At 39.0% G+C, this 103751-nt stretch overlaps 6 protein-coding genes across 6 annotated transcripts; 4 read left to right on the forward strand and 2 right to left on the reverse strand.

Moving 5' to 3' along the window:
- Positions 1-18997: 18997 nt before the first annotated feature.
- On the forward strand, positions 18998-29161 carry aqp4 (aquaporin 4). The gene is made up of 5 exons (XM_026944583.3): positions 18998-19163; positions 21602-22028; positions 23501-23665; positions 25013-25093; positions 25802-29161. The coding sequence occupies exons 1-5, from the start codon at positions 19117-19119 to the stop codon at positions 26072-26074; spliced, it is 993 nt and encodes a 330-aa protein (XP_026800384.2). The 5' UTR covers positions 18998-19116; the 3' UTR covers positions 26075-29161.
- A 16387-nt stretch (positions 29162-45548) lies between these two features.
- On the forward strand, positions 45549-56706 carry kctd1 (potassium channel tetramerization domain containing 1). Its single transcript, XM_026944351.3, has 5 exons — positions 45549-47084; positions 49278-49465; positions 54135-54279; positions 54973-55278; positions 56206-56706. Exons 1-5 carry the CDS (start codon positions 45573-45575, stop codon positions 56368-56370), a joined length of 2316 nt encoding a protein of 771 aa, XP_026800152.3. The 5' UTR covers positions 45549-45572; the 3' UTR covers positions 56371-56706.
- Positions 56707-57977: 1271 nt separating this feature from the next.
- Positions 57978-72522, forward strand: taf4b (TAF4B RNA polymerase II, TATA box binding protein (TBP)-associated factor). Its single transcript, XM_026944412.3, has 15 exons — positions 57978-58914; positions 59017-59150; positions 59439-59765; positions 59854-59994; positions 61179-61301; positions 61391-61480; positions 61553-61735; positions 63897-64023; positions 64793-64898; positions 65616-65785; positions 67067-67197; positions 68536-68661; positions 68752-68808; positions 71249-71365; positions 72102-72522. The coding sequence occupies exons 1-15, from the start codon at positions 58299-58301 to the stop codon at positions 72234-72236; spliced, it is 2583 nt and encodes an 860-aa protein (XP_026800213.3). The 5' UTR covers positions 57978-58298; the 3' UTR covers positions 72237-72522.
- Positions 72523-74518: 1996 nt separating this feature from the next.
- Positions 74519-82030, reverse strand: psma8 (proteasome 20S subunit alpha 8). Its single transcript, XM_026944697.3, has 7 exons — positions 81829-82030; positions 78840-78966; positions 78498-78622; positions 77964-78086; positions 76415-76534; positions 76260-76322; positions 74519-75101 (listed from the first exon to the last, which is right to left on the reverse strand). Exons 1-7 carry the CDS (start codon positions 81928-81930, stop codon positions 75006-75008), a joined length of 756 nt encoding a protein of 251 aa, XP_026800498.1. The 5' UTR covers positions 81931-82030; the 3' UTR covers positions 74519-75005.
- Positions 82031-87692: 5662 nt separating this feature from the next.
- On the forward strand, positions 87693-96318 carry LOC113545329 (BEN domain-containing protein 5). Its single transcript, XM_026944644.3, has 7 exons — positions 87693-88028; positions 91633-91742; positions 91989-92304; positions 92458-92594; positions 94190-94403; positions 94629-94759; positions 95136-96318. The coding sequence occupies exons 1-7, from the start codon at positions 87989-87991 to the stop codon at positions 95175-95177; spliced, it is 990 nt and encodes a 329-aa protein (XP_026800445.3). The 5' UTR covers positions 87693-87988; the 3' UTR covers positions 95178-96318.
- Positions 96319-100763: 4445 nt separating this feature from the next.
- gpr132b (G protein-coupled receptor 132b) lies at positions 100764-102189 on the reverse strand. The gene has a single exon (XM_053242327.1). It carries the CDS (start codon positions 102143-102145, stop codon positions 101084-101086), a length of 1062 nt encoding a protein of 353 aa, XP_053098302.1. The 5' UTR covers positions 102146-102189; the 3' UTR covers positions 100764-101083.
- Positions 102190-103751: the final 1562 nt, after the last annotated feature.

Raw genomic sequence — 103751 nt, forward strand, 5'->3', positions numbered from 1 at the left:
ATAATTGAAGCACACATCGCTCTGTGTACAGGGACTTGTCACGCTGGTTTGGGCCAACAGTTTGGGGCTCACATATGGGTGTGATGGTCAGCTGTCCGCACACTTTTGGCCATATAGTGTATGTTCGGTATTCAGGGGAAACATATGAGCACAGTAGAGCATTTTTGGATTTGAAACACTTGAATCAGGAATTCAGCTGCCTATTTGCCTTTACATATACAGTACCGTGCAAAAGTCTTAGGCACATGCAAAGAAATGCTGTAGAGCAAAGATGCCTTCAAAAATAATGAAATTAAATGTTTCTTCCTTTAAAAAAAATACTATAAAGAGCAGTAAACAGTAATAAATGAAACAAAGTCAATATTTGGTGTGACGGTCCTTTGCTTTAAAAAAAAAATAGTCTCATGTACAATTTGTGCAGTTTTTAAGGAAATGAGCTGTAAGTTTAAAAATGCCATCAGTGAGACTGCATGATATAATACATTTCTAATAATCTCTAATAGGTTCACAGTCAAGCTATTGACAGAAATTAGATTTTAACCCTAATATCACTACCAGCCCTCACTGACTGTAGCATACTTCCCATTCTTTTGTATCATAAAAACATTTCTGACTTGTGCTGTTGATTAGTGTTATGATAAAGTTATGCTTAAGCAGATTAAATGTGTTTTTGATTTTTGTGTTTGGTTTTTAAGGTTAAACAGCATTTGTGGTTCACTCCTCAACAGAAAGGTGCTCACAGAAGTCAGTGGGAATTTCAGCTTCGTTAAGTTACTGTAACTTTAATGACTTAAGTTTAATGACAAAGTTAAGAACTTGAAACAAGATAAATAAATAATTGAAAAAGAAGACCATCTGGAGCAGTGTAGGTGTGATGCTCTTGTTCTGACAAGTGTATGCAAAAAATGTGCATGCCCCCCTCCTCCCCACCAACACACACAGAGACATGACGGCCCCTCAGGTGCAAGGAAGTCAGGGGAATTACTTTGTTTAACCAGTGAGGTGAAAAAAAAGTTATGGATTTTTCATTTTTTATTAATTGAGCTTTAAAAAAAAAAAAAAAAAAGCTCTTACAGCAGCAGCTTTCAGTGCAGTTCTAACATTTCTGTGATCCGCTGCCAAACATTACCATGCATGGCTGAATGTGGAACAGCGATTCCAGCAGTTCCTGCACACACATTCTGCCTTATGGTAGCTGACTCTAATCTTTGGAAAAGTTAGTGATGGTAAATAAATCAGTCATCATGGTAAGAAACACAATATGTTTGTATGTAGCATGTTCATTTTGATGTAGCAAGTAAAAACAACTGTACTTGTGTTATAGAAGCACTTTGTGCAAGATGGATACTATACACACACTACTGCACAGTAATAATACTGACAATATCATAGTCATCACATGTTCGTAGGGGGGATTAAACCTTCATGAGCCTTGTGTACTGTAACTACACATGACCAGTGTATGCTAATATTAGTCATTTATTCATTTATTCATATACTACAAACATTGATGTATTAACATGAGCGTTGAAAGTGGAAATGTCAATGGTTTTTAAAAAGTTTGCAAACATTTGTGTATCAAACAAGTCAAACTGCATGGATTTCCTTCAGATTTTAAAGAAATGTTCATGAATTAAAATGTGAATGATCAAATAAGAACATATGCCTATGCCAGTCTTAACAAAGTCTACTAGAACTTGCATTGTGTCATACTGATAGTTACAAGTAGTTGCTACCATGATGTACAAACCATACAAGAACTTCATTAAGTCATTAGAGCCCAATGCCTTCCCTGTATCATGTTCTTGAGTGAGGGTTTAATGCTAAACTTTATAAAACTAGTCATATCCAGCAGCACTCATCAAATTCTGGAATATACATATATATATAAAATCAGTGTTTTAACAGATATTCTAAAATGTTAGTGTGTTGTTGTCCAGAGGGGAAAATCCTGTCTTCCTAGACTCAGCTAGTCTTGATTGAATGTAAGTATGAACAGATTTGTATTTTATTTACGAAGAAATGAGCAAACAAACAAAATGATGACAAATCCACTCACAGCAAATTATCAGACATAATCAAATAATCAGATTTTGTCAGCAGAGTTTACATTTTGTCTTCCATGATTAATGGTGCCATTGTTTGATAGAGACACTAGAGGAAATTGCCAGAGATCTAATTTCACTTTTTTTCAGTTGACAATGGCCTTCTTTGTTCATGAGACTGGTATGTGTATGTGTTTGTAAGTGGGAGAGTACTACTGAATATTCACATTAGCCATTTGGGCTTTAAAGCTGATTTCCAGGGTATTTATCAGTGAAGTGATAATATGACATTAAAACCCATCATTATGCCAAAGTGCCCTCAGACACTTCCCTCTCTTTCCTATCTCCACTCTCATCTCCCCAACACTGCGCAAAGAGTGTGGCATTTAAAATGTGTGTATGCAGACATCCGCCCATGCAAGCTAGCCAGCATGAATGTGTATGTGAGTATTTGTGTGTGTGTGTTTGTGTGTCGTTGCTGCAGTGGGTGGAATATTTACCTGTGCCTTGCTTGGTGGGTTAGCAGTTCACCATAAATCATGCTGTTTTGCGATTGGCCTGAGTGCCTTTTGCAAGCCTGATGTGACCTCAATAATGGCATAAGCCAGTACACATAAACAAAACTAATGGAGTATTGAACTTTGATACAGCACTGGCCAGGTCTAATCTAACACCCAGCCAGGCAGTGTAAGCACAGCCCAATCAGCATCACAACCATAAATATATTCATGCCTCCGTCTGCTCACAACCTCGCTGTCTCATCAACAGCTATCAGCCCAAAATCGACGTCCTCTGCCAGGCCCACAGAGCACACTGTAAATCGGTGCTGAATAAAACATCACACATACACAAAAACAAAACATATTCGCTCACAAACAACTTCATTGATCAATAATTATGAAGGAAACTAGTTTATGTTGTTTGTGAGAGTGTGTGTGGTTTAGTTTAATGGGGCTGGCAGGATAGAGTGATGACTGACCTGTTTGTATGTTTGCATTAGTTTGTGCATGTGCGTGTGTGTGTGTGTGTGTGTGTGTGCAGATAATGAGTCACAGAGGTAAGTGCATGTGAGGATTGGTGTGGTTTGGGCATTTACAGATAATAATTTAACAGCTAATGTTCTCGCTCACATTCAAACACTCAGGAGATAAACAGAACCTGAGCTAAAACACACACACACACTTGTGAAAGAGCCTGCAGAAAGAGATGAAAGGATGATTGGATAATATCAGAAGGAAGGTGTGATTGAATAAAAGAGTGATAATGGTTTGGAGAGCTCCAGCAGAGCACGAGCACACAGACAGCTGGGAGACAGGATACAGGAGACACCCAGTGTGGAGAGTGCTGTGCATTTTGTAGCTGTTAGTCGACCCCCCAAAGAGCAACAAAACTTCAAAACCAAATGATTTCTTTGGTATGTGTGTGTGTGTGTGTGTGTGTGGCAGGCTTTCAACTTGATGTTCATAGCATAGCTAGTTAATTGGCTAGTGGCTTTTAAACAGAAATGGAAAAAATGCATGATCCCAATTGGTCAATCCTGTTTCTCACCATAGTAGCTGGTAGCCAATAAAATTTGCTAAAACAAACTGTGTGAAGCAATGAACCTTTTCTGAACATCATTCACTCACTTTCAGTAACTGTTTTATCTGGGGTTGCAGTAACTGCTTTATCTGGGAATACTAGGCGTGAGAAGGGGATACACCCGGGATGAGACGCCATTCCATGGCAGTGAACCATGCACACACATATTCACACACTCATTTATACCTATAGGCAATTTATCTCAGCCAATTCATGTGCTGGCATGTTTTTGGAAGGTGGGTTGAAACCAGAGAATCCAGAAAAAAAGAGCACTTACTGTGCAAACAGATGTTATTTGACACATACAGTATATAATCATCTGTGCTGTGTGTGTTTTATGTTAACCACCCACGAATAAGGATTTGACCTATCATAAACGTGTACAGTATATAGTCTGACATTGAGTGCTTATTAATTAATTTCTTTCAGAATTCTTTATTATATAAAACGTGGATATGTTGGCCCAACTATATTTATAAATAAAGCTTTAATTGAATCTGTCTTCAGTTATTCAAATTATTCGAGTTCTAAAATCAATAAAAAATCTAGTTATAAGTAAATTTGACATTACTTGCAGGTGAGGTTGGAAACCGGTTCAATTTGCTTCCTAATTATGGCTTTAAACAGCTTTTAAAAAAAAAAATCAGAGCACACTTGCATAATAGTCTTTTTATTTGCAGAAACCTCAGATAAATGCACTTCTAACACAGCTTCATTGTAATTTCTTCGTTCTTTCCACAAACATTGAATGACTTTCTTTCCTTGAACTTTCCCCAAATCTTGGATGACTGCGTGCTGAATGCTTTCCTTTTACTGGCTTATTATCTGGCTTACTATCTCATTTAAATTAGATGTACACGAGGGTAAATTGGGTCATTGAGTGTCATATGAATATGACATATACACCATAAGGGGCCCCTTGTGGGCAGGACCTTGTTTCCATGCAACTGAAGCTGAATCACCATTTGAGCTCAAATCACCACTTGTTTCGATGTTGTATGACAGTTTCATGAATCAGACACAGATTTGTCCAAACATCATTCCATGCACTCAAATCTTCACTTGTTTGTACACAATGAATAAATGCCAATGTGTGTATGAGTAGTCTGGGCAATTCAACTCAGTCTTTTTGAGCTGGAAGTTAAATAATAAGAGGGGAGGCGGGAGGCTGCTACAAATAAGTTTTTTTTTCTCTTTTGTCTTTTTTTTTTTTTTAAATCATTTCCATAATGCTTACAAACTAGTTTGTTGGTTGGGTCAAAGCCCACAACTAGTCATGATTTTAGGTCCTGTATGTTGGGTCTTTGGCCTGAGCTTTTCATACCAATAAGGTGTTGCCACATTTTGCCTACCTAAGCTCCTGTGAGGTGAGAATAAATAAGCATAGCCTATATAAATCATAATTTACATAATGAGCTGTAAGATAACTATCACTGTGGGAAAACTATCAAGCTTAGGAAAGAAGGTGTGCATGTGCAGGGAGAGATACTAGTGGTACATTGGGAGAGCATGCTTATGTTTTTATCTCTTTATGTATATGGTATATATGACATTTTGTGACATTGTGGAGACGTTTGGGTGGTCACCATCAACTTCTTCAACTCTCAGAGCCTGTTGGTGGATCCAGACTATAAACCTTTACTGTTAATTTTAGTAAAAAGAAGTTTTACCAAAAATAAGTCGTAGTAGTATCAGAGTAATATGCTGCAAGGTGAGAAATAAGCAGATATTTTATTTGAAGAACTAAAAGAGCCAAAAAATACTTCTTTTCTGTATTTATGTTTATTATCAGATATAGATAGATAGTCCTACTGAACAAATATGTTTGGCCCGGTTAAGCTGGTAAAGATAGTTAAACAATACAGTATATGGTATGTCTGTATATAAATACAGTATATGGTATGTCTGTGTTTGATGGTAGAGCTAGTTAATGAGCTAGTTAATCACCAGTTAATGACGGTCACTCCAGCTGATTTCACTGATTATTATTTTAATGGTTTAGCTTTTCTACCCTTTTTGTCAACATAGCTGGTCTTTCCTAGTTATTAAATATCATGCTGGTTTTTGATGAACAAATGGCTGTTTTTTTGCCTCCCAGCAGAGATGAGTGAAGAGGAGGGTTCTCCTCCCAGCTGCCAAAAAAATGCCAGTAGGTGGATTGACTATGCTAATTTGCCCCTAGGTGTGAATGGGTGTGCACAGGGCCGTGGCATCCCATCCATGCCTACCTCATGCTCAGTCCCAGTTTACAGCAATAACTCTAGTCAAATACTGTATATTCTTTCATTATTAGCACACTATGTGTGCACACTATGAAGTATTGCTCTATATCTGGTAATTAAAATGAATAAATACTGTAATTACTTAATACTGGTGATTAGAGATTTTATTTCCAAATTGGATTATCTGGCATAATTGTCTCCATAACATTTTCAATGATTTAATCCCTTAACTGTATGCCAGTGAAGCTCTGATTTCATGCACTTTAAATATCAGGATTGCAAAAAGAGCTGTATTGAGTCCCTGTCATACATACAGCTTTTTCCCCTGATTCTTCACCGATTTTCTCCTAAATATGGTCTTGCCAGTTCCCAAGCACTAACTCGCCCCTATCACATGCCAACTACCAACCGGAGAGGGGTAAAGGTAACATGTACTTCCTGTGAGACACGCAAAGCCAACTTTTGTCTTCATCTTTTTAAACTGCTGCTCATGCTGCATCTCAGGGCAACGTAACACACTCAGAGGAAAACGCTATCTGTCCTGTTCTGCATATACTGTATGAGCTCACAGACACCCACAATTAGCAAAATCACTATGACTGAGAGAAGAGAGATAGTAATGCTATACCTCACACCCTGGGAGCATGACCAATTTTGCTGTCTTGGCTCCTGGCCATGGAAGGCTGTGGCATTGTCGAGATCGAAGCTCACAATCTCCCGAAAATAGGGTGAATGCGTTGCTGTTTACGCCACTTGGGAGTTAATCACACATACAGTTAAAGAGCAATTGATGCTGGGTGGATATTGAATAACATTTTATTCAACTTTTGCTTGTGGAAAATCCAAAGTGTCAAAGTTTTCATTGTGCAAAGGTCATTCCTGATAAAGTGCGTGTCAGGGGCTCACTCTGACAGATTGTTGTTAGATTTAAATAGAATGCTGCCAGCTCTGCAGCTCTGTTTATAGACATGGTAAATCTGTCTGTCTATCAAGCAAAGACGGAGTGAGAGTGAGAGAGAATAAGGGAGATTGAACTGCGGCTGGTGATAGAAGGAGTGAGAAGAAAGTCAAGGTGAGAACATGGCAGAGAGAAAGGGAGAAGGAGGAAGAGATAAAACAAAGAGAGGGAGAAAACAAGAGAGAGAAATAGAATGTGAGGTGAGAGTGCAATGAAGTCAGTGACGGGTGTGCCTGTTACCTGTCAACAGCTTGTCTTCGCTGTCAGAGCAAGCAAGAAATGCAAGTGGAGTGACTGTGTGTCTCGCCTTTGTGTGTGTGTCTGTGTGTGTGTATGTGTTTGTTTATGCGCATGATGGAAGAAAGTCTAGCTATGTGAGTTTTTCTGCTTTTTCCCCATATGCTTTTGTAAAAAAGTTCAAATACAGAAATGGATAGACATTGAGATTAATAACAATTTCATAAGAGAATATAGTAAAAGTGAGTTGCTTTTTCTGAGATAGCTGTCCACATTTGTGAAAGCATAGACGGGTTGATACAAAAAGTTGATACTGGTGGTATCTTTTTTTTTTACACATCACAGTTACACAATAATTTTTTACATATGACACTGATGTGTTCATATGTAAAAATAAATAAATAAATAAAAATTCCACATCATCTAATGTATAATATGTTCAACTGCTGAATTTTTCCAACATCAATTTTAAGAAAAAAGTGTAAAAATGATGTTTCTGGAATGAAAAAGGCCTGTGTTCTTGCATCTACAATGGCATTGGGGCTCATTTATGAATCTTTTAAAAAGTTGTGTGTGAATGTTTGTGAAAGCAAAACTACACTACAATTTCCATCGGATTTACAGAAGTTTTGGAAGCGCTGATTGTGTTCGTCTTCGTGTGCGTATGTTAATGAAAGCCACCTATAAATTAGCAAGCATGCGTATGGCACAGTGATGAAAAAAAAAGTCCATAAAAGTCAAATCTCATAGTGCTGAAATGATGAACAAAAGGTAAAAATAGATTTTCTCAGAAGTAGAAGTGAAAGCTATTTTCACTCACGTCTGCCAATAAAAATGCATTTAAAATGTATTTAACAGCAATTCAGCGCCTGGAAAGGTTCAGATCTGGAGCCTAATTACAGAGAAGGTGAGTTAGATGTGAATTAAGTGAGGTGAAAAGAAAAAGGGTTGACATGAAAATGGAGGGAAAAAAATGTACTGTACCCAGATGATTGTGGACACCAAGCATATCACACAGGGAAACTGCTATGTTTCATTGTTTTTTTAATCAAAGCAAAGTGTCTTGGCAACTCTTGGCCAGAAATCTCTTGCGTCCTCCCCGATGCTATCAGGCATGTGTCTGCAGGAAGAGAATGGTCTGCAGCACATTAGGGAGTATATGGCACAGCTTGAGAAATACCAGATCGGTCACTTAGTACAGGCTCTAATAAAGTGCTGCACAGCATTAGAAGAAGATGCCATGGCAAATGGAATCGGTTTATATACACCGCTAGAGCCCGTCCTCCTTTTATCCAGCAGTATAAAATGCTGTATTCTTAATTGAATGATTGGTCTTATTTGTCTTAATTTATGGATTTATGTTGGCTTGCTTTCTTTATTTTTTCTTATTTAATATTTCTTTAGTTAATGCCATTAATATGAAATGACTTGGTTTAACAGTATATATATAAGATTTGTGTGTGTGTAACTTAAAATACACAAGTTATTAAAACTTGACAGCATAATCTGTATCTAAAAGTGCAAAAACTCACAATTTATATGATTTGAAGAAGATCAATTGAGGTTTATATAAGTTATTCTTCTTATTTGTAAATTTACACACAATAAGGAGAACGTTTTTTATGAAAATATGGGATTTTGATTGAATACCAAATTTCTTGTGTAAATGCTCCTATGAATTATTTACAAATAAATCCATAAATGTTGAATGAGGCCCAGTGTCTTTGGTATGAACACATGTGCCTTTTACATACAGTACACCTCTGTCCATCAGTAGCACTTATATTACTCTTCTGGCTTTTTCTGTGTCTGACTGATGGTCCAAAAGTTGTGGGGACAGTTTTTTTGTTTTGTTTTGTTTTGTTTTTACATATATTCACACCAGACCTCTCAGTGTACAAACACACTCCTTAGTACATCAGATCATACAATGACCAAAATGTATTACTACCAAACCACCACAAATACAGTACTGTGCAAAAGTCTTATGCACCCTCATTTTTTTAATTCTAATTTTGTCTTAGATGTTTATTTTATAACTTCTGCATTCTGTTTTGTGAACAAATATCAGAGGTTACAGTAAATAAGGTAGCATATTTCATTATAGGCCACTTTTATAGATGACAAAATGAACAACTGTGGTAGATTATCCCAAATGCTTAGAAAATCCTACAAGCCAATATTCTCATAACCCTTTGTCAATCAGAACATGTATCATATATTGACTCCTGTTTCTGGCTGCTCTTTTGCTTGTTGGTATTTTTAGACTCAAGCCAATATGCGCTAACATAAATATGCAGTATGTTTTCCAAGTAGACTAAGTCTCTCTGGATAAGTGTGTCTGCCAAAGATCTTAAATGCAATGAAAAATATACACCCAGTGAGGGATAATGGTATTTCCAAGGAATTCTCAACAGGGATGAGGTATGCACAGTGTCATTAGTGGGAGTGAAGCAATCATTTAAACATATTCCTCCTTAAATGTTTTCATAAACTTAGTTTAAAATGCACTTAGAAATTAAGTATTAATATATAACGTTGAATAAGAACATGAAACAGCAAATGAGGTGTCCAATCGTTTATTTTTCAAAAGACATGTCCAAGATGGTTCAATATCATTTACTTGCTTTCCATCACATTGGCTGTAATGATAGAAATTCCCACCAGCAGCAACTGTGGCATGCAGCAACAACATTTTGCAAATTGATGGGTACCATTATTTAAGGGTGGAACTGGAAATTGCTGAATCATATGTTTGCATGAAGGGCAACTTGTTTCAGTCCTGGAAACTTCTTGCGCCTAATTTAATAATATTTAATGATGCCATTACACAGGGAGCATGCTGTGTAATGGTCCCTTTTGGTAAAGCTTATATAAGACCCCTTACTGTTCCCACTGAGATTAGTGTGACTCCCTACTTCTCATTACATCTCGTAATGTCTCACTAAATCCCAGTCTGTCGCATTATATGTGGCATGTGTTTCATTTACATCTCCGGAGCGGGCTGGACGTTCACACCCTGGCTTCAGTCTGCCACACAATCACTCCCTGCTTCTCTTTTATCTCTGTTCCTCTCACATTTCTCCACTTCCTATTTAGTTGGCCATGTCTTTAAGTTAAGCTTACTATAGTTCAACCAAATCTCTTTCTTTCTCTCTCTTCTTCTCTCTCTCTCGTTATCTCGGAGCCTCCTACAGACTTCCTCTTCCTCTCTCATTAGTGTCCTTCTGTAGCATAGCAACAGACAGGCTAACAACAGACAGACTGAGTGATGATGGTGCTGGGAAACAGGACATCAGCCTCAGCAGCAGTCACCTGCTTAGCCTTCTGGGAAAAAGCAGCTTGTTCTGTCCCTAGGAAATCTTTTTGATTATGACTCGTGTCAAGCTGCAGAAGTCCAAGCAGAGGAGCGTGCAGGCAGTACAAAGTTAGAAAGGAAACAGAAGCTGATAAGCAAATCTGTGATTTTTTTTTTTTTAAATGATTTTCCACTTTGTGGGGAAGAGGTTTGATGAATGTGTTCAGTAGTGTGACTGTTGAACACATTGATCAAACTGTTTTCCTGTAAAGCTGAAAATCAATTACACACAGACGGTAGTGAACAATACAAGCTCAGATGCTTGCTGTGTTGTTTCTCCTCAGTGTAAGCAGTTAAATTCATGATCTTCTGCAAAATATTCTTTAATTATCCCTTTTTCTTCAGTCATTTTCTCTCAATATATTGCTTTTTGAGACCTCTTAAGAGTAGAGGACATAAGCAGTTATCATTTATCATTTAATTGATTTGGTAATTTTTTTCCTTTCCCTCTTCCCTCACCACCTCTATGTGAGCTCTCTGTGCTTCACTGCACAAATCTAGAGTCCGTATTTGTCAGCGTTGTGTTCTCTTGGTTTTACTTTCTGTCACACACAGCACACACAAAAAGATTAAGTTTGTTTAAGTTTCTCTTGTTTTTAATCCGTAAGTGATACTAAGAGAATTGTGACACAACTGTTGTGAAGTACAAGTGTTCCTCAGTAAGTATTCACTACACACTGTATATTCCTCTATTAAATATTAAGCAAGATCGTTATTTGGTAGTCAGGTTGCACCCAGTGTCATATTATTATTGTTATGATTAATTATGGGTAAAAATCTGAAAAATGCCTCCAAGCTCAGTGAGATACGAGAGGTTAAATGCCCAGGCTTGTGTGTATAGACGGAGTGGACACCAGATGCTGGAAGGAAAGGTCAGAGTGAGTAAATACTTGTGTAGTAGGCTATAACAAAGTAAACATTTAAATATGCTTCTCCTGAAATTTTGTTAACAGTGCTAAGCAAAGTTGGTTCAAAGGTATTATTCAGCTTGCCCATACAACACAGCTCTTATTTGTACGCTGTAACCCACTCTCTCAATCCTCAGCCCAGACTTGGTTTATAATTTATTATGGCATTTTTTAATTATTCAATGTTTGGGCCTCCATCCATGATTATTCAGAAAGTGATTTAGCCTCTCCCAGTAAAAAGGTCTCCCTAGTTCTAAAGGTCTACTGAAGAGCATTAGCTGTGTGTGAAGAATTCCCTCTCTCTCTCTCTCTCTCTCTCTCTCCCTCTCTCTCTCTCTCTCTCTCTCTCACACACACACACACACACACACACATCTTACTATCTACATGAGGACCTTCCATTGACATTATTATTAATGCAGCTAATTAATGCTACGCATGCATCTATATCTAACCCTAAACGAAAGGGAAGCTTTAGCTCGTTTAGTTTTCTTAAAGAAAAGCTGCAGCTTTTTTGTAAAAAAGAAAAAAAATTACTTGCGAGGACATTTGGTCCCCACCAAGATATAAAACATGCCCCCACGACACACACACATACACTCCCACTTGCACCCACTCTCTCTTTCAAAGTGTAATACTGTCCCCTGCAGGTCACTTCATATAACTAAACTAAGCATAAGATATTTGTGTTAAGGGGAGCACAAGTGAACTAGTTTACTAATAACAGGCAATTAGTGCATGAATCATACTGCACATAGAATTCAGAGATGACTGATTTAAAAGTAAATTAAAAGATATCAGACTAACTTAGTTGTACATTTCTGCTTGTCTACTTTCAACTTGTCTACTTTTCCACTTTCTCTGTGTTAAATAATGACAATGTATGCAAAACCAAGCCAATTTATTTAGTGTTCAGTTTTGTACTTTTTTTTTTTGCTTTGTTTTTACCCAATTTTCTCCCAATTTGGTCTTTTGCCAATTCCCTGAACACACTAACTGACTTCTTCCCCGTACATGGGCTCACAGATGCCAACAGTTAGTTAAGGGAAAGAGAAATGCCAAATAACTGACTCAGAGGACCAATTTTGCTCTTTCAGACTCCCAGTGATGGATGGCTATGGCATCATCAGGATTTGAACTTGCTGTCTCCTGATGAACGCTTTTTTTGTGCTTCTCGGGAGCCATTGTACATTGTTTAATCCCCTATAAACCCACACACACGTTTGTCTTACTATCCTTCCATTGCACTGATGACCTTCCATTGATAATTATTTATGTAGCTAATGAATGCTATGGTACACCTAAATCTAACTCTAATAATCTGATCGAACCCTCTAATGAAAGCTGTAGATTTGGAGAAGATAAAAGTCATTTTCCTAGAGGGGACCAGCCAAATATCCCCACAAGGACAAAAGTGTAAGATATTCCTATACTCGTGGGGACATTTGATGTCCATCAAGATATAAACACACAGTCTATTTCAGTAATGTCAAAACTTCTGGGTGTCAACGTTTTAAATTTGTTTGTAGATGACACACAGACATGGTGACTAAAGATGAATAATCCCTCTCTAACCTTCTACTGATCCCTTCGAGCTACTTTTGTACATTCTCCTTAATATCCTGTGATAATCCAGATGTGAGACAGAGACAGAGAGAGAGAGAGAGAGCGAGAGAGAGAGCGAGAGAGCGAGAGAGAGAGAGTATCTACAATTAACCTCAAACAGGAAATCATGGCTGGAAAATATTCATTTGACTTTCATGCTCATATTACTCTTAACATCATCCATTAAGATCCTGTATATCATTATGCGAAAGCTCACAGGAAGTGTCTTTTACACTTCAAGAGTAAAATCATTTGCAAAATCACATTCATTCTGGTACCTGAAACAAAATGAATCTTATTCTCAAATCTCAGAAGCAGCAGAGAAATGCCAATGAGAGGTAAACCTTATAATTATTTTATAAAGCCAAACAAATTCATTCATTAGTTATGCTGCCCCCCTACGGCGCTTCCTCAATCATTATAAATAGGGAGACTGTGTCTTCATCTTGTCTCGACTATAATGCTATAATTATCTTATAAGATTAGGTTGTATGTCTTGATGAAAATGATTACAGACTGATTGTTGGGGACTCGTTCAAAAACTAGTTCATTTCAGGATATATTCCACTAACTGACAAGAAATAAAATGTATACCCAGTTATGTTTGTCTTAATTCCTTATGAATGTATTATAAATGTGTTTCACCTTCCTGTGGCTTATATTCTGCTATTATTACATTCTGTATCAAATGAAGCTGCATCTCCGCAGGCTTCAAGCTTCAGTTGATGCATTCAGGTGCAGCGATTCGAAGCTCTTAGTGCATCTGCAAGGGATCATAACCTGAACGACAGGAGACTAATGATGGTTTGTACAAGTGCGTGAGTGGTCTAGGTGATAAGTAAGCACATAAACCTAAGCGCATAAACAAAAGACAGTAAGTAATGAAGGGACAAATTCAAAACTAAGTGCACAAATAATATAATAGCATAAATGATATAAAAAATATTAACAATGTTTTAATATAATAAATGAACATATAAAAACAATCACTAATAAAAATTAATGTAAGGTAAGTAGAGAGAAAGATACTAGATACTACCTGAAGAGGTGGGTCTTTAGACTTTTGTGGAAGGAACAGTGATACGGGGCTAGCCTGAGTGGAGATGGGAGTGTGTTGGACCTCTGAGGAGCCATGGTGCTGAAGCAGAGAGATCTTGCATTACGAGCATGTTTAAACCTCAGAAAAGGACACACCAAGTGCCCTGAGGTTGAAGACCTTAGTTGGCATGCAGGTCTGTAGTTCTGAACCAGAGTGCATAGATAATGTGGTGCAGCACCCTTTGATGCCTGGAATACAAAGACACATGTTTTGAAGTTGATTCTTGTGCAACATGAAGCCAGTGGAATGACCTCAGCAGAAAACTTTATGAGCGGAGGTTATGAGCCAGGTGAGCAGCAGCATTCTGAATGCTCTGTAGAGGAGATATGTCATATAAAGAGAAACTTGCAAGAGATCGCAATGGACAAATATCGAAAAAATATGTGTAGAATCTTTATTTTTTTATGCCATGAAGAGAAATCTGCAGCATATGGTGGTTGATATGATGTGAGGCCATCGTCCATAATCAAACCAGGATTTTTAGACATTCTTATCCAGATGGACTGTAAGGGTGACCGAAATGTCCAGCAGAAGGGAGTTCTTCACTGGTATATCAGTTCAGTTTTGTCTGAGTTGAGTTTCAGACGATGGCTCTTCATCTATGTCACTCTGCCGATGCAGTCTGTGAATGTAGGAGTATACAGTGATAGCAAGACATATCCACATTTTAGTATTTCAGTATTTTATTTAGGTGCAAGTTAACTGCAAATTTCAAATGTCCATTTTTAGCAGTGTGCTCAGCATGCGGTTGTAACATATAAGATTCAGATCAGGAGTGAGCTTCCATGTGCATAAGAGGTTTATTGCAGTTTACTGGAGATCAGGCCAAAAACAGTAAAATTGCAGTCTAATCTCAAAACACTGAATTAAGAAAAAGGTTAAACCACAACCGGGCAGAACCTGACAAGGTCAAATGGATAATCCAAAGAATTAACCAATAAATACTGCAAAGGTTCAGACATATTCAGGACAGGCAATGGAAACAAAGGCTCAGAATTTACTCAATCCAGTGATCGGCAAGACTTCACAAATACTTGTTAAACCAGTTAAGTTTCTTAACTAAAGTCAGGAAGTAACATGGAAGTTGAGTCAGAGGTCTATGCTTAAATTCTATGAGGAATTAAATTTTATGTCCTGGCCTGGCGTTACATTGGAACACCCACTCCATAGTGAGATCGGTAGTGTGTGTGGCCATATAACATGCACAAACACTGTTCTATCCAAGCACTGGAGCTATTCTTGTAGAAATCTGGTGCAGACCCGAGACTTGTATGTACATAGAAACATTCTCGACCAGCACAGTGTGTGTGCATCCATGAATACTTGTCAGATTCCTAACAGACTAGGCAGATATCATTTTGCCCCAGGTCATTGACGCAGTGTTTTTGCAATGCTGAGACATGAGGTCTGAGCTCAGTGTTGGATGCCAAGTTCAATTCCCAGAGGTGCCATACACTATCCATGGCCTGAGTCCATTATGTAGTGGCCAGAGTTTATGACTGTACTTTTACTAACTTGGAAAGACGGCATATGCCTCCCGAGCCAGGAGACTTCTGAGTCACACAGATTGGGAAGTTAGTATTTTACTCCAAGCTGTGCTGGCAAGCTTCATGTGCTCTGGGATGGTGGTGCTGTCACACAGCAAATGTCTTCTTCTGACTAACATTCATTCAGCATTTTAAAAAGTCAATTTGAGGCATAGACTTTTTATTATAACTGTAGGCAACGATTTTTGTTCTCTAGAGTGTCATTTTGTCTGCTACTGAACCTGTCAAGCTAAAGAAATATGATGCTTTCCAAATAACATCATCATTAGTGTAGTGAAAATTTTAATCCATTTAATGTGGGTCAAAAACCTGTTGTTCTTTCATCTAAAGGCTGCTCATTTTATAGAAATATATTATTCATTCATTCATCTTCAATAATTGATTTATCCGAGTCAGACTGGATCTAGAGCTGAACTTATCTCAGGAACATTGGCCACAAGGTAGGAATACATCCTGGATGGGAAGTCAGTGCATTTCAGGGCATCACACGCAGATACACATTCACACCAAGAATCAATTTAGAGAAAGAACATGTGAAACACCACAAAGACCAAAGACAGTAACCAGAGCTTGAAAATTGTCATTGAGAATAATAGTTCTCATAATTTAATCTCTGTGGCATATCATTGGGTTCATTACTTTGTTCTGTTTTGGAAACTCTTTTTCTCTTTGACCCACATATCAGCACACTGAAGACATTCAGCCATGTTACCCAAGAGGACAAGACTTTTTATATAATGGTTGCATAATGCTGTTTCCAGGACAATGGATAATGAGTTGAAAGGGTGTTCAAGTCTTTCATGTTGTGATAAAACAGAGATGTTAGAGGATAATTTCTGTCTCTTTTGCAAAGAGAAGGAGAACTGTGAGAACACTGTGGGGGAAGAAATTCATTAGAACAAATATTCAGATTGCCTAAGCCTGTGTGAAGATTCAGATTTGCCTGCAAACACAAAGCAAGACTTGTTTGCAAGCTTCCTGATAATGAGAACATAATAGCATCAGGCCACAAATGCATGCTGCTTAGTTAAAGTTTTGGAGTGTCTGTGATTAATGGAACAAGTACAAGATTTATCCAGCAAGCACTGGATGGATGGAGCTGGCATGTAAATACGTAGACAGCTGGAGTTATAGAAAAGATTTTAAATGCATCCTGGTTCACACATAAACGCATAAATGTCAGAAACCCTCGTCTTGCCAGACAGGAACTTTCACCTTATGCATGTGTGGGGGAAAATGAAGAATTTTATAGTTTTTCGAGTTTATATGCTTGTGTCTGTCTGTTATTTCCTTTTTCACTTGTCTGCCTGAGCATTTGTGTACATTTGAATGGCAAGTGTTGCCAATTCTACTACCACTTCAACTTCCAGTTCTACTATTGACTACCTGTATCTTTCATATAAAACCTTTAGGAATCTGCTAGTTACCTAGTAAAATCTGAGGTGAATGTCAGGATGGTTCACAGCTTGTTTCAAGAGAGAGTTCTAATTTCCTAAATGTGATGCTTCAGTTATTCATGGTCAGTGATCCTCTATCATTTCCTCACACTCATTAAATCCTCCTCTGTTGTCTGGACAGACAGAGCCTCCTTTCCTACCCTTACTACTTCATAAATATTCTCGATCGGGTTGTGCTATGTATTTGAGGAATTTGAGGAATATGAGGAATCTCTCTGTCTTATCTGGTGTCCATGTAGACCCCGACGGGCCAAACTGGGAAAAGAGTAATGCCAATATCACAGAGTTGGTATGACTATTACATAGAAATATTGGGCCTCATTTATCATTTATCTTTTAGTAAAGCTGTGTGTAAATGTTTGCATAAGCCAAACCAAACTAAAATGTTCCTCTGGATTTACAAAGGTTTCAGATTAGTTGCATATTTTGATGACCTGTAATGTGCAAAGCACATTCCCGACTCAGCTCATTTGCATGTAGTGACACCCACAAAATTCCATCACAGACAGGTGGGAGCATGAAACAAACAATCAGGGTAAAGGCTGAAATAATTAAAAAAAAAATTAATAATATATAATGTTAATAATAATAAGTGATCAGGCATCTGCTAGATAGATAGATAGATAGATAGATAGATAGTGTGATAATGTCATAAGCTGTCTCAAATCAGTTTTGTTTGTTATATTATTTGTATACATGTGTTTTTCATTTTGTTTCATTTCATCATTCATTAATGGTTCATTATATTTACTTTGAATATGGTTTATGAAAATGTGTTAGTTAATATAAATTTTGTGTTTGTTTTTGAGTAATATTGATGTTAAAATGATTTAAACACATGAATGGACATTTAACACTAAAATGCTTATGTATATAATTTTTGTTTCCCCTTTGTGTTTATATTGGTTTAAACCATTCGCTATAAAGGGATCCTCTTGCCTGATTGAGGTTGGTTTTTGTTTTTGGCTGAAACACCTCTGTGAGGAGGGTCATAGCTGGTGGTTTATTGAGTGTTTATGCTATGATTTTGAGACAATAAATCTCCTGTCGTAATGCAAGCAGTGTCTCCTGCCTTTTCTACGGTCACATTCCCACAGATAGATAGATAGATAGATAGATAGATAGATAGATAGATAGAAACTTTATAGTCATTGCACAGTACAGCTACTCAGCAACATAGTGCAGTTTAGCATCTAACAGAAGTGCAAATAGTAGCATTGTGCAAACTAACAAAGTGCAGGTTGAATATGTAAACATATATATACAGTAATAAATAAATAAATAACAAGGCTATGCGCAGTGTCTATTGAGTAGATAACAGTATGAATGGTAAATTACACTATGTTATAATGAAAAAACTAAATGTTATATTAGAGTATATAAGTGTTGTAATCCATGCAAATTATATAATTTGTAGTCAGTCAAGTCGAGGTTTACATTAGTTAGTCTTCTTATGCATAAATTTACACACACTCAGGAGCATGAGTAGGATACAAAAGTTTTTCCAAATTTACCTGATTTTCATGAATACCACATTACCCAATGGTAGTAGAAATTAGTCAGGGTCTTTACGATGACAAAATGCATAGAGACAACATAATTAACGTAACATCAGCCTCTCTCTCTCTCTCTCTCTCTCTCTCTCTCCCTCTCTCTCTCTGAGGGCTGCTAGTCCCCTGGAGGTGTATTTCACTGGAAAGTTACAGAGAGGCTTTGGCACAATCATTAAGAACGACAATAATCAAATATACCCTTTTATCTCCACTGTTGTGTTCATAATACCAGGTCTGTAAGTGCAGTAATAAACCTGAAGATTCTGGAAAGTGGGTTCAGTGGCAACCAAGCAGAGAGTCTTTGGTTTAGGGTAAAAGATTTTTTCGGTTCCCACATTCATGCTGAGCAACACACACACACACACACACACACACACACAAGCGTGTGCACAGGGGAAGCGCGCGCCACTGTGAGAGAGCGCATCGCTGGTCACATCAGTTGCACTCAGACAAATGATCACTAAACTGAATGATCACCAGACTGATTTGACTTGAGGAGTTGTATTTTTTTCATGTTCTCATGAAGACAATGCTGCTCACCAAGGGATGAAAGAGGAGTTTTCTGACCGAAACAAAATCTGCGGTCGTTTTCGGTAAGTCTGGTGTTTGCACTTGCCATCAACAAGTAGGTTGTTTTTGTGTTGTTGGTATCCAGTACAGGATGCAAATGTTCTTTATAACTCCTCAGAAAACGTATTGTTCCTCAGTAACATGTCAACTGTTACAGTGACTGGCAAATCTTTTGGGAAAAAAATACAATAATACAATCTCATATGATATGAATTGTCTTTTTAATGCAATAACTAAAAGGTTACAGTCATTACACTTATAAGACTAACTGACTGGTAACTTTAAACATTTAAAAAACATTTATAATGTATAAGAAGCAACAGTTTGAACTGTAATTTTAAGAAAACTAGGAAAAATGCTGATAAATAGCACATAAAAAACCCACAGTGTACCTGCTTTTGGATGTGATATATTTGCCTAATATAACTTTTATCTGAACACATTATATTAATAAAATAATTCTGTGCAGTGATCATTACAGGGTCAGGGTATTTTTCCATTTTTCCTTTTCACATTAGAAGGGGATCATGGTCACAAAGGTTTAAGGACTCTTAAACTGATAACTTTGGAATTTCTGTGGAAAGAGAGCAAGCATGAGCACTAGATTTTTATTTATTTATTTATTTTTTGTGGATCACAGATTACTGGAGAATCACTTTAAGGAGGCAGATGATGTATTAATACACATCTACTGCATATGTTTATGGGAGACCAATTAAGAATATAGAGTTACTTGTTATTTGCCACGTGATTTGTTGAGGTTTCTTGACCAGCAAAGAGAGAACATGTCACCTTGCCATGGGAATGTTGTTCTTAAATGAAGATGCAAGAACCAATAGTAGGCAGAAGGAATCAATAATAGTGACTTACAGGCTCTAACATAGGACTGGGTGATATAATATTTCTGCTGTGTAAGTTATGTGACGTGGATATTGGATACATGGATATTGTAATATATTTCTATCATTTTTGTTAATAATTACAAACTGACTGGAAGCACCTTAATCTTTAAAATTGTGAAATGTTAACAAAATGTTTACAGATTTACTTTTTTCTCCGATTCAGTGTTAAATATTTTTATTTATTTTTTATTAATAAATAAATGTTAGAAATCTAAGAAAAATACAAATATTATAAACTAATTTATTAATAATAAATGTTAACAGTAATAATTTTTTTATGCAGCACTACTGTATTGCTGGCAGGTTTTTTTTTTAGCAAACCTATATCTCATGATATCATAGAAATGCCTTTGAAAATAGTGATTTGATATTTTTGTCATATCACCCACCCCTATTCTAATGCTCTAATTACTGTGTATACTCTATCACTATCTTAAACTCTTAATTTAACAGCTTCAGACCCTCATATGTTGCTGAAGGACTAAGTAAATTAGTTTAAATTTCTCAGGCATCTAGGACCAAGAGTTGATCATTTTTGTTGGGATTATTTTTGTTGTGTATTTTGCAAACAATTAATGTAAAATCCACAAAAAATAAAGCAAGAGCCACAAATAAATAATAGCTGAGCAAAAATACCTCCATAAGTTAGTAAACCGAATGTAAAAATTGCGCACATCGGTATTCAGACCTCAGACCTAGCCATGGACTTAGAGTAAGCCTCTGTTACTATGTCTACGCAACTATGGCTACGCAAAGGGGCTGCCGCACATATCCTGCATTGCTTGGAGCATTGCTTGTTTGTGCACATCCTCAGAAATTAATGCTACATGTCCACTTGGGGCAATACCAACATATACAGTGGGGGTGCTGTAGCATGTGGTGGCATCAGGTGGTCAAGTAGTCAAATAAGATATTCCTGTGCCGCCCACGGATGTCTCGGCCCTCTTCTGCACCATAGTGATTATAGCCTTTAATCCTTCAGATACACATACAACTACATGAACAATGTTGCTCGTTTAGCAGCTGTATGTGCACATGTATGCATGGTGAAATTGAAGAATAGTTGCACCTTTTATGCACTACTCAGTCAGTTGAGTGGGGCAAAGTTTGTTCAGAAACAGAGGCATGTCTCAGTTATGCATAATTGGCATTATTTTATTAATTAATTCAGCAACTCAAGATAGCACTTTAAAAGCATGATAAGAATAGCCTACATCACATGGACACATTATGAGTTCATAGCCTTGACTTAAATCCACATTACATAGGCTATATTGTGTGCACAATTATCTGTGTGCACACAATATTAAAAAAAATATATATATATATTTCTAGTCAATAGTAGATATGTTTGTACACATGCATAAGCAAACTATACATGTATTCTTTAAACAAAATGTGTGTAAAAACCATTTATGTAATAAATTCAAACAGAGTTAAATGTTTTAAACAGACACAACACAAAACCATTGGTTAATTGTGCTTTATGTCCAATGTCTACTGCTCATTTATTTAAATAATCTTTTTTTATCCTTCTCTCCCTGTCTCTCTCCTCTCAGGAGGTGTCTGCCCTCGTGCCCCTGCACGTGTGAGCGAGTTATGGTTGCCTGTAAGGGTGTGTGGACAAAGCGGTTTTGGCGAGCAGTGTCTGGAGAGTTTTTGGCCATGTTGATCTTTGTGCTGCTCAGTCTGGGGTCCACTATCAACTGGGCAGCAACCACAAAGGACAGCACTCCTCCTCCTGACCTTGTTCTCATCTCTCTCTGTTTCGGCTTGTCCATAGCCACACTCGTCCAGTGCTTCAGCCAAATCAGCGGTGCTCACATCAACCCAGCAGTCACAGTGGCCCTGGTGGCCACCCGTAAGCTGAGCCTGGCAAAGTGCATTTTGTATTTGGGAGCACAGTGTCTCGGGGCAATAGTGGGAGCAGCTATCCTGTATGGTGTGACTCCTCCTGCTGTGAGAGGGAACCTGGGGGTCACCTCGGTCAGTTAGATAACATGATTGTATATAGGAGAAGCATGATGCTGAATTAGCAGCTTTTACATTCCCACCTCTCTCCATTTTATCCTTCGGTTTGTATGTCATCTTCTTATGAAGAATGTGTTGTATTTAATGATAAAAATTACTAAACATGGAATGAAGGTCTAAGGACATTTATTGTGGCAGTCTATAAATGTTTATGTGAAGCATGTTTTTTTTTGTAAAATATTTGGATTAATTTTTTAGCCAATGGTATTCAGTAAATTTGGGTTCCTTTGTGGCTTCAGAAAACTAATTTCTTCACAATGAAATCAACATATCTCATTATAAACATTGAAATGCCTCTATAAATAAGACCTTTATAGTTAGAGAGTAAAGGTAGTAGTTTTATGTTTCATGTTAGCCTCTTATTTCCAATGGTTACTGATAGACTTCTAAAATTGCCCTTAGACATCTATTATAAGTGAGTGAGTGAGTGAGTGATCTGCTTTTCTGTTCCATTCCTAGTCCAGGGAAATGGAACTCACACATACACTACAGATACAGTGAACTGGAATGCCAACTGCACCCCAGGCCTCCTCACCCAACATCAGTGCCTGTCCTCACTAATGCTCTTGTAGCTGAATGAGCACAAATCCCCACAGCCACGCTCCTAAATCTAGTGGAAATCCTTCCCAGAAGAGTGGTGACCATTATAGCAGCAAAGAGGGTCCAACTCCATATTAATGCCATGCCTTTGGAATAGGATGTTCAACAAGCATATATTTGTGTCATATTCAGGTGTCCAAATACAGTAGGCTACTTTTGGCTATATAGTGTATAAATAGGAAGATGGCAAGCATCTAATAAGAGTCTAGAATATTACCAGTATATTGATGCAAAAATAGTCCTCCTAGTTGTAATTATCTCATATCATTGGAAATTACTGAATTTAACAATATGGCTTCTATCCTCATTATTCAGTAGCTGATGAAATAGCACTTTCAGGACATCCTGTTTTCTTGCACAGTGAACTAAAGTACAGCTGTAATGTTATAAAATGTATCTGTCACTGGACAGGCCACGAAAACATTTTTTGTGCACTGACAATTTATTGAGTGCACAATTTAATGTGGCAACGAGATACTCATAATGTGTGCATCATATAGACTACTTTATCATACTCTTAATTTGCTAATTTGAATTGTCTAATTAACAATACAGTGAAAATCTCACACACAACTGATATACACTTTCGTATTCGGCAAATTCTACTTATGATCCCATTGTAACATTACCCACATTACACCTGAAGGCATGAATTCAACAAAACATTACAGACAGAAACAGTAATGTCCCATGCACAGCTGTGTCTAGTCTGTAAACACAAAGAGGAATATTTTATATACAGTAGAGCTCAAGATGGAATGTGTTCTTCATTAAATATCTTTCTCAGCTCCTTCTTACATCCTAATTGCTGTCCTACCCCCCTTTAGGTCACCGCTCATATCTCTGCTGGTCATGCCCTGGTGGTTGAACTCTTCATCACCTTTCAGCTTGTCTTCACCATCTTTGCCACCTGCGACCCAAAGCGCACTGACCTGAAGGGCTCAGCAGCACTGGCTATCGGCCTGTCAGTGTGCATCGGCCACCTGTTTGCTGTAAGTTTCTAACTCAGCTAATATAATTAACAGAGCAATAGATCCAGAAAGAATTACGGTGAATTGTGTAATGAATTATGCAATAAGCAACAGTACTTAGCACTGTATAGAATCACAGAAGAGAATTAGATGCATGTGGCTAATCACGTTGTTGCACACAGTGTCACAAACTTTTGTGCGAGTAAATGCTCAGAGTAAAGCATGCATAGTTGCTTTGCTCATCAGCCTATTGGGCATTTTCAGTGGATACGTGTGGCAGGTGTTTTTCAGGTCTCAAAGCAGCCTTCTTCCATGGAGAATTGTAACCTAGCTGTGCTGCAAAGTGTTGATATCAGGTTTATCCCAGGGGTATATGATGTGTGTTTGCCGCACCTAAGGGTGTTGCTAAGGATGAAGGATGTCCTCATTTTGCTCTTTACGTTCAGGCATTGCAGGATTAAACAGACTATATTGTAGAAATTGATTTTTCCCTGTATTTGCTGCTTATTAAACTCTAAGGAGTTGCACCCACATTGCTAAATCAACTATGTGGATTCTGTACCTGGAGGAGTTTCTTTAGTTCAGCTGTAATATGAATACTCCATATTGGCATCCACTTTTCAAAATCACAAACCTATTTACAACAGATACAGTTGCATACTCACTGTGATGGGCCCATGGCTGCAATCAACACTACAAGCAAGTGTGATTCAATGAATTTTAATGCAGCTTTAATGTGAATTAATGCTTGCAAGGGAACCCACAATTAAATTGCAATGATCAATAAAACATGCCACACATCACTGTAATCTGGCAAATCCCATCAAATACAAAACTCCTTAACCATCCTTCAACTGCTCTCCCATGTCCCTATATTTGGTTGTGCATAGATACAACATACAAAACACAGATTTCAAAAAAGTATTATTTGTATTATTATTTTGTATTATTTCCCCTACAGTTGAACTTGCTATTGTGTAAACTTCTTGCAACCATTACGGTTTAATATTTTGCACCTACTCATATTCTTCTTCCTCATTTTCTGTGGATGAGAAGCAACATAAATGCAACAACTAACAGATGGCAGTGAAGCTTATTGGTCTTCTTATAGAATCATATGCAAAATATTCCAATGAATATTAATGACTAGTGGGCAAAGTCAGACTAGAGCAAAAAAAACAGGCTGTAATTTAAAGTAGCAGAGAATTTTATTAAAAGCACATACACTGTCAGTGTACAGACAATCCACCTTTAAGTAAAGATTTTAAGTGTCTGAGTTAAGGAGCTTGTGTTATCTTCTGTTCTTTTCTCCTAACTCTGCCATGTGTATGTGTGTGTGTGTGTGTGTGTGTGTGCATGTTCCAACAGATCCCCTACACTGGTGCTAGTATGAATCCTGCTCGCTCATTTGGTCCTGCAGTCATCATGGGACAATGGGAAAACCACTGGGTGTGTCAAATATTTGCATATTAGGTGATATTAGGAGATGATAAAAGCATTAGAAGGTGATAAAAGCAATGCTTACCAGTGTTAAACATGCATGCAAACTTGAACAGTGCACGCCTGTGTGTGCCAGGAGGTTTTCCTATACGATTATAGTAAAGGTTGAACTGAGGTAGATTTATCATGCAGACATTTTGAGAACACCCACTGTTACATAAGGATCTGAGCCATATGTGTGTGTGTGGGGTGCTGTGCTTCTGTCTGAGAGTGTTACACTTAGGAGAGGAGTAAAGCTTCTATTTTGAGGCTATCTGGTTGACAGTGAAGGTCAGTGATAATGACTTCCTCAAAAAAGAATGTGAAGGCAAAGATATACAAAGCAACCAAGATCTCTGTCTGTACACACATATACCAACATAGGTTGTGGTCTTTCATGACAAAATGTGTGAAAATTATATTGCACTACAGGGATCAGAGGCCACTTGTTTATCAGGTTCACTGAGATTTATCATAGACAGATACCTGCAAGTTGACTCCAAAATTATTGCTTGTTAAGTTTTGAGATATTAGAGCATTGTATATCTCAATGTAAGCCAATGGCAAGGAGTGATGTTATGGACTCCTAGAGTCAAACAGCGCAAACATCATTGAGTTCTTGAAAATGAAGCTATAAGTAAGAAAGTATCTCTCTCTCTCGCACTGTCCCTCTCACAGGTGTACTGGTTGGGTCCATTAATGGGAGGTGTCCTGGCAGCAGCTCTATACGAGTACCTGTTCTGCCCTGACCCTGATCTAAAGAGACGCTATGGCAGCGTCATCTCTAGGACCTCCTTTCCCACTGCTCAGTTCCAAGGCATAGAGCCAGGCACTTTCTCCAGTGACCAAGCTCAGCTGATGATCAAGCAGCCAGCATTCACAGTGCTGGATGTGGAGCGTGCTGAGAGGAAGGAGAGAGAGACAGCTGGCGAGGTGCTGTCCTCTGTATGACAATTAAGATGCACTGAGGAAGAAGACCTGAGCTCTATACACTACACCACCAGCCAGCTCAAAGAGACCGAACTGTTATAGAGGTGTGTGTGTGTGTGTGTGTGTGTGTAAGGTCCCTGACACACCAATCTGATGATGATTGATTGTTCTATAAAACGTCACACTCAAACATACTATAGTGTACAGCTCATGTTCTGTTTCTGCACAAAAGCATATAATCATCCACACCAGGACGTAGTAGTACTGTGTATTTGTTATGAAAAAAAAAGCAAAAACTGAATGAGCCAGTAGCACAAGTCTATGTTCCAAATCACATAGAACTGTACTAAATAGTATGTTTAAAGAGAATTCTTCCCAATAGCATCAGTACATACAGTAGTGAACTATTATACAGTGCTGTGCTCTGCCTTTTTTTTTTTTTTTTGGGCAGAAAAAATACACTATATGGCCAAAGGTTTATGGACTCCTGACCATCACACCCATATGTGCTTGCTGAACATCCCATTCCAGATTTAATCCCCCTTTGCTGTTATAATAACCTCCATTCTTCTGGGAAGGCCTTCCCCTAGATTTTGGAGCGTGGCTGTGGGGATTTTTGCTCATTCAGCCACAAAAGCATTAGTGAAGTCAGGCACTGATGTTGGGTGAGGACATTTGGGGTGCAGTCAGTTTTCCAGTTCATCCCAAAGGTGTTCAGGGATCCGTACAGGCCATTCGAGTTCTTCCAGTCCAACCTTGACAAACCATGTCTTCATGGAGCTCACTTTGTGTACAGGGGCATTGTCATGCTGGAACAGGTTTTAGCTCCTTAGTTCCACTGAAGGGAAATTGTAATGCTACAGCTTACAAAGACAAATCCTCATGTGCTTCCAACTTTGTGGCAACAGTTTGGGGAAGAACTACATTTGGGTGTGATGGTTAGGTGTATACAAACTTTTGGCCATATAGTGTATCTAGCTACAGTAGCATTAAGTTTAATTTAGGTTAAAAATGTCAGTACACACTTGCTTGCAGAGCTTGCTTTCATTTCTCTTCTCCTGCATTGGTATACTACTACTACTACTACTAATAATAATAATAATAATAATAATAATACATTTTATTTGTATAGCACCTTTCATACATAAAATGCAGCTTTAAATGCTTCACATGTCAAAACAAAGAAAACATAAATAGAAGAAAAAAATTAACAAATCAAGAACAATAAAAATCAACAAGTGTAAAAAGTATAAAATTAGGAAACAATAATAATGATAATAATAATATATATAATAAAAAACAAAATTGGAAATAATAACTAAAAGACAAAATATATTAATCAAAAGCTAATTTAAAAAGATATGTCTTCAAATGCTTTTTAAAAATGTTAGTATTTGGCAATTTCAATAGTTAAAAGATTCTAGATTTTTGGGACATAATGGCTAACAGCTGCTTCTCCTGTTCTCTCAAGGTTTACATCAGAAACTCGCATTGGAAGACCTCAAACTACAAATTGAAACATATTTTGATAAACAGTCAGACAGATATGAAGGTGCTAAATCATACAGTAATTTAAAAATCAGTAAAACCTTAACCATAAAATCAATCCTGTACTTAACAGGTAACCAATGCAAATTAGCTAAAACAGGTATAATGTGATCTCTTCTCCTGGATCTTGTAAGCAATCGAGCTGCAGCATTGTGCACCAGTTGTAGTTTATCCAAACAATTCTTAGGCAAGCCTGTGTAAAGTGCGTTACAGTAATCAAGGAAAGAAAAAATAAAAGTATGAATCAGTTTCTTAGCATCATCCAGTGAAACAAAGGGTCGAATTCTTGCTATATTGATAAGATGATAAAAACAGGTCTTAGTAACGTAATTTGTGCGACTTAAAACTCAGTTCAGAATCTAAAATTACACCAAGGTTCTTAACCTCTGTCTTTTGAGGAGCCAGAGCACCTAGTCCTCTTACAGTTCTTTCCCCTGCATAATTTGGACCAACAATAAGAACCTGCGTTTTATCCTCATTAAATTTCAAAAAGCTTGTGTTCATCTGTGTCATTAGGCTCCACCGAGATATATAATTGATTGTTGTCAGCATAGAAATGGTAGCTTATCTCATGTTTTTGAATAATGTCACCCAGAGGCATCATATATAATATAATACTAGGCTAAGTTAGAACTTACAAATGCAAGATATAAAGTCCAAACAATGGCATCAGTGTTAAACACAGTGTAAAAACTACAGCCAATCTGTGTGAGAATAAATGTTGAACCACTCTAGGATAAAGACTGATATATATGATCAGGTAGGCCCAGAATAATAACCCTGAGAACATGCTGTATGAGAAGTGGCACAACACAGGCCTACATTCCACACTTCATCTGGTGGAATAATGGTGATTAACTCAGCCTTGATGAGACCACGTCTCTGGCATGATATGGAGTAGAGATTACAGATGAGCCACTTTTACAGCCCAAAACTTGAAACACCACATTACATATTTGAGCTATATTGGTTCAGATTCACATGCTGTGAAAATACTGCTGCTTACATTTGGGCCAGCATGCATGTGCCTAAATAAAATTTGGCCTATCTGGAAAGTGTGTACATTGCTGTAGTATGTCAATAGGCTTGCTCATGGTCTAGATATAAACTAAATTTATAACTGATATCCCAACAAGTGCTTCCATGAGATGGCTTGTTTTCTGGAAACAACTGAGGGTGAGATATGAAACCAGAGCACTGTTTTCTGTTTGCTGACTTTATAGATGTTCGATCCAAGGTCAAATGCCAGACCTATTGATTTTTATGTGTCTAGAAGGCCTCACTGTTGTCCTCCAACTGAGATATAGAGTCAGCATATAACTGACAACATTAATGGTTGAGACAGACCCTCCAACAAAAACACACAAACCTTACATGCACACACACATACATACACACACACTTTGCCAATATCAGAACTCAGACCATAGCCATTGAAATAATATTCTCTCTGTACAGTACTTTTACACACAGGCCCCTTTAATAGGAACACCTGTATACTGGCAGGTTCGCAATGCATAAAATCATGCAGATACAAGTCAAGAGAAAATGGTTACACACAATAGCATGAAAAACAAAAATAACATATTGGGTTCCTGTCAGCCAAGAACAGGAGTCTAGAGGCTACAGTGGGCAGAGGCTCACGAATCTGGACTCTTAAAGAGTTGAAAAAGACCAGTTTTGGTGAACACGTGCCCACTGAAGCGTCAGATTCCTGTTCTTGGCTGATAGGACTGAAATCCAGTGTGGTATTCTGCATTATTGTGTAGCCCATCTGCCTTAAGGTTCTTCATGTTGTGTTCTGAGATGCTTTTCTGTGCAACATGATTATAAAAAGTTGTTATTTGAGTTACTGTAGCCTTCCTGTCAGCTGAAACCAGTCTGACCATTCTCCTCTGTCCTCGCTCATCAATAAGGTGTTTCAACCTGTAGAACTGCTGCTCACTCGATGTGTTTTTTTTTTTTTTTTTTTTTGGTTGGTTGGTTTTCTGAAATACTCAAACTGGCTGGTCTGACACCAACAACCATTCCACAGTCGGAGTCACTAAGATCACATTTTTTTTTCCCTGTGCTGCTGTTTGATGTGAACATTAACAGAAGCTCTTGACCCGTATGTGCATGATTTTATGCATTACATGCTGCCTGATTGGCTGCTAACTGCATGAATATGAACATGAATATGTAACCATCCACTGATGTGCTCCCACTGAAGCGGCCTTGACTAAATGCTTTTGATGTTTAACTACATGTGAAAGTTTTATTTTTTTCTGAGTGTATTCAGTATGGTTTGGCTATGAGGTCATGGTTACAGTGATACTAATGGTGGTGAATTTACACCTACACCAAATTTTACTTCCTCAGTGCACAAAATAAGAAACACTCCCAGTGCCTTACTTTCTCTCTCTTGCACTTTCCTACTCTTCCTCAGTCTGTGATTTCTCTTTCTCTCTTTGGTACAGATTCTAATGTTTATATATGTGTGATGGACATGTTGTATATAGTTATATATAAACTATGGTCATTTGGTGTGCTAATGATTGATGACTAGTAACTGATTTATGATTTATCAGTTACTAAATTGGTATTCACAACTACATATATATACAGCTGGAGACAATACATTTTGGTATGACTCTAAGTCTCCAGACCCAGTTTTTATTTCTTTTTTATTAACTATTAATTTCTAAACATACACTATTTGACCATTTTTGTTACATGTGAAAAAAAAAAGCCACATCTGTGAAACTTAGAAGATTTTCTAAATTAAAGTTCTTGTAAATTTTTCTTCTTTTATTTCATCATTTTTTTCCCTAAAGGGACATATTACAATTCTTTTTTTATTGCTTTTTATTATTATTAGAATGGCCACTGTACCATTTATTAGTATAATGCCATGCTTATAATTATTAAGCTCTTTGTTTCATCTACTTTTTACAGACGATATCTTCTTTATTTTATCTCTTCATAGGCTGCTGATTATAATTACAGGGTACCTCACAAAATAATACATTTGTTGGTTAATTAAATGTTGACTAAGTAAACTTTTGCTCTCCAGTCAGTCGTAACTTGATCATATACGGCCTGAATTAGGAATATAGAAGTTCATGAACCACTATGTGACAGCAATATGGTGCTGTTTTTCACTGGTTCACTCCAGTAGAGGGCAGACATCACTAAGTTATGTGCCACTGTTGCATCAGCGTTTACATAAAGGATAGGGAAAGTGGAGTGCAAGTGAAATGTATTACTTACTCCTACTTGCACCTCTGTTTTTCCAGTATGCTGACCATCTGAGCAGACAAGCGTCACTATAACTAAGCTTCACCCCATCCATCAAGGTAAAGGGACCACAATATGACCACCATGGACCAGATATTTGTATAGCAGAATACAGTGACATCGACGTGTTGTAGGAATAATCTACTACTCAAATAATATTGGATCAGAGGTGGTTCTTGGGTGGGTCCTTTCCACTGATCGATGGAGTAGAAGGAGACTTCTAATGGATTACTAATTTTACACCTGCAATTACTGACTCTAGGCCAAGTGCTAGAAAACAAGATCGTATCATACCATTTTAAGCATCACTCCACTGGCTGCTTGTTTCCTTTAGAACTGATGATAAAATGTTACTACTAGTTTTTACATCTCTAAATGGTAAAGTGCCCTTTATACATCTCTGAATGCCTAATATACTGTGTTCTAAAGATCACACAGCACTAGTCTTCTCTACATTCCACCTATGAAATTTAAACAAAGTGGTGAAGCAGCTATTTGTTTTTATTCACCAAAATATGGAACACATTACTATATGAATAACATATTATTCATCAGGTTCCATCTACAGTGGATATAAAAAGTCTGCACGCCCCTGTTAAAATGGCAAGTTTTTGTGATGAAAAAAATTAAACCAAACATCAGAACGTTTCCCACCCTCAATGTGAAATTACAACATATAAACATTAAGTGAAATACAATCAGAAACGTTTTAGGAAAAAAATAGGAAAATAAAGAAGTTACAATCACCTTGTTGCATAATTGTGCACACCCTTTCATAATAGGGGATGTGTTTAGCATGAACTGATCACATTCAATCTCATGTTCAAAAGTAATTATCATACAGCTGTCATGAAAATAGATAGAAGAGAATAGAAGAGAATAATGAAATTATTCTGTTTAACCCCAAATAAAGATCACATCTTCTTGGTTTAATCTGACTGCTGAAGCCACGGTCCACAAAGAGCTTACAAAGCATGTACAGGGTCTCACTTATCGAAAGGAATCGATCAGGAGAGGGGTACAAAAATTTCCAAAACATTAGATGTACCATGGAACACTGTCAACACCATCATCAACAAATAGAGAAAATGGAGCACCCCTGTGACATCACCACGAACAGGATGTCCCTCTAAAATTTATAAAAGGGCAAGACAAAAACTTAACAGGGAGGCTGCCAAGAGATCTACAGCAACATTAAAGGTGCTGCAGGAATTTCTGACAAGTACTGATTACTCTCTGCATGCGGCAGCAATCTCTCATATTCTTCACATGTCTGGGCTATGGGGTAGGGAAGCCCTTTCTCACAAAAAACATCCAAGCTCAACTAAGTCACCCTGAACCTTGTGGTAAAATGTGCTATTGTCTGATGAGACCAATTCCAAAAGGTATAATAATTCCATAATAATTCCAAAAGGTATGTTTGGCACAAAAAAAACCACATCAACAAAAACATCGTACTCAAGATGAAGAATGGTGGACGCATCATGCTTTAGGGCTGCTTCTCTTCAGCCAAAACTGTGGGTTTTATCAAGGTGGAAGGAATAAAGAAAAGCTACAAATACCAGCCGATTTTAGTGCAAAACATTCAGGCATCTGCTAGTAAACAATTTCACCTTTCAGAAAGAATACATCCAAATCAACAAAGGAATGGTTTAACCAAAAGATCAGTGTTTCTGAATGACCTAGCCAGAGCCCAGACCTGAATCCAACTAAAAATCTGAGGGGTGACCTGAAGCAGGCTGTGCACAGGAGATGCCTGCACAATTTGATTTATCTAGAATGTTCTTTCAAGAAAGAGGAAAATATTGCCAAGTCAAGATGCGCCATGCTGATAGACTCTTAGCCAAAAAGACGGAGTGGTGTAATATAATCAAAAGGTGCTTCAACAAAGTGTTAGTTTAGGGGTGTGCACACTTATGCAACTAAGTTATTGTAAGTTTTTTATTTTTATTTTTTTCCCTAAAAAAGTTTCTGTTTGTATTGTCTGTTTTTGTAAGTTTCTTATCTGTATACTTTGCAATTGCACATTAAAGGTGGGAAAAGATCTAACATGATTTACCTTAGTGTCATTCTTTTACTGCACAAAAACCTGCCATTTTAACAAGGGTGTGTAGAATTTTTATATCCATTGTAATGCTCATTTAAAAAAAGAAGGTAGGATTTGTCAAAATTTGGCAAGATTAGGTCTTTAAACGTTAAATGGATGGAGCCTGCAACCGATTCCCACTCATGTACACAAAGCTCGGCCACAGAACCTATTCAACTAAAGTTAGCACCTCGAAACTAACTAGGAAGAAGCATCTAGCTGCGCTGGTTGCTTGCTGATTTGAGACTGAGATGGGGCAAAGTGAATGTGAAAGGGATGTTGGGGAGTGTCTATAATATGACTGACAAGAGACCCATGTAAACACGAACAAACCTTTTTTTTAATCATGTTCTGCAAGTGCACTGATATGGTAGGTTTACCTCATAAAATGGCCAGTGAATGTAGGTACATTTTAGGTATAAAAGTGGCCATTGAGTGAAGAGTAAAAGTTATAACTCATACACACATGCACACACCTGAAGGTAGACCTTTGTTATGGAAGCGTCCACTACTTCTCCCTTTCCCGTAGTTTATGGTAGACATTACCTATATTACTGTTATTTAAACAAGCCACATCTTTCTATTATTGCTGCACTCTGTTTCTTATTTCTTTTTCTCTTTCTATTTATCTCTCTGTCTGACAGAAGCAGGAATGATTGAGCACATTAATCTCAGGTCCAATGCTTCTTGCTGCTATTCTAAAAGTATCTTCAGCAACAATGCACATTGTTTCTATCACATCATTCCATGTGAAATATATTAAGCAGTGTTTGTACAAGAGACATATCATACCTTATGTGTACTTTGGCCTGTGTCACTTCAGACTCTTTGCACAGTAGGAGAGCAGAGTTGAATTGCATGTGTGTGGAGGGATACAAAGAGCTTGTGTTTGTGTGTGACACCTTCTCAACTCACTCAAGGCATGCAGAGAATCAAACCATTTTATGCAGATAGTCAGGTGACGAAATGAACTGAGCCGTGAGCTCTAATAAAATTATCCAAATGTTATTACAGAGCTGACTGCGTCTGTCCTACTTTAATACACATTTCAGAACCTTAGGCCTGCCTAACGGCTCTCGCCCTCCTAAATAAATCAACATTAGCTTACATCTAAATTATTTAGGATGTGACTTTGACTCATATTTATGGCATAAATTATTGGAGAGGTGAAAGCGTTAAACGTTTGAGTTGGTTAACGAAGGCATTCTTTGTGCCTTCATTGGTGTAGATACAAGCAAGTGGGCATTAGTGTAGCATCCAGTCACTGGTCTTTGGTTACACTCTATATAATCAACTGTATCTAAGTCTAAGATTAAAATAAATCTGCTTAATGTAAGGTTTTCAGGCATTGTCCTTGCTTTCATCTAATCCTGTCTCTTACTAGTCTCTCGTGGACTTTATTAGGACCTAGTGGTCTCTACCCCAAAACTAGTGATGATTATTTGAATCAGGTGCAGTGAGCATTGAAATATAATTGGAGGAGTCTGTAGTTAATAAACACAGTTACAGCCTTCTCCAAATTTTCCTCCCTCTGATTTGTCTCTACGAATATTTATTGGGTTGCTTGGCATTAAATAAAACCACAGTATGAGTTTGTATGAATATTCATATCTCCTGAGATTGTTCATTGTCATGAGAAGGTTTGGCTCCAGGCTCTGGCTCCAGCTGCTTTCACATCAAACTTTTTTTTGCGTTTGCTATTTATATTTTTATGTTTTTTAGAATTCTAATTCAAATGTAATACAGTAATATGTGTAGTGATATAAGCACTAGAAACACACACACACACACACACACACACACACACAGTCTTCTACAGGCTGTCAGTAGTCTAGACAGCTTCCTTTGTGCACTGATATGGAGAGCATCCTCAATAATTACATGTGAAAATTAATATTTCTAGCAGACTTACTGTAGATATTTTTTTGTCCAAAAATTTAAATGGAGCAATTAGGATTTAAATTTTAATAAATAGCTTAGGGACAGATTGAAAAGTGAAGTTTACCCCAGTGGCTTAGAGAGTAAGCACAAACACAGAAAGTCTGCAAAATCAGAAATAGTTCATGTCAAATTGTATAACAAAATACGGGCTACAGACAGTAATTGTACAGTGTGCACTTATGTGGTAGGTGTATTTGATAAAAGCATTATTAAAAAAGGTTCAAGTCTATAACCTTAAAGAGTTGCTTGGATTGTCCCTCCCTATCAGAGAGCATTCCACCACTTTAGGAAGTCAAGAACCTTTATCCAAAAAGCCCTTCAGGAACATTTGTATATAATTCTCTGAGTGTATATGTATGCAATTTGAACTTTTTTTTCGTGAAAGTAGATGACACCAAACTGCAATCACACAACACAAACTCAATATAGAAAGGAGCAGTGTGCATGTATAAAACAATATTTGTATATATGAGTGGACAGTGTAACAGGGATTCAAATGTGAATCCAATCTGTGTCTGAGGCCCTCTAGTGGCTGGCTGCAGTACCATTTTAACCCCGCCCATTCCCACATTAGCGAATGGGAAAGGATCCAAACTTACATTTTTAATTATATTACACTGTTACACGGAATATTTTCAGGAATAGTGTTCTGTCAATTTTACAAGTTCAGTTGACCCTGATATCTTTTGCAATATTTTTCCTTATGATAAATGCATGTTTGTAGGAGTTTTTGCTGATAAATAAGAGGGCATAATTTATAAGGTGATTGACAGTTATGGACATGACTTTTGGACATGAGGTGATTGACTGTTTCAGTCATGACAGTCGAGCCTCATGATGGTGCACACACTTTCCAACACACACCTGAAACTCTTGACAGTTCAGTAGCAAAGCCATGTCTTGTTCTGCTGTATACTGTTCTCAGCAGGGAGTTCTTTGCACTTTTTCCAGTATGTTGCTCATTTTGATGTCTAAGCTAATTCGTTCTGATATTATAACTAGCAATCCATCATGACTGAAGTGATGGTATAAAGGCAGCTAACGCTAGTTAAATTGACCTTAGCTAACACGCGAAGTAGCTTGGTAGGGTTCGCCTGTCACTCTTTTTTCAACAAACTCCACTGACAGAATGGGAGGAGAATAAAAGTGGTGCTCACCTTCTACATTCAGATGGGTAACTTATTGCAGGTATAGCTAAGATAAAATCATGGCGATTAACTATTTTTTTTACTCGAAAAATAGGTTGAGTGTACATGTTGACTGCTGCTTACCGATATATTTTCAGTTGGTACCTTACATTAGCTACTTATACTTATATTACTTTGATTACTTATGAGAATGCCAGCTAGCTAGAAATAGTAGCTCAGTCAGTCATGACTCAAAGGTCTAATATCTATTCCTGACAACGGCAAAATAAATATACTTGCAAAATTTATATGACAACATTTCAGCATTTTACATATAAATTAATAAAGCTGTACATGCCACAAGTATCGTGTCCATCACCCATATGGCAGGGTGAGAGGTGGATCCACTGCACATGCTCTGGCTCGAAGATCTCTACTGCGCTGACTCTGGCTCCAGTTTCCACAAGATGGCAACTCCCATTTTGACCAAAAAAAAAGGTTTCAAAAATGCACAGTGGGAGTAAATGGCACCATGTTGTCCATTCATAAATACAGTCAGTGGTGTAAAGCAAATAAAATGACAAGACTGCAGTGTGTGGTGTGTGTGTGTGTGTGTGTGTGTGTACTGTGTTTACAGTATGATTGGGGGTGGATTTAATGTTTTGGTGGCAGACAAATGTCCCCACAAGGTTAGGAGTATCTGACAGATTTGACCTTGTGGGGATGTTTGGTTGTAGATTTTATTTTTAAAAAAGAGTCAAAAGGTTTCCTTTTAGTTCCTGAGGTTAAGGTTAGGGTTAGATTTAGGTGCAGCATAGCATTAATTTGCTGCTCTAATGATTATGTCAATGGAAGGTCCTCACAAGGAGAGTAAGACGACCATGTATGTGTGTGTGTGTGTGTGTGTGTAATAGCTGATGCGATCTGCTCGGTTCCCTCTGCGCACAGGAACAGCCTCAGGCAGTGCTCCATCACAACTCATCACAGCAAGCCGAGATGGAGGAGGGCGGCTGTTTCATAAAGGAAAAACACAATCAGAGCAATTTCTTTAGGTCTCTCTTTTGGAAAAAGATAGTGCTCAGATAGTGTTTGGATCTCATGCACCGCCAGTAGCTTGTTGCTGCGATTCCGGTTTACTTAAGCCAGGTCTCCGGGGCAGAGATTTGCGAGGTCGTCAGTGGCTCCGGGCCCAAGAGCCGAATCTCCACTTCCGTTTAGCTGGGTGTAGAGACACGTGCGTGGTGAACAACAGGAAAACACAGAACGCTGGACACCTCATGTTTCAGGTGAGAGGTTCTGTGTGTGTGTGTGTCTGTGTGTGTGTGTTTCAGTCAGCTCCTTCAATGCATGTGCCAAAAAAGTAATGCAAACTAGTGTTTCAACTATTTATTCTGTCCCTCTTCGTGTGCTATAGTTTTACCTGTCTGTAATGACAGCGATGTAAACCCAGTGCAAAAGTGTATTAGTATAATCAGTACTATATGTATACAGGGCATGTTGGTGATACAGCAGGTACTGTTGCCGTCTCACAGCTCCAGGGTCTCCGGTTCGACTCTGAACTCGGGTTACTGTCCGTGTGGAGTCTCTCTGCACATTCTTCCCTTGTCCAGTGTTTCCTCTGCGTTCTCCAGTTTCCTCCCATCTCTGCGTTCTCCAGTTTCCTCCCGAAAACATGTCAGTAGTCTAGTATAGACTGGCTACACTAAATTGGGTGTGAATGTGTGTGTGCATGGTGCCCCGGCGTCCTATTCAGGGTGTATTGGGCTTTGGCCCAGTGTTCCCAGGATAGGCTTCAGATTTACCATGACCCTGATCAGGATAAAGATGTTACTGAAGATGACAGAATGCTTAAGTATAGTATAGTAAATATACTGTAGTATAGTTTAGTATGCCAACTGTGGTGTGTACTATTTTGTGGAAGCCAGTTTGAACTTTGACCTTCATATCATGTAGGAAAATTAAATTTTGGTCCATGTGCACAGCTGAAGTGCTAAGAGAGCATTCGAGGCAGATCAGAGTGCTCAGTGTTTCTTATATTTTTGGTAATCAGGGTACACAGGGACTTTCCTGTGATGAAATAACTGTCTTGCATTTCCACATTAAAATTTAAGATGTATACTGATATAAAAGACAAAGTATATTAACAACAAGTAAAGACAATTATTATTAGAGTGTGATTTGTTAAAAAGGGTTAAAGAGGGTCATTTTGATTAGAATTTCTACAGTGTAATTTTAACAACACTGTTATTCATGTCAAACGCATATCAAAAACAGAGCCTGCAGTTCCAAAACAGTAGGTTAAAACTATAGAAAATAATCATTTTAACTGTTATGAATTAATTCAGTAGGTAATATCCATTACACTTTCAAACCTTTCACCACAGATTTGAACATCAGCCATCTATCCTGACAAATCTGTAAATCTCGGATCCATCTTGGTTTAGCATAGCTTGCACACAGCTTTCGCCAGTATAAGATAAGATAAGATAAGATAAGATAAACTTTATTGAACCCACAGTGGGGAAATTCACTTATCACAGCAGCTCACAGACAGTTAAAGTGCAGGAAGAAAGAAAAGGAAGGAAGAAAGAAAAGTTAAAACTATAACTATATATGCACCCATGGGAATAATAAAAGAAATAAAATTATATAAAATTTATAAAATATTTATAAAGTATGGCTAAGATGCTTACGTATGCAGCATTTAGTCCATTTGAATCAAACCCAGGTAAGAAGTCAGCAATCACACTTGGAGGACGTCTGAGGGAGTCCGGTTCCAGTCAAATGCTAGCGTGGCTCATTTGCAGTGAGGCTGCAGTGAATTCTTGATTCAATCCAAATGCATGAAGTGAACCAAACTAGCTGCGTATTTTGGGTTGCTGACAAAATTTTTTTCTGTTGATGTGAGCTGCTAAACTGAGCCCCGAGGCATAAACTGAGCCAAAGGACAGAACTGAGGTGATGTGGAAATGTGATGTGTTCTGGAGATTTGGACAGATGAATAAAAAAAGAAAAAAAATGCTGGATGTGATACACAAAATGTTCTAAACTGGGTAATAATATAATTATCTAGTAATTTATGATCCTCAATGTTCTCTGTGCTCGGGTGAGTTTTAGGATTTCTGTGTGCAATAGGCTTAGCCTTGTTTATCTTATTCCATCACTATGTTTCTCAGAAATGAACAAAGGAGTTTTACACATTTGGGTTTTTTTTTTTAGCTTGGTTAATTTTGTGCAATGAGAAAACAAGATAAAATGGAAAAGCAATTTCACTCTGATTTGAACTCGATCAACAGACTAATAGGTGTGAAGGTGTGAAGAAAACAATAATTAAACAACAAAATATATATATATTATATTTATTACATAATATTATATATTAATAATATGCATCCAATCACCTAATGTTCCTTAGCTAGTGAATGTTCCTGTGTGCTAGTTACAGCATGCCTTCTTAGCTGTTAAAAACGGTTGACAGTGTTCACTTCAGTTCATCAGTGCTTTATTCATCAGTGCATGAATGTTGTAAATCACATTGTTGCCAAAGCATATAGTGCAGGTAGATTAAACCAAAATTTATATAAATAACACATATATATATGTATTTAAATATTACAAACATCATAAACAGGAACAATAAAAAATATATATACATAAAGCAAACAATGACAGTGACAAACTATGGAACTGGGTTACTCTTGTCATTCTACGCGCAAGTCGCTGTCACTATAACATACATGCACAGGCCCACGGATTCTTTCAGCTCAAGAGGATCCGTAACATCTTTTTTGAAATATCGGTAGCTAGTGTAACTAAACTGCACTATATACTGTCAGGCAAAGGAAACGCTTTTTTTTTTTTTAATTCAGTGTAACGAAGCAGGGATAAAATTAATCCCCATCTGCAATAAAATTGACTGACCAGAGGCAGGGAATCAAAAGCAGAGGCAGGGAAAGCCCTCATCCCCCCAGCAATTTGCACCCAGATTATTATTATTAGTAGTAGTAGTAGTAGTATTAGTATTATTATTATCATTAAACACAACATACTCTGGGGGTCACTGTGGCTGAGTGGTTAGCACGTTTTGCCTCGCACCTCCAGGGTTCGGTTCTTGCCTCCTCCCTGTGTGTGCGGACTTTGCATGTTCTCCCTGTGCGTCGGGGGTTTCCTCCGAGTACTCCGGTTTCCTCCCCCAGTCCAAGGACATGCATTGTAGGCTGATTGGCACCTCTAAATTGTCTGTTGTGAGTGAATGGATGTGTGAGAGTGTGTGTGCGATTGTGCCCTGTGATGGGTTGGCACCCCATCCAGGGTGTCCCCTTCCTTGTTCCCAGAGTCCCCTGGGAGAGGCTCCAGGTTTCCTGTGACCCTGTGTAGGATAAGCAGTACAGAACATGGATGGATGGATGGACAACATATTCTAGTGTTGACACCTGTAGCATTAAAATAACCGGTAACTGTGTCCTGTTGTGTGCAGCAGTATTTATTGGTCCATTCCACACTGCATTTTTGTTTTTTTTTAATGCCATGATTTAACTTCTCAAGCACTTAATTCAAGTTATGCACATTCTTGTATGTTTGTGCTGATCCTAGGGTTAGGTATTGTATGCCATCTTTTTATGGACTGTCCAACCTGACTGTCATCCCAGCTGGCCATAGTGTGCACCACTGCCCTGCTTTTCATCATTCATGCTGTTTTCTGGCCTCCGAGCAGGATGTAGTCAGATTTTTAAAATATGCAACTGGTTGGTATCATTTGTTTGCCCATGTTGTAAGAGTCAGATTTTTTTTTGAAAAATCTTTTTTCAGTTTTTTCATCAATCATCAATCCACCTAACACACATCTTCTAATTACCAAAGATTTTCAAGAGATCTGTTTACTGTATAACGCGGTGTTGGTGATGTGACTGTGTTTGCTCGTGTGACATGTGGGTGTTTGAGACTGTAGCCTGTGGGTGATCCATTTGTTTGATGTGCAATTAATACTGCATGCTCATTAAAGAGAATGGTGACAGGTTGTTTATTACCTGAGGAAACATGACAGGTTGTTCATTACCCAAGGAAACAAACGTCCGTAAAGAAGGTATAAGTCTGTTTCAAAGTGTGCTGGGTCAAAGATGAGATATGCTTTTTTTTGTTCATTTTACAGAAAACTCAAAATATGCGCAAAAATATTGCAACCTATTTATCTCTTACTTCTCTGTCATCTTAGAAAGGTGTTTTAAAGGATAGATATAAAGGTATAAAGTGCAAAATCATTCAGAATAACAGTCCACATTACAATCGCAATGACAAATTTAAAAAGACATAAAAAAAAACCTTCACTCGCCAGTTTATTATATACACCTAGCTTGTAGTTACATCCATTTGCCATTTCACAGGTGCACTTTGTTGCTATGTAATTACTGACTGCAGTCCATCTGTTGCTGTGTGTAGACCCCCTTCTACCCATTAATCAATGCAATAGGTCCACCACTGACCAGGTGTTATTTGTATTGTGTTGCACTGGTACAGGAGTGTATCAAGTGCAGCCAAATTGCTGGAGGTTTTAAACACTTTGGTGACACTGCTGAGCTGAGAGTAGTCCACCAATCAACAATATAAAGGGTTAAGTGTTGTGTTAAGTGTTATCACACACTATGTATGGAGAGTCTCTAACTGTATGCCAACAAGGTAAGTGTGTAAGTATACAGTAAGTATACACGCTATCATGCCTGATTCACTCATACTCTCATGTCAGTGTGGTGTAGTGACCTCGGAAAGAAACCGCTAACATTGTTTAGCTGCGGTCTCTTCTTTCTCTTCTGCGGTTAACAGCATTACCTCAAGCCACCGTCACAGGTGTGTAGCATGGTTGTTAGGGGTACTGCCAGTGAATTTCATGGTAGTGTTGCAAGTTTTTATTTAGCAGTGCTTTTGTAGAGATTACCTGCTTTGTTGAATTTGAAGTATTTCCACATTTTCATGCTTCGACTACTCTACCACAGATTAGATTTTGGAAAACAGGGTCAAGATCACAGCAAGGTCAAATGGCTGAAATAGTTTTTCTTCAGTAGCCTCCTTACTGTTTGAAGTATATTTTAATGGTATTTCTGGCATACAAATCAGTAACAAGAAGGACTAGACTTGTTGATTTAAGATACTCTTTCTCTCCCTCTCTCTCTCTCTCTCTCTCTCTCTCTCTTTGGCAGTATCATTTTTTAACAGTTTCCCTTTTCAATTCAAACTGGATCAAGGCTTGTAAACCAATCCTGCATGTCGGAGACTGCTGGACCAATTTTCCAGTTTGAATATTTTTCTTTCTTTACACCTGCTGTGCTGATTACAGTCCACCAGCCAAATAATATCTCATCAGCGGTGTTCCTGTGTTGGGTTCTTTCCACTGATGGATGGAATAGAGAGGGGCTGACAAACTGTGCATATGATAGAAGGGAAAGATAAAATGCTTTTTTTGTCTAACACATGGAACTCAGCCAGTGAAGGAATTGGTAATTAGATGATGAGTTGAATCAGGTGCCTGATATGAGAATTAAATGCTAAACTTTGTAGTGATGTGGCCAACACTGGAGCCTGACACCACTAATAATATGTGCATACACACTCACTGACTCTGTTTGTCAAATCCAGGTCTTCTTTCCACCTACGCACTGCACTTCATGTCTATAGTCAGTAGTAGCATTCAAACTGCTGCCCTCAAGTACTGAAGATGTTAATGTGAGCTTGGAAACATTTCAAACACAAGTTGCTAATCTCTCTCTCTCTCTCTCTCTTCACACCACCACACACCACCACTCATGCATATAAATATGGATAAGATTAAGTATTCGAAAGTGGAAAAGTGCCATTCTGTATATCTACCTTCCTGATATGTAGTATGTGATATAATACAAAAACTATACAATTAAACAAGTAATGATTCACTTTAATTCACTACTGAAGGATTCAATTTAGCACCAGTATGATTAGATTCAGGCCAGAACCTATAAGATTCGGTTTTTAACATTTTTCCTTTTTTTTAAACAGGATCTAGGCTTGTAAACTGATGCAGCCGTATCGGAGAATGTTGGATCAATTTATCGATTCGAATAGTTTTTTTCTTTACGCCCCTGGAAACAGCTCGTTCACATGGACTTGCATGGCAGATACACAATCTAAGACTAATAGTAACTAATTGTAATTTTTTTTTAACGTTGTTATTTAGCAAAAACGTATAATAGGGTGAGGTTTTCTGTATCGAGACATTTATTTCACATTTAACGAAAGCTTTGTAACTGTCAGTAAGCTTTCCTCCATGGGGGAGTGTTCAGGATAGAGACGTTTGTGCTTTTCAGGTACTCAGTATAAAGATACATATCGACCTGCTTTTTTTTCTCTGATTAACTTCAAGACAGAGAAAACAAGAGGCTGGTGAAGGAACAACTGTTTATATATAACATATATTTTATGTTGTAATGTAATTGATAACAGGACCTAACTTGTCCCATGGATACTCCACAACATTAATTGCTATTAAAAACGGTTTAAAACAGTATGATGTGTCATTCTTTAATTGGCAAATTGCTGTCGAGCAAGAGACATAAACATCAGAACATACTGTTATTGGAAAATAATCAACTTTGCCATGGTAAAGCATCACACCACCCCATCGTTGTTTTTTTCCGTCATGTTTTATTCTTCACTTAACAGGTTGAGTTACAGTCAGCTACAGTGGACTGCATAGGGTACAGCTGGACATCCTGTTGTTTCCATATCAACTACGTTACATTTCTCACCTCCTCATGTAGATTCTGCACACTTATGTTTTACTTCTTTATGTATTCCCCAGTCTCTTTGTACACTCATGTGTTATCTCGTTGTGACAGCCCAGGGCTCTGGCAGTGGTTTCAGTTCTATCGCACCATGGTGTTCATTTCCGCAGAACTCCATGCCGAGCCTCAGAGGGAGAAGTCATTTATGGCACTGCATATGCTCTGATTTTTTTTAAGCCCTTCTTCTGAACTTCTCTATCATCACAAATTACTCAGGGAACACATTATCTACCTGCACACAACAAAACCTCCTCCAATCCACCACATAGCCATGTAATGAGTCTGATGTGCCTTTTGAAGAGCAGGCATGTTATTTTCCCTCATGCCCAGAGGCCACCCTGCCATGCAAATGATTATGAAATTGAAATTAAAACTATAAATATATTCTGCCTCTCTCTCTTATCACCATCTGCACAAAGTGCATACAAATCAAGCCCAGATCAGGGCCCCAGCTCAGGACTCTACTTTAAAGCTAGGATAATTGCTAATTGGGTATCTAGGTGTGAAATAGGTTCTTCTAAGGGGAATTTAAAAATGTGAAGGAGACAAGAAACATTTTGCCCTCTCACTGTTTTTCTTTTTCCTTTAAGAGATGTCATTGCTGGTTCTGGTGACACGCCTGCAGGCTGTAACAGCAGAGCGAGTCAAAAGAATAGAGACTTCTCACTTTAAATTGAAACCTCACAGGATGTCTCTGCAACAGCGAGCCCAAGGAGATGAAGTCTACTGCTACATTTAAATACATTTGTCTAAATGCAAGTTTAGGGGTCGTACTCAAGGGCCTTCCAGGTGCTCTTTGGTGGTCATGGGATTTAAAATTCACAGCCTTCCAGTCACTTTCACAGAAATGCTGAAGTATCACGGCCCTTATTGCCACCACCCTGAGAAACAGCACAGTGGCACCGTACCTTACACTGATCTTTAGACTGAGTTCAAATAGGTAAAAATTTTATACAGTATGTACCTAATATTTAAAAAGTCAAATGTGTTCTTCGTTTTTTGTGTATTTGATAAAGCAGATGGACACTTGATCTTTATTTCTACTGCCTCTGATGAAACTTTCCAACAAGAAAGATTCAAAGTGAGATTCAAATCAGAATCATGACATGCTCTTTGCACTGATTTAAAACATTTCACACATTTCTTTAAGATAAGCTGTCAAAAAAAATTAGTGCATCATAACACAAACTTAATATGAAATCAAATCAAATCTTGCACTCAGTGAATATGTTGATTAGTTCAAATATCTTATTTTTCCTATTCTCACCTTGTAATGTTGTTATTAAAAAATAAACACAGAAATGTATAAGACTATATAATTATATGAAAATTACATAGACCCCAGTCACACACTCAGAGAAGCATGAAATACATCCACAGTGCTTCAGTAATTAGCAAGTGTGTGTATGTGTGTGAGATTGAAAACATATTCACATGCTTTCATGCTTTTTAAAGTAGTCCTATATAGCTTTTAGTTTCCCCTCCACCTAATTATAGCGTTGTGTATCCAAGTGTGTATGAGACAGAGTAGGGGTAAGTTTTAATTTTGGGGATGCTCCCTCCCTTCTCTCTGCACCTTTAAGAGCGACTGCGTGCCTGAGCTCATAGCTGAAGGTCATTAAAAAGCACAAAAAAAAAAAAAAAAAAAAAAAAAAAAGCAGCTCTCAGCTCTGCGGTCCAATATAGCGCATGCGCACTGCCCCGGGACTCATACACTCTCAGACCGCAATATGGCGAGAATGCCTGGCAGCGGGCACCAGTGCTGTGGCGACGACACGACCCCGGCGTCCGGGGAAAGAGAGCGGGACTTAGAGGACGGAGAGGAAGGAGAGATTCAGGAGATCCAGATCACGGTGGACGAGGGTGAAGAGTGCGAGGATGAAGACGCCGAGTTGGAGCCCAGGATCTGTGAGAGCGGGGAAGCGGTCCTTATGCGGAATATAGACCAGCAGCGCGGGGGGCACGAGCTGCACATGGCTCCTCTGGATCCTGATGCTGATGAGGGAGAGCCAGCTCATCTGTCCGGGTCGGAGCGCTCGCGTCTGAGCGAGAACACGCGCTTGGCCACGCGTTACGCGGTGCGGATCTTCCGCGAGTATTTGAGCGAGACGGCACAGAGTACCAACTTCGAAAGCATGGACAAGCACGGGCTCTGCAGGGTCCTGCGCGCCTTCTACTCGGAGGCGCGCTCCAAGAGCGGCCAGCTGTACAGCAAGTCGTCGCTGATCAGCATACGCAGTTCGCTCAACCGCTATCTAAACGAGCCGCCCTTCTGCCGCACGCTCGACCTGACCAAGGACCCGGAGCTGCGCAGTGCCAACCTGGCGCTCGCTGCTGTCATCCGCCGCCTGGAGGAGCAGGGCGCCGGACCCGTGGTTCAGAAGCAGGCGATCACGCGCGCAGACCTGCGCAGGCTCTACGCGTCTGCCGCGTTCAGCGCGCGCACCCCATTCGGACTGCTCAACAAAGTGTGGTTCGAGACGTGCATGTACTTCTGCACGAGGGGCCGAGAGAACCAGCGCGAGCTCGAGGAGGACTCTTTCGGGCTCGCCACGGACGAGGACGGGAGGAGGTTCGTTTACTTCAAAGCGCTCGGGCCGTACCACAAGTCCCGCTCTTCATCCTGGAGCAGGAAAAGATCAGACACGGATGAGGAAAACCTCCCGCGCATGTACGAAACCGGCACGGAGTTTTGCCCTTATGCGAGCTTCGTGAAGTACCTGTCAAAGCGCAACCCCGCGTGCAGGGCTTTTTTCCAGCGCCCGCGCGATCACTGCAGCGAGAACGACGCGACGTGGTACGAGAATAAAGCCGTGGGTAAAAACCTGCTGGGCACGAGGATGCAGATGCTCTCCCGCGCAGCTAAGCTCTCCAAAACATACACCAACCACTGCATCGGCGCCGTCTCCATAGCAACGCTCAACAGCGTCGCCGGCATCGGCTCGAAATTGGCGCCGCTACATGTTGCACCGGAAATGGTCAACGGAAGCCAGCGGCCACGTCGCGACACCGAGGACTCACCGGAGCTCGAGACGCGTAAAATGTGCAAACGTCCCCGAGCGGAGATTTATTCGGCGCACGTGCCGGGACCGGGATCTTCCCCGAAAAGGCTCTGCGTTCTCCCTGTTGCAGAGGGCGCAAACCCTCCGGCTCCGATTAAAGTCAGCGCGGATTCCGTCGCCCCCGTCGCCCCGGCTGCGCGTGAGCACGAAGGGGAACCTGCACTCGTGCTGTCTGCGCAGGTAATAACAAGTTCAGCTCTAATTCAGAACAAATATTCACAACGAGACGAAATCGGTGCATACTGGTGCACGTTACTGCGTTCACACGTCGCCACTCAGCTGCTGTCACAGTGCAGACTCGGGTTGTGGTTTATAATGTTTTTCAGTGAGGCCAGTTGCCCTGTCCTATTAGCTCCTTTTAGCTAATCAGGATGACCTGCTGGTCACGTGATCACTTAGGGATGCCCAGCTCAAGTCCTGAAGGACACGTTTGGGTCCATTTCCCTGCTCTGATTCAGCTCAGCAGGTTTAGTAAGTGTGTGTAACCTGGAAAATCACCAGACTGTGGACCATGAATCCCACTGGAGCTGGGAAACCCTAACAGTCAGTTTTATCTGTTTTAACCATTACTGTCCTTCTGTGACAGAAACAATGCTCCTATAACTGGCTGAAATCAAGGTGGCATCTGTTGTTCGTTCTCATGTTCATAATGATCTCTCAAGCATTTTCATTCTCCATCATTGTGTAAATATGCAATTAATGTATTTCCTTCAGAAATCCACTAAACACCTAAATAAATCAATTAAATGCTTTGCTGTCTCATCTTTGACTCATCTCTGTGCATTATGAAATATTTGTCTGCTGGAGTCTGACAAATATTTCAAGTCTTCATGTACTGTAGTTGGGGGCTTCATTTAGGCATTTGTAGCTCACACTGTGTTGAACACACTGCAATCCTAAACTATGCTTGCTTCAGTCCTGACTGTGATGTCAATGGCTTCATATCTTGCATACACGTCATGATAGTCGCCATAGCTAAGGGTTGGATGGGTTAAATGTAAGGTCTAATAACATTTGCGCAGACAGGAGAGAGCTCTGAGAGTGCATCTGCTCATTACATTCAGCATAACAAGACAATAGGAAATTCTGAAAAGGGGCTGGAATTGAAAATTCAGACAGTTTTAAGGAAAAGTGGGTTGTATGAATTGTTCCAGCCCCACAACCAGAACCGCACGCAGCGGTTTCAGGAAGAGAAGCGCTCCATCTCTCCACCCATTCTGCATTGTACACACAAAAAGTGAGTATTGATGCAGAACAACATGTACCTTACAGGTTTTTTTAAACACTAAATATATAAAACTCAACTCCAAGCATTTCTAGTTGTTTTAATCATAATCATTACCATAGACCGTTTTTTTGAGGTTCCTCCTAGTAAAACATTCACCCTTTTACTGAGCCACAGGTCCAACTTTGACCAGACCAGAGATCTCTTAAGAGTGCTTATCAGTGCTGTGTAATGTGGGGGATTATGGTGGGATGTAGTGACACAATAGAGGAAGTGACAGACAGACGTCAGTTCCCCAGCCGAGTGAAAGAGATGAAGTGTATTAGAAACAAGAAAAGAGAGAAAACACTCTCATACCTGTACACATCCCTAAATAAACAGCAGAACATGGCTTTAAATGGGAGCACATATCCTGACTGCGTGCTGCTCTAGCACAAAATGTGCATCAGTACAGAAAGTGAATGCTTGTTTTCAGGTCAGAATGTATATATATATATATATATATATATATATATATATATATATATATATATATATATATATATATATATATATATAGTTTCTAAATAACATTGCTGTTTTGGTTTGTATTCACATTTTAAGGAGTCTTGATGACAGCCATTGCATTGTGCATAAATAAATGCTGACCACTGAGTTTAAAAAAATAATTTTTGTACAGCACAAACAGAAATTGTCTCAGACAAAGCTGGAGCATATGCTAATGCCAGTGGTTGTGGCACTGCCACAATAATTAAATTACCTCTTTTATCTGCTAATGCCAGATGTATTAACCCTTGCTAAACTAGTAGTGGTACCACGGTCAGTATAATATGTGGTTTGTGTACTTGTTTTTTATATTTCTCAGCCCACTTGTTTATCAGTAGTGTGACCTACATTCAGCACTGTCCTCATATCACATGAATGCATGAGCATGTAGTTGTACTGGACATCCAGTGCACTCCCACAGGAACACATTGGCTGGCCCTGGAGCCCATCTGTCCAACTGTTTCAATATCTGATTGTGTCTCTCTCATACATACAAATACCCATCCAACTGCACACAAACCCATGGTAACATGGTTCAGATATATTATGTTTATACACATGTTCTCATTCATACCTTGCTCTTGCATGTATCTGTGCCTCAGGAACATCGCAGCAGCGTGGCCATGTCGACTCGGCCTCGTTTGGCACAGTCGCCAGCCTCCCCAGTGGGTACAGCTGGCATCCCCACTCCGGCCCAGCTGACCAAGGCCAACGCGCCAGTGCACATCGATGTGGGAGGACAGATGTACACCAGTAGTCTCGCTACACTCACTAAATACCCAGAATCTCGGTAAAACACACACACTCCATTAAAACTAGAGCACTTATTTTTTACCATTGTGTAGAAAAGGTTCTAAATTGTTTCTGAGGCATAAAATTTAGAAGTCTCGTATGCAAATAAAACTGGGATTCGTCTGTGTGTACACATATCATACACACAAGTATACACAATAAAGTTAAGGAGATACCAACACATGTCTCAGTTCAGCTGCATAAATGTGGAGTAAAAACTGAGATTTAGTGCTTGGGCCATATCACTAGTTGTGATTAATACAACTGAATTCATTTTCTGGTGGAACTTTAACTTCAACAAGAATACAGTCAAGCCTGGGTCACTGGGAAAGCCAGGGATTGCTTTCCTGTTTCACATGTGCCTGTTGCACATGAGTGTAGGGGAACTGTATGAAGGAGCAGCAGCAGCTCATGACCATAGGTTTTGGTGGGGGGAGACAACATTAATAACATACCCTTAAACAAAATTAAGAAGACAGGTTATCAAACCTGAGTTATACAATAAGCTACTGTATAGTGAATTACCCGATTAACCCCGTAATAACCAGTCGACAACATACAGTCATCCAACATATAGTCTAGCAGCTCATTTTGAGTGGTTTCAGACATACCTTTGTTCAACAGTATTTGATTGAGCAAGTGTGTTTGCCATCAGCATTGTCACAGTCTATGAGGAGCTCACAGAAGAACTAATATCAATAAGCAGGGTTGCCAGGTTTCATCAAAATTTCCTTCTCAGCTACATCTCAAAAAACACACAAAAGATCTGAAACTAGCCCCAATTTGGGAATTGGAAAAAGGGAGACAATTTTTTCTTATTTTTCTCAGCCATTGTGTGGGAAACCGTGGTGCACACACATTTCACATTTCTAACATTATCCACTCTATAATTCTCCTTTCCCAATATATCTTATAGTAGAAATGGCTCTGTACTTTGGAGACAAAATATATGCACTTACACTTTGCCTTTATTTGCAGAAATGCATTAGATTTAATTAAAATTATTTTCTAACACAGGATCTTTTACACTAACCTTATTTGGCATTAAAACCATGGTGACCATGGCAGTTCTGTCATTAACATACACATCCTGCCTGCTGCGTGCTGCCTCCACTAAAAATACTCATAGAGCTAACATGGGGCAGTGAGATTTGTGCCCCAGTGGGCCTCTATTAGCACTTGTTGCAATTCCCATTTTCATCCACTAGGTGTAATATGCATAAATCATTTGTTGTAGTGTTTACATAAAAAAATTGATATTCAAGAAAATCCCATAAATTCAGAAAAGGTTTTATATCCTTTTGTGGATATACTGTAAAAGTGTGTAAATATACTCATGTAAAAAGTGTGTGTGTAAATTTATGCATAAGAGTGCTAACTAATGTAAAACTCGACTGATGGGCTTTGAACCTTATAATTTGTTATATGGATTACGCTGTCAAGTTCAAATCATTTATTTATTTAAATACCAATATTAAATATTTTTTAGATCTGTCTTTTCATATAGGCCTAAATGGCATTAAGGAAATATTACATATAAGGACAGCAAGTCAACCCAAATCCATTTTAAGATATACTCTCAGTCTCTAATGCTAGTTGCTCAATTAAGATGAAATGCCGCTGTATGAAAGGAGGATGGGCTGGTCTGTGCAGATAGTAGCCGTAAGCTGAGGCGGTGCAAACTGCAAAACTGATATTGCTGGAAGAGTTTGCAGAAGATGCCCCAAAGACCGTTATGCTTTTTTCTTTCAGAGGATCAAAGCTGGCTTATAAGTCAGTTTCATTTGCCACAGCATCTGGTCAATTTTTAAAAGCTGTGTCATGTTTTAGCCTCCACTAGTACCAGAGAAACTCTGCCAATTAGCAGTAATATTTTTTTGTGTCAAACAAAAAGAGTTTTTGTGTCAAAATATCAAATATGTGACCTCACATATTGCTTTGCATGGATGACACAAAATTTACCCCATAATATCTCTCCATATTTTGTTCTGTGACTCCACTGGATATTCTGCTAAATGATGTTTTTTTATTCTTGTAGACATGAGTCAAAAGTATTCCAACTTCTGCCTCAGAGAAATCCTTCTTCTTTTTTTTGGCCATTTTGAGCTTTCCGCTTTGTGAACTTGGCCTGTTTATAGAGTTTTGTGGGCGTCATCAAATCAGCTGTGGCATGCATGCGGCCTGGTAATTTACAGGTGATTTCCATTTAACAACATACACATGCGAATACAAAGAAAATCAGCTTTTGAATTGAGAAGTAGGAGGAGCCTTAATCAGCATCAGCCATGCACTTTTTACCCAATGCACATGAGAGCAACTGATCGCAACAGAGTAAAGAAGAGAAATAGAGAAAAATTAAACACTCTAAGACATGAGATGCCATTTCTTGTTTCTTCACTAGTCATACTGATTCTGTTTTTTTTTCTCATGTCATTCCTTGTGTTGCATTTCTACAATGTATGTCATGTACTCTAGGTTTGTCATCTGTTTTTCTTGTATTTCTAAATATATTTGCACCTCTGTGTGTGTGTGTGTGTATCTTGTCTATGCTTATTATCTTGCTGACCAGTACATTTCTGCAATGCCAGGGAGTGTTAAAGTCTCCTGGCTGCTGACTGAGTCAAACATCAATGAAGAGAGCCTGCAGCACTGGGTCTCCAGCCAGCTTGACTTCTCTCTCATAGACCCACAGACAAGCTCATACATACTGACACAAACTTATACAGCCTTCCACAGTCTCTCATGTTCGCACATACTCTCATACAGTGTCATAGTCTTACATAGTATCCTACAGACTCATACAGTCTTATACACATTCTCTTAACACAACCAGACTCCCGGACTCCCATAGTCTCACACAGTCTCAGTCTCTCACAGTATTACTGAGACTCACACAGTCTCATACAGTCTCAGAGTCTCTCACAGTATTATAGAGACTCACACAGTGTCATATAGTCTCAGTCTCTCACAGTCTCATACAGACTCAGTATCAGACAGACTTACACAGTCTCACAGAGTATCATACAAACTCAGTCTCATACAGTATCATAAAGACTCATACAGTCTTATACACAGTTTCCCAGTCTCTCATAGTCTCATACAGTATCATACACACTCACACAATCTCATACAGTCTCAGAGTCTCTCACAGTATTATAGAGACTCACACAGTCTCATACACACAGTCATAGTTTTTTAGTTTCTCACAGTATTATACAGACTCACAATATCATACAGCCTCAGTTTTTTTTACAGACTCACAATCTCTTACAGTCTCATACAGACTCTCAGTCTCTCACAGAGACTGTATGAGATTGTGTGAGTCTGTATGATACTGTGAGAGACTGAGATTCTATGACACTGTGTGAGTCTCAGTAATACTGTGAGAGACTCTGAGACTGTATGAGACTATGGGAGTCCGGGAGTCTGGTTATGTTAAGAGAATGTGTATAAGACTGTATGAGTCTGTAGGATACTATGTAAGATGATGTGATGCTGTGTGAGACTGTGTAGGATGATGCCATACTATGAGACAGTGTAAATACAATATCATACAGATTTACACAGTCTCAGAGTATCATACAGACACAAAGTTTCATACAGTATCATAGACTCACACAGTCTCATTCAGACTCACAGTCTCTCACAGTTTTGTACAGACTCATTCAGACTCACAGTTTCATACTGTATGATGCAGATTCAGTCTCATACATACTCACAGTCTTATACAGTATCAAACACACACAAGCTCATACAATATCACACAGACACACAGTCTCATAGTTTCACGGACTCACACAGCCCCATTCAAACTCACCGTCTTAAGCAGTGTCATATAGACTCAGTCTCATACAGACTCACAGTCTCTCACAATCTCTCACTTTCTCATACAGACTCACAGACGTTACATATTCTCATACAGCCATATACAGACTTATACAGGCTCTCTAATACTCACATATTCACATACTCAAACTTATACATTCTCAGAGTGGCAAACAAAGCAGACTCACACAGTCTCACACAGTGTCGTAAACAAACACTTAGAGAGTCTTGCACTGTTATACAGCAATGTCAGGGCATCACAATTCCACTAAAGTTCATGTGCCCCAGGGAATCTACTGTTCTATATAATATACCTTCCTGTTTTTCATGTATCTAGGCCCTGGCTTTAAACATATGCTGCATGTCCAGATGGGACAGTGGGTGTGGTCTAAAACACTGTATTCTGTGGTGATAAGTGACACATGCGGTTGTGGGTTATTTCACCCCTAGCTACAACATATACAGCTTTGTCAGCAGCATCCAGGTATACACAGGACTGTGACATCTGCATAAGCAGCCTAGCACCCCCAGTCATGCCTCTCTGCTACTCATGACTGATAATCATGTTGGTGTGTTTGTGTGCGCATATCCTCGGGCGCTTGGGAGGGCTGGTGCACTATCAGGCGCCTCTGTTGCATCTGTGGAGCATGAGGTGCATTATAAGGCTGGCCTGCTCATGGACATACATATCACACATATGGATATGCACAGGGGAACCAATGCACACACATACACTGGTGTCCTCTACAAGAGGTGGTTTTTAACATGTTCACATGAACAAAGCCACAGATTCCATCGACCCTACTCCCTCCTCTGGATTTCTCTCTCTTTCTTATCCACAGGATTGGCCGTTTGTTTGATGGCACAGAGCCCATAGTGCTAGACAGTCTAAAGCAGCATTATTTCATCGATCGTGATGGCCATATGTTCCGCTACATCCTCAACTTTCTCAGGACTTCCAAGCTACTCATCCCAGACGACTTTAAGGTGTGTTTGATTCTAGCTATATTCCTGTATTTGTGTTCATTTCTAATCAAGAGAATCATTCTCACCCATAATTAAATGTATGTGCTCTTTATTTCTGGACAGATATTGAAACTTGTTTATTCAACCAATTCACTGATATTCTGATTTAATATTTACTGGATTATAAATCAGCATACTTATATTTTAGGGGTGTAACCAAATATGAATACATTATTCAGAATGAACAGATAACGTTTTTAACAGATATAAATATAGATACAAATAGGAGGTATATTATTCAATTTATTTAGAAAGCTTGCCAGAATATAGTTCACAGGGTATCTAGTTGAGACTAGAGGTGTGTATTGGACAAAACAACTGGAGGTTTTTACTTAAATGTGGTTGAGTGGTCAGATATGAAGCTTGTGGGGAAAAATGTCACAGGCAGGTACAAACAAAAATAATGTATGTTATTGAAATATTGAAATTGACGTCCGACACACCTCTCTATTTCGAAGAAAAAGAAAAAAGCCATTTAGGCCACATCTACTTCAGGTTTAAATCCAAATATTTGGAGCACTGAACATTACACCTGTACTATATGGACATAAATACGCCCAATACACAGAAACAGGTCAGTCTGTTGTTAAATTTTTATTCCTAGTAATCAAAAGTATCAATTGGAATTATCGTTCTGTGTGTGTGTTTGAGCAGGACTACTGTCTGCTGTATGAGGAAGCACAGTATTTCCAGCTGCAGCCACTGCAGGCAGAGCTTGAACGCTGGCGTTCGGAGCGAGACTCAGGGCGTGTGTCCCGGCCATGTGAGTGTGTGGTGGTGCGCGTGGCCCCTGAACTGGGCGAAAGGATCACACTGAGTGGAGATAAGGCTCTCATCGAGGACATTTTCCCTGAGATCGGAGATGTCATGTGCAGTTCAGTCAACGCAGGATGGAACCATGACTCCACTCATATCATCCGGTTTCCTCTTAACGGATACTGCCATCTCAGCTCTGTACAAGTAGGTTACACAACATATTTTATATGTAATATACACTCATTACAGGGTGCTTTATAATTTTGTCTAGGTAGTAACACTGACTAAGCCTGCACTCTCACCACCCAGAAAATGTCACACAAAATCCCCGAAAAATATCAGGTGGTGCAACAACATATTGAATTTTTCATTAAATGACAATAAAATGATATTAACAAACAAAAAACATATATGCATTACAAAAAACATACAGTATATACAGTTACACCTCCTAACTGCACAGTTTTACACTGAATTTATTTGTTTATATATTATTTGGTTGCACCATTTGACTTAGCGTTTATGCTACTTGACTTTTCAGGCTCTTTTCAAATTAAACAGGCATCTGCTTAGACACCCATATAAATCTTTTGCCTGAAATCACACTTACACTTAAATGTTTCAAATATACATGTTTTATTATAATGAAAATAACAACACGTTTTAATTCTTACCACATGACATGGTAAACTGAACCAGCCTAACCATGGCTCAATGATGACAATTTTTTCAATAGCTGTGAAAGGGCTACAAATTTGTTATTGCATCATTAAGGTCACATGACATCTTCTTCTTGATAATGCAATCATGCCAAAACAAAAGACTTTTGCTGTCAGTAATTCCCCTTCACAGAATTTATGGACAAAAGTTTTTCAGTAAGTTGAATAATTTAAAAGTTACTGAATAATTTAAAAATGCACTAGATAGATAGATAGGTAGATAGATAGATAGATTATAACACTCATTAATCAGCAGCTATGTTTACATGCAGTCTAAATTAAATTTGTGTCCTCTAAATTAAATCTAAATTAAATTTGTATCCTCTTCTGTCTACTTAATAATCTGTTAAATAGAAGAATAATGCGTGTGTGTGCGTGTGTGTGTGTGTGTGTGTGTGTTTGTGTGTGTGAGGTCCTGGAGCGGCTCCAGCAGAAGGGATTTGAGATTGCTGCTTCGTGTGGAGGTGGTGTGGACTCATCTCAGTTCAGCGAGTACGTTCTACGGAGAGAGATCAAGCACGTTCGAAGCAGGGTCCTGACTTCGGTCACTCAAATTAAACAGGAACCATTGGACTAGTGGAAAATGATCTTTTTTAAAGAGAAAGGCCAAGGCCACAGCCTTTCAAGTATATACAACGGGTATATACAATAATCAACTTTTCAATGTTAAAATGCAAAAAAATTCTAATAGATCTGTCACATCAGACTACAGCAAGGCAAAGGTTTGTTTTAAAACTTTTCGACTTGTGTTTACTGGATTCATCTCCACCAGTCTCATCTAAAGAAGTAAAATCAAAAGCAACTCCATGCAGGGCTCTGTGTACTATTAATGTTCCCAGACAATGTATCTCTAAACAGTTTTATCAGATGATGTTATTATCAGACATCACTGCGCACACACAAAAGCACAAAATAAAGGAATATGCAAATATTTTTTATTCTAGTGTCTCTCTCTCTCTTTTACAATTGTTTTTGTAAATGCTGGAGAAATTTTATCAAAAGTTGATCAAAAGTAAAAATGTTAGCCTTTGATCCATGAAATTCTTCACAAAATGAAAGCTATTCAGGGGTTACTTCAGGACCAGGGCAGGGAACCTGAACCACAAACTGTGCTTTTTCAAAACTGTTTTGCTCTTGGCATCAAGTGTAACCAGAGGGAAACTACAGAGGCAAATGTTGATCAATTAGACCCAATTATTTAAAATATTTAAAACAGAAATGACATTAGTTTATTTTATTAACTGTGGGAAAACAAAGATAATTGGAAGCCTAAATTAATTTCTCCTTGTATATATTTACTTTTTGTTATATATAAGAATATTTATATGATGTTTAACAGCCAATGATGTACACAATATTGCCACAAGTATGTGGACACCTGACATTCACACCCATATGTGCTTATTTGTCTTCCCTAAACAGTTGCCACAAAGTTGGAAACACACGACTTTCTAAAATGATTTGTATGCTATAGCATTACAATTTCCCTTCACTGGAACTAAGAGGCCAAAACCTGTTTCTGCGTGAAAATGCCTCTATGCATAAAGAGGAAGACATGGTTTGCCAAGGTTGGAGTGGAAGAACTTGAGTGTCCTGCACAGAGACCTGACCTCAACCCCACTGAACACCTTTGGGATGAACTGGAATACCAGACCTCTTATGCTCTTGTGGCTAAATGATCACAAATCCCCACAGGCACGCTCCAAAATCTAGTGGAAAGCCTTCCCTGAAGAGTGGAGGTTATTGTAACAGCAAAGGGGGGCAACTCCATATGATGTTTAACAAGCACATATGGGTGTCCACATACTTTTGTCCATATATTGTATATAATTATACTGTATAGAATAATAATAATAGTAATAGTAAAATATGAGCATAATATTAGTGCAGGGGGCGTGTCCCTCTCAATGCCTATGGTGGTAACATAGCCAGCGTTGACGCTAATGCTGCCTTCACGTGCTATCGGAATTATCGCAAATACGAGTTTCCCACTAGGAAGTTGCACGACTGGGAAACTCAGAGATAATTTTGATACTTGAGTTTCTGAGAGAAGAGGAGTCCTAAACTGTTGTACATTTTTACACCGTGAAAATAGCCTGTATTTTACCAAAATTCCATTAACTTCAGCAAGCTAGCTGAGTAATATGTGTTATGGTGTCAAAATAAAAGTAAAAGAAAAAAAGAAATATGTATGAATGAATCTGGCGTCGTCCATGTTTCATGTTCCTTCCGACCCCATATACTCGTAATTCCCACTTCAGAAGTGGGAAGTAGGAGAATTCCGGTAGCACGTGAAGGCAGCATAAGTATCAGCTGATTGGTGAAGAGGCTGTGATCAGCTGACTGAGGAGGCGGGTTCGTTTAAATTCCGCACTGAGGACGCTAATATTGGGAGTCGGTTCACACTGACACGAATGAGGTGTTAAACTAACCACCCAACCAACCAAGCGAGCCAGCGTGTGCTACTGACATGGCACGACGCTGTTTGTGTTATAAATTTGTGTCATGTCCGAAAGCGAAAGTGCAAACGACTTTCAAAAGATAGATGATTCGGCAGAAAAAGCGCGTGAAGCTCCAGAAACAGGAGCCACTCCAGCAGCACCGTGCACTCAGGTATCAGAGAAACACAATGCACCTGATGCCACCAGTGCGTCTCACACTTCAGCCAAAGACTCAATACTTACACAAGAAAGTAAAACTCAGTCACCAGAGCCATGTGAGGCACTTAAAAATCATCCTGCTGAAGCTGAAGCTCCTTCCTCGAGCATGCTCCCCAATCCTGTGACCTCCTCTCTAACATCTGCCTCCATGGCTCCAACACCAAAAGTCATAGTGAGCTGTGCGCCTGGCAGATCTGCCACGCCGCTGGTGGTGGGGGCGAGAGTGGTGTCGGCAGCTATTTCAGCAGCCGGGGCCAGTGGGCAGACCTCAGCTTCACATCCTGGAGGACTCACTGTGATGTCTAACCAGGTCAGACCTCCAGCAGTGACCCAAGCTCCTCTCCGAGCAGCGATCATGGCTTTACCGAGGGCATCGAATGTAACGCCGCAGAATGTAACAGTGCCACGGAGTCCTCAGACTACATCTCTCCAGCTACCTGCCAACTTCCAGATTCCACAAGGTTTGTGTTGAGGTTTCAGGTATGAGTTGCCTTAAGGGTGTCTCTAATTTGTCCTTTGTAAGTGCTTCATCTTGGCATTGTTTTTTTTTTTTTTTTGCCTAGGTATGGTTTTAATTCGCAGTGACAGTGGGCAGTTGATGTTGGTTTCCCAGCAAGCTTTGGCTCAAGCACAGGCCCAGGGCTTAGTGCCTAAATCATCCAATGTCACTACAACAGTAAGACCACAAGCCTCCCAGGTATCTTTTGTATCTTCTATATATTTTTTTTTTCTGTGGCTACTTAAGTTAATTAGAATAGATAAAGTGGCACTTTTTTAAAATAAATAAGTCAATTTTACTGTCATCTCATCCATACACATGTATGTAAAGGAACAAAAATATTGTGATATTTTTGCTATACAGTATACAATTCAATAAAGAGGCCCTGAACACAAGTAGCATGAGATGTACAAAACAGCATGTATTTTTTTTTTTACATAGATGAATTCTAAGTCATACAATAAAGCAAAATAATCTTATTCTCAGGCAACAGCCACATCTATCATCAGAGTCTCTCTGCCATCTTCATCTACAACGGTAGCCACCTTAGTAAAACCCGGCTCCTCGGCAGCAAAGGCTGTTCTGAAGCCCAGCTCCACCACGGGCACTGCCACAATCAAACCCACCACTACAGCAAGCACTATTATTAAACCCCCCTCAGTGTTAGGGACTGGCCTTAAGCCAAGCTCCATCACAGGGCCCACCGTCATTAAAGCTCCCTCTGCTCAGAAACCTCCGATAAGCACCACAACAGCGACCATAAGCCAAAGGACCATCACTGGCACCAGTGTTCCCTCTACATCTGTAGTGAAGGTAGGTGTAAGTCTGCATTTCACAGTATGCAGGCTATGATATGTCAGGTATTTAACTACTAAACAATGTTTTGTTTTCTTTTATTCAGTCTATTGGCAAGGCATCACTTTCTTCATCAGTTACTCAAAGCAGTCGCCCAGTTGGCAGTGGCCCTCGAAATATCTCCCCGAATATTCCCATCAAAGCCAGCAGCAGCAGCAAAGTCTCCACCCCGGTCACTGTCACAGCCGTGAGTCATTTCTCCATCACGCTTCTTCATGTTTGTGTATGTGCATGTGTGTATGCTGCCTTCACATATTTCAAGTGAGTCCAATAATCTAAACTTGCTTTTCCACCAGACAGTGTGGTATGGCACCATACAGTTACTACTCCTAACCCAGAACTATCTGTCCCCTGGCTATAAAAATAATGATGGTGCGTCAGGGTCTATTACTCTGGGTTTTTTTTTTGTTTGTTTGTTTGTTTGTTTGTTTTTTTAAATAAGCTGAGCTTGGAATTAAGGTTTTCCATTCTATTATACAAGACTGTTGTCAGACATTATTACTGAAGATTTCTGTGCTACAGTCTGGTAGAATGTCAATTCATTTGACCAATCACTGATCAGCACTATAAGTAGCTCCACCCATACGTCTCTATTTGGTACTCTTGGTACCCTGGCAAGAAAAAGTAATCAAATGCAGCACAAATTAGTTACTGTACCTTTATTAATTGACTAGAAAGAACCTGTCTAGTTCTGAAAGTGTAAAAGGCATTATAATGAAACTATTATTTTTCCAACACGATACTTAATTCTTCACTATTATATATGAGAAGATATTCTATTAAAAGCAGTATCAGTGATAATAGGTAATACATTGAAGTCAGTGTCAGATGATCATTAAATGAGGAGCATTTATGTTATGTTATTATGTTATGTTAGCATTCACGTCTTTATAATGTGAATAAAAAGAAATAAAATGTATGTTGTAAGGAAACAGGGTTCTCACAAAGCAAATTAAAAAAGACATTTAACATGCAACATAACACATAATAGGTTCAGAATTTATTAATTGGTTAATAATTTTGTTTTTGTTAATAATAATTGTTTGGAAAAACCCTGCTTCTTAAGGATGAAAATAAGTCATACTTGCTTTAAGACTTGCTTTAAGGTGAGTGATGAATAAAGCACCTATGTAGCGTACAAAAAATAGTGCTGGAAATGTTTTTGAAAATCCAGGAATTTCATGCATGACCCCTGAAAAAATTTAGAATAAAAATAATGATCTTTCAAGTAGGTGTATATTTGTAATCTTGATTTATTGCATTAATGACCATATAATTGGTAAACAAAAAAGGGGTTCTACTGTAATCTATCTTAATTTGTTCATATGTTTCATTGTTTTGTGAAATGAATGTGGTTTGTGTTCTCGACAGGAGACACTGGAGAATGTAAAGAAATGTAAAAATTTTCTGATCACTCTAATGAAGCTGGCATCAAGTGGGACCCGCTCACCTGACATGGCACAGAATGTTCGAGCTCTGGTCAAAGACCTGCTGGTGTGACATCATTTCCTTTTGTTGTTGTAGTCCTACTCCTTCTACATTAGCATGCAACAGGTTTAAGGTCTTCTGTTTTTTCTTCTCAGGATGGACGACTGGAAGCTGAGGAGTTCACTGAAAAACTTTACATGGAGCTGAAATCATCCCCCCAACCGTACCTGGTGCCCTTTCTTAAAGTAAGATCTCATCTTTGTGAGTTTGATATCAAAAGAATAGAGAATTTAGTCAGAGTTTCTTGTCTTTTTTAGAGGAGCCTTCCTGCTGTGCGTCAGCTCACACCAAACTCTCAGCTCTTCATCCAGCAGTGTGAACAGCCCAAAGCCTCCTCTTCATCCACAGTCAGCAGCAGTGCCCAGAAACTCAGCCATTCTTCCTCCACCACTATCTCTCAGCCTCTCCGAGGCAGTGTACCAGCCGGACCCCCTCAAATGGTAAGCTCACTTGGCACAGAATGTTCAGATATATAAAATACTGTTTTCTACACAAGTCTTCATATTAATTTAAATGTCCTCATGTTAAGGTCATACTGTTTGTCTTTACTCTTCTACAACTGCATACTCTAATGATATACACTCACTGAGCACTTTATTAGGAACACCTGTACACCTACTCATTCATGCAATTATCTAATCAGCCAATCGTGTGTCAGCAGTGCAGTGCATAAAATCATGCAGATACGGGCCAGCAGCTTCAGGTAATGTTCACATGAGGGAGGTCAATAAAGAATGGCTAGTCTGATTCGAGCTGACAGAAAGGCTACAGTGACTCAGATATCCACTCTGTACAATTGTGGTGAACAGAAAAGCATCTCAGAATGCACAACACATCGAACCTTGAGGCAGATGAGCTACAACAGCAGAAGACCATGTCGGGTTCCACTTCTAAGGCAAGAACAGGAATCTGAGGCTGCAGTGGGCACAGACTCACCAAAACTGGACAGTTGAAGACTGGAAAAATGTAGCCTGGTCTGATGAATCTTGATTTCTGCTGAGGCACACAGATGGTGGGGTCAGAATTTGGCACCAACAGCATGAATCCATGGACCAACCTGCCTTGTGTCAACAGTCCAGCCTGGTGGAGGTAGTGTAATGGTGTGGGGAATGTTTTCTTGGCACACTTTGGACACGTTAATATCAATCAATCATCGCTTGAATGCCACAGCCTATTTGCGTATTGTTATTGACCATGTGCATCACTTCATAACCACAATTTACTCATCTTCTAATGGCTACTTCCAGCATGATCATGCACCATGTCACAAAGCAAAAGTCGCCTCAAACTGGTTTCATGAACATGACAGTGAGTTCAGTGTTCTTCAGTGGCCTTCCCAGTCACCAGATCTGAATCCAGTAGAACACCTTTGGGATGTGGTAGAACGGGAGATTCACAGCATGAAAGTGCACCTGAAGAATCTGCGGGAATTGTGTGATGCAATCATTTCAACATGGACCAGAATCTCAAAGGAATGTTTCCAACATCATGTGGAATCCATACCATGAAGAATTGAGACTGTTTTAAGAGCAAAGAGAGGCTCTACCCAGTATTAGTATAGTGTTCCTAATAAAGTGCACAGTGAGTGTATAATCCCACTATCTGGTGTCACTCTGAAGAGGATGGGTTCTGTTTTGAGATTTCTGTAAAGGTACTTTGTGATGATGTCTCCTGTGAAAGTGCTGCAGATACAGCTGAACTGAGTAAATAAATGATTCACTGGTTGTTATTTAAATGAGATGTAGAGGCAACAAGGTCAAATACAATAACATTTAAATAATCTGTCAGCAGAGTTTGTCCACAGTAGTTAAGTAGCTAGCTGAGGGTTTTCAAGCACACTTTGTTTTCCCTGCCACTACACACTGTTTGAGTGTTATGCCTTGTATATAACATTAATCATATGCTACCTGTGGTATGTTGGACAAATTACACAGTCTGAATTGGCCAGTCAAATCTCTTCAAATTATATTAAATGAAAGTACTCTGGTATTCCAGCTCAAATAATTCTTCGGACAGTAAATATATGAACTGTTGCCAACTATTTTCAGTTTAATCTCCTGTAAACATGTGACTGAAAACTATGTACTGTATGTTTTTCTTCTGTCCAAGTTTTTAATCCAGTTATGTTTGAAATAGTGAAAGTGAGCCCCTTTGCTGAATTGTGACTCATTTTTATGACATTTTGTCCAATTTATCTTCATTCCTTGGTTTAGTTCCTGCCACCCACACTTCAGTATAATTCACTTAAAGCCACCAGTATCCCGTCAGCTCATGCTTGATGCAGTGATTTTCAAATGCCATTTGTCATCTTTTAATCTAATTTATGGGATTTTATTGTTTATTGCATTTGTTTATATTGAAGAATATCTCCAGGAATGTTGCCCCTCATTTTTCTTACACCAAAGATACACAAACACACACACACACACACACACATACACACACAAAAAACCTTTTGAGTGTATGAAAGCTGACATTTACATATAGCTTTTCTTGGTTTCCTGCATTGCCAATGAGATATGGATATCTTTTGACATTGTCTAATTCTGCCTGTATGTATTAGTTATGCTGCATTTGAGTTGAAGTTTTGGATTTGACCAGGTGATCCAGCAAACCAAAGGAGTGATTGTGGAGCAAAGTGTGACCTCCTCACCCCGTGTTGTGTTGCCAGTGCAGAACCACACACAGCCCAAGCATCCAGTCATTCAGACCAACACACAGGCAGCAGGTGGTAACGGTTCTCCTTCTCCTTATTCTCCTCAAAGAAATGTGCTGTGTTCAGTTCTATCCCTTTATAAAAAAAAAAAAAATTAACTGGACAAAATCTGGAAAAGTGTGGAATTTAAATACACTCATTGCCAGATCTGGAAATAATAAATAAATAATTAAGAGTAGATGTTTTGTTGGCTAAGTAATATAGACAGTATAATTGCATTGTCTGTTCTAAATACATTGTCTATTGGCATTGCCTTATTCTTTGCACCAACACAGCCTCCCTAAAGCACATCATACTTCATGTTCTTCCTTTTCAAAACACATTTAATGACATAAAACTAGAGGGAAAAAAGTTTTTCCAGAAAAAGAGGAGGGGACGTTGGTCACAGAGTGGTTGTTAAAGTATGTCTCAGTTTTATTATTACTGTAGTCACTAAGTCCTCCCTCTTGTGACTAAACTTTAGTGAACTGATTAAACTTTGAGTGAATGCAAGTGGAGTTGCTGAAATGTGCCACACTGAGGGAGTGTTTTTGAAATTTTTATGTCTTTTTATGAAATTTAGTACATAAAATTTAATGAGACAGGATATTCTTTATTGAGCAAGCCTAAGATCAGGTAAATCCATGGTAATGTCATTGTCACAGGTATAACCACAGTTACCCTGCGAGACCGTAGTAAAACTATGGCAGTATCATAGTATCATAGTTCTGTGAATTTTTGAAATGACTATGTGCTGTATTAATTATTTTGACCTTTCTAGTACGATGTGTTTTTTTTAAAGGAGCTTTTAGGAAGCAGTATTCTCTCCAGGCATCTAAAACCCCCTCTGGACCAACTCAAGCAGCACAAACATACAATTTCAAGGACAGCACCTCAGGCTCATTCCGGTAATGACTACTATTCTCTGCTCCACAGTGGATTTTGTGTTGTGGTTTTGAGGAGTAGAGACCTATCTGTGGCGGTTTAAAAATGCAGTGCACTTAGGCTTTGTTACTTTACATGTACACAATTACTGACTGTAGCCTATCTGGTATTGTGCATAATTTTTCCAGTAGCCTCTTAGCCATTCAACAGTGGAAAGGGACCATCGACAGTGGAAAGTACCATCACTGACCAGATATCTGGGTGGCAGATCACTGGTACAAGTGTATCAGGTCACTGTTGGGTTAAGAACAGTCACTCAACCAAAAATTCAGCCAGCAGTGATACTGTGTTCCGAAACTGAAGGGTGGAGGATACAAATAGTGCATATAAAATAATGAGTTTTATTTTCAAGATGGACCAACAAGGAAGGTGTCCCTAATAAAGTGACAACACCACACATTCTGTCATGCCTCTGCCCCGTCAATGTCACCACTGTGCTAAGAATGATCCAAAGCCCAAATAACGCCTGGTCAGCGATGGTCCTGTGGTGGTCCCTTTCCACTGCCAGACAGAGTAGAGGGGGCTAACAGGCTGGCTAACAGGCTACAGTCAGTAATTTTATACTTACAGTATGAACCTTTAAACCTATACCTGATAAAATTACCATTAAGTAAAGGAACAGAAACGTATTGAGTGAATCTCTCATTCTGTTCGTATGTCCATGTGCTTTTTTCATTTAGCGATGATGATGACATAAATGACGTGGCCTCCATGGCGGGTGTTAATGTGAATGAGGAGAACGCTCGCATTTTGGCGTCCAGTTCAGAGCTGGTGGGCACGGTGGTGCGCTCATGCAGGGACGAGCCCTTCCTGCAGACCACAGCACTGCAGCAGAGAGTGCTTCACATTGGTAATGGTGTCTTCACACCTACTCAGTGAGTGAGTAGGTGGGGAGTAGTGAATAAAATGCCCTGGGTAGGGTTGTACCACATATATTTTCCCTTATATCTTTAATATCCATAAGTTATCCTTGTTTCTCACCCCCCTCTCTCTCTCTCTCTCTCTCTCTCTCTCTCTCTCTCTCTCTCTGTCGTTTGCTCTCATGCTTTTTTTCTCCTGACATTTTGGCACATGTTGAGCCCTGGTAGTGAGAGACAGAACGGAGAGGCTCTCTCTTTGATCAGCAGTATCTCTGACAAGGCTGTTCCGCTTAATCAGTATGCTAATGACTGTGGAATGGTGCAAAATTGCCAGATTGGCAGGAATCCCTTCCACCGTGCTGATCAAAATAACAAGGGAGAGAAAGTGAGAGAACGAAGGGAGGTAGGGGAAGATGGAGTTAGCCTGGAGGAGGAGGAGATGGAGCAAGGGAATTTGGAAATAAAAGAGACAGGCTTGGCCTTGCAGGAACTCAGTCTGCATCAGCAGAAAAGGCAAAATGAGAGCGTTTGCAGATGTCGGTCTGTTCACCAAGCATAACAAAAAGCAAAAGCAAAAATTAATGCCTGACCCCTAGAGATATTTTGACTTATTTCCTGGCTGTACTTGCCGAAATGAAGTTAAAGGTTAAACCTTTAGTCTGTTTGATATTTTACAGTGTCCACTTAATGAATATGTGCTCCAGCAAAAATCCTTTTCCTATCCTAGGAATTATTTAATACCATCATTCTGTTCAACATGCATGCAGTCAGCGATTTTTGCTTGAAGTTAGCTGAAGCTAGTTGTTTTAAAACCTAAAATCCAAACAAATAAAGAAATACAACCAGTCCCTTCAGCCTTTCCTCCAAATCAACACCCCCAACACACACAAACACACACACACACACACACACACACACACACACAGACTAGGATAATCCACTTAAATGACACTGCAAAATCAGGAGATTTCTGAACTAACAAACTAGATGATTGACAGACAAGTAGAGACTTTTTTGACCAGATATTTTTAGGTCGAGTAATTAGACATTTAGACATGTATTACAATACAGCTAAACCTAGCCTAATTGTGTATTTGGATAAATAAAATGTGCAAAGTATTCTCTGGCATTGTTTGAGGTCGTTGTTCTTACTTCTGTGAGCACAGCGCTTGGCAGTGATTAAAATAAATAAATTCTAGTCCAAGTCAAAAGGGACAACACCTAGTGCTAGCTGTGTCCGTGTGTATGTCTGTGCGTGTGTCTGCACATAGGTGGTTCTCTGGGTGTCGCAGAGGTGAATCCAGATGTGCTTGGGTTGCTTTCTCATGCCACACAGGAAAGACTTCGAGTTCTGCTGGAAAAACTCACTGTTATAGCACAACATCACAGTATCTCTTACAGGGTATGTGCAATCACACACGCACAGATGAACCAAAACACCTCACATGGATCATCCTGGCAACCTGAATACATTCATTAGTAATTAATACATCTCCATAAAGCCTTGATGAATTTGTGCTAAATGACATCAGAACTACACTGTTACACAAATTGGTCAGCTCCTCTAAATACACATACAGTGCCTTTTTTAACTTTCCCACGTTTTGTAGTTTCAACCTGGAATTGAAATGGACTTAATTTGGTTTACTCAGTGTGTTTAACAATTGAAGGTATACAAAATATTTATATTGCCCTGCTTGCTGACCCTTATAGTTTTTTAAAGACTGCCCTATATTTGGTTCCACCCATCTTGCTCTCAACCCTGACTAGTTTCCCAGTCCCTGCTGATAAAAAGCATCCCCAGACTGTGATGCTACCACCACCATGCATCACTGTGGGGATGGCGTTCTCAGCAGTGATGGGTTTCTACCAACTGTAGTGCTTTGTGCCAAAAAAAATCAGACCAGAGAACTTTTTCCGTGTTTGCTGAATCTCCAGCATGCCTTTTGGCAAACTCCATATGAGATTTCCTATGTTTGTTTTAAATAATGTATTTCTTTTCACTTTATGGAGTGTCTGGGCTTTTCCCATCTGAGCTGTGGATCTCTATAACTGCGTCAGAGTTTCTCTTGCCCTCATGATTGTTCTCTGACTGTTGTCCTCCTTACTCCTCTAAGCAGAGTCACAGTTGTGCTATGTTCTTTCCATATTTTAGTGATGGATTTAGTGGTGCTCTGCCAGATGTTTGTTTACAAAAATATCCCAAATCCCGAATTAAACTTTTCCAGAACCTTGTTGTTGGGAGTTGTTTTGATAGCTCCTTGGTCTTCATGATGCTGTTTGCTTAGGTATATTCACTAACAAACTCTGGGGGCTTCCTGGAAGGTGTGTATTTGTATTGAGATCACATGACACTTTAATTGCACACAGGTAGACTCCATTCATCTCCGTTCAGTATGACTTCTGATGGCAACTGTTTGCACCAGAACTAATTTTTGGGTTTCACAACATTGGGGGTGAGTGCCTATGCAATCACAACTTTTAAAATTTTTTTTTTCAATTATAAGGGCTATTTTGAGCAGATTTATGACATAAAATCCCAATACATCCCCAAGTACATTTCAGTTCTAGTTTGTAATGTTACAAAATGTAGAAAAGTTCAAGGGGGTGAATACTTATGCAAGGCACCGCAGAAGTAATGCAAAACAAAGATATGAAGAGTCTCAGTTGGTTTGAGTTGAAAATTGAATTAATAGGTACTGAATGCTGTTAAAGCTTAAATGCACGTTTCTGGAGTTAGGATGACTGGCGGAACATTCAGACCAGTGACACACGCTCCCAGCTAAAGTTCCTGGAGCAGCTGGAGAAAGTGGAGAAACAAAAGAGAGAAGAGGAGGAGAGAGAAACCCTGCTGCGCATCGCTAAGGTGAATGTGTGCGGGTGTATATATACACGGAGAGTCACTGAAAGTGAGCAGGCCAGCCATTTTGTGTGTCTTGTTTTATTTTCCCTTCAGAGTCGCTCGAGCAGTGAGGACCCCGAGCAACTTAGGCTCAAACAGAGAGCGAAAGAGGTTGGTTAGTTTGTGTGTGTGTGTGTGAGAGCACATGTTCCACTTATGTTGTGGTAGAGCTGTCAGAGTTCCCTAGGACATATACCCCAGAAACACTAGTCTAGACTAGACTAGTGTTTTTTCTGATTAGAAGCTAATTTTAATTTGAGTTTAATTGGAGCAGAAACGGAAGCCTGAGGCTATACATGGAGCAAAATGAAGTCTCCTTAGACCTGTGTGTATGTGTGTGTGCGCGTATGTCCACAAGGAATATCTGACAGTTTTGACCTTATGGGAACATTTGTCTGGTCCCCATCAGGAAACAACAATTTTTTTTAATACAAAAACTGCAGCTTTTATTAAAATAAACTAAAAGAGCTAAAAAAAAAAAGTTTCCTTTTGGTTCATCCTCACAAGAAGAGTAAGACAAACGTGTGTGTGTGTGTGTGTGTGTGTGTGTGTGTGTGTGTGTGTGTGTGTGTGTGTGTGTGTGTGGGGATGTGGATGTGGATGTGGATGTGGATTAAGAAGTTGTTAGACAACCTGAAATAAAACTAAAGGGTTTTTTGTGTTTTTTTTACCTTTCTAGTTTATGTTCCCTCTAATATTGTGTATACAAATGTGTCCATATTAATCCTTTTAAAAATATTTTATTTTCTGTAATCTTTCACAAAAATGCAGTGACATTGTCAGTGTGTACTGTCTGCTTTTATAAAACTGACTGATGCCAGTGTTACTCATAGTAACAAGCAGATGATTGGACAATAAAATATATATTTTCCTTCTTTCTGAAATAAATGTTAAATAATACATTTTTGTAAACAAAAAAAAAACCTAGTGAAAAACATTGACACGATGGCTTTGTAATTTTTGCAATTTTTTAATTATAGCACTCACTTAGCAAACCTATATAACCATAACCTAATTTAAAGTGCTGTTTAAAATTAAGTTAATGATTAAATTGCTGGCCTCTTAAATCTGCTAGAAAAAGACTTCTGGAAAAAAGTGAGAAACTTTGGCAGACAGTACACTAACCTGCTGAAGAGTTAAGTGCCAGTAGAGAAGTGATTCCAGCCAGAGACATTAATCAGATTCAGGACGTCTGTGTGACTATTTTTAGCTCCACTCATATGTCCTTGCACTTGGATAAGAAAGGTAATCAAATTCAGCATGAGTACATACGTAAAGTAGGATTATGGATATTTTGCTAAGGCTATAATTGGCCCTGCTCTCTGAGTGGGAAGGTTGGCATTATTTATACACTATATGGCCAAAAGTATGTGGACACCTGACCACTGAACATCCCATGCCAAAACCATGGGAATTAATATCAAGTTGTTCCCCGTTTGATGTTATAACAGCCTCCACTCTTCTAAGAAACTTCTTTCCACTAGATTTTGGAGTGTGGCTGTGGGGATTTGCCCAAGAGGTTGAGCACTGATGTCTGGGAAGACGACCCAGTGCATAGTTTGTGTTCCAGTTCATCCCACTGATCAGTTCAGTAGGGCTGAGGTCAGGGCTCTGTGCAGGACACTTGAGTTCTTCCACAAAAACCTTGGTAAACCATGTCTTCATGGACATTGCTCTGTGCATATGGGCATTGTCTTGCTGGAACATGTTTGAATTAGACCACGTAGTTCCAGTAAAGGGAAATCTTAATCCTACGGCATACAAAGACATTCTAGACAATTGTGTGTTTCCATCTTTGTGGCAACAGTTTGGAGGACCACACATGGGTGTGATGGTCAGGTGTCCACAAACATTTGGACATATACTGACATATTCAATTCAATTCAGTTTTTTTTGTATAGCGCTTTTAACAATGGACATTGTCACAATGCAGCTTTACAGAAATAAATGGATTCACAAAAAATATATTGTAAATATGCGAATTTATCCCTACTGAGCAAGCCAGAGGCGACGGTGGCAAGGAAAAACTCCCCGAGACAATATGAGGAAGAAACCTTGAGAGGAATCAGGCTCAAATGGAGCCCATCCTCATCTGGGTGCAAAGGATAGTGCGATTATAAATAAATCCCTTCTATTATTGTGTACTATATGGACAAATACTGCAATTGTGCAACCAGTAAATTCATCACATATCTCCCCCTGTCGATTATTGTAGCACTAGACAATGCAATGTGATGAGACTGAAGTACAGAAAGAACAGATTACACTTCGGTTTTATGGATAGGTCAGAGGTTGACCTGTATGTGCACTCATGACTCAGTGGTTAGGATTTTGGTCTAACTGATCAGAAGGCTGTGAGTTCAAATCCAAGCACCATTGAGCTGGGTCATTAAGCAAGACCCTAACTGCTTAAATGTATCCTGACTCAGTTGTAGGTTCCTTTGGTGTAGAGCATTGGCCAAATATGTAATCATACAGTAAATGAGACAAGACGAGAGTTGGGAGGAAAACACATGGCCTTTATTATAACAAGTTCACGTCTCTTGCTCAGATGCAGCAGCTGGAGCTAGCTCAGATGGAGCACAGAGATGCTAACCTGGCAGCACTTGCAGCTCTCGGGCCTCGTAAGAGGAAACCTCTGGAGGCTTCTGGCTCTGGGACTAACCAGGTATTGACCTCTACACAAGCACCTCTGTGTGTGTTTGAGAGAATGTTACTGTGGAAGTGATAACCAGGTTTGTTGTTTTTGTATCTTTCAACACTTGTATGTGTTTTTGCTGAGGGAAGGATTTGCAGTCTTGTAAACACTCTTGTGCAACCACACACATGTGCTGGCCTGCAGTCACGCTGATATTCATTTTCATTTGGTCTGTGTTTCTCTGTGTTATGTTTCATGGGGGTTTAGAGTGTCTTTCTATTACAAGGTAAAATCCACAAAGATCCAATTAGGCAGATAGGTATGATAAAGGGAAGTGTGTTTTTTGCATTGCAGATAGTGCTTATGACAACCAAATAGCCTCAAATCTTCTCTATCTGGGCAGTTTTTTTTTATGTTTTTATGTATTGTCATGGAATATGCATCTCTTTAAGAGCTATTAGCATGGTATAGGAGAATCTGATGTACTGAGTGAACGTAAATGAGAAGAAATTTGTGAGAGAAAAAAGGCAAAGGATGCTATACCTCCTTTCATGCACATGTACTGCAGTAACCAACACACTTCATATTATTAAAATGTGTGGTTATTAGTGAATCATTCAAGCAGTGTTAAATTAATCTTTGGTCTGCTCTTTGACAAGTCATGATGAGCCCTTTTTTGGAAAAGATTATAATTGTAGTAAAATATGCATTTCTTTGGTTGAGTCTGAAGTCCAGCAGGAAGTTCACCTTCTCCGTTTCCTCTCAGGTTCTGGGTTTACGTGCACAGAGAACTGCTCAAAGGGTTCCGACACGTGTGACTTTCAGAGATCTGATCTTCTGCATGGAACAGGACCGTGCACTTAGACACTCCCTTACACTCTACGATGCTTTCCTACGGTAGAAGTCCTTCAGTTTAGTTCTAAAATCGCCGTTTACATGTCTTATATAGAGGACTAATTATTACATCTTACATTAAGGACCATATCATTTCTGGATGAAAATTTTTCTTTCTATCTAGATCATATTAGTGTTAGTTGTTAAAATTTCAAACTCTTTATTTTGATCTGTGCAAATATTGATTGAAATATTTTGGCATTTGACTCTGCTATTATTAAAACACTTCAGCATTGCACTTATATTGTGTCTGTTTTGAGAATGATGGCCGGGATTGGCCTTGTTGGAGGAAAATGTTTTTTTTTTCCTATTTTCTAAAAAACAACTTCATTAGATTCCCAAAATAATATTGTAGCTTCCTGCTTATACAACTGTACTAATGTTATTTTAATTTTACTATAATGCAATTTAGTAAATGTAGGATTAGTTGGAGATAGAGTTTTGGAACAAGCTCGAGGGACATCCTACAGCAACAAGCCTGTGCAGAACAGGATACTGCCTCAGGAGCTGGGATCAACCAGTCAGAGTAGGGCACTGCTGCAGGCAAAGGGACTGACCAATCAGGGTATGATACAGCCTCAGGGGTTAGGGACAACCAATCAGATGGGGATGTCATTTCAGGGCCTACAGCTAACCAGCAGGAACTACACATAGCCATAGGGCCAAGAGAAGAGCAACCAGGCCGGTATCATTGGCGGAAAACACCTCAAATCGTGCAGCTAAACATCATTGTCTAAAACTTAGTGAACATTATTCAATGTTAGTTTTTTGTTCATGATTTCATTCACAATTCCATTCAAATTCCTCTATGATACTGAGGATAAGACCAGGAACTCATGTAGACTACAGCAGGATAGTACAACCTAGTATTAAAACTCAGATATAAATAGAATAATGGAAAAGAAACAAGCTTATATTATTACAAGGACAGTAAAGCAGCTTGATAGAAGCACCTTGTCTGACCTTGGCTGCAGGAGCTTCAAGCTTTCCTGAGACCCAGGAGTCTGGTTATTCTATTAGCTCTTAATAAGCAGAACTGTCACACTGGGAGCTATGTACAGTATGCCTGGAGCACTTCCAGCCCCTCTACAGGGTGGGTATCTCAGTGAGATGTACAAATGCATTCACACACAGCTGAGCCCATGCCCTACAGTAACCCACACACACTTCACACAAACACATCCCCAACCACTAATGACCACTCGTTTTAATTACTCAGCCTCCATGCTGGATGTCTTCATCGTACAGGCTGTATTCAATGCATGTCATCATTTTTTTTTTTTTCCACGGGCTATTGCTTGAAAGGCCACTGTAACAACTCCTAATATGATCTTTTTGCTAAATATGAAATGCTGAAAGAGGCTGTGCCAATATCAGAGCTGTAGGCCCACAACTTGTATGAAAGAAAACAGAGAGAAAATTGTCCATCAGCTTCAGCATCCATTCAGGACTTCTTGCACTCATTCTTATACAGAAAATGCTGGAGCATTTTTTTTTTTTTTGTGCTGATATGACCTGATTGAGGTGCTGAGCGGGAGGTGAAAAGAGCAATTGCTCACGCTGTGCTTTCTGAACAGTTGAACTTTTCAACTTCCACTGTGACAAAAAAAAAATAGCAACCACCTCCCACGGGATTACATATAAAACTACTGAGAATGACGAGCGGTTGAGGGGAAAAAAAAAAAAAAAAAGAAACAGCAACCTTAACCAGCATCCAGAAATTAACTTTCATCTTCACATAAATAAGTAAACATGCAGCACATCATTGTAATTCTTTTCAGAAAATCACCAGCTTAACCTGATTCTCTACTCGCTCTCCAAATGTTTTTTGCTATTTTGATATTTGAAATTATCATCAGAACAAGTTCTTTTCCTTGCAGCACTCTTGAGTATTTCATCCTGCCTACTGTGTAAACACCCAGCAAATTTTTAGATGGTGTAAAAATTGTTTGGGATTGGCACTTTTAACTTATTTAATTATTGATTATATCTTCAGACCAGCTTGAGAGTTCTTTGTCGTCTGTGTCTCGGATCCCTATGCAAGATCAAAAGCAAGAGGAAAGAGAATGCTCTAGGTTTCCAGCCCACTCATGAGACATTAAATGTGGGATGACAAAGGCAGTTTCTCTCCTATTAATATTAATGTCTTTGTTCATGAATACTAAGACAGCAACTTTTAACATTATCTGCTACACATGTTCCTGTAACAAGCAAGACAAGCAGTGCATGTGGTGTCATGCTTTTACATGATATGATGAATACAATTCAAATAATCCACTGATCCAGTCAGAGAATACAAACCACAATACTTTATTTGGGTGAGTTAGTTTGAGCACATCCTTACAAAACCCTCGACTGTAATATGGAGCCAACTGCACAGCACAGCATCTAACTGGCAGTTAACAGAAATGAAATAACAGGCAAATGCTTTTTATAAACAGCCGTCACTGTATATGGAAGGCAAATTTAGGTACGAAAATTATATCCAATTAAGGTGTAGCTTCAAATCTGAAACATGTTTCATCTATACAAGAAGCCTCTCTTTAAAGACATTTTAAAAAAGGAATGTCAAACAACAGTGCTGTAATGAAGGGGGATTTATTATTGATACTCCCAGTGAGGTTTTGAGAAATAGCGATGGTGCATGTAACCAACAGTGGATGAGAAATGAGGCCAGGGTCAGGCAAACTGTGGACCAAGTGCTTGTGTCAATATAAACAAGAAAAAAATAACAATAATAACGGCGTATTGAAGTTAGCTTTAGTGTGTCTATGACCTATGAAGACTTCTTCTGCTTCTTCTTCTCAGCTTCCTCCTCTTTCTCCTTCTCAATTTCAGCAACCAGTGTCTCGATCTCTTTGGACTCTAGGATCTGTTGAATATGGAGAGCAGAATAATGTTCACTAAGAATACAAAAAGTAAAAGTGAATAAGCTGCCAAGCAACAACTCTGCAACAACTACCAACTACCCAGGAATGCTTACTTGGAAGAAAAATCTGTCTGCTTCATAGGCAGTTTACAGGCATGTTCCTTAGTGATGTTTTTACATAAAGAGGTGTGGAGGGAATGCACTAACAAAGATGTTTCAAACCCTGCTGCTACAGCTATATCTCAGACATGTGTTTGCTGAAGCAGTGCAAAGCTCCATTGTGCTGCCCAGTTCCATGCTTTGCTTGCCTGAAAACACTAACAAGGCTAAAAAGTGGTAGCTAACATCATGTAATAATGTATAGCGTGCTAAGCGCATTAATAAATGAAACGAATGAATATGAGATTATTATTCAAGCCCCAGCGCCGCCAAGCGGTCACTATTGAGCCCCTCTGCTCCAGGGGCGCCGTATCATGGCTGACCCTGTGCTATGACCCCAACTTCCTGGGATATGCGGGAAAAAAAAGTGTTTCACTGTACTGTAGGCAAATAAAAGCTTTGTTTTTCTTCTCAATATAAAAGTGTGCCAATGTTTCAGCTATGAAACGTGCTGTCCTCATATCACATGTAAATGAAATCTGAGTCTGTGTTTAACTGTGGGGTGAAACCTGCTCATCCCCAGTGTCTGGGCTACTGAGGTGTCCACCCATAAATAATAAAGAAAATTAACCACAGTGAAAATCTTAAAGCATTCAGGGCCAAATTTGGGTTGCAACGATTTTAACACAGAGAGATTCATAAAGAAAGAGATATACCTAAAGAAATTAAGAAAGATAAAACTACTATTTAATCTAAAATCTTGCTAGTATTAAAAAGTGGAGGCTTAGATTAGCATTCAATTTAACAAAATTGCTTGCTTCCAGATTAGAACAGATTAGTTGTGACCAACATCCACATTTTAGTTGTTTACATGAACATACATTTATTAGGACTATAATAGCTTCCATATACCTTTTGCCAAATCAGTTAAATGTAAATCTGAACATGCATAAATTTAAACAACAAGTGATGAAAGCCATGTTTAATAGCCTGTAAAAGCATTTAAATATGCAGTGCAAACAACCATCACCATCAGATACAAAAAAATCAAAAGTATATTACCTTGAGAGGCTGATTTCTCCTGATCACTGCCAGCTCAATATTCTTTCCACCAGACTGGACAACCTGAGTAACATTATTCAAATGGCAATAAACACAATGAACAAATTTGATAATGTCTGGGGGAAAAAAGTGCATGTGTTTATTCTGTTTATTACCTCCAGTAAGGCTTTAATAGCCAGTTTGATAGCGTCATTGTCGCTAGCGATGGCTTCGTCCGTGTAGTTCTTCTCGAGAAACTCCCGCACAGTTTTGGCACTGCGTCCAATCGCATTTGCCTAGGAACATAATGAAAGAAACGATTGATAAAACCACAATCAAACACCTGAGCCAGCCATGTGTTATTGGTAGCATGGCTGGCTCATGCATTGTGGAAGACCTGAATGAGATCTGAATTGGGCCCTCTCTACTAGAATGACATTTTTCAGGTGCAGTTAAAATCACAGCTGAAGAAACCACTGCATTTATCTTTGTCTTTGTTCTGATTTATTTATAACTGCACTATCCGTTAGCACTCAGACAAGGATGGGTTCCCTTTTGAGTCTGGTTCCTCTCAAGGTTTCTTCCTCATATCATCTCAGGGAGTTTTTCCCTGCACTGTCACCTCTGGCTTGCTCATTAGGGCTAAGTTCACACATTTCCAATTTATTCTGATTTAATTTAATTTGAATGTATTTATTTCTGTAAAGCTGCTTTGTGACAATGTCCACTGTTAAAAGTGCCATACAAATAAAACTGAATTGAATTGAATTAATTTTGTCTCATCTGACTGCAGAAGTTCTTTACATTAGCTAGTACAGAAATCTAGGTGCTAACATTTGTGGTTAGATGCAAGACAGGACACACTATCCTAATAGTTTGTTGACATAGAGGTGGCATCTAACTGAGCTCCAACCACAAACTCTGGACCTCTAACTAAGCTTCCTCATGATGTGTGTGAGCAAAATGCATCTGTATCCTCTTTCAGGAAGTTTTATTACAGCACTGGTTTGTTTTAAGCATAGACATGAGCTTACAAGTGTGTAAGTTTTTTGTTTTGTTTTGTTTTGTAAATAGTGATTGCCATTGCCTGATGAAGGTCAGCACACTTTTGTCTGTGTGTATTCTCTTCCCCATGTTGATGAATGCCATATATATATATATATATATATATATATATATATATATATATATATATATATATATATGAATATATGGCATTCATCAACATGGGGAAGAGAATACACACAGTATATATATATACCCCAGTAAAACAGGACACCCAGGATGACCGCTTAAGAGTTCCTAAACATTCTGGTGTAATATAAAAACTAAAATAGAAATAGGAACGTGTTTCAGTTCCATTTCTGTTCATACATTTCCTAGGGGCGCCAATAATTGTGGTATGTACTTCTGTTTAAAATATTTGTGATGACGATTTATTTTCTTAGAATAAATTTGTTTCAATTAAAAGGTTATATCTACGAAGGCGAGTGAAATGAAAACCTTAAGACCGAGACATAAATTACAATTGAATCGATTTTTTTTTTCTAGAGGAATCCTAACATTTGTTAAGCGCTACATTTGCACTGAAGCAACTGACGATTATGTAGAAAAATGATACACTATGTGGTGCGACACCTATTTTCATCATTTGACTCACCCTCATAAACAGCACAATGAAACACACCGTACGTGGTGACTCTGACGGCAGTCTGACTCTCTTACCTTCCATGCATGGTACGTTCCTGAAGGGTCTGTCTGATACAGACGTGGAGTCCCGTCATAGTCAAAACCCACAATTAGAGCTGAAATGCCAAATGGCCGCCGTCCATTGCTCTGGGTGTAACGCTAGTGAAAAATAAAGAGACTGCATTAATATGCCACAGTCAAATGAAAAGCTCTATGTGGAAACAGTTTGGATTTTGTCATAAAAACAACCATTAAGCTATATGTTTTAAGCTATATGAATATGACTTTACTCGACTGATGGCAGAACAAAATTCACATTAATTTTATACCTAATTAACATTTGATTACATTCATAAAGATATTTGACACAGTACGCAGACAATAGTACATGTGTGCAAAATGAGGCAGAGCGAGAGCACATATACTGGTGTGTTTACGTGTTGCTTGTCCAGAAAACTCAGTTTTAACTTCTCTATATCATTTATTAAATGGCACTCTTTGCCCTGCTGTGGTACATCTAATGCCCTCATATTAGATTTGTTAGTTAGTTCAGTATCCAAGAACCGGTACCTGTTTAAGCGTAGCAATGTAACGCGTGATGTATTCTACAGTAACAGGGTCCTCTACTGTAAGTCTGTGACTCTGGCACTCCACTCTTGCTCTGTTAATGACGATCCTTGCATCAGCCGTGAGACCTGTACAAGAACAAACCATGCACGTCTGGTTTTCAGATATTACATACCCCTTCAAGCTCAACTTCATGTTGTTGAAAAAAGAGAATGTTCAGCTTTTTTAGACCAAAGTAATAATAGCAATATATTATGTAATCATATAACCTACAACAGACATGAGATTGGATTACACACACACTGGCACATTCAAACACAGTGCTGGGAAAAAAAGTAAGCTTACCTGCAAAGGCCATACACACATGCTCATCGAGGGCACAGATCTTCCTAACCGTTCTCTCCTCCTGCAGCTTGGCTACAGACTTTTTTTCTACACCCAGAACAACAATGTCTTTACCCCGGATTCCAACCTGTATGAGGAAACAAAATAAAGGAAATCTTCAGGACAAACTGCACGTTTGAGCAAAAAATAATATAGAAACAGACTACAGTAGCGGGAGCGCCCGTGTTTTGTATGCGCCACTGTACAGCATGCATGCGCTCGCATCTCACGGTGCTGAAACTCTGGTTAAAATCAACACCTATATCTGCTGCAAGTCAGACCTGCCACTAAAACGATTCAGAAACGTGTGAGCTGTTGGCCTTTAGTGTGATTCAGTGATTAACTCCAAATCCCGAATTGTATCCCCCAGTGTTGAAGACTACAAATATGAAGAATAAAGAAACGTTGATGGTGGGCGAAGACACGAGAGACTAAAGATATGTATATTCTTAGCTTACAAACTCATGTGAGTTCTTAAATCTCTTTCTTACTGTTATGTACACTACATGGCCAAAAGGAAGTGGACACCTGATGATGACTCCCGTATGTGCTTGCTGAACATCCCATTCCAGATTTAATACCCTTCTGCTGTTATAATAAGCTCCACTCTTCTGGGAAGGCTTCCCACTAGATTTTGGAGCGTGGCTGTGGGGATTTGTGCCCATTCAGCTACAAGAGCATTAATGAGATCAAGCACTGATGTTGGTGAGGAGGTCTGGGGTTCAGTCAGTGTTCCAGTTCATCCCAAAGGTGTTCAGTGGGGTTGAGGTCAGGGCTCTGTGCAGGACACTCGAGTTCTTCCACTCCACAACCTTAGCACACAACGTGTCTTCATGGAGCTTGCTTTGTGCACAGGGGCATTGTCATGCTGGATCAGGTTTGGGCCTCTTAGTTCCAGTGAAGGAAAACGATACACCATACACATCCTATACAACTGTGTTCTTCCAAATTTGGGGCAACGGTTTAAGGAAGGAACACATATGGATATGGTGGTCAGGTGTCTAGATACTTTTGGCCATATATTTGCAAAACAGACATATTAGCACTAATATCACTCCTATTTTTACTTGTTGACCAGTAACTCATACGAGTAGTGGACTAGCTGTCTGTTAAAATAAAAACTGATTAGTGCAGTACAAAGTATCAAAGTGAATCGTGTTTCATTATGACAAAAGAAAAAAAATTCAAAGGTGTAGTCTTATGTAACGTGCAGCTGACGAGCTTCATCTCACCTGAAGTGTTACATTTACACTGCTTTTTTCCACCTGCATTTCTTTACCGTCACTGCTCGACTACTGAGTGCTTTACTCTAATCGACTAGTCTATGCAACCCCTAATATACATTAAAAAAGCTTTAATCAGCAAAATAGATCTTAATAACAGTGCGGTAAGTTCTTCTCTCTCCTAAGATCGTCCTATTCTACGTTCAGAACCTAGGTTACTGGTGTAAACAGAATAGATAATGCATATTTATTTGACTTCACAGGTATACAATTGCACACCTGTGTAAAGTGCACTTATGCGGTAGGGACTGTGTACTTGATAACATATCCACCAAGTGTAAAAGTAAGGGATAAAACACAACAGGATGTGTGTTTTAGCAAAATAATTGATGATAAGGTGGTGAGAAGTTGATTAAAAAAGAAAAAAGTATGACGTGTTTTATTCCTCTTCTACTACAGCCAACCATTTGTCAAAGCTAGATTTTTTTACTACTTTAAGAACACCACGTTGTACTTTTTATCCATTTATAGTTACGTTTAATGTTGTACGGACAACTGCAGCTCAAAATGTTAGCGAGAAACCACTAAGCCCTCTGTTCTGAAGACTCTCCTGTGTCTTACGTTTTCATCTGTTACAAAGCACTGACACTGGAGACTCCTTCCACACAATACTAAACAAACGTCTCCTTAGAATCCGCTCATGTGGAGCATCTGCCATACAAGACCGTGTGAATGAGTTACTATAGAAACAATAACATATAAGAGCAAGCGCATTAATATAAACCTTGCGGCTGGAACAAGTGCCAGAGCTGCTGTTATAGAAAATGAATCAACAGCATCTGAGCATTCAGCAGCGCTGTGGTAAAAGAATCAGTACATGATTACAATTTCAGTTTCAGGTTATAAATTGAAATTTAGATGCAGTGGGCACGCTGCATGGTGGCTTAGTGGTTAGCACTGCTGGGGCTGGGGGTTCGAATCCTGCCTCTGCTCTGTGTGTGTGGAGTTTGCTCTCCCTGTGCTTCGAGGGTTTCCTCTGGGTACTCCGGTTTCCTCCACCAGTCCAGAAACATGCATCGTAGGCTGACTGGCATTCCCAAACTGTCCGTAGTGAGTGTGAGAGTGTGTGTGTGTGTTTGTGTCCTGCGATGGACTGGCACCCCATCCAGGGTGTCCCCTGCCTTGTGCCCTGGGATAGGCTCCTGTGCAGGATACTAGGTGCAGAAAATGGATGGATGGATATAATGCAATGTCGCCCCCTACAGGCGCTGTGTATATCACACAAAGCTCTGTGCATTGTCTTATAGCAATAAATACACTATTAATATTAACAACTTCGGAATCTTGAGATACTATTACACTGTACACATGTTTGTGTAATTAGATTATCTGTTATAAAGTCTATAAACAGAATAATCTGCTCACTCTGTAGGCTTTGGCCTGGGAGTCTAGACGCGAGAACATGCAAGTCACGATTAGCCGACTGCTCATTCAATGGCGCTAAAGTTAGCCAAGTTAGCTCTGTCGCTAACTACTCATTATCACTCTCATTATCATTACAATGAACATTTTACCACCTCTATATTTATTAAACAGCGCTGCAACAGAAGTACTTCTATATACCCAGAAAAACTGCGGTTATGTTCAGGATATCTCAGCTATCTCAGACATCTCAGCTAACGAGGTCAGCCGTTTCTGCTAAACACAGCTCGCGCTCACACACTTACAGCCGTGGAGCCTTTCTTCACCGCTTCTTGAGCATATTCCACTTGAAAAAGATGACCGTCAGGAGAGAAAACAGTTATAGCTCGATCATATCTAGCTGCCATTTTCTGTAAACTAAATCAGAAACGGATATAAGCTTCAATACTAAACAGCATACACCAACTTCCACAACAAGCGTTTTGGAATCCAAGAATCACACTTCGCATGCGCGGCAGGGCTAAAGCATTGCATTCTGGGAGTTCGTGTATTGACGCGTCTACAGCGCCGCCATCTTAGTTGAGGCGACTTCTGGGTTTAGCCACATTGTGTCAAAAGCAATCTGTTCCTGTAAAGTGCATAATTTTACATGAAGTGAAGTAGAACTGTATTCATTCTCACTGGTTTTATGTTCATTAGGTGTGGTTGCAGTGCACACTTTTCATTCTGGGATTCTGTGACTATACCGTGTTGTATTTTTGATATGCTACTGTGTGGTCCTGTAAAAGGCTACTGAAGAAGAGCATTCTTCCATGTTATTGATTTGTGTGTGTGTGTGTCACAGCCCCTAAAGTAGCCCCTGAATAATTCAAGTAAACTCTTGCGAAGAAGCTCAAAGGCTCAAATTTTTTTTTATTAATCTGATCCCTGTATGAAGGATAAAAATGAAACAACCATTCACACTGTGCAAAGCAACCGGTAAAACTAAAACCATAAAAAACTGTAAATATAACTGTGAATATACTGTGCATACCTGACGAGACCAGCAGAACAATACAAACACTGGAGCTGCATTGTAGTGTATGATCACCAGACTGCAGAAGATCAACAAGGGTCTCCATAAAGCCCATCTCAGTGGCATGATCTTCATTTACTAAATACGGGAGAACCAACGTTACTGACATGACCACACCAGTGTAGTTTCAGCATTCCAGCTAATACTATAGGCTGGTGAAGTTCTAAACTAGAACTATACATCACAATACATCAGGATATATCAAATGCAGGTTGAAAGTTGTATAGAACAAACTGAGAGTTTACTTTTATTAGCTGTGAGAAGATTGACCAGAGAACAAGAGATGGCCCTCTGAACCTCCAGGTCCTCTGACTGCTGAAGAGCACAGCATGTCTCTAGAAATACAGTGGCCACGTGGTTCTGTGCTGCAATCAATCAATCATTCAACAAACAAATAAAATCATGTTTAGTTTGATAGAATGTTACTACAGTTGACTAAACAAACAGAACCTTTGTGGATATGCAAAAAAAAAAAATGTATGTACTATATTTCTATCAAGTGCTTCCACTGCAAGGGCTTAGCAACACAAGTTTTGACTTTCACTTATCAGGCCAGAAAATAAATGCTGATAAGTTTAACTGTCCCAGTATACCTGAATTCACCCTATATAAAAAACCAGCTTGGGTGCACTTCCCAATAACAATTAATCTTAGTGAATAACAAACAACGTAAAGAAGAATGTACGTTACACACTACTTTGTACTGCAAGTGTTTTCCAAATTTCTTTATTAAGTAAGGAATAAAACACGAGGGGGCATGCAGTTATAGGAAAATTATCCACAACAGGGTGGTGTGATAACTTAACTACCCAAAAGTGGATTATTCTGCAATAAAAGCATGTCCCAAAGTGTTTTAATCCTCTTAAACCTCAGCAAATTGCTAATATTACAAAATTAATTTTGTTAACAAACACGTCATGCTTTTAGTCATTTATAGTTACATTTCATTTTGTAGAATATCACAAGACAAGTTCCTGTTCCTGTTACGACTTACATTACAGAAGCTGTAAAGAGTTGTTCCCTTATCAGCCTCTCTTTTTTTCTCACTCTTGAAGTTAATAAAACAGGAAAAATGCAGCTTGTGTGTTACAGAGAAACTGGAAGGTGCAAAGTCCTGCCCTGACTATTCTCCTATGGAGGAAATCTTACAAACGGTTACAAAGCTCTGACACCTGAGATTCCTTCACTAAATTTTAAATAAGCATCTCTGTACAGAGAACTTCACCATATCAGCATTTAGACCTTTTTCTTTGTTAAATATCAACACACTTTTTATCCATTTATTATTAGCCTTATATTATTTGGTGGAGCATCCACGAAACAAGTCCCTGTGAGTTAACGTGAAACAATAAAGTATTACAAGCACATTAATGTAAAATTCATTTGAATTACAGCTGCTGTTGTAGGACATTTATAAAAACCTTCTCACAAACTTAAATATTCAAAAGTCCTATAGTGTAGGCTATATTAAATAACACCATGTCCCATCATATTATATTTCTTACTTATATTTGCGTAAAACGGGCTGTAATTCAAACGATAGGTTTATATTAATGTCAGGAGACAGCATCTTCATCTGAGACATTACTTACCCTAATCCTAGAGATTCATTTACATCATTTATGATATTTATCTCCATCAGTGTTATACCTTTGCTGCCTGTGGATGCAGCACAAACAGAACGGTAATGATACTCACCACACAGTGGTGTATCAAGAATTAATTTAGGAGAGAATGAGAATATATTGCTAAATAGAATCATTACATGAGCTGTACAATTAAATTAATAACTGTGATGCATTCATGCATTTTGGGAGGATGTTAGACAGTATTGTATAGAAGCAGTGATTCTGAGTATTCCGAAGTTTTCAGTTAATTATTTAAGCCACAGTCTACTGTCAGCCTTATTAATAATTTTAACAAGTATAGGAAATAAAATAACATTATGACACATTTGCACTGAAAATGATTAAAGTAACATGCTAGTAATAGGGGAAAATTTATCTTATAAACCAACTTTACCCTTCTTTTTCTCTTTCTGCAGTAAACCTCTATTTCTTCATCGCTGTCACCACAGTGTCCCTGAGCTCAGAGTGTAGATAGCTGGCAATTTTTTAATCAAAAGCAGGAAAAATGCATGATCCTGATTGGTTAATCCTTTTTCCCATCAAAGTAGCTGGTAGCCCATAAATGTCATTAAACAAACTTAGGTGCTCGTTTATCTGACCTCTGGTGGATAAATGTGGAATTGTAATGATGACTTCATTGACCTTTTAGGAACATCAGTAAGTCGAGGAGCAGCACCGTTGTGCAGTGGGTAGTGTTAGCACCTCACAGATCCAGGTTCTCCAGTATGATCCTGAGTTCGGCGTTTCAGATGTTCTCCCTGTGTCTCTGTAGGTTTCTTCTGGGTTCTCTGGTTCCCTCCCAATTTCCACTAGGTGGACTGATGACATTAAACTGCCCCTGGCCATGAATGAGTGTGTGAATGTGTGTGTGCATAGTGCCCTGCAAAGGCTAGCATCCCCAGGAAGGGATTATGAGACAGAGGGGCCTCAGGGCATGGACACACAATTTTAATTTGTCTCTGTTCTAAGTTTTTTAGCCACTGGCACATTTTACAAGAAACTGGAGACAGGTCTGACATTGAGCCAACTATGAGCCAAATAATGACACATAGCATTCATAGCACTCATGCTGCACTGTACATTACATTTCTAAATATGTTAGCAGTCAAAACTACAATAATGAGGAATTTTCATGCCATTGCAGGTTTTCTAAATGTGCAAAATTATTTGCACTGGGTGTACCCAACTTAAAGGAGCAATAGTAGATTTTTTTAATTTGTTACTAGTAGAAATGAACTGGAAAATATGTAGAACATGGAAATAAAATTGGTTAAGTAGTGTCCTCAGAACAAGTTTATCTATGTTTAAGTGAGCTTACTGTCAGTCTATTTATAGAAACTCCACAATGTCTCTTCACTCCATCTCAACTCAGTCTGTTCATACAGAAAATATGAAGGAATCCGGTACATACCTGGTGCAGCCAGATACTTTTACTGTGAGCAAAAAAAACCATGCTGCACTCCCAAAATACTTAATGATAAGAAACATGGAAAACCACAATGAACACTGGTAGAACTTTTCCACGCTGGAAAAACTTATTAATGACAAAGGGGAAACTGGACTTTGAATTAGCAGCGTTGCTTATGGACAGGTATGTAAATGCATTATCTGTTCTTCCTGAGAAGGCTAAAGAAATGTGGCAAGTTTTACAGGGTTACCATCAAGAGCATCCTCACTCTCAGCATCACAGTTGGGTTTGGAAGCTGCACAGCTCTGGACTGCAAGGCTCTGGTTAGAAGTGCACAAACCATCACAGGGGCAGCCTTCCTATCACTGGATGACATTTATAATACCTGGGTCACAAGGAGAGCCTATAATATATCATCATGAATAGAACCTACAACTATCACAGCCTGTTTACACTCCTACCATCAGGTAGATGCTACAGGAGTGTAAAATCAAGAACCACATGGCGAAGGAACAGTTTTTTTCACCAGCACATACAACTGCCTCTGTTCAGTTCTGTGCACACACACACACACACACAAAACTAACGAACCTTGCAGCACACAACAAGTTGCACATTTTTTTCATATTTTGCACAATGCACTTTCCGACTGCTGCCTCTTTCCACATAAGGACATAACATGTTGTTATCACTGCGCTATAACTGCGCTATATACTGTATATATAGCGCAGTTATAGCGCAGTGATAACAATCCAATGCCCAATGTCTATTTAACTGTACATGTTTACTGCACTATGGCCTATCTTCCTCACTTTCCCACTTGTATTATATTTATATTATACTTGTAATATAAAGCATACTCCATCCTACAGTGCAATTTCTTTACTAATTTATAACACTTTCTGAACAGTATTGAGGTGATCGGAAGGAATGCAGAGTAAGAATTTCATTGTATAGTGTACCTGTTGTACTGTCCATAAAGTCTTGAATCTTGAATCATGCCATTAGTCTATTAATCAGGGTATTAAAATACACTATATGGCCAAAAGTATGCAGACACCTGATCATACACAGCCATACGTGGTCCTTTCCCAAACATTTGCCACAAAGTTTAAAGCACACAATTATCTTGAATGTCTTTGTATGCTGTAGCATTAAGGTTTCTCCTTTACTGGAACTACGAAGCCCAAACCTGTTCCAGCATGACAATGCCCCTGTGCAAAAAGTGAGCTCCATAAAGACAAGGTTGGAGTGGAAGAACTCGAGTGGCCTGCACAGAGCTCTGACCTCAACCCATTGAATACTTTTGGGATGAATTAGAAAGCTGACTGCACACAGGCCTCTTCGCCTGACATCAGTGCCTGACCTCACTAATGCTCTGGTGGCTGTATGAGCACAAATCCTCACAGCCACACTCCAAAATCTAGTGGAAAACCTTCCCAGAAGAGTGGAGGTTATTATAACAGCAAAAGGGGGACTAAATCTGGAATGGGCTGTTCAGCAAGCACGTACGGGTATGATGGTCGGGTGTCCAAAACCTTTTGCAATATAGTGTATATAGAGTTTATATATATTTTTTAATCGTCTTGTTAAATAAATACATCAGAGTGAACTGTAATATTTAAATGGTCTAACTCATGGAATGCTCTATGAAATGCCTTTTGCCAAAAAAAAAAAGAGTGAGAGAGAGGGAATGGACCTGATGGTTGCACGAACCATTAAGATGGTGAGATACTGATGGAAAACATTAGACCACTTCCCTTTTGTGTCTTATTATTCAGCAGGGATAGAGGATGGAGGGATACTCCCTTAAAATACATTCAAATTCCCAAAAAAAAAACAACCCACCAAACAAAACCCCTAGATGTTTCATAAAGGCTTTTCATATCTTAAATGTGCTTTCCTATGTAGGCTATAAAGTATATACATATACACTTGCTAAACCTCGCTGTTAAACCTCGCTGTTTTAGTAAGCCTTTTTTTCCATGTGAAAAGCTGTTGGCTGCTTTAGCTACCGTACCATTAGGATTAAACGCGACCGTCCATTAGGAACCATCGGGAACCATTAAATACCATTAGTGTACCATTACAGACCATCAGTGTTACACTACAGAGAGTGAAAACACAGCGCTTTGAGTCAGAACACGCTGTAAAGGCTTGAAACTGTGTGAGCAGGGTGGTGGTACTGAATCAGATGTATGTTAGGGTGGTGTTTTGTTGGAGAAAGCGCAGTTAGACGGATGACTGGGATACAAAGAGCAGCTCCACGCTGCAGCTGCACGCGCTGATGTTCCGCTACTACACTATTTAAGGTTGCGTTAACAAACGGAAGATCTGCTTTATTACACTTCAAGATGTCGCGTCGAAAGCAGACAAAGCCGAGTCCTCTGGAAGGTAAGCGCAAGGCTACAAATTCGCTTATGCTTTAAATTAAACAGCGAAGCCGAATGCACACTGATATAATGGTAAAGTACTCCGGCTGCTTTGTAATGCTGACCAACTTCAGTCGTCTGACCATTACTGAGAGTCTGATCATTACTGAGAGTCTGACCATTACTGAGAGTCTGATCATTACAGAGAGTCTGACCATTACTGAGAGTCTGATCTTTACCGAGAGTCTGACCATTACTGAGAGTCTGATCATTACTGAGAGTCTGATCATTACAGAGAGTCTGACCATTACAGAGAGTCTGATCTTTACTGAGAGTCTGACCATTACTGAGAGTCTGATCATTACTGAGAGTCTGACCATTACTGAGAGTCTGATCTTTACTGAGAGTCTGATCATTACAGAGAGTCTGACCATTACTGAGAGTCTGATCTTTACTGAGAGTCTGACCATTACTGAGAGTCTGATCATTACTGAGAGTCTGACCATTACTGAGAGTCTGATCTTTACCGAGAGACTGACCATTACTGAGAGTCTGATCTTTACTGAGAGTCTGACCATTACTGAGAGTCTGATCTTTACCGAGAGACTTCCAGGCTGAAGACTCTGACCGTTACTCAGTCTGACCATTACTGAGTCTGACTATTACTGAGAGTCTGATCATTACTGAGAGTCTGATCTTTACTGAGAGTCTGATCATTACAGAGAGTCTGATTGTTAATGAAAGTCTGATCATTACTGAGTCTGACTATTACTGAAAGTCTGATCATTACTCAGAGTCTGACCGTTACATAGAGTCTGATCATTACTGAGAGTCTGATCATTATTGAAAGTCTGACCATTACATGTGCATATTATAAATCATTTACGTTTGCATGTTTGGATGTTCTGTTTTTTTTTTTTTTCTCAAAAAGTTTTAGTTATGTATCTTTTGTTCAAACACAGGATAGGCAAAGCAAACTGACTGCTAGTGTTTAGTGGATTTAAGTAAGCTAGGCAGTTCTCGTGAGTTTTAGTTAGGACACAGGTCATTAGCCTACAAGTCTGTGATGTACATTAAATTATTATATACAATTTAAAGAACGCACTTAAGATGTTTTGAGCTTGTGGACATGAGGTAAAGTGCTGGAGACAAAATGTAATTTCTGATTATCTATAACTGAAAACTAGAACATGCACAATCCATCCATCCATCTATTTTCCATACCGCTTATCCTACACAGGGTCACAGGAAGCCTGGAGCCTCTCCCAGGGAGCTCAAGGCACAAGGTGGGGGACACCCTGGACAGGGTTCCAACCCATCACAGGGCACAATCGCACACACACTCACCCACCCATTCACACACTATAGACAGTTTGGAAATGCCAGTTAGCCTACAACACATGTCTTTTGACTGGGGAGGAAACCAGAGTAGCCAGAGGAAACCCCTGGAGCGCAGGGAGAACATGCAAGCTTGTTCTCACACACACACACACACACACACACACACAGGGCAGAGGCGGGATTCGAACCCCCAACCCTGGAGGTATGAGGCAAACATGCTAATCACCAAGCCACCATTGAAGGGGGGGTGCCCTGTGTGTGTGTGTGTGTGTGTGTGTGTGTGTGTGTGAGAGAACAAGCTTGCATGTTCTCCCTGTGCTCCAGGGGTTTCCTCTGGCTACTCTGGTTTCCTCCCCAGGGAATGGTGGCTTGGTGATTAGCATGTTCGAATCATCATTAGCATGTTTGAATTGTCTTGAATAAATAGTACATTCATTCATCTTCAGTAACTGTTTCATCGGTTGCGGTGAATCCGGAGCCTATCCTGGGAATACTGGACGTGAGGCAGGAATACTCCCTGGATGAGACCCATGGCAGGGCACCATGCACACACTTATTCTCACCTAGGGGCAATCTAGAATAGCCAATCCAACTGGCAGGTTTTTGGGCGGTTGGAGGAAACCTGGAGAACCCGGATGAAATCCATGTGGATATAAGGAGAACATGCACAGACAATAAACGGGTTCTCCAGTTTCCAGCGACCTCCCAGTCGAGCTCAGGCTCAAACCTGAGAACATGGAGCTGTGAGGCAGCAACATTACCCCCATGCAAGAAGCTTGTCTTAGTGCATGACATGTCTGGTTAACATGGGACATGCCTGTAGGTGCGGATGACCGCCACTTTGGGCTGCCTAGGCAAGTGCATATGTTTCAGGTTTATTGTCATGTGCACAAGCACAGTGTACAATATGAAATAAAATTGTTACTTGCACGTTCTCACGTATCAACATCACAACAATAGATACAAACATGCATTATCTACATAATTGCACAGTGAAGACAATTGCACAGTTGCTCATTGAGTGGTGAGTGCCTCAGTATTACATTAATTGCACATTTGCAGAGTTCCAGATTGTTTTTGGTGTTGTATAGTAGCAGTTGATTGAATGGTTTTAAGTGGCGAGTGTGTACAGAATTCAGCCGAGTGCACAGTGACATAAATGCTACAAGATCCTGGAAATGCTGCAGATGTGATATTCAAGCAGAAATAGTACATTCTTAATGTGCTCCTGGTCTATTTGCATAACACATCTTTATGCTGAAAGATTTGTGTTTTTTCCAATATGCTGAATTTGAAGGTTATGCTTGTGGATATACTTGTAGGTCCATGATCAAGAGACTAACCACTGACTCTATATGCTAGTTATTACAACCAGGACTGACAGTACATGTCAGTATAATGTCAGTGTTGCATTTCTCTAATATATTGTTTGTCTGATTGCTGCTCTAACATTGTTATAATAACACATCAAATGGACCATGCATTAGAAAGCAGGAAAACCTCTAATGGTCTCCACTTCCATTAAGGTTTTTCCATCATGATGCCCGCTAATGGTTCTTACTGACATCCATTAGATTGTTGCCATTAGGATATTGTTCCACTGTTTTCTAGCACGGCTGATGGTGGTTTCACCCGTTGTTGTTTTCCATTAGTCTAGTTTCCATTAGAGAATTGTTTTCCCATCAGGATATAGAATAACAGCTCGCTCTTTCTCTCATATATACTGTATCGCCAATCATCACTCGACTGATCTGTTCTGTAAGGTGCCTACATTTTCCATCATTTTAGTAGATAATTCAAAATTTTAAAACTTTTGTCTTATCATTTGTACAGAGTTTGTAAGTGCTCTTCTTTGTTTTGATGATGTGATATTGCTGGGACATCACAGACATTTTGACAACTGGTATTTGATTACACACTGAATTGTTTAGACTTTTGTCTGTCTTGCTATGGCATGGAACTGTCCGACTACTTGATCAAAGCATGACGTTCATTTACTGTGTGAGCAAATCATATTTAACTAGTAAGCGTTTTGACATCTTCAGGCAGACTGACTGTATTTACCACTGGGTTTGTTAACCTGGCTACTTACCCAACACGATCTTTGCAGGAAAACAGCCTGAAGAATTAGAAAGCAAAATAAAAATAAAAATATTTCCATCATTTTGGTAAATTATACGTGTTTATGGCTTCTTAAAGTTGACCCAAAAGCATTTTGGCTGTTTGCCAGAATTCAGCCACAGCAACATATATAATAAGTGTGTTTATGTGTGTTTGTATTTAAGATCATGAAATGGACCTTGAAATTTCGAGAATTCCAGCTCCCTACATGGAAAGAGAGGAGGAAGAAAGATTACTGCAGGATGATTGCGAGTATCACAGTGAATCCTCAGAGGTAAAATTTTTGGACGATCATAATTATGATCATTTATTATGCATGTATTATGCATCTTGAATGAACATGCATTTTTTTATTTATTAGCAGATTGGTGACAATATGAAAATATTTCAGATTGACACTATTTCTAACACCATCTGTGAATTTGATCCATGAAATGTAGTAGAGTTGCTGAATATGAAATGTAGAGGAAATGTTCCATCGAAGTATATGGAGGTTATTGTTTTCTTGCCATGTCAACAGAGAGAAAAGAAGATCACAGTGGAGTCCCAGAAAATCTCTCTGCTGGAGCTCATGAAGAAACAGATCACTGTCAAGAGACAGAGGGATTTCTTGGACAGTGATGAGGAGTCTGTTGTTTCTTATAAACTTTACCAGGAACTTCAGGATAGTTACGTAATACTGAAAAAACGTCTCAGAGAGAAGGACGTGATTATTGCAGAGAAGGACACTGCAATTAGAAAGCTGAGCGAAAAGTGCAGAAGGATGACGGTGGAGCTGGACAAAATCAGACAACTGAATATTTGCCTTCAAGAACAACTTTTTTTAAATGAAGAAGGTTTGAAAGACTTTTTTGTTTCATCTTGATCACTTGTCAATCTCTTGTCACAATATATATACAGTTATCACCTAGTCTAATCTTTTACCTAAACACAATTAGATTTAATAGTAGTAAAATATATGAATGTAATGTATTTGTATATTGTCACAGGAACGCAGACACAACACACAATTTACACAGAAAACACAGAATGTTCGTATGAGCCCTATGAAAATGTATTGGTTCCTAATGTGAATGAGCTTAAAGAACCCCCACCTGAGGATCTCTTAGAGAAGGACTTCGGGAGGGTAAGATGTAACTCCAAATATTTTTTTCATCATCATTCATATCTGTGTGGCAGTCTAGGAAAACCTGTCAGATGTCACTGGCTACGTTTACATGGACACTAATAATCTGATCGTAATTGGACTAGAAGCACAATCAGATCTAAAAAGTCACATGTAAACACGTCAATCGGAATGAATTGGCCAAAACCGATTAAAATTTCATTCGGATCGTAAGGGGTGGTTTAAACCTTTTCTAATCCGATGGAGAGGACATATAAACACTTCATCGGGTTGAAAATGAAACCAGATAGTTCTGCGCATGTGCAATGACGCACAAACATGTACTGACGTATGACGCACGGCTGTCAGCGGTATTGGGGCTCTGACCGTAGCCTCACAAGGTGCCATGTACCACTTCACCATTGAGCATAGTGTCATAAATGACTGTCGTGTCATCCTAAAATTCTCCTTCCACTCCTCGTCTGTGAAGTGGTGCAAGACGACGTTGTCCCACCGGTCCTTGCTTCGGACCCTCATCCACAGACGCCTTGTTCTGGGCTCGGGAAGGGGCATTTTAATTGCTTGATAAATACACGCAGTACCGCACAAAACATCACGCGCTTGTCGTCTTCTAATTAGCAGCTGAAACAGGCAAATGTTAAGACCGCTTTTTAAAACGAAAAAAAGAAGCAATGGCAAGAGAGTGGCTGCTAGTATCTGCATGTTGGAACGGCTGGAAACGTGTAATCGTGCACTGTGCGCATGCCAGAAGATTCTGTCATGTAAACGCGCATATCAACCCGATTACTTTATTCAGCGTTCTTGTAAACACTGCGATCGGATTAATCAATCTGATTGATTTCATTCCGATTGAAACAAAAAGTGTCCATGTAAACGTGACTACTGTTATTGAATTCTGACAAACAGCCTTATAAGCACGGCCAAACTGGACAGTTGAAGATTGGAGAACGTCACATGATGTTGATAGAAGAGGATCCCATTGCGGTCCTCTGCTGTTGTAGTCCATCCACCTCAAGGATCGACGTGTTGTGCATTATGAGATGCTTTTCTGCTCACCACGGTTGTAAAGAGTAGTTATTTGATTTACTGTACCCTTCCTGTCAGCTCGAACCAATCTGTCCCCTCTCCTCTGAACTTCTGCTCTGAACTTCTGCTCACTGGGTGGTTTGTGTATTTGATACCATTCTTTTTAAAAATCTAAAAAAAAAACAAAAAAAAAAAACAGGAGATCAGCAGTTTCTGAAATATTTCATCAAAAAGTCACTGAGATCACATCTTTCCTCATTTTGATGTTTGATGTGAACATTATCTGAAGCTTTTGACCTGTATCAGCATGATTTTATGCACTCTGCTGCTACATGGCTGATTGGATAATTGCATTACTATTAAAGTGATCATTAGTAAATTTGTTAGCAAAATTAGAGTTATTTAGCAAAATTTCACCATGTGACAGGGTTTTCCCAAGCCACCACACATTTTATTTGCCTGAAATACTTCTGTTGAATAACTATACTGTTTACAGTGTTTTATTTTCAGGTTATAGAAAAAACTTAATTATATTTTAACTTCAATTTCTTTAATATACTTTGTTAAAGGTGGACCTAGGACATGGGGTCCTTTTGGACAAACAAAAATGGAAGGCCATCCAAAGAATGGATTCTCATTCTAAGTTTTGTAAGTCGTTGGCTGTAGCCATCTGGGGCCTTGAGACGCTAAAGGAGAGGAGTGTGACCGGCTCCAAATCAAATGCCATCAAAGGGTCCGTGGCGAAGCCTCCACTATCACCAGAGAAAGTTGGTGTCATTAGAGGTAGTTACATGCTAACAAGTAATATTATAAAGAATGGTCATCTTTAAAACCATCACTGAGCACTGTTAAATAAATCTATAATATTTGCACTACTCAGAATGACTGAGCCACCGGAGGACTTTGATTAGCACGTAGTTACTTCCTTTTAACTTTGTAAATCATATGGCTTTAGTGTTTCACCTGCTGAGGATGAATTTAATATTTGTATTCATTTTCTTGAAAAAGAGTGCCTGAAGGACCGACTACAGCAGCGTGGCTATCAGAAGGAGGAAGTTGATGGGCAGCTGCGTTTAGTTCGACGTTTTCTGTCTGAGAAAATCTGCGACATCAAAAGGAAAGTCAGTATAAATTTAGAGGTGAGATTGGTTTAGTAATATATAGTGTTCATGTTAGGGATGCACTGATCAAACAATACCTGAGACTGCTCCTGTGCTGACGTCCTCATAGTAACCGAGCCAATTCTCATCCACCTTCTGTTGCCAAGTTATGAGAAATATCAAAGGCACGGTGGTGACCTGCTTTAAGTCAAACTGTGTCCTTTGTTCACGTGCAGCAGACATGTTTACATCGTTAAATACATCAGTGGATTGGGTTGAAAAGTTTGATCCAGTACAGATCCACAGTGTCACACCAGTTTTGGCTCCCATACCAATGTTCAATTTCACATCAGTGCATCCCTAGTTCCTCAAATTCTAATATGAAGGAAGTTGTTCATCTGCTTTATTGTTGCAGGGTACCAGCCCCTCCACTAGTTCACAACTTTCTCAGACCTGAAGATTCGCCACTCGTTTTGCTACTGGGTGCCACAAGATCTACAGCTACAAAGGACTATGAATGACTGTAAAGTGGAACAAACTTTCCTCCATTAGTTAAACAAAGTGCATTTTTAGGTTCAACCCAATTATGGAACAGTTGTATATACTACAGTGTTATTATCAAATGTGATGTAATGCACATTAAACCACAACACTGTTGAATTCTCAAACCTGACTGGTCATCAGATGTTGATTCATTTTCTATAACAGCAGCTCTGACAGTAGTGCCATCTCTAATTCAAATCATAGGTTTATATTAATGTGGTCGTTTAAATACGTTATTGTTTCCGTAGTAAAAAGGGTATGGAGGGCACTCCACAATAATCTACAGCTATTCAAAATGGATTTAAAAAAGATGTCACTTCAAACAAAGTAAAGTGTATAATTATTGATATGGTAAAGCTTTCTGTAAGGAAACGTTTATTTACCATTTATGGAAGGAGTCTCGGTTGACAGTGCTTTGTAATGGTCAGTTTTCTGCCACAGGAAAATCTTCAGGACAGAGAACTTTGTGCATTTCAGTTTCTCAGTAACTTCAAGAAAGTAAAAAGAGAGGCTGGCGAGAGAACAACTGTTCATAGCTGCTATAATGTAAGTGATAACTGGAACTAACTTGTTCCATAACATTAAACAAAACTAGCTATAAATGGATAAAGTATGTCGTGTCATTCATGAATAAATTAATAAGTTGTAATCTTTGTCAAATTACTGTGGTATAACTTCAGGGAGGTAACACATCACGCAGGCTGCTGTTGTTGATTATTTTCCTATAACAAAACACCCTGTGGTGTTTTATTCCTTACTTGTAGTTTTATTACATTTTATATGTAAATCCAATTTTGTTTACATAGTGCACTATGTAATTTTGTTCCTTGATATTATGTTTTTATGTGTAGGGGTTTTTTTTTTTTTTTTCTCAAATATTACCCTTGTAATCCAGAATAGTAGATTTCACCAACCATTTCAGCGAAGATGATTGAAATAGATTATTTATTATTATGTGTAGTTGGTGGTGAGTTAACAGGTCAGAAGCTCTTGAATGTTCATAATCTGCAAAAATGAATTTACCAAACATAAAGTCACAAGATTGAAAGGAGAAACTGAGATTACTGTTGTTATTTTTGGTTCCATAACAAGAGTGCCTCTCTGATCTAATCACATTCAGTAAGCACCTGCAGTGTTTCAGTGATGAAATGCTGTGTGTGTTATACAGAGCTGTATACTGCATGTAAAGACAGCAGGTCAGTAAGCTGAAAAACTCACAGAATGCCTCTGTCTGGACAATTTCCCAGGACAGCTGGCAGGTACAGGGCTGTAAATAAGACCCCTTGATTTCTGTATTCCTTTTTTTTAAACTCTTTTGTTGCAAATTTCAGGATTAATTTGTGTGGATATTTATATCCTACACCTTTAAAGGTTCTATGTAGACTATTTCCCCAGCAGAACAGTGCCAAGTAGAACCCTTTTTTGGAGGTAAATACATTATCCAATCCCTAAAGAGCCCTTTTTCTAAAAATATATAAATAACGACTGCTAATATTTATACATTCGGTGATAAATTAATGACTAAATATAGGAAATCAATGCATCAATGCACATGCATTTAGTCTAAGTTTGCTTTCAATGTGTAACATTTCTTATCTACGATTAACGGAGATAAATAAAAAATCAACAAAACTCTGAATGTCAGTGTGGGTTTAGAAGAATTCTGAATGGTGGGATGAAATAGATTTTCAGTGAGCCTGCTAGACTGCTGAAAAAATAACCTAACATTTCCTTGAATGCTCAGTGTAAGAGTTAAGTGTTGCTCAGTGAGGAGTTGACCTGTCCCTCTTCTCTACACATGTAATATCTACACACGTTTATAGCTGATGGTACTTCTATGTAACTCTCTACAAAGCACATCATGATTTTTATTTTTTGCTAATTTATTATGTTTATGGTGCCAGGAATTGGTGACAGCCAGTAAAAAACATTAGTTTTATGAATTTATTGCATATTCACTTTGAAAGCACCTTTTTAATTATTTATTTTCTAAAGACAGCTATTCACCAAACCATGAGCCAGAACAATGGGTTTTAAAGTGTGTGTGTGTGTTGTTGTTTTTTTCCTCATTATCAAGTATCTTGTATATTTGATAGCTTATTTAATATCTTGACCTTAGTAAGATTAAGGTATGTAGTAACACAGAATATAGTAATATTACCATTTATGTAAATGTGATTGTTTTGCAAAGTATGGATTCCATAAAATACAAATTTACTACTGGTGCTGAAAGTAATTTGTTATAGTTCTCTTCCGTCCCAGATCCTGTAGGTGATTACTGTGCCCAGTAGATGGCATTAGAGGCACTGGCACTGGCATTTACATTTCCCTCACAGGTTGCCAACCCTGGTTCTGGAGTACCCTCTGTCCTGCACATTGCTAACATGCCCACTTCAGTACAGTTAGGGCTGTTAATTAGCTGATTAATTAACTCAAGTGTGTTGGAGCAGGAAAACACAAATGCACATAGGACACTAATGCACTCCAGGACCAGGGTTCTTAAACCAATGATGTAGCAGACAATCATATTTAGCAGAGAGACTTATTAATGCTGAAGCTGGTTTATATTTCTGAAGCGTATTTGCTTTGTGACTCAGAGGAAGTTTATGGGTAATTGTAGTGTGCAGGTGGACTAAAGAGTACGTGCAAATGGTTGAAAGCATAGAAATAGAACGTAGGGTGAATTCAGACATTTTGGAACAGTTTTTGTATTTCCAACTTGTTAAAGCTTACTTGCCATTAATAAAACACAGTCCCCCAACATGTGATACTAATCCTCAAGTGGTTTACATGTGACTCTTTAAATGGCAAGGGGGGGAAATGTCCGTCATATACTAAAGAAGCAAAGCCTAAGCTTTTGTCAAGACTGACTCCTCTAAATCCATTATCACCATATTCTAATATTGTATGAAGAGAGTAGACTAAGTAAAATTGAGTACATATTAAGATGTTGGCCTGAGAAACAATCTATAATTCATTTCTTGCAGCAATAACAACAATAACAGGTTTTAGAAAATCCTCAGTATTTTCTAAATTCACAGCAAAAAAAAAAAAAAAAAAAAAATCACAGCAAAAAACACCACTAAAAGAAAAGTAACAATTTATAATCTATTTCTTGCAGTAGCAGCGTAACAAAGGATTTAAAAAATATATAAACACTGATATGAATCACTACAATGATATGAATACAGTACACTAAATAGAAATCTCTGAATACTCAGTACTGTAGCAGGCCTATGCAACATTATATACATCCCAGTTTACCTTATCCCCCTGCTTCTTAATGTGTTTCATAAAAACACCCTTTAATGCACATAAAATCCATGAATGCATCATTTAACTGTATATGTTGGGTGTTTCATGTATCCATTAAATCCTGAAAATGATTATATTAAAAACATATATACATGATTTAAACTAACTTCATATTTACGTTGTTACAGTAGTAGATCTTGTACATATATACATTATTAAGGTGTGTTTTACATTGATTTGTCATATCAATTTTATAACCTTATGGAAAAAAAAACTAGTCAAAGTATATGTTTTTTGGGGGGGTATGGGTCAACTTCCTGTTTGATGTTATAAATATATTCACAGAAGGCACTCTGAAGATAAAGACCTCAGCTTGCACATGTGGTTTTGAACCAAAGTGTATAGATTAGACCACACAGTGAACCATATCGAGGTGGTATGATCAACATTAATCCAGTTGCAGCAGCACTTGGATTAATACGTATAGAAAAACTTTACACCGATGTAAATCCAACATTATGCAACAGATCATGTTACATAACAATTACCTGTTGTGAATTTGGGACAAGAATTGAAAGGCAAATTTAAAAAAAAATCAATAAAACTCAGAATATCAGTGTACATTTACTGTAACATTTATAGTATTTTACTGGCAGCAGAGTTTAAAGTACTTTAAATTTACAGTAAATAAATGTAAAACATATTCACTGTAAAGTACTGTAATGTCTTTAGACTGTATCCAGGAATATACTGTAAATGTACTGTAATGTCTTTAGACTGTATCCAGGAATATACTGCAAATGTACTGTAAATACTTGTAAATATGATTACAGCATAAAATAAAACATAATCCAGTACGTTGGCTCATGTGGCTCATGCATTTAATAAAAAAAAAAAAAAAAAAAAAGAAAGCAACTTACCACTGATGCAGGATACAGCTGAGCTGAATGTTAAGGGTCTTGGGTGCTGGGATTTAAACACACGACCTGCAACTGTAACTTAAAGCCTGCACTGATTCAATCACCTCTACTGAATTAATAAATTACCAAAGTTATTACTAGCATATAAAATTAAACACAAAGAGATTTTTTTTTTTTTCTTAAATTTTCACCCCTCCCAAAAAACATTAGTTATCCCATTGCACTTTCTGGTATTTTACTGTAAATCAATGCATTGCTCTAATTCCATAATTGTTTACAGAACAAGCCTGTAAAACAATAAAACAGTATTTTGGTGTAAAATGAATACTGTAAGTTTCCAGCATTTTTTTTTGTGTGTAGGTTTAGAAGAATTCTGGTGGGACGAAAAGTAGGTAACCACAGATTTCAGTGTAACTAATGACTTCTAGAGTATGAAACTGCTGAAAAAAACCCAACGTTTCCTTGAATACTCAGTGTAATAGGCAAGCTGATCTGTCTCACTTCTCTGAACGTGCATCCATTAAAAAGTACTCGTTTTGTGACGCTGTTTTTTTTTTTTTTTTAACATCCTATTATCAAATATCTCATTATCTTAAAACCTTGCTTTTGGCAGTATATCCTGTTGTGATAAGATCAGAGTATATGCTGTTACAATGAAACACTTGATCTGGCATCACCACGTGCCAGCAGTTTCAGACACTGCAGTGTGAGAGTTTCTGCTACTGTCACTGCTGTCTGCAGTATCAGGCTTATGGTGGTTTTCCTGACTACCCACACAGCCCTGTACCTGAAAACATCACTGGCATGCAATCACAAATCTTTTCAAACATTTTCAAACACATTTGTGAAGTCTGAAGCTTTTCAAGAAGCCTTCTAAAATTCTGGTGCAGTGTGTGCTCTCTACTAATTTATTTTATCCTGATGTGCCATGAAGCGAGACAGTGAGGGTCGGGTGATGGAGTAGACACAGCAGATAAAAGAAAACTGGAAATTCTCAAATACTTAATATCTATGAATAATATGTATGAATGTAAAACATTTGTAAAAACCGGATGCCTTATCAGAGTTATCACAAACAGCTTGTTTGGAGATCACTTTTTGGCCTTTTGTAGGAACAAAATGGTGTCATTGTGACTATATATTTCTAGAACATAACAATTCTGTTAAAATCCATGGTATCATTGTCAGTAAATACCATAAATGTTTTGTCTATCTGCCAGTGGTGGCTCATCTATAGGGGCAGGTAGTGCAGAGCCCCACTATATACATTCACTGACCACTTTATTAGGAACATCTACACATTCATGCAATTATCCAATGGCAGCAGTACAATCACGTGGCAGCAGTACAATGCATAAAATTATGCAGATACGGGAGAAGAGCTTCAGTTCAATGTTCACATCAAACATCAGAATGGGGGAAAAAATCTCGTTCTCTGATCTCAGTGACTTTGACTGCTATTACTGAAAATAGTGATACCATAAAAATCCATTTCAGTAGACCTTTCTGTAGTCATTGTGCATTAGAAGAGACTGATCAATGTGTAAAAGATGTAATGTCATGCGCTCTGTACTCTGTATCTTTTTAGCTCTCCTGTAGGTCCAAAATGTCCTGTGGAAAAGCCACTGTTTCAGATAATCAGTCTTCAGTCCATTCTGGTCCCTTGGCCTTGTGTATTAAGAGTTTTTGTGCTTATGTCCTGGCTGCTATCTATGCAGCATTGGCAGCATCTGCTCCTGAGGCCTGTCATACAGTGCTGGATCTCCTTTTTGATGCTATCGCTGGACAGCATGAACAGGACAGGATTAGCAGCACTGTTGATTGTGGACAGGCCCAGCGAGATGATGTAGGGTGTGTAGACGCCCTGCTCAAAGTGGCAGTCATCCTGCAGTGATGGAAAGTGGTAAGTAATGGCACGTAACAGCAGGAGCATGTGGTACGGGCCAAAGCAGAGCAGGAAGAGCAGCACCACTGCCACAGTCAAGCGACGCACCTTCTGCTTCTGGTGCACCGTTATACTCACACTCGCACGCAGACTAGCCAAGATGCTGTGGTTGGTGTAGATTAGCACAGCGAGCGGAGCAATAAAGCCCACGCTGAAGCGAGCATAGTTGAACCCTGTCACAGTGGCCGTGCTTTGACTCGGCTCGAAGCAGCGGTGCTCTCCTCTGCCACCCTGGCCCTCGGGCATGCTGAAAACAGGGGCATGGCCAAGCCCCACAACACCCCAGATAGCAAGAGTCACAAAAGCAGCAAGTCTCTGGTGCCGGATCCCACGTGACTCCAAAGCATAGACCACGGCCATGTAGCGATCTATGGAGATACAACAGAGTAGGAAGATGCTGATGTACATGTTGGTGAAGAACACGTACCCTGTGACCTGGCATGCCAGAGAACTCCAGGGCCAGTAGTGGCTGTTGCTCACATAAACAGCCCACCCAGGCAGCGTCAACAGGTAGGTGAAGTCACTTAGCGACAGGCTCAGCAGGTAGATGGCCAGAACATTGCTGTGTAGTATCTTGAGGATCGTAAGATAAATGGTGGCCATGTTGGCTGGCAGCCCCACAAGCAGCACGGCAATGTAGATCACCAGGAGTGGAATGCGGCCTTCATCGTATGGCATTATACAGCTCACACTTACATTCCTATTTCCTGCTGTCACTGTGGTTTGAGTCATGGTAGTCCTGTGCATAGTCTCTATAGTCATGAAGGAGAGGAGGGAATGAGGAGAAGAGGATTAAGAACATCAGCATTTTTATCTGTGAGTGTATTTGGCAATTCTTTGCAGTGGAAGAGCTAATTCAACCATATTAAAGAACAAATATGGCAATAGAGCAAAATGTGAACAAAGCATAAAGGATTATGTTTGATCTAAAACATAAGCATCCAGCCAATGAGACCACTTTCCTTCCACATCCACAAACTTGCCCCAGTTCAACGAAACAGCTCCTGAAATATTCATTATCTGTCTCTGTGATGATGGGGAGGACAGAAAGGAAACAGACGGCCCACTTTACTGAGCAGCTTCAGAAAAAATGAGTGCCAGGTATAGTGATGGATCTGAGGGAACTTGCTATTAGAAGTGTCTGATTTATTGACACTATTTATTGAGTTGAACCGCTTTGCATTTAAAGTAAATGATTGAAGCAAGCAAGCTCAAACATAAGCTGGAGAGACACTGGGTAGTCCTAATCATGCTTTTGGATGATTTCTTCATTAAGAATGACTGTGTTTGTAGATTAATTGAATGAAACAAAAAGAAAAATTAATTGTGCACTTCAGTCAAAAGAGTTGGGGTGTGTGATATATAGAAATGTGGCTTGTAACCTGCGTTGATTAGCAAACACCCACATCCAAAGAACTCAAAAAAAAAAAAAAAAAAAAGATTCTATTACACGCATGAGAATAACCACAGTTCTGCCTCCGCTGCATGATTCAGTAAATTCCCCCACACAGATCTTTCCACTTAATGTGAGTTTTTTTAACTCTCTGTACTACTCTGTACTCTGCACTACAGATGGTGCAGTGGGTAGTGTTGCTGCCTCACAGCACCAGGATCCCTGGTTTGATCATTTGATCTGAGATTGGATTACTGCCTGTGTGGAGTGTGCACACGTGTGTACACATGATGGACTGGTGTCCTATCTTGTTGGTACTCCTGCCTTCTACCCAGAGTTCTCAGGATAGATCCTTCGTGACTTTGACCGGGGTAAAGTGGATCCTGAAGATGAATAATGAATTTGGCACCAATAGAATTGTTAAAGACACCTCAATCAAAAGGTTCATTAGGAAAGAGCAAATAAATAAATAAATAAATAAAAATTTCTTCGATTACATTCTTCTTCTGGTATCTGTGTTTTGAAGAGTGTAGGAAACTTTGGGACTTCCTATTAAATCTCTTAGGAACCATTGATGCGTCATGTAAAAGCAGGTTTAAGAGTTCTGATAGTGAGATTATCTGAATGACATTTGAAATATTTTGCTGTAATTTTTGCGTATTTTACCAGACATTGTTTAACATAAATATGACAAGCTGACTCCCAGGATCAGACAATAAGCTTTTAGAAATATCTGAGACATCTACACAGAAAGACAGAAAAAAATTGTTGTTTTTTGCTAAACAAATCACAGACAAATGATTAACTTAAATGATTAACAAAACCACAGCTGCCTTACCTCAGCAATGTTTCCAGACAAAATTAGGATATATATTAACAAGTTTTTTATACCACTTGTGTATGAGAAGCAGTGTGGTGTCACTGCAGTGAGTACACAGCCTGATGATTCAATGCTTCCTTCTCTTTTCAGGGGAA

The sequence above is a fragment of the Pangasianodon hypophthalmus genome, chromosome 19, assembly GCF_027358585.1.
Source record: "Pangasianodon hypophthalmus isolate fPanHyp1 chromosome 19, fPanHyp1.pri, whole genome shotgun sequence".
Classification (NCBI taxonomy): Eukaryota; Metazoa; Chordata; class Actinopteri; order Siluriformes; family Pangasiidae; genus Pangasianodon; species Pangasianodon hypophthalmus.

What these genes read in the sequence shown, in the direction of transcription:
- taf4b (XM_026944412.3), top strand. Translation starts at nt 58,299, where the DNA reads ATGTCCGAAAGCGAAAGTGCAAACGACTTTCAAAAGATAGATGATTCG. An exon ending in CCCCGGTCACTGTCACAGCC is followed by an intron (nt 59,995 to 61,178) that starts GTGAGTCATTTC and finishes TGTTCTCGACAG; the next exon opens with GAGACACTGGAGAATGTAAA. An exon ending in ACCTGGTGCCCTTTCTTAAA is followed by an intron (nt 61,481 to 61,552) that starts GTAAGATCTCAT and finishes TGTCTTTTTTAG; the next exon opens with AGGAGCCTTCCTGCTGTGCG.
- aqp4 (XM_026944583.3), top strand. Translation starts at nt 19,117, where the DNA reads ATGAAAGAGGAGTTTTCTGACCGAAACAAAATCTGCGGTCGTTTTCG. An exon ending in AAAATCTGCGGTCGTTTTCG is followed by an intron (nt 19,164 to 21,601) that starts GTAAGTCTGGTG and finishes CTCTCCTCTCAG; the next exon opens with GAGGTGTCTGCCCTCGTGCC. An exon ending in GGAACCTGGGGGTCACCTCG is followed by an intron (nt 22,029 to 23,500) that starts GTCAGTTAGATA and finishes ACCCCCCTTTAG; the next exon opens with GTCACCGCTCATATCTCTGC.
- kctd1 (XM_026944351.3), top strand. Translation starts at nt 45,573, where the DNA reads ATGGCGAGAATGCCTGGCAGCGGGCACCAGTGCTGTGGCGACGACACG. An exon ending in CACTCGTGCTGTCTGCGCAG is followed by an intron (nt 47,085 to 49,277) that starts GTAATAACAAGT and finishes TCTGTGCCTCAG; the next exon opens with GAACATCGCAGCAGCGTGGC. An exon ending in TCATCCCAGACGACTTTAAG is followed by an intron (nt 54,280 to 54,972) that starts GTGTGTTTGATT and finishes GTGTTTGAGCAG; the next exon opens with GACTACTGTCTGCTGTATGA.
- gpr132b (XM_053242327.1), bottom strand. Translation starts at nt 102,145, where the DNA reads ATGACTATAGAGACTATGCACAGGACTACCATGACTCAAACCACAGTG.
- LOC113545329 (XM_026944644.3), top strand. Translation starts at nt 87,989, where the DNA reads ATGTCGCGTCGAAAGCAGACAAAGCCGAGTCCTCTGGAAG. An exon ending in AAAGCCGAGTCCTCTGGAAG is followed by an intron (nt 88,029 to 91,632) that starts GTAAGCGCAAGG and finishes TTTGTATTTAAG; the next exon opens with ATCATGAAATGGACCTTGAA. An exon ending in AAGTCAGTATAAATTTAGAG is followed by an intron (nt 94,760 to 95,135) that starts GTGAGATTGGTT and finishes TTATTGTTGCAG; the next exon opens with GGTACCAGCCCCTCCACTAG.
- psma8 (XM_026944697.3), bottom strand. Translation starts at nt 81,930, where the DNA reads ATGGCAGCTAGATATGATCGAGCTATAACTGTTTTCTCTCCTGACGGT. An exon ending in ACATTGCTACGCTTAAACAG is followed by an intron (nt 78,087 to 78,497) that starts GTACCGGTTCTT and finishes ATTTTTCACTAG; the next exon opens with CGTTACACCCAGAGCAATGG. An exon ending in CTATTAAAGCCTTACTGGAG is followed by an intron (nt 76,323 to 76,414) that starts GTAATAAACAGA and finishes AATGTTACTCAG; the next exon opens with GTTGTCCAGTCTGGTGGAAA.